This window comes from Taudactylus pleione, unplaced genomic scaffold (assembly GCF_031769625.1).
Source record: "Taudactylus pleione unplaced genomic scaffold, aTauple2 ptg000117l, whole genome shotgun sequence".
Classification (NCBI taxonomy): Eukaryota; Metazoa; Chordata; class Amphibia; order Anura; family Myobatrachidae; genus Taudactylus; species Taudactylus pleione.
The window spans coordinates 1,126,994-1,261,589 of NW_028284519.1; the positions used below are offsets into that span (position 1 = coordinate 1,126,994).

General features: G+C 43.8%; 1 protein-coding gene across 3 annotated transcripts; it reads left to right on the forward strand.

The window, feature by feature from the left end:
- The first annotated feature begins 19,205 nt into the window (after window positions 1–19,205).
- On the forward strand, window positions 19,206–86,129 carry NUTF2 (nuclear transport factor 2). Of its 3 annotated transcripts, XM_088471942.1 has the most exons (6): window positions 19,206–19,352; window positions 40,612–40,734; window positions 54,977–55,048; window positions 56,564–56,662; window positions 61,103–61,236; window positions 85,630–85,715. In XM_088471942.1, the coding sequence occupies exons 2-5, from the start codon at window positions 40,636–40,638 to the stop codon at window positions 61,211–61,213; spliced, it is 381 nt and encodes a 126-aa protein (XP_088328068.1). In that variant the 5' UTR covers window positions 19,206–19,352; window positions 40,612–40,635; the 3' UTR covers window positions 61,214–61,236; window positions 85,630–85,715. The 3 variants fall into 3 exon arrangements, with proteins under 3 accessions (XP_088328068.1, XP_088328066.1, XP_088328067.1); XM_088471940.1 differs by lacking the exon at window positions 61,103–61,236 and having other exon boundaries at window positions 19,216–19,352; window positions 85,630–86,129; XM_088471941.1 differs by lacking the exons at window positions 19,206–19,352; window positions 61,103–61,236 and adding an exon at window positions 36,115–36,467 and having other exon boundaries at window positions 85,630–86,129.
- Window positions 86,130–134,596: the final 48,467 nt, after the last annotated feature.

Below are 134,596 nucleotides of genomic sequence, written 5' to 3' on the forward strand. Positions count from 1 at the left end.
CAGTTTCACTAGCTTACAGACATTTCCGGATTCCTTTAGACCATTCAATGATCACAGGGGGAAAAAGTACTTGATATCACAATTCCCAGGATTGCAGGTAGAAGATATTTTAAAGGCGCATAATTGAGCCAATAAAATTTTACCATAATTTATTTATTTTATTTATTACCAGTTATTTATATAGCGCACACATATTCCGTAGCGCTTTACAGAGAATATTTGGCAAATTCACATCAGTCCCTGCCCCAGTGGAGCTTACACTCTATTCCCTATCACATGCTCACACACATACACACTAGGGTTAATTTGTGTTGGGAGCCAATTAACCTACCAGTATATCTTTGTAGTGTCGGAGGAAACCCACGCAAGCACAGGGAGAATATACAAACTCCACACAGATAGGGCCATGGTGGGAATCAAACCCATGATCTCATTGCTGTGAGGCAGTAATGCTAACCATTACACTGCCTGTGCTGTGTATACTGAGATGTCTCTCAATATCCTACACAGAACATACTTATCTCCGCATAGGTCTTTCAGATAATAGTAATTGTTTTAAATGTGGTTTACTGAACGCTGATTTATTCCATTGTCTATGGTCATATTAATTGCTTCGCAGATTCTGGCTACAGGTTCGTAATTATGCTCAGGAGCACTTAGTGATTTATCTACATCTGTCTCCAGAATGGGCGATGTTTGGCATCCTTCTGAGTACTTTAAAATTCTCAAAGGGAGGCAAACATTTACTGCGGGCAATTAGTGCGGCAGCTCGCAAATCAATTTTGCAGGTGTGGATTTACCAAGAACCTCCTACTCTGTCTCTTTCTAAAATAAAATTGTTATATCTTTTCCATATGGAGTGGGTGGCAGTCACTTTGGAAAAGGAAATTAAGACCGAAAAGTTATTTGAAACGTGGGAGAGCTTTATACTAACATTATCGCCAACTATATAATCACAGGTCCGTAAGTCATTATAAAATACAACGTGGTATTTACTGCGTATGGTGGAGGGTAACCCACCTATTCCAATTAGTTGTTAGGAGGGAGAGATGAGCACAATAGATATAGTCAGTTCAATTGTATTTCTCAAGTTATTTTGATTGGTAACTAATGTACTATTTATTTCAATATATGTATATTTCAGTATGGAAAGACAGCAAATTTGTACAATGATATATGACAAAGTATTGTTTTTATTGTACAAAGAAAATGCATTTTTTTCTTATTATGTGACAATTGCTATGTTTATATATGTATTTCTTCAATAAAAAAATAAACAATAAAAAATTATCCACATATATATCAATAATGTTTAGGCATATAGGACGATATACATAAGAAAAAACGCTTCTCATAAAACTCACAGATAAAAATCCCTTTTGCTACAATGAGTGATTAAGTATCAAGTATCACAGTTTTCTCGATATCGTATGTCCCAAAGATAGAAAGAGGAGAGTGGCTGTGTGTCCCGGCTGTTGAAGTAAGAGTCAGTGCGGCTGCTGTATACTAGTGTCCAGCTTCTCCCGAATGCTTTTCCAAAACAGTCTCCAGCAATCTCTTTAGCAGAGTATCAAGGGGATAATAAAAAGTTCAACACGTTTCGTCCCATGGAATTACTAGGACTTTTTCAAGACTTATCTGTGATTTTTATGAGAAGCATTTTTTATTTTTTTCATCCTATATGCCTAAACATTATTGATATATATGTGGATAGATTTTAACCATCAATTTGGTGTTATGTATGAAGATTGCTGCTATATATGTATAGGTTTATATAAATATTTTTTCTCTTTACTATATGTTGATGTTTTGAATAAAATTATTTTTTGGAAAAACCGAACAAGCCTCCTGTATACTAATAGAGAGCAAACCTTAATTGATTCATTATCTGTGAATATAAAGGAAATTGAACACCAGTACAGTAACTATTTAGTAGCTCTTCTTTTCCTCTGGTAACATATAAAGTTGTACAAACATGACCACAAAAGAATTGGAAGTGAGTAGCTTTTCGAGATTTACGATTATAGAGTACATCACTTTCATGAATCAGCCCCAAGATGTAGTCTTCCATCATACTCTCATTATACTGTCCTTGGTAGTGGTGATGAAACTCCAGTATATCCTGGTGAATACGCTCACCTTGCTCCTCCAAGTACACTCCCATGTTCTCCTTGAATTTCTGAAGATGAGCATCAATAATATGGACTTTGAGGGACATCCTGCACCCCATTGTGCCAAAGTTCTTCACCAAAGTCGCATCCAACTCCACCTAGTTTTCAGAATAGTGATTGATTTGTACACCTCACACATCTTAAGAGATCCCTGGATTGAGTACTTTGTTGCTCGTCTTGATAAATTGGCCGAAGACATAGCAAAATGCATCGGCAGGATGTCTGCAGATGCCATCTCTGAGAAATGCAGTTATGTATCCACTTTGAAAACTGGAGGTAAACTGAACTAGTGGGCTTAAGGTACCAATGTTTATACTATAGTAGTTTATATTACTAGAACATACTTGCCGACCTTGGGGGGTGGGGCTAAATGACGTGATTCATGTAATTTTAGCCCCACCACCTCCCAACGGACCCGTGAATTCCTAGGATAATCTCCCGGCAATATGAAGCTGCATTTAGAGGTACAGTCAGTGTTATTGGGCTTCCCCTCTGGCAGAGTTGGACTGCTCTGCAGCCTCCACATTGCAACCGCACGGAAGTATCAAAAATATCCTGGAAAATAAGAATATTTCAAAATATCTCTGATCAGGTCACAAAGCATAGTTTGTGGGGAATAATTGCCATTTTCTATACTCTTGGGGCATAGGCAATTAGGAAATAACACTTCACGAACAAGTATAAACAGAAAGATAACATTTGTTACACTAGCGGGAGATGTACTAAGCCTTGAAAAGTGGAGAGTGATAAAGTACCAACCAATCAGCTCCTAACTGCTATTTTTTAAACACAGCCTCTAAAGTGACAGGAGCTGATTGGTTTATCACTCTCCACTTTATCACTTTTCAAGGCTTAGTACATCTCCCTGATAGTGCATTACTACACTAAATATAAATATATAAATGAATTCTGAATTTCAGCATGATCATTGCTATCCTTTTTATCTTAGAAAAGCAAAAATTAACCTAACTAATTTGTACAACATAAATCAGCAGCCTATGGGCAAATCAAATGAGTTAACACCACACTCATAAACATATATTCAAAAAATTCGAAAGATTTGCCTATTGGCGCTGATTGATAATAATAAAAACTAGGGAATAAACACCAGTGTGGAAAATGACAAAATGTGAATTCCCCCACATCTACCAAAAAGCAAATAAACTCTTACTCTTGAAAGTGAATATTGTTCCTATCCTCTGTGTGGTAGTTTTCATTGATGTAATATTCTTTTCAAGAGTGGATTACCCAAAATACAAAATGCATATGATAGTGCAGACTGTTATATAACAATGTTTAACTAGGCTTATTCAATGCACTCACATTGTACATAGCAAATATAGGCATATAACCATTTGATAGTTGGTAAGACTTTTTGGGACTCCTTTCTGTATTTCTCAGGTGTCCGGTTTGACCCAAAATGACAGTGGAACAAATGACAGTGCAGAAGTTTTCACATAACAAAGAAAACACTTGGTTTAATATACACTCACATATGTCACATAAAAAAACAGCATGTAACCATTTAAGATGGTAAGTCTCTGGAGCAATCTCACCGTCCCATTTTGGGAATGCAGATGGCAAAATTGGGTGGTACAGTCTGAGTCCCGGACACTCATGCACACCTCCCGCTACGCACTCCTCAAGGGTTGGTGGTTTCAGAGTCCTTACAACAATCGCAATCACCAGCTCAAAGCGTTTCGGATTTAATCTTTCGTCGGGAGCCTGGTGACTGCTACTGGTGATGTCCTTAAATACCCTACTTAATAATAATTCTAATCCCCTACAGCTGTCCGTTTGATGGCATCCTTGCCGACCGGAAGTGACAGCTGACCGGAAGCCGGATTTTCGCGGCTTGTGTTCCTTTTGCTACATCCATGCGCTCCACCATATTACCAGCCGGAAACAAGATGGCCACTGATTGCGTTCCATTATGTAGTTTTACGTGTTCCATAACTTGTGTTGCCGGAAATAAGTCCAATTAACGGATTTTCAAATCTTGGTGGGACATATTCTCTAAAAAGACTATAAAATTCATTAGACATTCATAAAACATAATGGTATTAAAAAAAACAATAGAAAATGTTAGAGGTGGAAGTTAAATTAGTTATAAAAAACATTTGATTTCGAAATCGCTGTTGAGGCCATTCTGGACTGTTTTTGATTTATGTATCCACCTCATCTCAGTTTGAGATAATAATAAATCAGTGTCTCTATATCTTCATGAAGGTAAAATCTGTTGTATCCCACAAAAGGATTTAATATAGCACTCTTTTGAATGATGCTTTTCTTTAAAATGTGCAGAAAAGGAATGTGTTTCCAAACTTCTTCTAATATTATATATATGTTCAGCCAGGCAAACTTTAAGGTTTCTCTTTGTCTTACCTACATAAAAAAGACCGCACTGGCATTCCAATAAAGTCTTTAATTTGATAGGTCTTACTATTTATTTAAAATTCATTTATTTTGCTGTTACCCTTAACTGTTCAACACATTAAATAGAAACCGCATCTATAAAACCCTTTAGAATGTTTACTTGTAACTTTATTGGTTTCTATACTACTTCTTACCAGATGATTTTTTAAAGATGGAGCTTTTCAATATATAAAAACCGGTCGATCCGGTAATACTGTTTTAGTATATACCAATTGCTTTTAATAAGTTTCTCAATATTCCTATGATTAGAGTTACATTGGCTAATAAAAGCCCACTGGTATTTATTTTCTGGATCTGCTATTGTTTCTTTATTTTTAAGAGGATTCTCTCTACTGATTTTCTTTATATAATTTTTCACCTTCTCTAAAAAGGAACCGTCATACCCCTTGTTTTTAAACCTAGAAGACATCTCTTCTATCTGGCTTTCATAAACTTTTTCTTCAGTACAATTTCTTTTCACTCCAAGAAATTGACCGAAGGGGATCCCCTTAAGCCATTTCTCATGATGCTGGCTATTCCATTCAATATAGCTATTGGAATCAGTATCTTTTCTATAGCACGTAGTCTGTATCAAGTTTTCCTTAATATAAATATGTAGGTCTAAAAAAAACTATTTCTGTATGACTATAGGAATAAGTAAAATTGATGTTAAAATCATTCTGATTAATGACATTAAAAAAGTTTAAAAGGTCCTCTTCTGACCCCTTCCATATCAATAAAACATCGTCTATATATCTCTGCCATGATACCAGGTCTACGCCCAGCCTTCCCTCTGGCCACATCATTTGTTCTTCCCAAAAGGCCATGAAGAGATTAGCATAGCTGGGTGCAAACCTGGTACCCATGGCAGTTCCGACTTGTTGTATATAATACGATCCATTAAATATAAAATAATTATTTGATCAAATAAATTGAATTCCCTCCAAGATAAAATCTTTTAGTTCTTTTGACATTTCTGTCTTATTTAAAAAATAGGATACTGCTCATATACCTAATTTGGAAACGATGATGGTATATAGCGTACTCACATCAGCACTAACTAAAAAATAGTTATCTTCCCATTTCATTATCTGTAACTTATTAAGAACATCTTTTGTATCTTTTAAATAAGCTTTAGTGCTTTTAACTAAAGGTTGAAGATAAAAATCAATTAGTGCTGAAAGATTCGAAGTAATACTATTTGACCCCGATATAATTGGTCTGCCGGGGGGATTTAAAGGGTCTTTATGAACCTTTGGTAGGATGTATATTGTTGGTATTGAAGGGGATGATATATTTATAAATTAATATTCAGATTTGTTATTATTTGACTATCCCATGCTTTCTTAGTCATATTCATAAGTAACTTGGAAATTTTTATAGTGGGATCACTTTTTAATTTTTTATAGGTCTCTCCAGTATTAAGTTGTTTATGAATTTCAGACATGTAATTATCCTTACTCATTAGAGCAACCCCTCCCCCTTATCAGCCAGTTTTATTATTAATTCAGGGTCCATTTTAATGACCTTAATTGATTCAAACTCTTTTCTAGTGAGATTTTTCTTAATTTTTGAGTTTATTATGACTTTCTCAGTTTCTTTATTAATGGTTTTGTTAAAGCATTTTAAATAACTCCCTTTTTGATGTATGGGGTAAAAAGAAGATTTAGGTCTAAACATGGACCCACAGGGTACTGTGGTTTTCTTATTTAGCTCTTTTTCTTCCCCTTTATTTAGAAATTATTTTTTGACCGTTAATTTCCAGACTAATTTTTGTATGTCCAGAAATAGGTCAAAGGAGTCTAATGTGTTACTAGGAGAGAATTTTAGCCATTTTTTTAAGGATTTTTATCTCCTATAATGTCAGCTCCCTCCGGCTTAAATTAAATATTTACCATCATCAAGATTTTCTACATTTGCATTTTGATGTGTTAGATATTTGATATTTTTTGGGGGTTTCATTAGGGACTTCCCCCCTCTTTTCCCCCTTTTTGTTTTAATTTTAGGCTTATGTTTAATTATATTCTCCTTCGTTTTTTCTGGTCCCATTCTAAAAAATCAGACTGTGTATTATTTACATCCGATATAGGTTGATACCTATTTCTTAACTCTGGAGAAAATCTTTCTCTATCTTCCCTCTGTGAGGAGGGTAATCTCCATTCATTATAATTGTTCCTCCATGGTGGATCATATTTTTCATAGGGTTTAAAGGAATGATTTATTCTCCTTTTTTCTTGCCTATGGTCAAATCCTATAATTCTATTTCGTGGCTCCATATTTACCCATTTTTTTCTAAAAAATTTCTTTGGGGTTATCTCTTCTCTAAAGGTATTTATTTTATGTCGTATTGTTCAGGCTTTTCTTTTTGAGAATATTTTGCAGGTGGATCGTCATATACCTCATTACTATTTTCTATATCTAAATTGATATCATCCTTATTTTTAATCACAATTAGATCTCTGAAGTATTTTTTCTGTTTCTTATTTTTTAGTTCTTTCATTTCCTTCTCTATTTTTCTTATTATTTCTTCTTCAGCAACTTGAAAATCTTCAAGATCTTTAAAAAGTTGTACTAATGCTAGTAATAAATTAACTTCTTCTATTTTTACATAGGTTGCCCTCCCTTCTTTAAGGATCAAATCAATCAATTTGAAAGAACAATCTTCTAGAATGACTTCCCATTCTTTTTTAAACATAACATTTGAAACTATGGCATTTTTAATATTTTTAAACTTTTAGGTATCATATTTTCTGATTGATATCTTTCAAGAGTTATAATCTCCCACCAAAGACGATTCTCATTTAAGATTGCTGTTTCCAGTTTTTTCAAAACATGACTTAAATCCTCATCTTTTACATCACTTTCTTGTGTGTCAAAGATGGTGCTTTAGAGCTCTCTCCTTTTATCCCTATAGGTAAACATCCTGTGCAGCTATTTAGGCCTGGTGAAATCAATGGGATAGAAAAGCAAAAATTAACCTAACTTATTAATATTATTAAGTAGGGTATTTAAGGACATCACCAGTAGCAGTCACCAGGCTCCTGATGAAGCATTGAATCCAAAACGCATTTTGATGGTGATTGTTGTAAGGACTCTGGAACCACCAACCCTTGAGGAGTGCGTAGCGGGAGGTGTGCATGAGTGTCCGGGACTCAGACTGTACCACCCAATTTTGCCATCTGCATTCCCAAAATGGGACGGTGAGATTGCTCCAGAGACTTACCATCTTAAACAGTTACATGCTGGTTTTTTATGTGAAACATGTGAGTGTATATTAAACCAAGTGTTTTCTTTGTTTTGTGAAAACATCTGCACTATCATTTGTTCCATTGTCATTTTGGGTCAAACCGGACACCTGAGAAATACAGAAAGGAGTCCCAAAAAGTCTTACCAACTATCAAATGGTTATATGCCTATATTTATTATGGACAATGTGAGTGCATTGAATAAGCCTAGTTAAACATTTTTATATAACAGTCTGCACTATCATATGTGTTTTTCAGTTTTGGCTAATTCACTGTTGAAAAGAATATTACATCAATGAAAACTACCACACAGAGTATAGGAACAATATTCACTTTCAAGAGTAAGAGTTTATTTGCTTTTTGGTAGATGTGGGGGAATTCACATTTTGTCATTTTCCACACTGGTGTTTATTCCCTAGTTTTTATTATTATCAATCAGCGCCAATAGGCAAATCTTCAGATTTTTTGAATATCCTTTTTATCTTGCAAGCCTGACATCCTGTATGAAAACTTGCTCCAGAGTGCTCTTGACCTCAGACTGGGGTTACGGTTCATCTTTCAGCAGGATAATGACCCTAAGCACACAGCAAAGATATCAAAGGAGTGGCTTCAGGACAAGTCTGTGAATGTCCTTGAGTGGCCCAGCCAGAGCCCAGACTCGAATCCTATTGAACATCCCTGGAGAGATCTGAAAATGGCTGTGCACCGATGTATCCCATCCAACCTGATGGAGCATGAGAGGTGCTGCAAAGAGGAATGTGAGAAACTGCCCAAAGATAGGTGTGCAAAGCTTGTGGCATCATATTCAAAAAGACATGAGGCTGTAATTGCTGCCAAAGGTCCGATAATATCAGGCTGCAATAGTCTAACCTCAAATTTATCTGCTTTTATTGATCATTTTCTCCAACCCCTTGTCCTTCAAACAAAAGCATTTCTTAAAGATACAGGGGATGTCTTAAGAAAATTACAAGATATACCATGTACCGAATCTAGTGTATTATGTAGTGCAGATGTTAGCACTCTTTACACTATTATAAATATTGAAAAAGGATTACAGGCTGTTTCCTATTTTCTTAGTAGGAGCAATTATGATGAATTGACTAAGGATTTCATTTTAGAAGGAATTAGGTTTATTTTAGAAAATAATTATTTTTATTTGAATGGCTCCTATTATATTCAGCAGGTTGGAACGGCTATGGGTACCAGATTCGCCCCCAGCTATGCCAATTTATATATGGCATATTGGGAGGATTTGACCATCTTCAATGAAGGAGTCTGGTATCCTGGCATCGTTTCATCGATGATGTGCTATTAGTCTGGGAGGGTAACCCCCAGGAGCTTCAACTTTTTTTAGATGGCCTAAATCAGAATGATTTTAACATAAAATTTTCTTTTAATATGAGTACAAATGAAATATCTTTTTTAGATTTATGTATTTATATTGAACATGGGTGTTTTAAAACTAAGACATTCAGAAAAGCTACAGATTCCAATGGCTATATTGATCGTAATAGTCAACATCATTCCAACTGGCTAGAAAGTATTCCTTTCAGCCAGTATACGAGGATAAAAAGGAACTGTAGCGATCCCATTGTTTGTGAAAATCAAATTTTAGAAATGAAGAATAGATTTTTAAGTAAAGGATATTCTGATAATGTTTTGGATACAGATAAAACTAAAATTGACCAGATAAAGAGAGAAGATATTTTAATAGAAAAAAATAATCAGAATAAAAATACTAGCAAAGATGAAAAATTAAAATGGGCTTTCATTAGTCAATTTAATCCTCTATATAAAGAAATTGAAGGAGTGTTTAGAAAAAATTGGTATCTCGTTAAAAAGGATCCAATTATCGGTTTGGTGGTTCCTGATGTCCCTATTTTTATTTACCGTAAAGCTCCATCTTTGAAAAACAAACTTGTTAGAAGTGCTTTAGATGATGGAAATAAAACAAGTTTAAGAACACAAGGTTTCCACCGATGCGGTATGTCTTTGATGTGTCGGACAGTTAAAAGTCCTACAAGTAAAATTACTAGTTTTGATGTTAATGGTACCAATTACAAGATCAAAGATTTTTTAAGTGCCAATCAAAAAATATTATATATGCTATGGAATGTACGTGCGGATTATTGTACATTGGTAAGACTTAAAACACGTCTCGCAGAACATATATATAATATCCGCAAGGGGTTGGAAACCCATTCTTTTTCTTTCCATTTTAAAACAATTCATAATCAAAAAGAATGTTTTATTAGGAAATTTTGGGGTATTGAACAAGCCAAACCATCATTGAGAAATAGAAATCTTGAAACTAGGCTCTCAAAGATGGAAATGCGATGGATTTTTAAATTAGGAATGCTTGCCCCTAAAGGTTTAAATTCTGACTTCGAGATTAAATGTTTTTTAAAATAATGTTAGCACATAATATTTTCTATTCATTTTACACATTGCTAAATATATACTCTTTTAAGATGATCTAATTCCCTTATTTCTTTCTTTTTTATGTTTTTATATGACTGGAAGTCACAACCAACTGGTATTTATTGCAAATAGAAGGATTAAAAGAAAGTTTTATATTTCTGTGATGAATGATATATTTGCTGCTATATCCAGTTAATTTGCTGCTCTGAATGCGAGGTGACACGCATGCACTTCCGGATTTGTACAGTTGGAACTCATGATAAAAGCGTCTTTGAGATCAAGGAAGTACTGGGATTCATTGTCTGCTCTGGATCGCATGGTCCACATCCGGTCACATGCATTTGGTCACATGCGACGGCGAGTGGAACGCAAACCCGGAAGTGCCTGGCTAAATGTATATTTGGAACGCATGATAAAAGCGCCTTTGAGATCAAGGAAGTACTGGGATTGTCTGCTTTGGAACGCATGGTCCACATCCGGTCACGTGCATTTGGTCACGTATATATGCAATATATTTTACTATGTTTGTGAGTGCATTTTTTATCTATTAAACACCTTTTTATTGCCATAAAGGTGTTTGCACTATTGGTCTTTTTCTTTCATTTTCATGTCCATCCATGATACTAGTGCTTTGTGCCTTGGGATTATCAACACATGGTCCTTTTGAATAAGAAGAATCCTCATGGTTTGACCTATGCATCTTTAGGAAGTTGAATCACCAAGGTTTACACAGATACCATGTTTCTGGACTCTTAAGGGTGATTGATTTTTCCTTATATGTATACATGTTAATAGGTTTTGCGCTTCATTTGTATTAATATTTTTTACTTTTGTCATTTTATGTGGGGAGTTGTGTGAACCTTCCCTTTAATCCAAATTGCTGCATATTATTACCTATTTATGCGCATATGCACAGAGATTTCTTTTAACTTGCCAAAGGTGCAACAACAAAGTATTCAGCAAAGACTACTTATGTACATGTAATTTCTTAGTTTTTTTTTTAATTAAATTTGCAAAAATCTCAAAAAAACATTTTACACATTGTCCTTATGGGGTAATGTGTGTAATGTGTGTAGAACAAATATGAATTTATTCCATTTTGGAATAAGGCTGTAACATAACAAAATGTGGAAAAAGTGAAGCGCTGTGAATACTCTCCGGATGCACTGTGTCACGACCCTGTCTAGTTGTCACCTTTTTGCCTTGAGACTTACCCCTGTCAGCTGCCCCATGGATCTGTGTGTGTAATTTGCCTGGAGGACTTGCTCTGATTATTGCACCTGGTCTCTCCTCTGTCTGTGAGCACTGCTAGCCCTGATTGGAATCGCAGGTGTGGTTCTGATTCTCAGAGCTGCAGAGATGAATACTCCCTCTGTATGTTGTGCCTTCCACCACTCAGAATGCTACTACCAGACCACCTGTCCGTATCCACCAATTGCTGCCAGACCCATGGTATATATATCCTCCCCTGATAGCATTCTGGGCCTGAACATCTCGTCTTCCCGTGGTGTATGGTTCATGCTGTTTCTGCATTCAAGTATATCCCTGAAACCTGCTACAGCAACCCCTGGTGCAATCCAGAAAACCTGTTACAGCTGTACCTGGCAATCCAGTAAATCTGCTGGCAGCAACCCCCGGTGCTTCCAGAAAACCTGCTACAGCTAAACCTGGCAATCCAGTAAATCTGCTGACAGCAATCCCTGGTGCATCCCGAAAACCTGCTACAGTAATACCTGGCATCCAGTCATCCTGTTACAGCAATACTTGGCCTGTGCTCTGCTGCTAGTCCTACTCCTGGTTGGTCCCTGGCATTCTGTAAACCTGCATCGTGTCACCCTGCCTTGCTTCTGCTGTGGATCAACTCCTGCCCCTTTTACCTACCTACTCCCTCCCTGAACCTAAAATTCCCAAACCTACCCATTCCTTCCTGAAACCTGTTATTCCCTATTATCCAATTCAGCCTGCACCTGAGTTCCAGCCTTTGTCATAGAAATTCCAGATTACCCTGTTTAGCCCTCGTCTCTGCATTACCTGACTTCCCTTCAGCCATTGTCACATTTCAGTCCAGAGTCAAGTTCCAAGCTCATCAGTTCAGTCCACGTTGTTCCAGTCCAGAGTCAAGTTCCAAGCTCGTCATTTCAGTCCACGTTGCTCCAGTCCAGAGTCAAGTTCCAAGCTCATCAGTTCAGTCCCACGTTGTTCCAGTCCAGAGTCAAGTTCTTAGTTCATCAGTTCAATTCAACAAGTCTTCCTGCCGGTCCCAGTCCGGTTCCTCCAGTTCCTGTCATTTATCATCAAAGGTAGTTTTCACTGCTACACAAGTCTTGTAAATAGAGCTATCTACATCATCCATGGTTCTGGTCCGGCCGGCCTCCAGAGAATCCAGTTTATCACCTGAGACAGGTAACTCACACGCACCAATCATGACAGAATGTTCAGGCCCAACGATGGTGGCGGATCAAGCACCTATTAAGGGACTAGATGCTTTCTGTAACCTGGTCACCCGCTTGGATTCACAGGAGGCCGTACAGCATCAAGTGCTACAGCTTTTGCAAATCCTGAATAACCGGCTAGATGTTACCCAAACCTTACCTGAAACCCTAACTACCTTCCATCGACTGCTGGAACAGCTTCAGGCTCTACTCAGCAAAATTTTTCAGATCATTCCTGAATTTCTTAGAGCTGCCTCTGCCTCGACTAAAACCTCTGCCTTGGAATCCCTAAGAAACAAGGATTCTTTCGAACCAAGTAATGTCAGACATTGTAGTTACCCACACCCCAAGCTCTCTGTGGCCGAACGCCAGCGGCGCAAAGATTTACAGCTCTGCCTCTATTGTGGGAGTTCTGACCACTTCATTAAAGACTGTTTCCTTTGCAACTCCAGCAGTGGTTCCAAGTGTCAACGTCTCCGTTCCGGTCCCAGCCCGGATTCTGCCCGTTCCGGTCCCAGCCCGGATTCTGCCCGTTCCGGTCCCAGCCCGGATTCTGCCCGTTCCGCTCCCAGCCCGGATTCTGCCCGTTCCGGTCCCAGCCCGGATTCTGCCCGTTCCGGTCCCAGCCTGGATTCTGCCCGTTCCGGTCCCAGCCCGGATTTTGCCCGTTCCGGTCCCAGCCCGGATTTTGCCCGTTCCGGTTCCAGCCCGGATTCTGCCCGTTCCGGTCCCAGTCCGGATTCTGCTTGTCCCAGCAGGGGACTCCAGTCAACAGCCCCAGGAGGGGTCTCAAGTCTCGTACCCCAGGAGGGGGTTTCAAGTCTCGTACCCCAGGAGGGGGTTTCTAGCCTCTTTCCCCTAGAAGGGGTTTCAAGTCTCACGCTCCAGGAGGGGGTCTCAAGTCTCGCACCCCAGGAGGAGGTCTCAAGTCTTGCGCCCTAGGAGGGGGTCTCAAGTCTTGCACCCCAGGAGGGGGCTCAAGTCTCGCACCCCAGGAGGGGGAGTCAAGTCTCATGCCTCAAGGGGGGACTCAAGTCTCATGCCTCAAGGGGGGGTTTCAAGTTCCTGTTATATGGGAGAAGTGTCTTGTACTACAAAATCTGATCATGATTCCTGTTCAGCGTCTCCTGCAAATATCGTTTCAGAAGATGATAATCTCTGTAGCCTGTTCTCAGCTTTGATTGTTGATGCTACTGTCTCTAGCTCCCCAGGACTCCTTCCAGTTCCATCAGTTGGTCCGAATACCGAACATCTGTCAGCTTCTGTTGTTTTGACTCCTCATAAATCGGAGCATTCTCAAGTCTCTTCCAGCCCTGCACCTGAATGTGCTCCACAGTCCTCGAACACACAGGATTCATCGGATACTTCACCATGCATTTATTTTGATGGGGACTTATCTCAATACTATGCTTTATTGAAACAATTCTTCGGTATGATGAATTCTTCTTTGCCATGTGGAGTCAAGTCTACTAATATGGTAGAGTTTATTATCTCATCTTTTCAAGGTAAAGCTTGGGACTGGGTTGCCCCTATTTACAACTCCAAAGATCCAATGCTTCAAAATATAAAGACTTTCAGTGAAGCTGTTGTCAAAGAATTTGGTCCTTACCCTGTAAACCAAAATTCTAGCGAAGTTCTCAGTTCCAAAATATTGTCCAAGCACTCTGTTTGTGCTACCAAGAATTCGTCCTCCACTCCTCTGAAATCTGAACAAGGTCAAGTTTTCAAGGGCCAGCGTGCTGAATTCCAGGCATCCCAAGAGAGCAGCACTTTTGAATCTGTAACCCAGAACATGACTTGTGCACACACCTCCTTGTCCCCTTTCTGTTACTGTTCCTCCCAAAATTCTGATCCTGTCCTTCTCAGCCAAATATTTCCACAGGAGTTACCAAAGATTCCTGGTCCGTTGGTTGGCACAAAACGTTCTCGCAGCAAAAAGAAGAATCGGCGAAGGTCTTGAACTATCTCCTTTGTAGACTTTCCACTCCAAGTATCCCAAGAAATTGAGAATTGGGAAGATGTCTGAAGAAAGTTTTTGTTTTGGTGTCCGGAGTCCACCCTTAAAGAGGGGGGTACTGTCACGACCCTGTCTAGTTGTCACCTTTTTGCCTTGAGACTTACCCCTGTCAGCTGCCCCATGGATCTGTGTGTGTAATTTGCCTGGAGGACTTGCTCTGATTATTGCACCTGGTCTCTCTGATTGGAATCGCAGGTGTGGTTCTGATTCTCAGAGCTGCAGAGATGAATACTCCCTCTGTATGTTGTGCCTTCCACCACTCAGAATGCTACTACCAGACCACCTGTCCGTATCCACCAATTGCTGCCAGACCCATGGTATATATATCCTCCCCTGATAGCATTCTGGGCCCGAACATCTCGTCTTCCCGTGGTGTATGGTTCATGCTGTTTCTGCATTCAAGTATATCCCTGAAACCTGCTACAGCAACCCCTGGTGCAATCCAGAAAACCTGTTACAGCTGTACCTGGCAATCCAGTAAATCTGCTGGCAGCAACCCCCGGTGCTTCCAAAAACCTGCTACAGCTAAACCTGGCAATCCAGTAAATCTGCTGACAGCAACCCCTGGTGCATCCCGAAAACCTGCTACAGTAATACCTGGCATCCAGTCGTCCTGTTACAGCAATACCTGGCCTATGCTCTGCTGCTAGTCCTACTCCTGGTTGGTCCCTGGCACTCTGTAAACCTGCATCATGTCACCCTGCCTTGCTTCTGCTGTGGATCAACTCCTGCCCCTTTTACCTACCTACTCCCTCCCTGAACCTAAAATTCCCAAACCTACCCATTGCTTCCTGAAACCTGTTATTCCCTATTATCCAATCCAGCCTGCACCTGAGTTCCAGCCTTTGTCATAGAAATTCCAGATTACCCTGTTTAGCCCTCGTCTCTGCATTACCTGACTTCCATTCAGCCATTGTCACATTCCAGTCCAGAGTCAAGTTCCAAGCTCATCAGTTCAGTCCACGTTGTTCCAGTCCAGAGTCAAGTTCCAAGCTCATCAGTTCAGTCCACGTTGTTCAAGTCCAGAGTCAAGTTCTTAGTTCATCAGTTCAATTCAACAAGTCTTCCTGCCGGTCCCAGTCTGGTTCCTCCAGCTCCTGTCACTTATCATCAAAGGCAGTTTTCACTGCTACACAAGTCTTGTAAATAGAGCTATCTACATCACCCATGGTTCCGGTCCAGCCGGCCTCCAGAGAATCCAGTTCATCACCTGAGACAGGTAACTCACAAGCACCAATCATGACACACTGTATATAAAAAGCTAAAGCTGGCCACATACTAGACCAACTTACATCCAACCATCCAACTAGTTGATTGGTTGGAATGAAAATCTGGTAAGGGATGAAAGCAAATGACAATCAGTAATTTGCTCCCAAACGCCGGAAAATGGACTAAAAACTGTTGTTTGAACAAATTGTTTTGATCAAACATTTAACAAACTTGTCTGAACAACCATTTTCATCTGTTTTCTGGCATTTAGGAGCAAATTGCTGATCATCAGTTACTCCCATACGTTACCAGATTTTCATTCCAACCAATAAACTAGTTGGCTGGTTGGATGAAAGTTGGTCTAGTGTGTGGCCAGCTTTACGCTGCTCCACACCTCTATGGGGGGAATCCAAGTGTGTTGCTCGCCAGCGGCCACTAGGTGGTGCCCGACAGAGTCATTTAATTGTTGCCCCGTTCGGATGCACACAATTGCCAACACTGACATTTCCAGGGCCAGATTAAGGTCTGTGGGGGCCCCTGGGCAACAAACTTGTGGGGGCCAATCAATAAAATTATCCACAGTATATATGTATATAGATATATTACAACAGATGCATGCATATATATACATGAGTGTGCATATATATATATATATATATATATATATATATATATGAGTGTGCGTGTGTATATATATATATGTGAACGTGTAAATATATATATATATATATATATATATATGTGTGTGTGTGTACAGTGGGCCTGATTCAGAGGCGTGCGCTCTGAATCAGGGTGGGCACTGTTTTTTTTAGTTGCGGCCTCCTGGCCGCTCGCATAGCTGTGGGTGACCAGGATGATGGTCGCGATGGTCAAGACCATCGCGACCATCGGGCTTGCGACGAGACCCTTGTGGTAGGGTCTCGTCTGCCGCAAGCCTCAGACAGCTTCTGGCTCTAATAGAGCCGGAAGCTCTCTCACTGGTGATGTCAGTGAGGCCGCCCACAAACGGCAGGCGTTCGCTTGGGAACGCCTCCATTTGTGAAGCCCCCCCCCCGGCCATGCCTACAAAACATGGCAAGCTGTCGACCAACATCGACAGCCGCCCCTTTTGTAGTGAGCCAGAGAGAGAGTGCTTTTTGCGCTCGCTCCAGGGCTCGTGCGTGCGCACTGGGCCACCATCGACCCGCTTGTGAGCGCTATGCGCTTGGGAGCGGGTTTGAATCAGGCCCAGTGTGTGTAAATGATATAGCTATATATATATATATTAGGGATGTGCAGGCTCGGATAGGTTCGAGTTTGCACGTGGAGTTCGGATTTTTCCCTCCAAAAAAACGGAACTCAGAACGAGGCAAAACGTCATCTTACATGGACGAACATCATCATTCCTGGACAAAAGACCAGGAATGATTATTTCGTCCATGTAAGATGACGTTTTGCCTCGTTCTGAGTTCCGTTTTTTTGGAGGGAAAAATCCGAACTCCACGTGCAAACTCGAACCTATCCGAGCCTGCACATCCCTAATATATATATATATATATATATATATATACATCTATACAAATGCAAGAATAAGGGCACTCTCTCCATCAGTACAAAATCCACCACCTCAAAGATCTTTTACACTTATACTGTGTATGTGTATATATATATATATATATACATACACATACAGACAGTATGTATATATATATATATATATATATACATATATATATATATACAGTACATACATACAAACTTGCAAATGCACATATAAAATATTTATAATATTGTGTGTGGTGGGACAGCGGGCTACCTTTCCATTAGCTCTCATGCTGACTGCTCTTCCGCTCCACGGCCCGCCTGGGGAAAAGCTGAGGCAGCTGCTATGCCTCGCATGCAATGCAGGCAGCATGGGCTCTTCTCCGAGACCAGTCTCAGTCTTGCGAGATTTGACATCATAATCTCACGAGACTGTGGCTGTCACTGTAGTGAATCACTCTCCTCGGCAGCCGCTGTACAAGGGAACAGCTGAGCTGCCGAGGACCACACCGGTTTTAGTAAGTAGAAGCGCCTGGAGATCGGGGACAGTGTGTGGGGGCCCCCTATGTGTGGAGGCCCCGGGATGACTGCCCCTGTTGCCCTGCCTTTAATCCGGCCATGGACATTTCTACACTCAGCCTCCCAACCTGGCGACCTATATATAGTGCAGTCCACGCTCACAGGAGAAGGAAAAATACCACTAGCTGCTACCTCAGGGGGTGTCCTCACCCCCTGACAATTGGTGGCAAACCATTGATAGAGGTTAACCATCGATTGTCTATGTCCAGCTCTACTGTTATGCTGGGAATCACTGAGCGATGTGTACCAGTATTTTGGACCAACATATCGTACCTTGGGTACACATTAGAACGACGGAACGATCCCATACCTGCAACTTGGCCGCATGCGATATCGTCTGGTTGGATGTGCAACACAGCTGACTGGACGATACCGCATGTGACCACGGGAGCGCGTATTGGCCGTATACACTGAGCAAGGTGGCCGATGTCATTCCGATTCAGCTGGAAACGACATATTGTGCCGACATCATCTCGGTGTGTACCCAGCTTAAGACAGAAGCCGCCTTACTAGTCACCATTACGACAGCAGCCATTGGCAGCTGGCATGTTGGTGCAGCTATCTTTGGTGTAGTAAATTAAAAAAATACCTACCACTTATGTAACTCCGCAGCCTATGTTTAATAAAGAGGAGGGTACTTGTGTACTTTACGGACTCATTGTAGAGAGAACCCAAGTGTCCTACACTCATTATTATTATTAATCATGGCAATGTCTAAATCCCCTTCACGGAGAGGACCCTGACGTCATCAGCCAGTTCCCTACCATCTAAGAGGGCACAGAGGGGGAATATAACCTTGTGAGGAGCGGAGCGAACCACCGAAGCCTGAAGCGTGGCAAGCACAGCGAACCCGCGAGGGGACAACTTTCTTCTTTAGGTGGGCACAACTTTCGGTACTTGTGTACGTAAAGTACACAAGTACCATTTAAAATATTCATTGGGTTGTCTCTGCATCTGCAATGAGTCCGTAAAGTACACAAGTACCAAGAGGAGTTATTTCTGTGGTATATAAACTTGCTATTTTGTGTGGTAAAACCTGGTCTGGCCATCCCTGTAGTGTGGCCTCAGACACAGTACAGTACATTGGCAGTGTGAATTCCCTTGGCAGCAGCTCCCACCATTATACACCCTTTTACACCATTTTAACATGATGATGATGATGACCATGATTGAATCGCTTCCTGTTGTACCGGGCGGCGACAGAAACTACAAGTCCCGGCAGCCCTGCCTGTAGCGCCGTGTACCGCCCATAGAAGGCTGTGCGCAGCTTATGCTGGCGGAGAGGGCGGCGGCGGGAGTCGTTATCAGCAGCAGCGGCGGGACCCTACGGACCACGGGAGGGGTGAGAGTAGAGCCCAGGCCTTGCCTTTACTACACCTGTATTAGAGCTTAGGATCGGGGAAGTGTAATATATTCACGGGACGTGTGGCCCAGCGGCAGCAGATCCCTCCCACAGGGACCATGGCGGGGCTCTGAGCCTCGTGTGAGCCTAGGCTGACTGGGTGGGGAACCGGGGTCGGGGCTGAGGTTTCCCGGGTCCTAGTATTTCGGGCAGTGGGGTATCGCTATGTCTCTTTGGTGCTGTCCGTGTCCGTGAGCGTGTGCTTGCTCTGTGCCCCTTAGGTGGGAATGAATGGGAAATGACTGTCCTGTCCTGGGGGTGACAAAGAAGTTACTCATGCGGCCCGTCCGGGCTGTCATACAGAAGTTACATAGAAGTGCTGGAGATGTGTGTTGCGCTTAGAAATTCTTATTTAAAATGGATTAAAAACCCCTATGACTAAGCAGTACTACATCAGGCAGCGCCCAGGCTTGTCTGACCCTATCTGTAATATAAATATATAGACTCTCCTTACCATTGGTATGGCGTGTGGAATGTGAAAGCAGTTCATAGTGCATTGTGCTATCAGTGTTGCCTCTCTCTAGTGACTACAAGGATTTATGAACTTGCATATAGAATGTCCCTATGTTTGTAGGCTAATGTCTCATTGCTTATATTTAGAAAGTAATGATGTAATTTTGTTTTGGAAGTTTTCTGTATTAGGTGGTGATGCAATTGTTTGTAGTTGCCCCTGCCTAAACTGCATGGGAGCTAATGAATTGTTTGCACTACAAGCCCCTTTCCCACGCGAGAATGCATGGGATTAGCCGTGTTAAGCCGCTTCTCCCATGCAAAGTACTGGGCTTCCTGCTGGAACGGCGCACTCGCAACCAGCCCCAAATTCTTAAGACCTCCACACACACAGCGATATAGCTTCCGACCGACTGGAACGATATTGCAGCTATATCGTTGTGTGTGGATATGGTATCGTCCGCTGCGCGCTCCAATAGGGTTGTCCGTCGCTCCTCCAGATCTTTCTGCATGCACGAGATCTGGAGGCGCGACGGACAATCCCATGCAGGTTCATAGGGAGGGGCATATCGGGCGGTCGGGTACCAAATCGCTGTGTGTGTGGGAGCCACCCGATATGTCAGCTGTCGCATCGTAGATCGCATCGCTGGGTAGACATCCGTACCGCGTGCAAGCAGAAATCCGCGAAAAGTGCAGCCTCGGCTGGTTGCACAAACAATAGTTCTGGTGCAATTTACATGGGAGATAGATGTGTCCTCAAATACGCCATGCTGCTCGAGTGTGCAGCGACAAGTGATATAGCGTCTTTATCGCCTGAAAATGTGTCAAAAGCACTTAATGAGACTGCACTGATTAATTTAATTTTCAACACTTGTATATCTGTGCGATTACAGTCTGAAAATGTATACAAAGCAGATGGCAGTTTGAAAAACTAGGCCCCAAACAGTACATAATTCAAAGAAAAAAGAGGTGCAAGATGGAATTGTCCTTGGGCCCTCCCACCCACCCTTATGTTGTATAAACAGGACATGCACACTTTAACAAACCAAACATTTCAGCGCCAGGGTCTGCCACACGACTGTGGCTGAAATGATTGGTTCGTTTGGGCCCCCACAAAACAAGCTGGCAATTAATCTGTCCCTGCACAAACTGGCTCTACGGATGCAAGATGTCGTCCTCATCCTCCTCATCCACCGATTCCTCACCCTCTTCAGTGTTGTGTTCATCCTCACAGAGTATTAATTCGTCCCCGCTGGAATCCACAACCACAGGTCCCTCTGTACGTTCTGGAGGCTGGTTCATTTTATGAACATCATCTTCTCCACTTTTTGTGGAAGCAACCTCCTACGCCTTTCGCTGACAAGGTTCCCGGCTGCACTAAACACTCTTTCGGAGTACACACTGGAGGGGGGGGGCAACTCAGGTAAAATAGAGCCAGTTTGTACAGGGACCTCCAAATTGCTTCTTTTTCCTGCCAGTACAGGTATGGACTGTCTGACATGCCTACTTGGATGCTGTCACCGATGTAATCCTTTAACAGACAGACGCACGCTTGTCGCTGCTGCTTTGAGGATGCAAGTGCGGCTACAGCCCACACAATTCACAAAGACAGAAAAAAGAAGAATATCTTTATTGTTTGTGGAGCGCACTTTGAGGGTTACACCACCCTTTAACAGACAGACGCACGCTTGTCGCTGCTGCTTTGAGGATGCAGGTGGAATCTAGACGGGATTTGGAACCGGGGACACACTACGTCCATCAATTTTCTAAATCCCACTGCACTAATGGCGGATACCGGACGCACGTCTAACACCAACATAGCAGTCAAGGCCTCAGTTATACGTTTTGCTTCAGGATGACTGCTGTCGTACTTCATCCTCATCGCTAGGAACTGTTGGAGGGTCAATTGTTTAGTAAAAGTAGTGGTGTTCCTACTTCCTCTCTGGGATGATGAACAACTCCCAGCAGCAGCAACAGCACTAGGAGGAAGTGGTTCTTGATCTTTCCCTATTTTATTTTTATCGGAGAAAGTTTGGTCCTCCATTTGTTATATTGATATATACGTGCGGCTAAGGCGCACACAAACACAGAAAATATTTTTTTTATTTTTGCTGGAGAGTAGTGCAGTTTGTGGGTTACACCACCCTTTAAGAAATGAGCCAGCCGGCTCTTTACTTATGGGATACAGGCGCACGCTTGGCGCTGCTCCTTTGTTGATGCACGTGCAGCCACAGTGCACACAATTCACAAACAGAAAATATTTTTTTATTTGGTTTGGACTGGAGTGTACTTTGGGGGTTACAGCACCCTTTAACGGTTAAGCCAGCCGGCCCTTTACTTATGACACAGGCGCACGCTTGGCACTACTTTGTTGATGCACTTGCGGCTACTGCGCACACAATTCACAAACACAGAAAAAATATTATTTTTTTAGCACTTGGGGGGAGCACCCCTGATGGACAGAGCACCCCCTGGACAACACTACAGCACCCCTTTAGGACTGGGACACTGCACAGGACTTTGGAGTGGACACAGCCCCTATGGAGAACTGACTGCACAACACAGTCCAGCCAGCCCCTATGGACTTTGAAGTAGTGGACACAGCCCCTATGGACAACAACAGCACAGCACAACACTACTCTACACTACACTACACAACCCAGCCAGCACAGCCAGCCAGCCCTAACTCCCACCCTCCCTCTTCACTGTCCACAGCCAAGTGAGAAAATGGCGCCGACGCGGGTACCTTATATAGGATCCAAAACCCGCGAGACCCGGAAGGCGGGATGATGACGTTTTGCCTCGATTTCAGATCCGAGTCAGGCGGGAAAAGTCGAGCCTTACTCGGATCTGCCTCGGATCGGGGAGGGTTCGGATTTCAGAAATCCGAACCCGCTCACCCCTAATAAGGACACAATTGCGCAAACTATTATAACACCCCCATAGATTGCATTATTGTCAGTGAAAGTAAAGCATAGGGGAAGGTGTATCAAACCTTGGAGAGCGATAAGTACCAATCCGCTTCTAGGGCCTGATTCATTATGGATCGCGATCGCAGCTGCGATCACGCACGCAGTCCCACTGTGAAAATATGCTAATGTTTGCAATAGCAATGCTGTTGTAGCCTAACATAAGGATGCCCACTTCCCCCTTATACACATCCGTAATACATTGCAAGTCTGCGAAATATCGGTACCATCAAAGCCTCGCAGACACTTGCACAAGGTCAGACCTTTCTCAGAAATTGCTAATCTCATCGCACGCAGTGAAAGCCCAAGTTGCGTATGGCTGCACAGTGGCTACTTTATGCACGCCCCTGTAACGGCATTCAAATGCACTGACACTCCTGAATTTCACCCACCACCCCCAAACGAACTCTTCCTGTCAATCACTCTGCGATGGGTAGGCATAGTCACTGCGATCGCATGCGTAGAACGCAACAATCGTCTGTATGCGTGTGTATTCGCAGTTGCAATCGGTAATTTGTCAGGCCCCTAATTGCCAGTTTACAGGCTGTTTGTAAAATGACAGTTACAAGCTGATTGATTTGTACTTTCTCTCCACTTTCTCTTTCCAAGATTTGATATATCTCCCCCATATATGGGATATGAGGATCAATTCAGATGAACAGCTTTTTCTTTTTTAAATTCTGTTCTGCACACTTTCTGGCCTTCCCGATTTTGAGGGCTATGGGCATCTTTCTGCCAAGGATGGGAAAGTTTGTAGTTCTATCCAGTTTACAATTGATAGGATAAAAGGATTAAAAAAAATAGTTACCATACCATAGGGGCAAGAGTGCAATTGGTATGTGGCAACAAATGGGTATTTGTAGGAAGCCTAATGTGTCAAAGCACTAGGTATGCCGTCATAGTGATTTGGCTGTGCCTTCATTGTGACATGGCCACCTTGGAGCTTTGGGCTTATTTACATACTTTTGTTGGGCCATGGAATTACTTGTTTTCTACTTATTTTATAGTAGGGGTAAAAAAATTTTCCAATTTTTGACAAGAGTTTGTTTTATTATTTCTGAAAACTGATGCTGAATTGTCAACCTGCATGACGACCCCTAAAAATCACAGCTTTGATAAATACGAGAATAACTTTAAGTATACATAACACTTATGTTATTAACGCACAAAAAATGCTCAAATGTTGAATGTGCTTAAAAACCAAGTACTTTGCAGGTGTGTTTTTTTTTTTTTTTATAAATTTCTAGTTTAAATAGAATACTTGATGCTCCTCCCTAACCTTATTTAACCACAAACTTGACACATCCAACCCAAAGTCTTGTCGCATAGGGCTTGATTCAGCAGTGCACACAAGTGCACTGCTGAACGCAGATTCCCGATTACCGGGAATCTACGCATGCACAGGACCCATTCTGGGAGTGGGCTGCATGGGTCCAGCTCAATCACATTCAAGCCCTTGAATGCCTCTGCCTGATTTATAGGCAGAGTCATTTAAGGGGCGGTGCGGGGTGTGTCCGACTCATTTTCCGTGAGTGGCCAGCCCAGAGACTATGTGGATGTACGCAGTCTTCTGGGCTCGCAAGCCAGCTTACCCAGCTGTCCGGCCGCCCGGCACCATTGACCACCGTTGGTTGCAATGGTGATCCCAGCCTGCGACCTCCGTCGCAGTGCTTTGAACGCAAATGCAGCAGGGGGTGTCATACACCACCTGCTGCATTTGCATTATTGGAAGGATTGCAAAGCTACCTGTGTGCATCTTTGCAATTGCGATCCTTGCTGAATCAGGCCCATAGTTGGAATCTCTGTTCTAGTAGCGTTCCCGCTAGGCTGTTTTAGCGGGGCGCGGCGCCCTGCCCTCCTTCTGGAGCGCAAAAAGCACCTTGCCCTCCAGGAGGAGGGCAAAAAGCACCCTGCCCTCACAGCCTGTGGGTGCCGTTCTCACCCGCGGGACGCAGTGTCCCGCGGGTGGAGAAACATGCGGTATCCCGGTCACCGCCGGAGAATAGACGCCGGGCATCTATTCTCCCTTTCTGCAGCGCTTGGGGGCTGCTCGGCATGTCCGTAAGCGCCGGGCACGCCCCCAAGTATTACGATAAGGGGATGCGTCTTATAGACATGCCCCCTTTTCATGACCACGCCCCCTTTTCGGGCGCGCCTTAGGCGCGCGCATAAGGTTGCCCTTTCAAGCTCCGGCGCCCTGCCTGCCGCCGGAGCTATAGTGAACACTACCTAGCATGGGTTCAAATTACAGCATGACTAGTGCTACTAGATGGTGTAGCTATTTTGCATAACATGATTAAAGGTGCATACACACACAACAATTTTTTGAACGATTATCGTTAAACTATATCATTTAACGATAATCATTTGAAAAAATCATTCATTTTCTTAGTCAAACGATGAACGATTGTTGTTCATGCGTGTTCACGTTTGTAGTTTGTAGTTCAGTCAGACTTGTCAACTCAATGATTTTCATTAAGTTAATATGCAAAAATCGTTTGTAGTTCATAAAAATCGTTCATTACATTTAAATGAACATAGTAAATAAACAACTTTAGTAAACTCTTTTAGTTCATTTTTTTTCAAGGTAATGAACGATTTTAGTAAACGATTTTTTAACTCAATCGTTGTGTGTGTATGCAGCTTTAGAAGCAAATGCAGACACTTGGATAGTCCCATTCCAGAGATAAATGCACATTCCAAATGTCCCTTACTACTTGCACAACTCTTTTATTCCGCTTCATACATTATACACATGAAACTGATTATCTAGCATAGAGGGGGAAAAAAAAAGTAATGTAGATTGTGTATCTATAGAAGTCTGCAGTGCGTCTGTTGCTAGAGGTAAAAAGTTGCTAAGGGTGCTGGTGGAAGCCTTGCTCCTTAATTTGTTATATTTGTTGCTATGGGGACAGTCATGAGCGTTGCCATTTAAGGGAAATGTTGTTAGAGAAGTACTAAAGACCTAAATGTGATATATTGTCATAGTAATAATGGCACTGGTGGAGAAATGGGCACATGAGGCTTATGTACACTGAAGTGTTCTGGTGACGTATGTATTTGCACCTTTCCTCAAGTATCTGTACATAATTAACAAACGCCCCATTATTATGCTCATCCTACGTTCGTCCCTTCCCTCCTTCCACCTCACAGGCAAGTGTAAAGCCGGGTGAACCCAGCGACGGCACAATATATTGGGTGGTCAGTACACACTGCAGGATCTGGTATATGAATATAACGTTCCCCCCCCCCGCTGCATCCAAGAGCGTGGTGGTGTTTGCCGTATCTTCAGATTGGCCTGCAGTGCAGGCAGATTTGAAGATATGACCAACGATCATGGGAGTGTGCAATAGTATGTACACACTGGATGATTTGTCAATACGATTCGTCTAAAATCGTCAAATCGTCCAATTTATTGTCTAATGTGTACCCAGCATAAGTGACAGATTCATGCACATCCTCATTTGCGTAGCCTGTTCTCTGAGCTTATGCTAAATGACTTTACATAATTACATTGCTTTAACTAGCGTAACTCCACATCAACCTGATTGAGGGTTGAATACAACATTGTATAAATCACTGTGACACTTTATTAGGGGCATGTTTTGGGCACATGGTTCTATATAATTTGGGGAGGGATGGGTATGTGCCTGCAAAGAAAGGGATAAAAATGTGTGTATGTATATATACATACCTATATGTTGGACCAGTACTCAATATATTAGTCCCGTTGCCTGTGTGCCTTTGCAGGGGAGTGGATAGTATAGATAATTGTAAAGAACACAGCACTACAGGACTTAAGCAAAATATTATTTATTACAAATAACATTTTGCTGCAGCCCGGCAGGGGTGAAGGTTCCCGACTGCTAATTTCGGTACGTATCGCTAACCTAATTCCCAACCCTATCCCTCCTTTAGGGGTGCCTTACCCTAACTCCCCCTTCCCCGCAGCCTAAACCTAAATCTCCCGGTGGGTGCCTAACCCTAACCTCCCCACGGGGGTGCCTAGACTAACCCTCCCGGGGGGCTGCCTAACCCCAAGTCCCTCCCGGGAGCCCCTAACCTCCCCTCCGTGCGCTTGATTTCGACGCCGCCATTAGACCTTGGCCGGGTTTAGACAGTCGGAATGCCGACGGTCGCCATTTAGACCGTCAGCACCCCGACTGCATACCCTAAAAGGGGTCATGGCCAATGAAAAGGGGGTGTGTCTTTATGACTCATCCCTCTTTCTGTCACTCTTGGGGGCGTGCCTGGCACTTACGGACATGCCGGGCAGCCCCCAAGTGCTGCGGTCACTGTGAATGGATGCCCGGCATTAGTTCACCGGCGGTGACCCCTGCTCTGCCGTTACCCCAACCCGCGGGACAGTGCAGCCCGCAGGTGGAGGACAGAACCCGCAGGCTGTTTCAGCGGGGCGCCGCGAGCTTTCTGCCCTTCAGAAATGGGGCGCGGAGCTCCGCTGAAACAGCCTTGCGGGAACGCTAATTTTTATATTGCGCAGTGCAAAGTGAAATTGATCCAAAGCGACTTGCGTGTGAACAATAGATATATGAAAGTGCAACTGCTGTGCAATACATAAATATATAAAAACACTACCTATTTTTGTATAATACAATGGATATCTGAAAGTGCAACTGTTGTGCGTGACAGTGCAAATGCTATGCAACACATTTGAAACGTTCCTACTTTTGCTTAAGATAAAGTGCAGGTGCCTGTGCAAAGCATAAATGGTCACCAAAATAAGTTTTATATTAAAAATATATAATCTATTAAAAAATAGCAAACTTGTCCCTTCCAAGGGAAATCAAGTTTCGTAATTGTATTGAAAATAACACAGTGCATATATTACAAAATAGAAAAAAAAGGGGGGGTCGGGGGAATATATTTTTTTAAATATAAAATAAATCTTAGGAAAAAGGTATAGTTTATCTGAGTTCAAGAAAGAAATCAGTAGTTCATGTGGCAAGTACAGGTGCTCCCAAATCGTTTTGTCCGGCAAGGACTTCATCAAGGGGATGCTGCTCCATTGGGGTATCTCTTTATTTATACCCCTTTGATGGGGACACATTAGGATTAATGGGCCTTACTTCCAGATTCTCGCCTACTTTAGACTCCTTCCCCCTTAGAGAATGAACAAATAACTTACTGGGGGCAACATCTTGATACTATATACATTGATTTCCTGTTGATATTAGACAGACTAAAGAAAGGAGCTATTTGCTGGGTGGTTGTTTTTTATAATTTTTTGATCATTGAATCGACTATTAAAAGATCAGACATTAATTACGAATATCGCAATACACACATCACTTGTGAGGTTGTACATTACTTGATTTAGAGAATCGTCTAGATTACAGTCAAACCATGACTACATGTGTAGACACCGATTTTGAGATTTACCCGTGAAGAAGTCTCGGAATGATACAAAACGGGTAGGGTTTATATGAAAGTGGACACTACACTTCAGCATTCCCTCGTTTGGAAGGTGTAGAGAAATCAATTTTTATCTTTAAAGTGGATGTTTATATACTACCAAATCTGTGTAAGATATTTGTCCATCTGATACTTTTTTATTTTAATAAAGGCATATTTTAATTTTTATGAAATTTCTATTAATGTTGGCCTCGGGCCTATTTCTTGGGTGTTTTCTGGTATGAGGATATCTTATGTAGAGCCTCGAGGAGGATTTAGAACGAGCTCAATTTTATGGACTAATTGATCAATATTGAGAACAAGCGGGAATATCGGCGAAATTGACTCTTCAAAAGAAAAGAATCGGAACCTATAAGCCTCAGAGGGACTATATTACATCGCATAAGGAATATGTTTCTATTTTAACTTAAAATTGGGTCCAATTGAAGTGCCCCATTAGTGTTCACTCTAGCTCCGGTGGCAGGCAGGGCGCCGGAGCTAGAGAGGGCAGCTTTGTGCGTGCGCTGAAGGCGCGTGCCCGAAAAGAGGGCGTGGCCATAACAAGGGGGCATGTCTATAAGACACGTCCCCTTTTTCGTCACTCTTGGGGGCGTGCCCGGCACTTACCGACACGCCGGGCAGCCCCCAAGCGCTGCAGACAGGGAGAATAGATGCCGGGCGCATGCGCCCGGCATCTATTCTCCGGCGGTGACCAGGTCACCGCACATTTCTCCACCCGCGGGACACTGCGTCCCGCGGGTGAAGACGGCACCCGCAGGCTGTGAGGGCAGGGTGCTTTTTGCCCTCCAGAAGGAGGGCAGGGCTCCGCGCCCCGCTAAAACAGCCTAGCGGGAACGCTACCCCATGAGTAATAAAGTTATTTAATTTCTAGATCAGTCCTACAAACAGAGGACTTACTGAAGGGTGCAGCTGTATCTAATTTGAATAGTGCAGGTTAGGTTTTTTTCTGTGTAATATATACATATAAACACACAGTTCTTAGGATGCAGGCACTCCCTCAGACCGATCCTTTGGCCGTAGTTGTCACTTGGCAAGGCAGACAGCAAGACCGATAAGTGGCACTCTTCGGGCTTAGCAATATTAATGTCTGCCCTGGGTACGCGATCTTGGTCCGGCATCTCTTTCGCCTGCAGTCCCCGCTTGGTCTTTGACGTCACTTCCGCCCTCATTGGAGGACTGTGTATGTATGTATTTGTGTGTGTGTGTGTGTGTATATATATATGTGTGTGTGTGTGTGTGTGTGTGTGTATATATACACATACACACACACACAGGTCAAAAAAATATTTGGACAGCCACCGATTGTGCAAGTTGTTGCACTTCAAAAGATGAGAGGTCTGTAATTTCCATCATAGGTACACTTTAACTGTGAGAGACAGAATCTGAACAAAAAATTCTGGAGATCACATTGTATGATTTTTAAACAATTTATTTGTATATTCTTGTGGAAAATAAATATTTGGACACCTACCAACCAGCAAGAATTCTGGCTTTCACAGACCTGTTACTTCTTCTGTAGGAAGCTCATCTATCCTCCACTCGTTACCTGTATTAATTGCACCTGTTTGAACTGGTTAACTGTATAAAAGACACCTGTTCACACCCTCAAACAGTCAGACTGCAACCTCTCCACCATGGCCAAGACCAGAGAGCCATCTAAGGACACCAGGGACAAAATTGTAGACCTGCACAAGGCTGGGATGAGCTACTCGACAATAGGCAAGCAGCTTGGTGAGAAGAGATCAACTGTTGGCGCAATTATTAAAAAATGGAAGAAATACAAAATCACTGACAATCTCCCTCGACCAGGGGCTCCATGCAAGATCTCACCTCGTGGGGTAGCAATGATCTTGAGAACGGTGAGGGATCAGCCCAGAACTACACGGGGGGACCTGGTCAATGACCTCAAGAGAGCTGCGACCACAGTCACAAAGGTTACCATTAGTAACACACTACGTCGTCATGGATTCTAATCCTACAATGCCCGAAAGGTCCCCCTGCTTAAGCTAGCACATGTCCAGGCCCGTCTAAAGTTTGCCCGTGACTATCTGGATGATCCAGAGGAGGATTGGGAGAATGTCATGTGGTCAGATGAGACCAAAATAGAACTTTTTGGTATAAACTCCACATGCCGTGTTTGGAGGGAGAAGAATGATGAGTGGCATCCCAAAAACACCATACCCACTGTGAAGCATGGGGGTGGAAACATCATGCTTTGGGGATGCTTTTCTGCAAAGGGGCAAAGGGGACAGGACGACTGATCCGTATTATGGAGAGGATGAATGGGGACATGTATCGTGACATTTTGGGGAAAAATCTCCTTCCCTCAGAGCATTGAAGATGCAACGTGGCTGGGTCTTCCAACATGACAATGATCCCGAACACACCACCCGGGCAACTAAGGGGTGGCTCTGTAAGAAGCATTTCAAGGTCCTGGATTGGCCTAGCCAGTCTCCAGACCTCAACCCAATAGAAAATCTGTGGAGGGAGTTGAAAGTCCGTGTTGCCCGGCGACAGCCCTAAAACATGACACATCTAGAGATGATCTGCATTGAAGAGTGGGCCAAAATACCTGCTGCAGTGTGTACAAACCTGGTCAACTACAGGAAACGTTTGACCTCTGTATTTGCCAACCGAGGTTGCTTTACAAAGTATTGAGTTAAACTTTTTGATTGTCCAAATATTTATTTTCCGCAAGAATATACAAATAAATTATTTAAAAATCATACAATGTGATTTCTGGAATTTTTTGTTCTGATTATGTCTCACAGTTGAAGTGTACCTATGATGGAGATGTGCGTGTGCGTGTATGTATATGTATATTTATATATATATATATATATTAGTGTGTTTTTTTTTTTTTCCTTGAGAGATTTTAAAACAAAATGTACACCTCATTGAATAAAAACCGAAGAACTCTGGGTTCATATGAAAGCAGTTGCTTACATATAAGGACAGTGTCTAATAGTATTTTTTTTTCTACTATGTTCTACACAGTAAAACATTTTTAAAAAAAATAAGACTTATTCTTGTGAGATCTTGTATATGGGTGTTGGAAATTGCTTTAGGTCTACATTCTTGCATATTTTATATTAAAACAGTTGATTCTCTTTTCATGCATTCATGTGATTTAATAAGAGTATGTTGAACTAGTATTTTGGACCTGTCTTACATCGGGTTGCTAGTTTTTGGGCCCTGCATTGTTTCTTTCCCCGTCTCTCATCTTTGTTCCACTCATCCCCCCCCCCCAACCCCCTCACCTCTCTCATTTCTGTCCATCTTACCTTCTCCCCCAAAACCCTGTCTCATTTTGTCTCCCTGACTCCTCCGCCTCCCTGTATCTAATCTTTGTCCCACTCATCCCCCTGTCTCCATGTCTCTCTCTTCTTTTGTCCTCATCCTCACATCTCCCTGTTTTTCATCTGTTCCCCTCACATTCCTCCCTGTCTCTCATCCTTGTCCCACTGAATCTCCCCATCTCTTTCATATCTATCCCCACCCCTTGCTCCCTCTTTCCCTTGTTTCTCCCCACCCTCTCCCCCTGGAAAATAAGGCACAAGTTGGGATGTTACCTACTGCATTGAATGTGGATGTGATTTGAGCCTGTCTCTTGTCTGTTACCATGGACAAATCTGTCCAGATTATGCTGGTCGTATTCATTTAAGTAGCTGTGCCTTCCATTATGTACTCCCGATACCCATGTGACACCGTAAACCGAGGAATGTTGAATGTCTCCACAACTTCAGAAATGGAATGTCCCATCCGTCGGACACGACGGATCATGCAAAGTTGGACAATTCACGTCCCCTTGCCATGAACAGCCTAGCTGGTGTTCAAACGGACTCACAAGATGCCAGATTACAACTGAATTAGGTTAGGGCATTTCCAAGACATCACAGTATGGTGACCCCAACTACCTTTACATACTGCTATCCCATGACTTTTGGCACTTTAGTATGGGTGTGTTTCTTTCTCTCATATTTTAAATCCAATGAAAGGGGATGGCCAGGATTATAGGTTTATTTTAATTTTTCTACTTCAGGGTTCATAGGGTATCCACAGGATAGCTTGGGGTATATTCGATGGCGGCAGACATCGGGCACTTTCAGAGTTAAGTTTTGAGCCTCCCAGGATGCACTGGGGTCCCTCTCCTATACCCCGGCCCCGAGCCAAGGCATCTCAGTTTCGTAGGTGCCCGGCTCACAGTCGGATCACCTTTTCAGAGGGTGGCTGCTGAACAGCCCCTGAAGTTCTTTTTGACAAGGCAGCTTTGCTGTGCTGCTATGAGCGGACAGCAGGGACAAGCTAATTAGAGGTCCCTGCTGCCTCTCCTTCACCCCGCTGGGCCAGGATGCCGGTACTGATCCGGGGATCCTGGCGGATATCGGGTCTCAGCTAGCAAGGACCCCAGGACATCCAGACTGTGGCCAGATTCAAGGGGACTCAGGAAAGCGGTGGGTACCCGCCGTTTCACAGTCTTATTTTGTCCTTAGGCAGGGGGCTCCCTAGGGACAGGCTACGCGTGGAGCCAGGTACTGATCCTGTGCATCCACTAGACCACTAGGGACAGCGGGCTGCAGCGGTTAGGATACGCTCCAGCGTCCCAGGGGTTATTAGCATGCCAGGGGAGCGCTCCTACACTGTCTCTCAGCAAGCGCCTCCCCCGCTGCACAGTGCCTTTCCACAGCGGTCTGGCGGGCACCGTCAGCGCTCCTCCCCCGGGCCCACCTCCACTCAGCTCCTCAGCGGCCATTTTCAACAAAGTGGCAAATGCTGCTGGATTTTGATACAGGTGGCATCGTGGTCCGGGTCCCACGCATACCTCTCCTCCGATAAGGTCAGCGTATACAGCACTGTTTCCTACCAGGCTCTGTGTCTGCATATAAATAGAAGAGTTGTCATCCTAGGTTGCTGCAATCATGAGTTGCTATTTCTGTGTCTGCGTAATTGATCATAGTGCTTGTAGTGCAGGTTATTTATTTCTGCATTGTATGTGACTATATGCTAGCGCTGTCTGACTGTACTTTCACTTCTGACTGTCGGCCATTTTACTATCCCTTTCTTTTCTCTGCTAAAGCCCTTGCGGTGCGGTGTTGCAGGGTGTTTATTACCTCACAGTAAAAGTGTGGGGAGTCGCATACACTCTGCTTCTGCAAGAATTTACCAGATTGTGGCATACTTTCTTTGAATGGTGTCGCCCTGGAGGCTATGATCCTCAGGTGTTTTGGCTTTCCAACAGGCGGGCTTAGATCACAGTCTTCGCCTTGCTTCCCTGAAGGTGCAAGTTTCTGCCCTGTCATTGTGGTTTCAGCATAGGATTGCTACTCTTCCTGATGTCCACACCTTTATGCAAGGTGTACTTCGCATTCAGCCTTTCTTTGTTCCACCAGTGGCTCCTTGGGATTTGGCTGTGGTCCTAAGGGTTCTCCAAGGACTGGCGTTTGAACCACTGGGTTCAGTGGATTTAAAATGGCTTACAGCTAAGACTGTGTTTCTTCTGGCCATTGCTTCGGCCATGTCGCCCTCCCTTTCTGATTTTTCATAGGGACAGGGCGGTGCTTCGCACTCGCCCTGGTTTCCTAACTAAAGTGGTATCTAGTTTCCACATTAATGAGGAAATTATAGTACCGGCCTAATTCCTCAGACCTCTTAACTGGTGAGGCCTTTTTGGATGTGGTACGTGCTCTAAGGATTTATGTTGACCATACCAATTCATTTCGGAAGTTGAACTCCTTGTTTGTCCTCTATGGTTTCCGTAAGAAGGGTTGACCTGCCACTAAGCAAACTTTGGCAGGATGGATTTGCATGGCAATTTCTGAGGCTTACATTCATGAGGGCCTTCCTGTACCATCCTCTGTTAAAGCTCATTCTACTCAGTTTGTGGGTCCTTCGTGGGCAGCACGCCGTGGTGCTTCTGCTGTTCAGTTTTGCAAGACAGCCATGTGGTCTTCTGTCCATACCTTTGTGAGGTATTATGCATTTGATACCATCGCCTCTCAGGATGCTTCCTTCGGGCGACGGATTCTCCTTTCTGCACAGGAGCTTCCCCCACCCTTAAAGGATACTGCTTTGGGCCATCCCCAACGTATCCTGTGGATACCCTTTGGACACTGAAGTAGAAAATATGAGCTATGGTAAGAACTTGCCCTTGTTATCTGTATTTCTACGAAGTCCATAGGGTTCCACAGGTCTCCCACCCTGTCGCACCTGTACTACAGATGGGCTTTTATCTGGTCACTGGTTTTTCCGTCTCCTTCTGGTGAGAATGTGATTCTTGTGTGTTCCAGACTTTCTTCACACTCTCTTCTCCTCCTCCGGCCTATGGCTTGTTACGTAACTGAGATGCCTTGGCTCAGGCGCAGGGTATAGGAGAGGGACTCCAGTGCATTTGGGAGTTGCAAATTGAACTCTGAGGTGCCAGATGTCTGCCGCCATCGCCTATACCCCACGGTATCCTGTGGAATCCTATGGACTTCATAGAATAGAGATAACCAGGGTAAGTTCTTACCATATCTCATAATATTCATCCGGCGGAGATCGGTCACCGCAACTTTTCTCACTCGCAGGACACTGTGGCCCGCGAGTGGGGAAGGCAGTTTTAGCTGGGCACCGCTAAAAGTGCATGGTTCATTTTGCCCCTTTAAAATCGGGCAGGGCATGGAGGGGCTTCCCGCTAAAACAGCCTAGCGGGAACACTATATATAAATACAAAAGCCAGTGGGCGCTATACAGTTGAAATAATTAAATATATACGAGATATACTATGATAAGATCAGTGGGGCGTCTTTACTGTGTCTACAAGTCCTTTCCACTAGGACTCCCTAAGGTGTAGAATTGTGGAGGCTGACATATCCAGGATGTTCCTAAAAATTCCCTCTCACCAAAGATCACCCCAAAAGAAAAAAGGCCCAATATTTAAAAAAAAAAATGCATAATTTATAAAAATTGCTCGCAGCATAAAGAAGGTAACCAAGTATCCACAATCACTATACAGGTGAGGTGATGATCTATTCTGCCTCCCGCTTAGCGTATGGACACAGCACCAGAAATCCTACAGGTTTTGTCCATAAATGGACTTCTTCTGGGGTAAGAAATCAAAAATTATAATGTAGTGTCGCAATCGATGTACTGAAAATCGTTAATAGATCATTCATAGCAATAACCCAAATAGGAAAATTGGTTGATTGCACGATCACACAAAAATGGGAATTCAAATTCATTGGATAAGTGGATCCTAAAAATGGACTGGATTCAAGGAGTAATTTTGAACAATGTGAAATTGCCCTCCAAACATATGTATGTTAGCCAAGTGCAATGAAAGTGTTTTTTCTTTCTTTATTATATGACCGGGGGTATTTTGGATATTGGAATATTCTGTATTTTGGAATATTTACATACCATGATGAAATATCTTGAGAATGGGACCCAAATCTAAATACAGAATGCATTTATATACACCTTATACCAGGGCTTGACTAATTTTTATAAAATTTAGGAGCCAGGATGTAAGTGTAGGAGCCAGATCACTGTCCCCCCAAAAAATTACAGGAGTGATTGAGGAGCACAGCTCTGTGTGTTATGCAACTGTTATACACTCTATACTAGTCCACAAAGTGGTCACAGTTGAATGGATATAGTAACATGGAGGCCCCCTCTCTGCTCTGCACAGCTCCCCTGCTCCACCCTCTAGTAATAACGGACCACATTTCATATAAAACAATGGTGCCAGAAAGTAAAACGTGGACTCCCCTCGATTCGTGGTCAAACCACTATCCCTCTGAAGCTGCTCCGCAATCCCTGGCCATGCATAAACCCTATTACCGGAGAGCTTCTTTGCAGCCAGAGATGGGAGACCGTAGACAGCCGGGACGTACAGGAGGATCAGTGTAGACTTGAGACAGATAGCATGGGTCAGAGCAGGCCAGGATGGAGAGGAGTCGTCAGCGCAGGCTGGGACGGACAGGAGGAGTCGGCACAGGCCAGGACGGACACAGGCACAGCAGTCACCGCAGACGACACTCGGCACATGCACTCCTGTGCATGAAATGAACACCGCAATACTATAGGCACGAATCTCCGAGGGAGCTGATGAGGATTTGCTTTCTCCCTCACTGCAAAACGTAGCCAGGCAGCACAATCTGGTCGCCATGGCGACCTGGCCCCTGGGATTTGTCAAGCCCTGCATTATACTCACAGTCTGCAGGTAATTTTATACAATATTTTCAATAATTTTGTGGCTCAAACAGTTTGTGTACATATATGAAATTAATTTGTTTCATATACACCTTATACACAAAGCCTGAAGGTCATTTTATACAATAGTTTTAATTTGTGCTTTAAACTAAGTTTATGTACATTGAACCATCAAAAAACACAGGTTTTACTATCTGTCATGCTAAAAAAAAGTCCGTATTTCTGAATATTTGGATATGGGAGACTCAACCTGTATATAATCTCTCATTCCCACAATGTCTGGCACTCGTCAGAGATAAACAAAAACTTTTGCGCAAGTATACAGCAATACAAAACAGTTCTTTATAGAATACTGCTCCTTATTCATGACACTGCTTTCCCGGTCAACGTTACTGTGGGGACTAATGCCTGGTACACACTAGACGATATGTCGTCCGATCCAGCGTATCGGACGACATATTGGCAGTGTGTACCCGCTATGTCGCTCACAATGCGCTATTCCGCACGTCATCGGCGACTACTCGCACCTGCATGCAGCATGGCCCCCACTGTCGCTTCTGGCATTGGCAAGTGTGTATGCACTTGCCGATGCCGGATCCCGTCGCTAACTAGGTTGGTACACACTGGAAGTCATCTAGTTTGTTCTGGTTTTAAGTGTAAACAAAAAAACATTAAAATCAAAGTCAGGGTAAAGAGCCCTGGAGAAACTGATTAGAGTGGTTCTATACTATTGTTGGTAGCGGACAAAATTATAGTAATAACAAAGCAGACATCCTAAGAAGGTGAGCATAATAACCATAATGAAAAAAATATACATTAAATGCAGTAATCTATTCAAAGATCACATAATGCTAGGGAGAAACATTTTCTAAGAGTAGTGTATATATACAAAAGGATATACAGCTAAAGACAAAATGCAAAAAAATATACATTGAGTGCAGTAATCCGGTTGGATCCATCTCTGGGCATCTCAATAAGAAGCTCTTATGCTTCTATTGGGTAATGCCATCTAAAGATGACATTACCCACCAGGAGGCGATGCACTCCAGTGCTTAATACATATGGGAAATGTGGTAATATAGCTGAAAATTGCATTTTCAGGGTTTCAAAACATTTTGCAGCGTAGCTCATCCTGCTCATGGGGTGAAATTTTGCAAAATGCAGAATAATGGGTTACAAGATGTCGGCCAGGTATAATGGGGTGCTGTATGAATGGGGCAGGTGTTTTTAAGCTTGCAGGTGGGAGTTACAGGTTTTTTTTTTTTTTAACACCTTTTTACAAGTGGCTTAAAATAATGTAAATATCTACTTACAGGGATTTTTATGCACCCCAAATGTATCCAGAGCATTTATTGTGCAGAAAAAACACTTGCTTTCTATCATTGTCTTCACTGGTTTTGAAAAATGTATATAACAGCTATTTGACACATTTGAAAAACTCCAGCTTTTGGCCACTAACAGATTTCTATACTGTTATACAATACTAGTTTGCATTTTTTGGGGGTACAGGCTGATTTCCGCATGTTCACCAACACAACTCTGGGATTACCAGCAATGGAACAGGCGATACATCTGTAGTGTATGTTGTGTATAGATGATATGTCTGTGAACAATGGCGTTCAAAGACCTATTGCATCTATCCTACGGTACAGCCGATGTAGATATATCTGCACGTCTGGCTGTTTGTACGGGCAACCCGCTGACCGCCCATACACTTGCTGACTGACATCTCAACTGGGTGGGGAAAAAACAAAGAATGTTATGTGCTCCAAGTAGCTGCTGATGTAAACCGAAAAAGGTCACCTACGTAACATTCCAAGAATATACACATGTAAAAACAATGGTTTCTACGCAACCTAATTCGGGGTATAGCAATATTTCACAATCGTAATTATAAATATACTAGTGTTCACTCTAGGTACGGCGCCGGGCAGGACGCCAGACCTAGAGAAAGGGCACATCTGTGCATCCGTAAAGGGGATGTGGCCAAGAAAAAGGGGGCGTTTATTTAAGACTCGTCCTCTTTTCGTCACTTTTGGGGGAGTGCCCGACATTTGCTTACATGCCGGGCTGCACTCAAGTGCTGCTGTCAGTGTGAATGGATGCTGACCGATACACCGCAGTTTTCCTCACTGGCGGGACACTGCAATCCACAGGTGGGAACGACACCCGCAGGCTGTTTCAGCGGGGCACCGCACCGGATGGCAGGGTGCTTTTTGCCCTTTAGAAATAGGGCAGGACGTGGCGCCCCGCTGAAACAGCCTAGTGGGAACGCTAATATACATTCTCTTTTCGTAGATTAATAAAAATGTACCAACAAACTATTTACAATTGGATATGTCCACCCCTGATGTAAAAAGTTCCTTAGGTTCTTCTAAAATTATGTATCCTCATTAGCCCATTCAAAAAATAAGGTACTTTTCTCCTTGATACGTGTAGTTTCTGGTTCTATTTTACTTTCGGTTTAAATATAGAAGGAAACAAAAGATCTCAATAGTGAAACACTGTTTATTCAAGAGAAAGTGGATACAAACATTTTCAGCATAAAAGTCTCAAAAGTTGGACAGCGTACCAAATAATTCGGTGTAAACAGTACACCAACTTACGCTGTCCAACTTTTGTTACTTTTATGCTGAAAATGTTTTTATCCACACTTTCTTGAATAAACTGTTTCACCATTGAGATCTATAGTCTATAGCCAAATTATTTATATCTGAGTATCTGATCCATTTTAAGTCAGAACTTTGATAATCTGAAGCTCTGACACACGCACAACTGCAATCTTGTCTATTGTAACAGCTTTTTATTATGTTGAAAGTTTGGCGTAAAGTGTGCTGCTGTGCCCCTTCTATCTCTTTTTGTATTTATGTATATATTTATAAAAAATAACCTGTGTGCCTATTCTAGATTAAGCTACACAGTGACACCAACACAAGAACTCAAGTTACTATTTAGACTTCTAGTTCATACGAGTATTATAGGTGCTGGGGCTCCTGCTGAGTTGGACAAAATGGGCCCCTGACAAAAGGCGTGTTTTGCAAAGCTGGTTGTGCCAATCACATTTAAAGGTGGCGATTCAATTCTTCTATATGGCGCCGATGGAGCAATTCAATTGTTGCTCCGCTCGGGCACGCATTGCCGTGGGTAGACACATTCCTGCTTGCTGCCTCCTGAGGTGGGAGAAATTGCCACTTCCTGTTTGGGTGCCCAAATCAGTACTTTAGACAGGTTTAACCGCTTTGTGTGGCTAAACCCGGTGATTTTGGGCATGCAGACATGACACGAGCAACAAATTTAATTGGTCCATTGGGCGTTCATTAGTTAAGGCGCCCGATAGAAGAATTGAATCGCCCTAAAAATTTTAGAAAATATATTTGGAAAGATCTCTATAAATCATGTGGGGAAACTACCACTTGGGCAATTGCGAAGAAAAGAACCATAGTTGTTTGTGGGAAGTGCAAATTCCAATGTCAAACCTTCAGTAGCTTCAGCTTGACTATGCAGCTCTAGCTTACAAGAATTCATGGAAGACTCTAGAATTTCGATACCATTCTGCTAGAGCAGGAAATGGAAATTTTGTGTCTGTTTTAATAATAAAAGCCTAAAAAACTGTACTTATTCTTTCAGTGCTCTATAGGCAACAATCACATTGGTGACCACACTTGTGTTTACCAGGTTTTTACTATGAAATACTCCTTCCAACTTCTGTCTCCTGCCTATTCTTTTTTTTTTTTTTTTCTCCTTCATCCCTATTATTTCCTCCAGTAACATAAAAAACTCATAACATTTTATTTTTATTTTTTCTATCGGCACTTGCTAAAACATCATAACCATCATTCAAATAATCACAAGGAAAAATTGGATTGATTATCTCATTGGATGACTAAGCATTACAGCCATTTTTTAAATCTTGCCCCAGGGGTAACTCTTTGGATTCTGTTTTTTTATAAAAATGATACTGTATATGTTTAGTGTATAAAGATGAGCACAGTATTTTCTTTACAACTACACATACTTAGCAGTAACAATAGTTTGCTGTCTGAGCTTGTCCTTAACGATATTGAGTGTTAACTGTTGTTATAGTGGCAGATACTATTTTTGTAAATTATGGTTACTCATGTCGTGTTTTTTTTTTTTATTTTTTTTTTATTAAGGTTTCAGTTGTGTAAGCGGTCAGAATGGATGACAAGCGGATTTGGGAACACATTGGATGTAGCTTTGTACAACATTATTACCGGCTGTTTGACAGTGACAGGCTACAATTAAAAGCAATTTATGTGAGTATCTCTTATTATTTTGTGTTTAAGCCTGTACACTTTGAGCATCATTTATGAAGCACAAGCTTTTGTGACTAGAGTGTCATTCCATGTCGGTTCAACCAGGGGCGTCCACCACCCATCTCAGATTTCTACAATAATTTTTTAGTTAAGAGAGGATGTCAAGACAACTATTTCTGCCAAATATCTCGACTGTCTGACAATTAGTTTATTAAATATTGATTTTTCGATTTTATTAAATTATTTACTAATCGCGGCTTCTTTATCCAGTTTATTTGAAATATCACGGGTGTTTATTAAGGAATCTATGAAATTTGAAATCCTAAGGTAACTTTTCCCCCCCAAATCCAAAATACTAAACCAAATTACTTTATCTGCCACATATTTTGCGTCACGGCAAAAACACGTTTTTCGAATAGAATTAAAAACGCTAGGTTCCATCGACATTAGGGATCCCATTTTTTTTGGGGGGGGGTGCTTAAAAAAGGTAAACATTACTACCACAAAAAAAAATCAGCAGGGTACTCTGTTTAATAGTGGAGGAAAAAAATAATGAAGTTGATGTTCGATTACTGTTGTACCGCATACATAATTAACACAAGAAACCATGAAATTTAAAACCTTTAACATAACTTGAGTCCATAACTGAAGTTGAGTCAACAATCTCATTTTTTTCCCTTGTTTGGAACTTGTTGTAACTGTCTGTAATTTTCCTTAAAGTGGCAACAGAAAGTGTATACTGCCTTCCAGTACTTGAATAGTAGGCACTTCCGTTACACAGAGGACGTGAATAAAAGAATCAAAACACTTATCTATTGAAGGCCAGGACAGCACATTTGTTGATTGGTTTCGTTTCATGAAGTGTCCCAGCACATTTTGTTCCTCCTCATTACATTGAATGATATATCCAATGTACCAGATGTTATCATACACTGCTGCTATGTATGTTCCAGGTTGCAGGTCACTTTTGTCTACATATTTTGTGACTGGTCATAGTGACGGTAACTCTGGTTCCTGCTGTCTTCATGTCATGTAGTCTTGTTGACAATCAATATGTGTAGCTTATCATTACTAATAGGCCGAAATCTGTGATGAGAGAGTGTTCCTGCCACAGCCTTTGCTGTTTCTTGACGGCTGTGCAGCTTGACTTTGCAGTCTTGTATTTCACACGTAAAAAAAGTTTATGCCATGTACATTTTCATTTGCCCAGCTATACAGGTCCAAAGGTGTCACAATGTGATGGATTTCCACAGCTTGCATACTGGTGCGTGTGGCTAGACGTTTAACTGACCCTTGCCATCATACGGACTCTTACCATGAGATGTGGCAAAAAAATTTCATTCTGCTTGAATGTTGAAGTCATTCTTATGGAAGCTCACAAAGTTTTTGCAGTTCTTGTATTGTGCGCTAGCGCCATCACTAAAGTAGTGAACATACTCCAATTTTGGTAATAGTGTCGATAAGTGTTTCATAACTAAATGGTTTTTGGGTAGCTAGTAATATGGCAGTCCGTATTTAAAAGACTACCAAATGTGCACTTTGAATGAGCAGCTGCCATGATTGACTATCTATCTGTGTCTACCACTCTCTTTCTCTGGAAAGTTTCAATTTTGGTTTCTCTAAAGAGAATACCCTTCCCATCAATTTCTGTTAAGTTTCATTTTCTGTACGGGAGTTTTATCCCATTGGCTCAGTTTAGTTCCCATTTTTGGTATGGTTTATAACAATGTGTAAATTATGTATGCGGTACACCAGTAATCAAGCGTCAGCTTGATGATTTTTTTTCTCCACTATGAAACCGAGTACCCTGCTGATTTTTTTTTTTTGTGGTAGTAATGTATACCTTTTTAAACACCCCCCAAAAAATGGGATCCCTAATGTCGATGGAACCTAGCGTTTTTAATTCTATTCTATTCGAAAAACATGCGTTTTTGCCATAACGCAAAACATGAGGCAGATAACGTGATTTGGTTTGGATTCGGGAGGAAAAGTTACCTTTTAGGGGTCCAAATTTTGTGGTGATTCCTTAAAAAACACCCGTGATACTTCGAATAAACTGGATAAAGAAGCTGCAATTAGTAGATTATTTAATTGCAAAATCAATATTTAATCAACTAATTGTCAGACAGTTGAGATATTTGGCAGAAATAGTTGTTTTGACATCCTCTCAACTATAAAATTTAAAAAAAAAAAAAAAAATCTGAGATGGGTGGTGGACAATTTAATTTTTTTTTTTTTTTGGGTGATCTGATGTGGAATGACCCTAGATTTCCTCCAAAGTGCATACCTTATGTAGGATGATGGCGGAGTTAGCTCCGGAGCCAAAGTTTACTCTGGCTAATGGAATGAGATAGTACCTAGCAAGGTATGGAATAGGTACACTGGTTCACCTAGTTTTGCTTATTAGTGCAAACATTTTCTTTTGCTGAACAAGATTTTAAATGCGATAAACGGAGTGTTCACTACCACGCGGAGGGACACGCAGCTTTTTTCACTCTGCACAAGGATTTGGTTATTGCACCAGCCCTGAATTGCTGAAAGGTGGTCTCATATACTTTTTAACCACTAGCCTGGCGTGGCCGCATCAGTTTCGACCACACCAGGCTAGGCTTTCCATGACCTTGTCGCATCTGATGCGACAATCAGAAACGCCTACTGGGTGGCTGCTGGAAGATAATCTTCCAGTAGTCTCCTATATTAGAGAGAGGTGCACTCATTACTCCGCCCCCAGTGTTCAGGTCACTGTGGCCAGCAGCGATCGAGCAGCCCAGAGGCACCCCCACCCAGCACTGCTGCAGAGTGTCCGTGACTTTAAAGCAAGCAGAGCAGCCAGCGGTTTTTCTTCCTCTGTGTGCTGATCAAACTGGCCAACAGTGGTCAGGCAGTTCGGTGTCACTCAACACCCAGCAGCCATGAGCGCAAAAGAAACAGAGCACAGCCATGGCTTCTACTTGAGACTGCAGCAGTCTCAAGTAGAAGCCATGGCTACATGGACAGCAGCTACATGGACTACAAGGCTACATGGACAGCAGAACCGGTGCTTCTGGTGCAAACTCTGCTGCACTGAAGCCGACAGGAGAGGGTGTCGTTGGGTGCTGGACAGTCCGATCACTGGCCGTGTGTGTGTGTGTGTATATGTGTTCAATAAATAAGATAACAAGACCTATCATTGCGTAAATGTATTCAACTCGTAAATATACGTATAATCAATACTATGGCCTTGGTACAAATTATATTTCCACATAGTTCCCATACTTGTCTAAGCATTTGTTCCAACAATACACCAAGGCATCTATCCTGGCATAGAAAAAAATTTGTGTCAAGCGCCTGAAGCCAGGACGTGGCGGCTTGCTGAACTTCACCATCTGTTGCGAATTTCCTTCCACTCAAGTGCTTCTTACATAGTCCAAAAAGATGGAAATCGCTCTGTGCAAGGTCAGGGCTTGTAGGGAGGAAGGTCCAGTTCTTTCCAATGGTAGCGACTTAACTCAAGTGTGCAGGTGACTGAGTGTGGTCTGGCGTTATCGTGCAGCAGTATGATGCCTGTTCACAGCAACCCAGGTAGTTTTCTTCTACTAATTGCCCTCTGCAACTGGCTCAATATCTCACAATAGCGGACAGCATTTACAATATCTCCCTAGGTGAGGAATGAACAAGAAGCACGTCCTCGTGGTCCCAAAATGCGTTCACCGTGACCTTCATTACTGATAGAGTTGCTTCATCTCCTTTGTCACATGATGCACGGTTTCATAACCTGCAGGAACTGCACTCCTATCCTACTGGTTTTGTGACCTTCTGTGAGTTGTTTCTGTACCCAATATGAAAACACTTTTTGTTTTTTTTCCTGTACCCCAGTTGCTCATGAGCATAGTTGTGCACAGTACCCACTGAGATGTTCAGTTCATCTGCAATGTCACTAACTGGAATGCATCTGTCCTCGTGCATCAGACATTCAATGCAGTACAAATTGACATCTGTGGTGGACGTACTTGCCGGCCGGATAGCTGCTCATCTTGAACGTCTGTCCTGCCGTTATCAAAGGCAGTGCACCGAATCTGTTTCCGTGACGTTATCACCCTACACTTCGACAAGTTTGTATTGAATTTCAGCTGCTGATGTGCCCTTTATATGCAGAAATCTGATCACACTGCACACCACAATATTTGACCATATTTCCGCCAGCCTTGCCATCTTACAACTGATGTTGGGACAGTATGACTGATATGAGGCGCAGTCTAATGGCCATGAGGGCCCCTCCTCCACTCTGTCTGGTCCATCCCTCGCATTCCCCCAGTATAGTTTTTTTAATTTTATTTTTTTTTTTAAACTATAAAACAATTTTCTTTCAAAAATGTCCTCAAAACTACATTTTTTTTTAATTATCACATTAAATAGCTATTTAAACTTTATTTAAAATTTTTGTTTTAAAAAAAATTATATTGAATGAGGTTTAAATGGCTATTTACGTAATTTGATAATAAAAAAGCGACAATTTAAAAAAATATATTAATCAGTTAAGTGGTTACTAGGACACATTTAGTACTTTCTGCAGTAGAGAACACTTCCAGAGCTACTTTGCTCAAAGTAAAATAGTGCTTAAAACATGCAAAAATGATGCTTTGATTATAGATGTTCCCGATGTACCATAACTATCAGGATTCATTTTTAATGAGATTAGATGACACTAAAAGAAGCCGTATACTAGGATGGAGAAAAAAAAAACATCCACGCTAACAAGTTTCGATTATGGAGTCTTGTTCCTTACTGTATCTGGAATGCAGCACCACCGGCTTATATTTGCCAAAACATCATCTGGGTTTTCATTTTTAAAAATAACACATAACATTAAAATCTGAGTTCCAGATGCCATAAGTGCCAGATACAATAAGTACAAAGATCTCAAATTGAAATGTGGTAGTGTGGATGTGTTTGATAAATGGTGGACTAAGCGTATACAAGATGGAGATTACTACAAGGAGGGTGTCTGGCATTTGATTTGGTTATATGCTGATTTTCTTATTGTATCTGCAGCCCCAACCAGTTATGTTTTTTTTGTGTTGGATTTAATGACTATTGTTTTAAGTGTGTTTAATAAAAATGAAAACCCAGAAGGGGAATACTAGATAGGTTTGTTTTTTTTCTTTTACTATATCCACCTATATGGAGTTATGAAAGGAGAGGGTGAGTCCTGCCTAAGGTTGGATTGAATGTCTTTTCCAATTTTCATTAAATATATGTAATATTATAATATAATTTTCCATGAGGATTGGTTATGCCACTGTTCCTTAAACACTACTCCACATTGGATTCCTCAGTTTTTCACTGTACTTGATCACTGGGGTGTAAGATTGTTTTATAAATTACTAGTTCCTCTGATTTGAGATTTGAATAATTGTCTAATGAACAAAAGAAGTTCAGAAGAATAAAGGAAGCGTTGTTCTCGGAGTGCCTATTCAATAACACAATTTTTTGTATCGGCCAGTATATACAAGAAGGTAATTTCAGCCCATATCTGAATATATAGTTTGGTGTGAAAAGAATTGAACTTGTGAAAATGGTTGAAGTGAGGCAAGTGGCTGTTTCGTTTATTTGTGCAGCATCTATGGACTCTAAAGCCACATACACACTAGACAATTTTTATGAATGATATGGACATTAACTATATCATTCAAAGATATATCGTTCATATTGTTCAGTGTGTATGCAGTGAACGACCAACAATGCGCACTCCCGCTGGTCATTAACGTTGTCTTTTTGTCCTTTGTACATGCAGGCCAATCTGACTATCGTCAAGAATTGCCTGTTCAGAGATGTGGCAGGATGACTTCACTGAAAGATATCTCTGAAGTTCTATGTCAGTGTGTACACCCAATATAGTTTGTCCTACACTACAGAAAGTTCAAGGGAAATCTTTCACCAATATCCTTCATACAGCACATCGTCTAGTCTGTATGAGCCTTTTCTAGACTTTTTGCCATAGCTATGGTATCTGCCGTGATGATCTCCTGAGCTTTAAAACTTTTTTCATGGATTGCAGAGACTCCGAGAATAGGTATCTATTCAATTGATTTCAGGTGCCAAGTTGCAGGGAAAGTTCCAAGGATCTTCCATATTATATTCGTGTCCAAGATAGTCTTCTGGTGACTTCATGATCGATAGTAGAATCACCGAGCAATCAGAAGAAATAGCCTTAGTGACTACAGATACTAGCGTATTGGCAACAGTCATGAGAGGGTAACGTGTCTTATGAGTACTGTTTTCATCAGACGTCCATGGAGCAAGATTTGCATTCTATTCATCCAAGGTGTCTACAAAAGTGGATCTGTTAGCCTAGCATTGCCATTAAACTAGTGAATCATTATTGTCATTATCATTATCGTGTTACTGTTACTACATACAGACACCAGTAAAGAGTTTTCTCTTTCATCCACTAGGGGACACTGGAGGTTGCTTACGCTGGGGTACAGAGGCGTGGATAGCTGGAGCTGGCACTTTAAATAATTTAGAAGTGTGAAGCTCCTCCCCATCTATGCCACACCAGCCCTCAGTTTAGAAAATGTGCCCTTTGTAGCTGGTCACAATCTGCTGTGCTCCAGCAAGACATTTATTTTTAATTTAGATTTATTTTTTTCTTTACATCTTTTACACTTTATGGGTATCCTTCGCCACCTCTCTAAAGGTGGGGTCCGGGTACCCGGCGCCCTGACTTGTTAGAAGCAGGAAGGAGTGCACAGTGCTTATACTAAAAGCACTGACAGCTCCTTATCGCCACAGCACATCTCTAACAAGGAAAGAAGAGAGTGCTGAAGCTGAGAGAGCCCTCCGGGGAACGCAGTGAGTATGTGGCTGCGCATTCCCCGCTGCTCCCCTCACCCCCCATCTGCTACCCATCGTGCACTCCCCTACTGCCCAGGTACTTAGCGCTACAGCGCTGATAACTATTCAGCCCCCGCTGGTAACCGCGTGTTAGCGGCTGCAGCATAGCGGGGCTCACACGTGTTCCCCACCCGCCGGGATCTTCACTGCGGCAGCGGGGCTCTGTATGCCGGCAGTGTTACATGTGGGAGACCGCAAACACTGTCGCTGCTCCCACACGTACCTTCCGCGGCCGCTCTCCTCCCCCCCTGCCGAGAGCTTTGCTGCGGGAGCAGGGGGCACTGTAAAAGTGTTGGCTCCTCCGTTTAACAGAGCTAGCAGCCATTTTCGAGCCCTGGGGACTTGAAGCAGGGGGCGGAGCCTATATAGCGCGGGCGCTCTCTCTCTAAAGGCACGGCAGAGAGCTGTTATGAACAGCGTGTATGCCGTTTTTCACTCAACTTGCACCTCTCCCTCCATAGAGGTAATGTGCAGCTGTCATGGCTCCTGCTTCCACTACAGGATCCTGTGCAAAGGACTGTAGGTGACTTACACTGAGGAAGTTTGCAGTGTAGAGACAGAAGGCTGGATTCCTCTGCTGCCATCCCTGTGCTGCAGGACATTTACATCACCTGACTACAACCCTGGTAAAGAGGCTGTAAGTAACTGGGTTGTAAGTGCAGGGAAATCTGATCTGTGGGAAGGGGTACCTCCTCCTCTGTGTCCCAAACCAGCCTTCTTTGTCATTTCTTTGTCTTTTCTGTTTAACCTGGGCTGTGTGTACCATGTTCAGCAGAACCAAGGCTTCTCAAAAGCTGTTTCTGTTCCAAGTGTAACAACAAACAGACCAAGCCACATGCTACTGGGTCCACGTTATGTGATGCTTGTATAACAATGGCTATTACTGATATGGCTATTACTGACTCATCGGCTCCTCCATGGGACGCTGACATGGTAGGAGTTATGTCAGACTTATTGTCAGTGTTAGCTGAGGCTCAGCCTCCCTGGGTGATAGCGGGGGAGGAGCTCTGGTTAGCCAAACACCCTGGTACAGGTTATGGGTACAGCGGTGTCTGCACCCTTCACTTCTTAGAGTACGCTCTTGTGTTATCGTTTATAACGACTGCTCTCCAGGCAGAAGAGTCGGAAGAAGAATTCATCGCCACGGAGGATACCGAAGAGGGGGGCGGTACCCCTCAAGAGTTAGAGTCCGCCTCTGCCGGGGTGGAATCTATAATTTTGGCGGTCAGAAATGTCCTTAATTTACCTGAGGATATGTTTCCTGCATCCCAGGAGTGTGAATTATTTCACGGACAACCTAAGAGCTCGGCTGTTTTTCCGTTTTCACAGCGGTTCCAAATTTCACGTCTGTTTCCGTCAAGCCATCCTTTTGCATCATCCATGATGGAGTAGTTGGAAACACCTCCTCCTGTAGATGCGTCTGTCTCCCGTCTCTAAGAAAACAGCACAGCACTTCCAGTGCCGGGAATTACAGTGTTAAAGGACCCTTCGAATAGTAAGTGGGAGACAACACTAAGAAGCAGCAGGGGGCTCAATTAGACCTGCCCTTGTTACCGCCTGGGTTAACAAGGCTGTGGTTTGATGGGCTGGCCAGTTGATTACTGGACTCAGGTATTTTCAGATATCTGCGTATGCTATTTCGGGCCGCCGACGTCTCTGGTTGTGCGCTTGGCAAGCAGACGCAGAGTCCAAGCGTGCAGTGGAGGGTTTACCATTCACTGGTGACATGCTTTTTGGCCCGGAATGGGGTAAGTCTTCTTTCCTCCCACCTACTGCTCCGGCTCCCAGAAGAGCTTACCCCTTCGTTTCATGGTAGAGCCAGAGGTGCTCCCACGCAAGCTAGAGGCGGCAGAGGTAGAGGTCGCCCACACACTGTTGCAGGAGCCTTAACCAGCTGAAAAACAGGTGGCATGATGGTCTTCCGCCCCACCTGGGGTCTCCTGCGGTGGGAGTCCGCTTGAAGAAATTTCAAACAGTTGATTCGCAGACTAATTTCCCTGGGCTACTGAATAGACTTCAGAGTCCCCCATCCACCTCGGTTCTTCACTACCTACAGACAAGGCCAGGGTTCTACAAGAGGCTATCCAGTCTCTAATAGTGTCATCTGGGCTAGTTCCGGTTCCGGAGCATCAAAGAGGTATGGGGTTTTTACTCTGACATGTTTGTGGTGTACAAACCGGTTGGTTCGGTCAGACCCATTTTAAACCTCAAGTCCTTAAACCTGTATCTGAGGATGTATTGTTGCAGAAATGGAATCTCTGCAGTCCGTCAGTGGTGAGACCAAGGGAATTCCTTTCATCCCTGGATTTCAAGGATGCCTATCTCCATGTTGCCATTTGGGAACCGCATCAAGCCTTCCTTCTGTTTTGCTATACTGCAGAATCACTACCTATCTCGAGAATTACCGTTCAGGTTATCCTCTGCTCCCCGCATTTTTATAAACTCATGTCAGTCATGATTGCTCTCCTTCGGTCATTGGGAGTGAACATAGGCCCTCATTCAGAGACGGACGCTCTGAGCAGAGCGCACGCTCTGAATGAGGGCCGTCCTCCATAATTATGGAGCGTCCTCCTGGACGCTCGTATAGCTGTGGGTCACCACCCACAGCCTATACGAGCGTGCAGGTTGATGGCCGCGATGGTCTTGACCATCGCGACCATCGCCACTGCGAGCCGGAGCCTGCGGTTGAGTTTCTCAACCGCAAGGCCCGGAGTGATTTTGGCTCTATCAGAGCCAAAATCACTCCCACTGACATCACTAGTGATGTCAGTGGGCCGGATTCTGACGGTAGGCGTTCTCTTGGGAACGCCCCCATCTGGGAGGCACGCCCACCAAAGGGGGCGTGCTGTCAATCAACATCGACAGCACGCCCCCTTTGATCAGACACAACGAGCGAAGGAAAGTCCTTCGCTCGTCGCGTCTGGCGCATGCGCACGACGGAGTTCCCGCCGTGGTGCGCATGCGCAGTGCACACAATCGACCCACTTGCGAGCGGACAGCCGCTTGCGAGTGGGTCTGAATCAGGGCCTTATTCCCTTATTTGGATGACCTGTTACTCAAGGCTTCATCGGTAACCCTTCTCTCAGAACATGCTTTACTGACATATCACACTTTAATCCAACACTGTTGGATAATCAACTTCAAGAAATCGCATCCCTATCCATCCCAGAAGCTCCTGTTTCTGGGCATGATCTTGGATACGGCATCAGAGTGTTTTTTTCTTCTGATTGACAAAACCCGGGATATCCGGTTGTTAGGTCAGTTAGTCCTCAGACCGAAGAAGGTGTCCCTACTTCTTTGTCTGCGTCTCTTGGAAAAAAAATGGTAGCTGCTTTCCAGGCACTACAGTTCGGATGGTTCCACTCCAGAGTGTTTGAACCGGACCTCCTGTCACAAGTCTCAGGATCTTATCTGCTTCTGCATAGACAGATCCGACTGAACCCGGTTACCAGAGGGGCTCTCCTCTGGTGGACACAATCCAACAATCCTTTGGCGGGCTGAAGATTCGGAGGGTGGGATTGGACTATCGTAATAATGGATGCCAGCCTTCGAGGATGGAGAGCAGTAGTCCTCAAGTATCACTTTCAGGGTAGATGGTCCCCTCTGGAACAGAAGTGGCCCATAAATGTGTTGGAACTAAGAGCGATTTACAATTCTCTTATAGAAGCAACAGAGTTTCTAAAGTCTTGTCCGGTAAGCATTCAGTCCGACAACTCGACGACCGTCGCTTAAATCAACCGACAGGGCGGGATTTGAAGTCGCATGGCCATGCAAGAAGTAACTCAGATTCTTCCGTGGGCCGAAAATCCGTCAGTAATCCTGTCAGCGGTATTCATTCCGGATGTGGACAACTGGGAAGTAGATTACCTAAGTCGCCAGGACATCCATCCCAGGGAATGGAAGCTTCATCCAGACGTGTTCTATGCACTGTTTCATCGCGGGGGGTGTCCTCAGGTGGACCTCATGGAGTCATGATTAAATCATCAGCTCCCAGTATACGTGTCAAGAACTCGGGATCCGCAGGCAGAGGCAGTCGACGCTCTGACAGTTCCATGGATCTACGACTTCGTTTACCTTTTTCCTCCGATTCCTTTTCTTGCTAGTCTTCTCAAGAGAATACAACACGAGTCTGCCTCTTTCATTCTAATGGCTCTGGCCTCTGAGAAGTTGGTTCTCGAACCTTCAGTCCCTATTGGTAGACGACACGTGGCCCCTTCCTCTGCGGCCGGATCTTCTTCAGCAGGGTCTTTTCGTCCACCCCAACTTAGCGCAGCTGAGTTTAACGGGGTGGCTCTTGAAACGATATCTTATGACGTAGAGGTATCCCAGACTCTGTTATTCCTACCATGCTGCGCGTCAGGAAGCCAGTTTTGGCTGCGCATTATCATCGAATCTGGCGTTCTTGTATGTCAGGGTTTTCCGTCTAGGATTTTTCGTCCTGACTGGATTGGATTATGGCTTTCGCCTTGGAACTTTAAAGGTGCAGGTCTTTGCCCTTTCCATTTTCTTTCAACGCAAATTGGCCCTCATTCCTGAGGTGCAAACGGTTCTTCAGGGGGTCTTGCATGTGCAGCCTCCTTTTGTATCTCCGGTAGCTCCTTGGGATTTGAACTTAGTGCTTCTGTTTCTTCAGTCGCCCTTGTTCGAACCTTTGGAAGCGGTTGATCTTAAGTACTTGTCCTGGGAGACGGTCATCCTTCTGGCCCTAGCTTTGGCTCGTAGAGTTCCGGACTTGGGTGCTCTGTTCTATAAGCCACCTTACCTTGTGTTTCATGCTGATAGGGTGGAACTCTGGACGGTAGCCGCCTTCCTTCCCAGGGTTGTGTCAGTTTCCATATCAACCAGCCTATTGTGGTTCTGTCATTGGTGGAGGACTCAGGTAATTCTTCTACCTTGGGGGTGGTTAGTGCTCTCCACATTTATGTTGCCAGGACAGCGTCCCTCCGTAAGTCAGTCGCTTTTTGTCCTATGATGCTGTTCGGAGGTGTTGGGCAACTCTAAGCAGACGTTGGCACGTTGGATAGGCTGACTATTAATCAGGCTTACATTAGTGCTGTGCGTCGGCCTCCTTCGTCCTTTTCGGCTCATTCGACACGTTCTGTGGGTGCGTCGTTGGCGGCCGGTAGGGGAGCCTCCACGTCACAATTGTGCAGTTCGGCCACTTGGTCTTCTGTTCACACTTTTGAAAATCTTTTTTTCAGATTTGACACGTTTGCTGCTTCAGCGTCACGTTTTGGCCGTCTTGTTATACAGGTTCTGCAGAGCGCTCCCACCCGTGGGGGAAACTTTGAGACGTCCCCAGTGTAAGCAACCTCCAGTGTCCCCCAGTGGATGAAATAGAAAATGGGATTTTGGTACCTACCGGTAAATCCTTTTCTCTGATTCCACAGGGGACACTGGACGCCCACCTCTGCGCTCTTAGCCTGCCTGTTCAGTTTGTTCCGTATGTGGTATGTTTTCATTATTGTGTTCTTCTCTCCCTTTTACTCCGCTTGTTCTCCATCTCCTCTCGGTCTTCATTTTCTAAACTGAGGGCTGGTGGGGCATAGAGGGGGAGGAGCTTCACACTTCTAAATTATTTAAAGTGCCAGCTCCAGCTATCCACGCCTCTATACCCCAGCGTAAGCAACCTCCAGTGTCCCCTGGTGGAATCAGAGAAAAGGATTTACTGGTAGGTACCAAAATCCCATTTTCTCCCCCTGGGACTACCAGTCCGGACTGCAATAGTAGAGGGTGCTTCCCTTGGGAAGCCACACCCCTGCTATTACTGCAGCCCTATTTGGCTCATAGGGGCTGCAGCTGATAAAACCCCTAAAAGCCAGCCTGTCTGCTAGCAGCCATGTCCCTTATTTAGTCTCCATCCCAAAAAATTGTTGGTAAATACTGATTCATGACAACAGCAGAGGGCTCTAAACTTAAAATGATGGCCAGTGTTTTATCATCTTCTGGCACCGTACAATCTGTACTTAATAATAGATGTCCTAAAGCAATCTCCAGTTAAACCTTCTGTAGGCAATAGTTCTCCAAATTCCTTTACATTTAAGTAGCTACTTTCAAGTTTCAGTGACTGGTCCCACTCTGTGTGCTGACATTTGGCAGAAAACCTGTAAGCCCCCCCCCCCCCCCCCCCCCAAGAATATTCCAAGATCAGGTAGTTCTTAGGCCTGACCCCCTCACACCTCTTAGGCCGGCTACACATCAGAACGATGTGCAGCTGGTTGATCCGACTGGCAACACTTGCACAATGCAGGGGGCGACAACACTTGCACAGTGCAGGGGGCGACAACACTTGCACAGTGCAGGGGGCGACGGCGCGCTGTGGGATGCCATGATGCATTCGGCAGTATGGCATTGTGGGCCAACCAGAAGATATCGAACTGTCTGTAGCGCGCAAATTGGACACACACACTTAACGATCTGCCCATTTTGTTGTTATGATTTGCCCGGAAACAACAAATCGGGCTAATGTATTGTTTGTGTGTACCCAGCATTACTGGCAGCTGCCTGCAAGACACAGCCTCACTACTTCACACAGCCAGCGCTGTACGATGCACAGTCCGGTCAGCGCTTGGGAATTATCCCTAATTATATGCTGCAATGGAGGAGGAAAAATTAATTTTTACTGTTACTTCTGTCTCCTTGATATCCTCCATATGCAATGTACTTTTCCATACTTAAGTTGTTATATTCATAAATGCTGGAAGGTAGGTGGCCATATGTACATTCTTCCAGTGTTTTCTATATCCTGACTGGTAGTACATATGGTATTTTATTAAAATTGTCTTGAGTTCCTTTTTTTGTCTTATCAGTAGCACTATACAATACACTGACATGATTTAGCAAATTTTTTTGCTGATTAATTCAGCCAATGAACTGGAGGGCTTTCAAGTTCACTGACTTGGAATATGAAGCAAATGTATATCAGTGCGGTGTAAGTTAGCTTAACGTAATCTATAGTACGTGATGTATGAAAGAATGAATCCGAATGTGCTGCTATTACTGGAAGTGATTTAAACTGTAGTGAACTCCTTTTTTAAATTTTCTCTGGTCTCCCATTCGTTTAATAGGAATATTTAGTGGACAGCATGGTTGGCATTTGTATATCCTCCTTGTGTTTGCGTGGGTTTCCTCCAAATGCTAGAGTTTCCTCCCGCACTCCAGAAACATACTAATAGGTTGTCTTTTGACAAAATATATCCCTAGAGTGTATGTGTGTCCATGTGATAGGGAATATAGATCTTAAGCTGCATTGGGACAGTGACTGTGTGTTATAAATAACTTAATACAAATAAGCATAGTTAATATGCTTGTTAAATTTGTTTTGTGAAAATAAATATATATTTACATTTTTGTTTACTATTTTCAGACTGACGTTTCATGTCTAACCTGGGAAGGACAGCAATATCAAGGCAAAGATGCTATTATTGAGAAATTATCGGTAAGTCTTGTGCTCATTGTGCCCACTAAAGTGTTTTCAGATTCATATCTATTGATAAATAAGATTTTTTTTTTGTGTGTGGTTTCAATAGCAATATGATTTATTCAATCTGCTAAAGGCACATCGACATGTAAATTTCCACTTTTTAGAACCTCAGAAGAAGAAAAAGTTGAGATACATCTTCGAGTAGCAGATATCATTGATTGCTGCATTGTGATGTGCAAAGCAGAGGGAATCGAGCAAGTAGTGATTGACAAACCGCCATGAGTCTTAAGCTTTCAGGCACTTTAGTTTGCCCATACTTTTTAATAGACCATGCATATTAATTGGGTGCACAGTGCCCACAGAGATCCTTTTAGCACTTCTTTTCAAGTAAAAAAAAATTAAATGCCATTCTTTAAATACTCTAGTGTCAACAAGTTCTGCCTCAGTGTTGCACTATTTTTACACGAACCCCAGTTTGTCTTTAATGTGTCTGGAGTTAATTGACCTCTTCTACTTTCCAGTATAGTTTACCGCCTTTTCCCCTCTACACCATTCACTATCTTGACCTTCACAACACAGTTCTCTCCAGGTTCGCCTCTTATTTTTGTGAACACTCCTTCAGTGCTTGTACTATTGCCACATGTTCCTCTTCATCTACCTGTTATGTTTCCCCCAAGGCCCGAGTTGTGGCCTTCTGGTTGTCTCTTTTTATACCTCTTCTTTTGCTGATTGAGTGCGTTCCTTCAGCCTATGTTAATGTAATAAATTGTGTGTGACTTTTAGCTCTCCTTTTTTAATATATTAACTTTTTCATTGATGCACTTATTTTATTAATGCAATTAGGTGCAGAAAAAACTCTGGGTTTCACGTCTAGGGTTTGGCTCAACGGGTTCCCGCGCCTAATTGAATCTCCCCCTTAGAGCACTTTAGTGCTGTTCATTGTTTTTATTCATCCCAGTTTGACTTAAATAATTTAACAGAATAGTACATAGTGTAGCAACTACAGTTTTATTGCCAAAAATGCATATATTATTAACCCCACAAATATGCCAAATGCTATAGAGGATAGGATCTATGGTAAATTTACTAAGCATGCTGCTCCGCTTGTTTAAGCTGGAAATTTAAAAGTCATATTTATACACAGCAACACAAAATGTGTAGTAAATTTTCCCCATAGAACTGAGTCATTCAATAGATTTAAAGGCAGGGAGTCAATATAGCAAAGCGATGAGGAAGACCAGTCAGGTGTTTGGTTGCATAAGAGAAAATAATGCCTGTAAATACGCCATTGGTGTCTCCTCACCTAGAATACTCTAGTTCAGGGGGTAATATCTAAAGAAAGAAATTAATAAATCAATTGTAGTGTCCCAAGTGTTGGGAATAATTGTAAATGTGTTTAATAGTCTATCAGTTTTAACTGATGTGGTTGCATGGATGGTTTGTGAACTAACCATATTAAATTTACATTTATTTTTTTTTTCCTTTACGTTTATTTTCTTTTTTCCTGACCTCCCTCTCATTGTCTTACAGAGTCTTCCCTTTCAGAAAATCCAACATAGCATCACTTCTCAAGACCATCAACCGACACCGGACAACTGTATAGTCAGTATGGTTGTAGGTCAGCTTAAGGTAAACTTTTAATTCACATTATTCTCTAGTATTGTGACTTAAATTTGATTTGCATGTATTGAAAATTAATTAAATTTTTATGCATGTCATAATTAAACTAAACTGTTTTGTGTTTGGTTGGTTTTTATTTCTCTAACCATTTTCCAATGGTTCAGGCATAACCTAGATATCTGATGTGATCTGACCGTTTTGTTGGCATTCTACCATACATCCTAGGTGAACCCTTGTGGTTTTTAAATATACAGTTCACTTTCTTATTTAGTGTGCAATTATGCCGCCACACTCGCATGACTAGCATAGAAAGCAGATACCTTCCTGGTTCGAAGTAGAGACTTTCTGGAGGCCATTTTACAAACTGAGGGACTCAAGGGAGTGATTAAAATTTTATCCTCGGTAGCTGTAAGTAATGGGTCCCAAATGGAGTTATTCAATTGTTAGGACGCAACAGCCACCAGCGCTGACGTTTCTATTTCCCCCCTCCTGAGGAAGCGAGCAGAAATGTGTGATAAGTCATGGTTTTGGGCGCCCAGACAGCAGTAACAAGGACTTTAGCCGTTTTATGTAGCTAAATCCGGTCTGATCAGGTGCCACATGTGCGATAATTAATAGATGCCCAAAAACAATTGAATTGCAACATTGGGCGCCAATTAATTGGCGCACCTTGAAACACAATGAAATTGTCCCCCAGATGTTGATTAGACTGAACTACCCTTGCTGTAGTACTTGTTTCCTGTTTGGTACACAGTTGATCAGCTGCCACAGCTGAGTGCAAGACTGGACCTGGCACTTGTAATCAGAAATAGAGAAGGCTGGTGCTTTGGTTCCAGGCCGAATGGATGACTTTACCAAAAACACAATATTTTCCTAATGTGCCCCCTAGAAGGAGTTAAAAGGGGGGGTGGGGGAGGGGTCAACTTTGGGAAAATATTGAGGGGAGTATTTTAAGTGGGCTAAACGTTCAGATCTCATTGTATTTCACCATCATAATGACTGTAGATGCCTAGAATATTTAAAGTATATAAATCTGACATACAGGGGCCGTGGAATGTTACAGATACCAAAGATCGCCTATTTTTGACACACCTTAGGACAGGGACACATGTACTGTCTACTGAAGATAACCTTGGCATGTATGATGGGCAGCATAAGACAAGAATTGTGTTGTGCTCGTTTCATCGCACCTACATGTCTCAATGGCTTTTCAGTTATTTATGAGCTGTACACGGTAGGGAACATGTTTGTCATGAACTACTAACATTTCGTGTTGGATAAAGCCTAACTTGTGTGAAGCCAAATGAGTGAACTTGACAATGGCTATCACCAAGTAATGCCAGGCTGCAATTCAAAACAGGGTACACAATTCACTAAAATACAGAAAAAATACATATGTACTGTATATTGTGGGAGAGGGGTTTCACTTAATGTTTTCTGTGTTTTGCAGCTTGTGCACACACCACAGGAATGCTATGACTTCTCATGTTTTTATGTTCTCTGGAGTTGTCATAAGATATTTGCGATTAAAATGTAACGGAGAACTCCACTTGTTGCTATTAGTAAATTGATGTGAATATCCAAATAGAGAGTAATGCTAAGTTTGTAAGAAGTATAAGTTTAACAACAAAAAAAAGTAGGAAAAAAGGACGAGAAGCCAAGATGGGCATTAATTTGGCAAAACCCATTGTGGAGGAATGGGATTGAACAGCCACCGGTTGAAATCCCAACAGCGGATGCCCGACATGAGGAGATCCCGATGGGGTAGATAAGTATACTAAACCTCCCCTGTCCCCCCTAACCCTCCCTTAGTGGTGCCTAATCCTGACCTCACCCCCCCCCAAGGGGTGCCTAAACCTAACCCCCCCTCCCTGCACCCTTAATCTAACCCTCCTGGGGGGATGCCTAAACCTAACCTTCGTCTGGTGGTGCCTAACCCTAATCTCACCCCCCAAACCTAAAGCTAACCCCACTAGACTCACTAATACTAAGCCTCCACCCCTCCCTCCTCGGCTAACGCTAAGGGCGCCCCTGACTTACCTTCGTTTGGGCTGGCATCCGCTGTGTTCTGGCGTCTGGATTAACATAGGCGTCGGTATTTCATCGCCTATGTTACATCCCTTACTGGGATTCTACTGACGGGCCGCCTGTTTCATCACTACATGCCATTGTGGAGATATTGTTAGTATTTTGAGCTTCGAAAATGTACCTCAGTGGTCATGGTGACTGTAGATGGTGGCGATTCAATTGTTTTGGGTGCCCATAAATTATCACACTGGTCGTACCCATCTAGACAGGGTTTAGTTGCGTATAGTGGCTAAAGCCTTGGTTAGGGCGCCCAAACTATTGTTTGAGTGACCAAACCAGTGACTTTTTGCTAATTTCTGCTCTCCTCCTCAGTGGGGGGTGAGCAGAAATGCCAGCTGCTGTTCACGCCCGAAAGGCGCAATAGTTTAATTGCTCTGTATGGCACCCGACAAAGCCCCCGCTCAAACATTTGAATCGTCCCCTATAATCCTTGATTTGTGTTTAATTATTTTTATATATTTTCAGACATGGACTTAAAATTTAAACTGAAAGCATGGTCACTGTTTTTGCTCAGTCATATGGTTTCTTCTATTTTTTAGTTTTGCTAATTTCTCTGATTATATAGGGTAAATTTGCTGAGTGGCGTTTTTCAATGCAGCCGTATCTTCGTCCGTTTCAGCCACTGGATTTAAAGGAGATAATTTTAAATTCAACACTACGCGTCTATTGCCCCTTCTAAATCAATGGGCGAAACAGCCAAAAATTTCTAAAACCCGATAATTATTAAATATGCCCCTAAAGGATATCCTGCCTTCACATGTGAATGCATTTGTTGAATAATATTTGTATGATTTCAGCAGATTTCTTTCTAATAAGTCCAATGTAGTTCTGTATTCTAATTGGGTTATCAAAGTAGAAAGATGGGGTAAAAATTTAAACTGCACAATTGGTATATTTTGTTTTCACTAACCTCTACAACAGAAGATGGTTTTGTTAGATGTTAAACCGACATAAAGGTACATTTTTTATTGTCGCACTTAGTAAAGTCCTAGCACTGTTAGGTAATAATTTTTTATCATTGAAAGTTTCTTAAATGTGATGACTTTTATTGGCTTATTAAAATTAAAAAGCTGCACATCAATTATTTTCATCAGTACCAGGTGTGTTCATTTTTAACAATTTTCTGTAAAGCTACATGCAGCCATTTTTCCTGGAGCTCCACATACAGCAAATGGCTGGAAACCTGGAGTGGGTGGAGGACCAATCACAAGCTGTAGTGTTGAATCTTGTAGTTGGCCCTTCTGCTTACTTCCCCCTTTGCTGAACTTTTTAGATCAGGGGCGGCCAGACTTTTGGACTCTGATCTACTTTTGAAGCTTAAAACCTTTTGTTATCTTCCAAGCCTGGAAAAGGGGGCATGGCATGCAAAAAGGGTGTGACCTTGCAGCAAGGGGTGTGTCGTCTGTCCTGCCGAAATCACACATAGTATCCGCAATTCAAATTACGCCACACAGTGGCACAATCGTATTCACATTACACCACATAGTAGTGTCCCTTATGCACATTAAACACACAGTAGTGCCCCTTACACAATGCCCACAGTAGTGCCCCTTATGCAATGCCCCCTGTATTAGAGCCCCTTATGCAATGCCCTCTGTAGTGCCCATTATGCAGTGCCCCCTGTATTAGTCCTTTATGCAGTGCCCTCTGTAGTTGTGCCCCTTAAGTATGCAGTGCCCTTTATACTGTGCCTCCTTCCAGTGTAGAACAGCCCCCCCACTCCGCTGTGCAGTACTTACCTCTCTTCATGCTGGGCACTGCTCCATGCCATCAGCGCTCTGGCCGTCACTCCCGCAGGCTCCTCACATCGTGGGTGACATCATGTCAACCGCACACTGCATCACTCACTGGGAACGCTGGCCTCTGAAGCGATCAAATGCTAAAGAAGCCTCTGATCGCTTCAGAGACCTGCGTTCCCAGTTGGTGTAGCAAGTTGGTCGCGATCTATGGGCGGGAGCTCCATTAATAGTGGAGACCCTGTATAGTTGGAATACAGGTTACTTAGTTATTATAAACTCTCAACACTCCGAGCAGTGCATGTGTCAATTGCACAAACTTGAGAAGATTCTGTGAATTTGCAACTGGATTGTGATAAATAAAACTTCTGCATGGTTATGTACATTTTCACTTAATAAAGTTGCTGGTTTTAATCCAGATGAGTAATTTGTGCATCTCAGGCCACTAACTTTGCTTGAACTTTGCATATGATTCTACTATTGCTTCTTTTGCAGTCTCTGCTTTTCTCTTGCTCCCCCCCCCCCCCCTATTCTCTTGCTGCTCCCCCCACCACCCTCTTCTCTCTCTCTCTCACCTTACCTTTTTAACCTTTTTGTTTTTTCTTCACCCATACCTTCTGCTCAGGCAGATGATGACCAAATCCTGGGATTTCAACAAATCTTTTTATTGAAATATTTGAATGGTGCTTGGGTGTGTACCAATGAGGTCTTCAGGCTAGCCCTACACAACATTTAATTGATACCTGTTCCTGATGAGAGGTGTGTGCTTGCTTTGTGAGATACTTAATCTTATCCTGTTTATAGCATTTATTTTTTAATTGAAGCCAAAACACTGCAATCAAGTCTGCAATGTACAAATAAATAAATTCAGCGTGACATCAGACAATACGCACCGTATTGAGCAATACTCTAATTATTCCTCAGCACATTACAGTAGGCATCACTGACAGAATATATATCATATAATCCAAAATGTGTATATGATATAAAGACTTATGTAACAATCGCATAAAAACATAAATAAAGTGATGGAAGGATGTCTGGCGCTCACCCATCGGGCAACGTAATGGGTGGAGCCTCCATCAGAATTTGAGTTTCATACCACTGGGTCAGGCGCATACAATGGTGAATCTGGGATTGTGTCGAGATTGGCAAGGTAGTTCTAATTTGGGAAAGATTCCTGGACTGCACAACCTGAATATTTATACTGGGAGGTGCTACCTGATGAGACTAATTGCAGGCACAGAAACAGACAAATCTCAGGTGCACAACTCCAAATTATTGATAATATATATAAATGCAATAAAATTTGATTGCATTTATATATTATCAATAATTTGGAGTTGTGCACCTGAGATTTGTCTGTTTCTGTGCCAGTTCTAAAGCTTTCCCACGTATCAAAGAAGGAAGAGGCCTTCTTTTTATTTATCGAACATTGTTTCTACCGAGTCCATTCAGAAAATTAAAATTTAGTTTCTCCTTTACAAAGTTGAAAATTAATAGGAGATGGGTGTATCTACTCTTGTAGGGTGGCTTTTTTTTTGTTTGCCGCAACACTTATGCAAGTAACAATTTCCTGCTGCCTGGGGTCTCTGCCCCCTTGGAAATATGCCCAAAACAGCCCATGGAGGAGTGACTGCACATAGTTGACCAAATGAGCTAACCCGCTTCCAAAAGCCCTGGACCACCGGACCCTCCCAAAGACAATGGTAGAGGTCCGCCTCCTCCCCAGCACATCTAGGGCAGGTATGAGTATCTGACCCATTCTATGTCGCATGTGAGGGGACAAAAAAGTTCAGATACACATGAAGGTCTTTGCTGGAGGCAATTATGATGGCCAATGCGGTGCAAATACCTTTAACCGAGTGCCTACCGGACACAAATCCTAGCTGATGTTCAGTTAAAGGGGAGGGTAGAATTTGTTGCAGGTGCATAGCCATGATTTTAGCAAGGAGCTTAAAGTTCATATTCAGCAGTGTGAGCCAAGCAAAAAAGGATCTTTTGTTTGGGCAAAAGGATCATATGGGAAGTATTGAAAAAAGGAAGAAAGTGCGGTGAATGTGTCTAAATAGATCTAAGCGAAGCGGAGAGAGGTCCTCCTGAATAATTTTTTAACTCACCGGAATACCCGTCCAGACCAGGAGCCTTATGAGCAGAGAGAGCCCTAATAGTACCTCGCAGTTCCTGATCAGTAATGTCAGAGTCTAAAATGTCACGTTGATCTTCAGTGAGTATAGGGAAGCGGGTTTCGTCTAACAAAAGTCTCTGCTGTTCAACATCAATTGATTGAGGAGCGTATAGAGGGCCTGATTCAGAGCCGGACGCTATTTGCGCTTGCTCGTTCAGAAAAAGGGGCCGGCTATTTAATTTGAGCGCTCGCTCTTTGCGGTCTGTTGACACCTCTGTCTGAGTGAGCGAACGAAACATGCGCTCGCTATTTTGTAAAGACGCCCCCTGGCCGCCCGCATCCTACGTCATCTCCGCTATTTATTAGATTAATCGAGTACATCGAAAGGCGTCTGAACTGCTCGCAGTGCTTGTGGTTGGATTTACCTACTGAAATCATGCGAACAGTTCAGGCTAAGAGACAACCAAGTGACGTGGCCGATGACGCTGCTTTGTTAATTATGCACACCCTTAAAACGCCCGTTTTGACCGTTTGGCACGCCTGCGTTCGGATCTCCACTCCCCGTTTTCAAGCACCTTCCCCTGTTACCACCCACAAACGCCTCATCCTGTCACTCAAATTAGCAGGCACTCCCTATTTTGCGAACACACGATTTCCGACCGCACTGACTGGTTGGCGCATGCGCATTACGACCCATACGCATGCGCAGATGTGCGAACATCGCTCGGAGCGAACGAGCGGCCGCTCACAAGCAGCTCAGAATCAGGCCCAGAGTGCGAATCAGTGACTAGGGACCTAGTGGTAGGATGAATTACTGCTGTAATATGATTCCTGGCTGGATTTCCGCGATTTAGCTATAGTTGCCAGAAAATTGCTCCAGCGATAATATTTGTATTCGAGATCTCTAAGCTATGTTTCGCCTGAGAGAGAAGGAAATCCTCCAATAGCTGACGGGCTTGTTTATATAGACGCAACTGCTCAGACGAAGGCTCCAACCTATAGGCAGTAATAGTTTGGTTAACTGCTGCACGTAACGAGGCACAAGTTGCTGATGCGTTTACTCTTGGCCATATAACTAATAATATTGCCCCGTAACACTGCATTTGAAGTTTCCCACACAAGGCTAAGGTTATCCCAGTGATCCAACTTATCGACAAAGTCAGACCATTTTGACTTAAGAAAGGAGCGGAAACCAGCCAAATGCTTAGGAAAGCACCATATACTGTATTACCGCGGTAAGGATCTGAGGGAAAAGTGTCACGGTAAGAGGAGCATGGTCAGAGACACTGATATCGTGTAAACGGGTATTTATAAAGATGAGACATAAGGACATCAGACAATAAAAGATGGTCGATGCGAGACAAGGAACCATGCGCTGCTGAAAAACGTGTGTAGGAAAGTTTCCGTAGGATTTAATAAGCGCCAAGGATTTGTAAGATGTAGCGTAGTTAATAGAGATGGGAGTACCCACCGTGTGGATGAGTCCTGTCTAGGGGGTGGAAGGGCCTTATGAGTTTGGGGATCTTATACTGTATTGAAGTCCCCACCTATGATTAGAGAATAATTGTCCGTTTGTTGTAATCATTTAGTTAATTGGTTAAAGAAAGACGGAGAGTCCAAGTGTGGCACGTATACATTAACCAGTGTGAACCGAGAATGCAGAATTTCAACATTGATTATAATAAATCTACCAGGTCTGTTCAAGATCTGATTTAAAATAGTAAACTGTAGACACTGCTTGGACAGAATGATGACACCCCTAGACTTGGTGCAGTAAGGTGCTGCAATGCATGAATCTATCCAAGGGGCACGAAGTGTGGCCTCATCCCCAGTGCGCTAGTGAGTCTCCTGTAAAAACATTGTCAAGATGTAGTTTGCCTGTGCTTTATGGGCGAATTTAGACCCCCCAATGGTCCACGAGACAACCTTCAGCCTAATTGGACTACAAGAGCAGGATGGGTCCACTCCCGGTGTAGGCAAACTATCCCTTAATGACCTCTAAAGAGTTATCCAATAACGCCTTCCAGAAAATAAAACCCAATGAAAGGGGAAGGAGGAGAAACTAAAAATATGTGAACTCATGGGTCAGACAAACCGCAAAACATGGCCAGACAAACAAACAAAACAGTATGCAGTAAAAAGATGTACAGTTCTTCGCTCCACAAATCTCCAATTTTAAATTTCTCCCTCCAACAAAATAAAATGGACAGGTGTCGTCTGGGATAGGCAGCACAAATCCAAATGTACAACCAACATAACAGAAATAACATAATATAAGTACCCTAATGTGTAGGGGCATCAGACATATAATTACTTATATGTAACCCATTTATATTACTGGGATAAGGTGGACAATTTTATCCTGTTTTTCAGTGAAAGATCTAATGCTTACTAAACATCTCAGATATTCATGGATGCTCACAGTAGATATTCAAAGATCTTGTGTACTTCTTAACGTGTTTCTGATAAGGGTTTTTCCAAACCAGTTTTTTTCACATGTTGCAGAACATGGAAGATCTGCAGCAGGTGAGAAAAAAGAGGAATCATGCTACATTGTGACACTGATACCATGTTGCTGAAAGAATATGCTTTGCAGAATAAAGACTGCATTCTTGGACAGTACCTAAAAATAATTCTGCACTCTGCAACATTTGAAAGTGCCTTCCTGACATCAAATCCTAATTATGTTACGTGTGTGTGTGTGTGTGTGTGTGTGTGTGTGTGTGTGTATGTATGTATGTATGTATAGGTTATCCTTTTATTTATATGGTGCACCAAAAGGTCCACAAACCTTTACAAACTACATAAACAATAATAGCACAAACCTAAATAGAAAAAAGTGCAAAAGAATTACTGTACAAACCTTGTAGAACATAGGATGCAAACTATACATATGCAGTTGTAAAACCCACAAAAGCAGCGCTGGCTGAACCCTAATATTTGATGCAGCTGTTGGCAATGGGAAAGAGATGATCGTATAAGTGAGCAAAAGTAAATCACATGAGGGAAGAGGACCCTGTTCATGAGAGGTTACAATCTATAGGGGAGAGGCAGACAGGGGTGAGGCAGAGGGAAGAGACGATGAGCGAGCAGCATAGAGCGGTTGGTTAGGATGAAAGCTGGAAGGCATTAATAAGTCTATTTTAAGATTCCGTTTGAAGAGGGAAGTGGATAGTCTAATAGGGAGAGAGTTCCAGTGGTGGAGAGCAGCATGAATGAAGTGGATGGGCAGTAGCGTGGAGAGAGATGAGGTTGGAGATGTAGGAAGGTGGCATTTATAAGTCAGTGTGTGGAGTTTAAATTGGATCTGGAAGGGGAGACAGTGTAGGGTCTGGTGAAGGGCGAAGGAAGATACAATTTGGAGAGGAAGATGGGCTGAGCAGTTGCATTAAAGCCAGATTGGAGTGCTGAGAGGCGGATGCTAGGGAGGCCAAATAAGAGAAGGTTATACCAGTGAGTGGATGAGGGTCTTTGTTGCCTCCAGGGTGAAAGAGGATCTGATCCTGGACATATTTCAAAGGTGAATGTGAGAAGACTGGAAGAAGGTCTGAATTTATGGTTGGAAGGAGAGGGCAGAATCCAGAATAACTCCAAGACCGTTTATTTTTTGGATTGATGATTTGGTGAAGTTGTCAATTTATAGAGAAATAAAATGAGGTGGAGGGATTTGGTAGGATGGGAAGATGATCAGCTCAGTCTAAGTCATGTTTAGCTTAAGAAATCGTTGGGACATCCAGGAGGAAATAGCAGACAGTTTGCTAGAGACATGAGGGAGGGGGAGAGGTAAGTGTAATAGTGTTAAATCTGAGCATCCTCAGAATAGAGATGACACTGGAGGCCAAAAGAGTTGATGAGCATCACCTAGATAGCAAGTATATAGTGAGAGCAGGAGGGCACGAACAAAAAATCTTTGGGTGACACCAACTGGTTGCAGTAAGGGGGGGGGGGGGGGGGGAGAGTGGTCAGAGAAGTAGGTCAGCCAGACAAAGGGTATTGTCACATAGACCATGGGAGTAAAGGATTTGCTGGAAGAGAGGGTGGTCCTCGGTGTAAAGCAGTTGAAAGGACAAGGAGAGAATAAAAGTAATTGCCCTTCAATTTGGCAGCAGAAGGTAATTACCGACTTTAGTGAGGGCAGTTTCTATAGAGTGGAGAGGACAAAGTCAGACTGAAGTGGATCTAGCATGGAGTATGCAGAAAGAAAGGTGTATGTAGACAATCCAATCAAGGAGAAGCAAAGGGGAGAGTGATGGGGCAGTAATTAGAGAGAACATAAAGGTCAAGTGTGGATTTATTGAGCATGGAATAGAGGCAAGAGCAAGTTTGAATGCAGATGGGACAGCATCTGATGAAAAAGATATTGAAGATTTTGGCAAGATAGGAACAGGCTGTGGGAGAGAGTGGAGAAGGCAGGAGTAGTATAGTATAGAGGGGGAGGTAGATCCGGTAGATGACCAGTTAAGGGCCATGACTTCATTTCAAGGCACTGTGGAAAAGGTAGTCAAAGTTGGCAGGAAAGGGGTGGGGGTGGAGAGAGAGGGGCTAAAGGATAGGCGGCTGGATGGGAAGGGAGCTGGCAGCCTGGTTTTGGGGTAATGTCCTCAAAGATGGATTCAAATCATGTTTTGCAAAAAAAAATAAAAATTCTATTTGTACAAATAGTCTTCTGAAAAATCAAGGTAATTTGTGTGGGTACTGCTTTAAAAAAAAACACTCAATGATATTGAAATGTGATGAACACCAACATCGTAAAATGGCATCGGCACAGTGCTGAAAAAGCCCTCAGTGGCGAAAGTGTTAATGGAAGTATGTACATGTATCTTTATGTTAGCATATTGACACACCCAAACACACTGGTACAACCAGCTCTTAAAGTAGGGGTGGGAAGTAAGCGGCCCCCCCGCTGTTGTAGAACTACACATCCTAGCATGCCCTGCCACGGTTTTGCTACTTGGCCATGCTAAAACTGTTGCAAAGAATGCTGGTATATGTAGTTCAACAACCACTGGAGGGCCACTTATTGCCCACCCCTGTCTTTAAATGCTTCCCAAGAACAGTGTCATTACTAGTATTATTATCCTTTATTTATATGGTGCCACAAGGGTTCCACGGCACCTTACACAGTACATAAACAAATAAGCACACAAGAAAACAGATATTAACAGTACAAACAATGCAGGACAGATACATGATGTATACATTGCTGCATAACACTTAGATAAGCAGCTTGGTGTCTGTAACCAAGGGTTGGGTGCTGTTGTAAATTAGAGTATAAAGTGAAGGAGAGCACATGAGGGAAGAGGGCCCTACTCGTGAGAGCTTACATTCAAAAGGGGAGGGGGCAGACAAACATGGGTGACACAGATGGGCTGGATACATGGGTCACAGTAGTCTAACATCTATGGAAAGTATCATGAGAGACATCTATAAAACTCTTCCCTGTGCTTGCCACAAGTTATATTCTCTACAAAACTGCATTTCCATATAGATGCTAGAACATTAAAGTGGATTGCTCATATTGTAACATAATACATTTGTAAATTAATACTGGAAACAAGTGCTGTGGATTAGTTTGTGATACAAGATAGTGGTAAACTTTTCCAAGTTTTTCAGGTCTGTAATGACTGTAAATTTAGGTTACATATTAGCTAGTAGTAACTAGAGATGAGCGGATCCGGTTCTCCGAGAACCGGATCCACCCGATCTTCGTGATACGAGGTGAGATCTGAGTCTGGCTCAGGGTTTCCTGCGTGATTCTGATCTGAAAATGAGGCAAAACGTCATCCTCTCACTGTCGGATTCTCGCAGGTTTTGGAATGTATAAAAGGTCCCAGTGATGGGCGCCATTTTCACTCCAGCTGTGGAGAGTGTAGAGAGCTAAACGAGCTCTGTCCTAGTGTGCATTCAGTGTTGTGTGGTGTTGTCAGTGACTTGTCATTTTTTTGTTGAAAAGGTGCAGTGTTGTCAGGCTGGGGCTGCAGTACATAAAGTGGGGGGTGCTGCTGTGTCGCTCACTGTTCTGTCAATCAAGGGGTAGGGGCTGCAGTACATAAAGGGGTGCTGTGTCATCCAGGGGTGCTCTTCCCCAGTGTAAAAAAAATATTTTTTTTTGTGTGTGCTAGTTAGTAACTAGTTACGCTATTATTGTTCGGTGACACTGTCGGCCAGACTGCAGTTTATCATCCACGTATTTGTGACTCTGGAGGTGGTCCGTCCACACTCCGCTGCTCTGCAGGTGTGCTTTGTTGTCCAGAAAGGGGTGCTGTGGTGTTCATCAAGGGGTGCTTTTCCCCAGTATAAAAAAATAAGTGAAATAAGATTCATTCCTCAAAAAATAAAAAAATAAAACATTTTTTATTTTTGTGTGTGTTAGCAACTTAGCTGCACTGTTGACTGCCGGCAGTTTGTCATCCCTTATTGTCACACTATAAGTCGTAGCACAGTGTGTGATTAGTCTATACACCAGCTACAAGACCACAACAAAATGCTAAATAACATGAGTAATATATAAAACATAATAACCACACTATACGTGCCAGCGCAGTGTATTCTTATTCATAAAAAATCTTGACACTGTAGGACATTGATACTGCAGTGTAATTTCTACTTCAGGGTCCATAGGGGTCCACAGGGTGACCTTGGGGTATAGCTGGATCCTGGATCCTCGGGCACCACGGAGTTAAAGCTTTTAGCTGCTCCCAGGATGCACTTGGGTCCAACCTCCCCTATACCCCGCCCCCGAGCCACAGGCACCTCAGTTTTAGATGGTGCCCGGCCGGAGTCGGGTCACCCTGCGGGGGGGGCTGCAGGAGCAGCCCCCTAAAGCTTTTTATTTAACTAGGTTACATTTATTTTTACACTAGTTTTGTTCTCTAGAGCAGCAGCGCTGGGCTGTCTGTACAGACGCCCACGCTGCCGCTCCTTCTCCCTGCTGGCGCCGCGACGCCAGCACTGAACTGGGGATCGCGGCGGGGGAAGCCAGGGTCTGTACTAGCCGGACTCTGGTTTCCCCCGGGACTGCTGCCGGAAGACGCCGGGGAGATCAGGTAAGCCGCGCACCGCTGATTAGCGGCGGTGCGCGGGTTCCTTTTAAATGCAGTCCCATGCCCCCGGTCTAGGGGACAGACCGGGGGCGCTAGCGGTGGCGGCGGGCCCCCCCTCCAGCGGAGGCATACCCCGCCAGACCACTAGACCACCAGGGTTAATATCGCGGCAAGCGGGATGCCGGCAATCCGGGGGTTAATATGCTAGCCAGGGGAGGAAGCCTTCCCTGTCAGCGGCTCCTCCCCTCAGCTCAGCGCGCCTTTCAGCTCGGAGTCTGGCGTCGCTGAGCTGCAGCTACTCTGGCCACTCCTCCTCTGAGGTCTCCAGCGGCCATTTTCTTACTGGCAGCGTGGATACTCTCAGGGAGCACGCGGACCGGTCCCCCTGTGTACCTCTCCCCCGACAAGGACAGTGTACACAGCGCTATAGCCCTCCCAGACACTGAATCTGGGAGGTTGATTGTAGTGGAAAGGTGCAGTGAGTATATCTTCCTGCATGGTATGTGACTTTTGCTAGTGCTGCCTGTCTGTGTCTTTTTTCTACTTACTGTCAGCCTGTACCTATCCCTTTCCTTCTCCTACAAGCCCTACAGGTGTGCGGGGGAAGGGTGTTTCTACTGACCTCACCTATATAGATCACGTATTTGTGAGGTCCGTCACATACAGTTGTGTGCTACACGGTGCCATATTGTGGGCTGTTGTTCAGCACACTGGTGAGTGCGCACGTTTTCTTCCTAAGTCATGTCTGAGGAGATTGAGCACTCCGGGGCTCCGGTATTGTTCTCCTGCAGGCGCTGTTCTGCAGGAGTGGATAGGGAGGATTTGTCACAGGACGGCCTGTGCGGACGGTGCCAGGCGGTCCCTGGTACGTCTAAACCTCCCATTTCGCAGGAGCCACCATGGGCGATGTTTTCCCAGGTGCTGGTGTCCATCGCGGACCGTCTGTCGGTCCCGACTGCCGCCCCTACTAGGGCGTTGCCCCAGCCTGCCATCCCCCATTCCCCGGGTGTCCCACAATTATTGCAGACTCCCCCGGGGTCTCAGCCTGTTGGTCCCTATGCGGGGTTGCCAATGTATATTCAGTCCACCCCTGTGGCACAGCCGGCTGTGGTGCCGTTTCAGGCTCCTGTGACAGCTCCTCCACCCTGGGTGGATGCGCTTTCCCACACTGTCCAAGATTTGGCGGCAGCATCTTCGGCTTTTCAGTCGATGTTGCGCAGTGACGTGCCCTCCAGGGCGTCTAAACGCTCAGTCATGGCACAGGCTGCGCATCTTTCGGATTCTGAGGGGTTCTCGGATGATGGTGAGGTACAGGATGACTCAGCCTCAGATGCCTCAGTCCAGGAGGTAGACACTAAGTCTTCCATCAATGTGCGGGCTCTGGTTAAGGCGGTGCGGGCTATTCTTCTGATTGAGGATGAGGCACCCGCTCCCAAGTCAAGGTATCCTAGTTTTAAAAAGGCTAAGATTACTTCTACAGCGTTCCCCTTGTCTGATCAGTTGACTGATCACATGGCGGTGGCCTGGCAGACGCCCAGTAAGCGTTTCCTGCCACAGAAACGCTTGGCGTCCAATTATCCATTCCCGGAAGCGCATTGTAAGAAATGGGAAACTCCGCCTGCAGTCGATTCCCATGTAACACGCCTCATCAGGAGTGCTACTTTGCCATTGCCGTCTATATCCTCGCTGAAGGATCCTACGGACAGGAAGGTGGAGACTTGTCTAAAGTCTATTTATTCTCTCTCAGGGGCTGTAGCCCGGCCGTCCATGGCCATCTCCTGGGTGGCCAAGGCCATTGAGGGGTGGGCCAACGCCTTGGAGGACACGTTTACGGATGAATCTCCGGACGTCCAGAGGGCGTTGTTAGGACAGATGAGAGATGCCGCCTCCTACATTGGAGAAGCATCTTTGGATGCTAGCCTGTTGACCTCTAGGGTTTCGTCGGCAGCAGTGTCTGCTCGTAGATCCTTGTGGTTGCGGTCTTGGAGAGCAGACGCGGATTCAAAGAAAGGCTTGGAGGCCTTACCTTTTAATGGGGAATTACTATTTGGTCCGGACCTGGACAAAATAGTAGATACCCTGGCAAAATCCAAGTCAGCCTTCCTCCCTTCAGCTACTACACCTGCTAAGGTCCGGAGCTCGGCGTTTCGTTCCTTTCGGGTTCAGGGCAAGGCAAAGGGTCAGTCCTTCCCGAGGCAGTCCGCACCCAAGACCGCCTCAAAGCCAAAGAAGCAAGCCTGGAGTGCTAGGCGCCCTTCTTCCAAGCCAGAAGATAAGCCTTCTGCGTGATGGGACGGGCCTCCCTCTGGGGGACCCCAGAGTGGGAGGCCGACTTCTTCAATTCGCCCAGTGCTGGCACAATACCACCACGGATGCCTGGGTGTGAGAAGTGGTCTCCCAGGGGTACGCCCTGTCTTTTCGGCACAGGCCGCCTTGCCAGTTTTTTTGCACAAGTCCTTCTCAGGACAAAACCAAGGCCTTGCAGGTTCAGGAAGCCATAGAGGCCTTGCTGACGGCGGGGGTCATTATACCCGTACCACAGTCTCAACGTGGGATGGGGTATTACTCTACGCTGTTTCTGGTGCAGAAACCCAATGGCTTTCATCGCCCCATCCTCAATTTGAAGTCCCTGAACAGGTTTCTCAGGGTTCCCAAATTCAGGATGGAAACTTTGCGTTACATCATACTGGCGATGGAACCGGGGGATTATATGGTCTCCCTGGATATCCAGGACGCCTACCTCCATGTGCCTATAGCAACATCGCACCAACGGTTTCTGCGGTTTGCTATTCTCCACAACCACTACCAATTCAGGGCTCTACCCTTTGGTCTCTCCACGGCACCAAGGGTATTTACCAAGGTGATGGCGGTCATGGCGGCTCACCTTCGGAGCCAGGGGATACGGTTGCTACCGTATCTAGACGACCTCCTCTTGCTGGCAAGCTCCCCGGAGGTACTGATCCAGCATCTCCACCTGACGGTCGCTTGTCTACAGGCGCACGGCTGGTTGATCAACTGGAAGAAATCCTCCCTCATCCCATCACAACGGATGGTTCATTTGGGGGCCCTGCTGGACTCTCGTCAGCAACTGATTTTTCTGACTCCAGAGAAGGTCTCCTCCTTACAGCTGCGGATTCACAGTTGTCTGAGCAGTGGCAGAGTGTCGGTGCACTCAGCGATGAGAGTTTTGGGGTCCATGGTGTCGGCATTCGACATGGTGGAGTTTGCCCAGTTCCATTCCAGGCCCCTGCAGGGGCTGATTCTTTCAGAATGGAACGGATTGCCACACAGGATCCGCTCTCAGATGCTGGTGTTGTCCTCGGAGGTGCGTCTGTCCCTAGCCTGGTGGCTGCAGACAGCGCATCTCCTGGAGGGGCGCCCCTTTTGGATCCCGGAATGGGTTCTGCTCACGACAGATGCCAGTCTCCGGGGTTGGGGGGCGGTGACAGGCTCCTTGTCACTTCAGGGTCGTTGGTCGGCGGAGGAAGCGATTCTTCCCATCAACATCCTGGAACTGCGGGCAGTATACAGAGCCCTGCAGTCGTCCGGCACCGCTCTTCACGGAAGGGCCGTTCAGGTGCAGTCAGACAACGCCACCACGGTGGCGTACATCAATCACCAGGGAGGGACTCGCAGTCGAGCTGCGATGTCGGAGGTGTCCCGCGTCCTGGCTTGGGCGGAGCGCTATCTTCCAGCTCTCTCGGCGGTTTTCATCCCAGGAGTCCTCAATTGGGAGGCAGACTTCCTCAGCCGTTACGATGTGCATCCCGGGGAATGGTCGCTTCATCCAGAGGTATTCCAACTACTCGTGGACAAGTGGGGGCTGCCAGAACTGGACCTGATGGCGTCCCGTTACAATCACAAGCTGCCTGTGTACGGGTCAAGGACAAGGGACGCAGGCGCAAGTCTGATAGACGCGCTGTCGGTGAAATGGCTGTTTCAACTGGCTTACTTGTTCCCTCCGATATCTCTGCTGCCTCGGGTCCTGCGCAAGTTCAAACAGGACGGAGGCACACTGATCCTGGTGGCCCCAGCGTGGCCCACAAGGCCGTGGTACTCCGATCTGCGGAGCCTGTCCATCGACGCTCCGTACCTCCTACCTCAACGGCGGGATCTGTTGTCTCAGGGGCCCTGTCTTCACCCGGATCTGGGTCGACTATCTTTGACGGCGTGGCTCTTGATACAGCCGTCCTGAGGTCTCGGGGCTTTTCTAGCTCCGTTATTACCACCATGCTGAGGGCGCGCAAGCCTGCTTCCGCGAGGATCTATCACAGAGTGTGGCACACTTACTTTCAGTGGTGCGAGGCCAGAAACTATGATCCCCAGGTGTTCCGAGTTTCGCGTATTCTGGCTTTCCTTCAGTCCGGTTTGGACTTAGGATTACGTCTTTCTTCACTGAAGGTACACGTGTCTGGTCTGTCGGTGTGGTTCCAGCGCAGGATCGCTGCTATGCCGGACGTACACACCTTTTTCCAGGGTGTTTTGAGAATCCAGCCTCCCTTTGTGCCACCTGTGGCCCCGTGGGATTTGGCGGTGGTTCTTAGGGCCTTACAGGGTCCTCCTTTTGAGCCCTTGGAGTCAGTGGAGCTCAAGTGGCTAACTTTTAAAACTGTTTTCCTCTTGGCAATTGCTTCTGCCAGGAGGGTTTCAGATTTGGGGGCGCTTTCTTGTTGTCCCCCTTTTCTGATTTTTCATCAGGACAGAGCGGTGCTTCGCACTCGTCCTGATTTCCTGCCTAAGGTGGTTTCCAGGTTCCACATTAATCAGGAAATTGTTGTACCAGCCTTTCAGTCACCTGATCTTTCGGCTGGGGAGACTTCCTTAGACGTTGTCCGGGCACTCCAGGTTTATGTGGACCGGACTAGTTCTGTGAGGAAGTCGGATTCTTTGTTTATCCTCTTTGGTTTTCACAAGAGGGGTTGGCCTGCCAACAAACAGACTCTAGCACGTTGGCTTCGTTCTGTTATTATTGAGGCTTATATGCAGGAGGGTTTACCTGTTCCAGCCTCTGTTAAGGCTCATTCCACTCGGTCCGTGGGCCCTTCTTGGGCTGCTAGCCGTGGCGCCTCTGCTGTTCAGCTCTGTAAGGCGGCCACCTGGTCTTCCATTCAGACCTTTTTGAGGTTCTATGCGTTTGACACCTTTGCCTCTCAGGATGCATCCTTTGGGCGCCGGGTTCTCCTATCAGCACAGGAGCGTCCCCGCCCTTAGTTGGACTGCTTTGGGACATCCCCAAGGTCACCCTGTGGACCCCTATGGACCCTGAAGTAGAAAACAAGAGATATGGTAAGAACTTACCTTTGTTATCTCTGTTTCTACGAAGTCCATAGGGTCCACAGGGCACCCGCCCTGACGCACCTGGCTTCATATGGGCTCTGTGACTGGTCACCGGTTTTCCGTCTCCCATTTCTGTGAGTATGGTTCTTGTGTGTTCCAGTCTTCCTTCTCTCTGTTTCGTCTCCTCCTCCGGCCTGGGCTGCTTACCAACTGAGGTGCCTGTGGCTCGGGGGCGGGGTATAGGGGAGGTTGGACCCAAGTGTATCCTGGGAGCAGCTAAAAGCTTTAACTCCGTGGTGCCCGAGGATCCAGGATCCAGCTATACCCCAAGGTCACCCTGTGGACCCTATGGACTTCGTAGAAACAGAGATAACAAAGGTAAGTTCTTACCATATCTCTTGTTATTTAAAATTTGTACAAATTTTCGTGTGCTGTACGGAGAGCGATCAGTTGAGAGGAGAGCAGGAACCACATACTAGTGCTGGAGCTGATGCCAGTGCCATTAGTCATGACGATACAAGTTTATATACATCTACTAAAGCCGATGTCCAAGGGCATACAGGGCTTAAGGAGGGCATCTAAAATTAAGAACCATTCTTTTATAGTGGTAAAGAAAAACCATCAAAGGGAAAGTTAGCTGCAGAAAGACAAAACATTGGCAATATGCATTTCACCACACGAACTGGCAAGGAAAGGCTAAGGCCATGGCCTTTATTTATGACTGGTGGTTCTGCCTCTTATGATTATGTAAGCACAAGTGAACATGCTGATATAGAAATTGAGGATGCTTCTGTGGAATTGCACCAGGATGAGCAGGATATTTGTGTAGCTGGTGCTAATAAGAATGTTGTTGATGAGGATGATGTTTGTGTAAATCAGGCACCAGTGGAAGAAATAGTTGTTGCCCATGATAAAGAAGAGTCCATAGTCATGCCTGGGCACAAGACAAAAAAAAAATCCACTTCTTATGTGTGGAATTATTTCTACCCAAATCCAGACAACCATTGCCAAGCCATCTGTACCCTTTGTAAAGCCCAGAGTAAGTAGAGGTAGGAATCTGTTATGTCATCTGCAGCGCATCCATCCAAAAAGTTTTTTCAAATTTCAGAAACTTTTGCCCAGCGTCGGCTAGCTCCCTTCTCTCTGCTAGATCCAAGCACCTGCCATCTTCACCACCAACACCTTCATCTACAATATTAAACATGAAGCGATTGATTTGTTTGGGCCCCCACCAAACAAGCTACCAATTGGCGGCTGACATTGCTGGCGATGATCTCTATGTGCACAAGCTGGCTTTACAGAGGCAAGATGTTGTCGCCATCATACAATTCCTCACCCTTATCAGTGTATACATCATCTGCACACAATATTAATTCGACCCCGCTGGAATCCACCATTACAGGTGCCTCTGTAATTTTTGGATGTAATTGGCATAGAATTTGTAGTTCATTTTGATGGACATCATCTTTTCCATACTTTGAGGAAGTAGCCTCCTAAGCACATCGCTGACAAGGTTCCTGGCTGTGCTGAGAACTTTGAGTACACTGGAGGGTGGGCAGCTCAAATAAAGCAAAGCCAGTTTATGCAAGGGCCTCCAAATTGCCCTTTTTTTTTCTTGCCAGTAGTCAAACAAACTGTCTGACATGCCTATTTGGACGCGGTCATTAAAAAATTGAAAATAGTCATCAACCATTCTATGAATGGTGACCGTATCAGATGGAGTCATGGTAGAGGTCTCAATTGTAGGCCATTCCTTTAGACCCGACCAGATGTCAAAACTTTGTTGTGTTGACTCATCTGCATCACCAGCGGGCCTTTTGGGAAAGTTTAGTTTTTCTCGGCAGATGTACTTGCTGGAGAAACTGTAGGAGAAGCCATCGCTTCATCACGTGCCACTTGAGCTGACAATTTGCTTACCAACAACTTCAGATCTGTGTCCATTGGGAAGAATGACACAATGTATGATTTATACCTGTTAGTCTCCACATATACCTTTTTAAAGGTAGTCGTCTTACGAAGGTCGATGGTACAGTAGGAATAACTGTGTATGTAAAAGATTGGGACAGTAGTATTCCTACTCCACCTCCTTTACTATTACCAGGCCTGGAGGTGTGTGTGAAGTGTAGACCACCATGTGTGAGTGCGGCAGGGGAGGAAGTGTCTGATTGTGTGAGCCATGTTTCTGTTAATGCCAGAAGATTGAGGTTATTTGAAATAAAGAGGTCATGGATGGATGTTAATTTGTCGCAGACAGAGCGTGCATTCTATAAGGCACATTTCAGTGTTTTGATGGGTGATGGGAGGCATGTGATGTCTGAGGTTTGCTGGATTTATATTCCGTTGTGGGTAGGGCCTGGATTTGGTGATATGTCACCAGCTAATAGAAGTAGAAGGATAGAGAGATAAATATAGGTCTGGGTTTTGTATGAAAGTTTTTTTTATGGCGACAGGTTGTGGATGTTATGGTCAATTTAGAAAGATAAGTAAATAGCTCATGTGTGTTCACAAGAGGGGAGCAGATTATTGAGACTGCAATGTGTACAGAGGGGTGAGCTGCAGGGAGAGTAAAGGATGCAATAGCCTTAGAGAACATGCCATGCAGTGAAATAAGAATGAATAATATTTGGTTCATGATGATTTAGAATGAAAAGAGAAAATCCTTAGAATACAAATACTTATAGTTTGCATTTAGAAATTACGTGCTTTTTGATGTTGTTCAATGTTTGTTCAACTTTTTTAACTGTTCATTTTGATACTTTATGCATAGGATTCTTCATGCATGGGATGCCCAGCTCAATCGAGCCCAGCTCTCTAGATCTGACTAGTAAGATATACTGTGGCTGATTAACATAGGCTACATCTGAGACATGTCCAGCTGACCTAAGGTGTTAAATTGCCTTGTGTTTGACTATGTAAACAACAGCCCAGTATGCAATCATAAACTATGCTTCACTAACAACAACATCACAAAAATAGGAAATTACTATTGCAACAATTTAAGATATCACATACATTTAAATACGTTGAATGAATAAAGTTCAAATGGGCCGAAGATGCGGCTGGTGAGCCGGTAGTATGGCCAATGGGCTGATGGTGTGGCCGATGGAGCGGCCAACGGGCTTAAGATGCGGCTGGAGAGCCGGGAGTATGGCCAATGGGCCGATGATGTGGCTGGTGAGCCTGTAGTATGGCCGATAGTGTGGCCAATGGGCCGAAGAGGCGGTTGGTGAGCCGGTAGTCTGGCCAATGGGCTGATGGAGCGGACAACGGGCCGAAGATGCTTCTGGTAGTATGGCCAGTGGGCCGATAGTGCGGCTAATGCGCCAGTGTTGGTAGCCAATAGGGCTGATGGTGTGACCAGTGGGCCTAAGTAGCGGCTGATGAGCCGATGGCGGTGGCCAGTGGGCCAATGGTATGGTTATTAGCCGAAGATGCGACTATGAAGCCGGTGATGGCGGCCAATGGGCCCGGAGATGCGGCTTGTGAGCCGAAGGTGGGACCAACGGAGCTTGTACATGTGCTGTTATCATGCAGTACATTAATTGTAATTATATGACCCAGATTGGGTGCTACTATTTTGTAGCAATAATTATTTTGGGGTGAGCATTTGGGCGTGGGGCCCCCGGAGTGGCTCTGGCTGGGCCTTTTTCAGGGCATCACCACTTCATTCACATAGATATTTTTCATCACCTTTCCATTTGTTTGCTTATTATTTATGTAATTTTAACTCTTTATTATATTAACATTTATTGATTATCTTGACACATCTATACTTTACACTTCACTATCACCTTTCTTCCATTTTTCCTGTGATGCCCTGGGAGTGGTCCTTGGCTGGATTCTTTTGGGCTGTTCTGCGCCTCAGACGTGAACCCCTTAATGTTAGGGAAGCCGGTATAGAGGAGCCTTGACGCTGGCCCGGCGCTTAATCGTATATTTGCAATTGTATGCAACCAATACCTCTGAATTACTATTATCATGTAGGATTCACGTATTTTTTGCTAATATTGCTTCAATGTGCTGGCGGGAATCTTCTTTTTTTTCTGTGATGATGGAATCAGCAAGTTGGATAGTAGCAGGCACTAAAATGGAACTTTTGGAGGAAATGGACGCTAAGTGCTGCTCCTCCCGAACACATAGGCCTTGTTTTTTGCTGGTTTGAGTGGACAACAGTTGACAGAATGACCTTTGTCACCGCAGTACATACAAAGGCCCAAAGATCACCTTCTGCGTCTCTCCTCTGGCGACAGGCAAGAGGCCCCGATCTTCGTGGGTTCTTCTATGTCAAAGCAGGGCAATTCAGGTCACTGGTGAACGATTCTCTTCAAAACGTATAGAGCAGGGGTTCCCAACCACGGTCCTCAAGGCACACTAACAGTCCAGGTTTTAGGAATAGCCATACTTGAGCACAAGTGACTTAATTAGTACCTCAGTTATTTTGATTTAACCATCTGTACACAATCGTGGATATCACTAAAACCAGGACTGTTAGTGTGCCTTGAGGACCTGGTATAGATAGTTCCTGCACCTTCTGGGTAAGAACTTGGATCTGTGCAGCCAGCACCTAGGCAGGATTCTGTCCCTGCTCCATAATAACGGATGGATAAGGCTGATGACAACCCCAAAGTTCTTTCTACAGTATAATTTGGCCGACTATAATGTTACGGTCTCCAGATATACCTTAAAGGTAGTCGTCCAGATTGGCAAGGAGTAGATGTCAGAACTGGGGTCTCACGAAGGTGGTTCTTTTTGGAACCGATGATGCGGCAAATGCCGATGGTGCGACCAATGGGCCGAAGATGCGGCTGGTGAGTCGGTAGTATGGCCAATGGGCCGATGGAGCGGCCAACATGTCAAAGATGCGACTGGTGAGCCGGTAGTATGGCCGATGGGCCGTTGATGCGGCTGGTGAGCCGGTAGTATGGCCAGTGGGCCGATGGAGCGGCCAATGGGCCAAAGAGGCAGCTGGGTGAGCTGGTAGTATGGCCAATGGGCCGATGGAGCAGCCAACGGGCCGAAGATGCGGCTGGTGAGCCGGGCGTATGGCCAGTGGTGCGGCTAATGTGCCAGTGTTGGTAGCCAATGGGCCAATGTTGTGATCAGTGGGCCTAAGTAGCGGCTGATGAGCCGATGGCGGTGGCCGATGGTATGGTTATTAGCCGAAGATGCGACTATGAAGCCGGTGATTGCGGCCAATGGGCCGGAGATGCGGCTGGTGAGCCAAAGGTGGGACCAAGGGACCGATGTTATTGCTATTTAGCCGAAGATGTGAAAAAAATGAAATTAAATGTACTACTAATCAAATCTTCCTTTGCCTGCCTTCAACCACATACATACTCCAACTCCCTCAGGGTCTTGAATAATAAAAACATTTGTTTCCTGATGTGCCATGTTGGAAGTTGAGCTGCACAGCTGCTGCAATCTTTGACATGTGGTTGCTGAATGCCAAAAATGTCCAGAAATGTTTATGGCCACAGACAGCATCTCCTGAATGCCCCTTTAATTTTAAAAAAATATTCCGAATCACCAGGTTGATTTTGTGGGCAAAACATGAGACATATTGTTAACCCATTCTTTTCCCTCCTCGCTCATAAATTTGCTTCGGAATCAAAAAATTAAATTAAATTTACTACCAATCAACCCTTCCTGTCCCTGCCTTCAAATACATACATACTCCATTTTCATCAGGCCTCTTGATTATTGAAAACATGTTTCCTTCTTTGCAATGTTGGAAGTTGAACTGCCACGTGTTTTCCACCCACTGCTGCCGCTTAGCTTAGTCAACCAGCTAGCTTGGTGCAGATTGGGCCTATACCGGATGAAAACAATATTGTGTGCTGTGAGGTGGTCAAAATTGACTGGAAATGAGTGGAAATTAATGTTATTGAGGTTAATAATACTGCAGGACCAGAAAAAAACCCAAATTATGTAATTTTAGCAGTTTTTATAAAAAAAAAAAAAAAAAAGGTCCAACACCAAAATATGCAAGGACGGTTTTGGCAAAAGCAATCCAGATCCAAAACACAAAGGAGATACAGATCGAAAACCAAAACACGGGGGTCGGTGCACATCCCTAGTAGTAACAGTGTCAGTCCCAGTTATGTTGTTAGAACGAATGGTGTCTCTTTGTGGAGAGATCAGCTGCTTATTTAAAGTAATCAGATCTTTGTCCCTTTTGGCCACATGTGCCCACTTATTAGTTGTGTGCCCTCTAGATTTTCATGTATGCATCTGAAAGATGCCTAATACATTTGATACATTTTTGTTCAGTATGAGCAGTAGTTTTGAACCCATACACCCTTGATTTGCGCATTTAGGGGCACCCACAGTCCTTTGTCCCAAAGGGTAAGGAAATTCAGCGCTCACTGTGTAAAACCCACTTTCAGAAACTGAACCTTTTTTTAAAAATGCAAATAGCAGTAGATAGCAGTTTCTTGTTTGGGCTTTCTCCCATAGTCCCCATTGTAATAAACAAAGGAATAAAAGATATACAACTGCAACACTAGTATAGCAAGATAAACACATATATTAAGGAATGTATCACTAGGGCAGCACAGATGGTGTAATGGTTAGCATTACTGCCTCACAGCACTGAGGTCATGGGTTTGTTTCCCACCACGGCCCTACCTGTGCAGAGTTTGTATATTGTCCCTGTGATTGCGTGGGTTTCCTCCTGGTGCTCCGGTTTCCTCCCACACTCCCAAAAATATACTGGCAATTGGCTCCCAACACAAATTAACCCTAGTGTGTATGTGTGTGCGCATGTGGTAGGGAATAAAGATTGTAAGCTCCACTGAGGCAGGGACTGATGTGAATGGCCAAATATTCTCTGTAAAGCGCTGCGGAGTATGTGTGCACTATATATATAACTGGTAAATAGTTATTAAATTCGTTTGTAAACGCGAGAGCTAATCATAAAGAATTTTCTGTCTTCTAAAACTCTTTCTATAGAATATATCTGCCATGTCCATAAATGAGTAGTTGGCATCCAGTGCTGGGTTAAGGCTTTCGGGGACTTTGGGCACCACTGGAGAATCTGGTACCCTTGGCCTCAGAGACAGTGGGCCGTTTTCAATTAGCGGCGAAAACGACAACAGGCGAAAAAAAAATGGAGAAAAGTTTTCTCCATCCCAGAACAGGAGAAAAAAAATGTAAGTTGTGTACTTTGTCGAAAAACGACAGTGGCAAGTTTTTGCCTGTTTTTTGGAAAAATTTCAAGTCTAAATAATGTACTCATCATGTCCGCATCAAAGCACACGCCATCTCAGTAGTAGCCAGCCCAACGGCCGTTTCGGTGGTCAATAACCACCTTCGTCAGGAGCACCTGTGGGATGGCGTGTGCTTTGATGTGGACATGATGAGTACATTATTTGTATTTGATTGAATCTTGCTCCTGTCAATTTGATGCTGAACGACTCCCTTTTTTTCACTTTATGTGATCATGTACCTTTTATGGACATTTCCTGGATAAAGGAACTTTTGCTATTTGAATAATTTGGATGTGCTGGCTCTTTTTCTATTTATGTGCCAGGCACTTCTGCTAGTGGATCTGGAGGTATGTGCTGCCTGTCCAATGTGAAGAGAATAAATAAATATATATATATATATATATATATATATATATTATATTGCCACATGTGAAGACTTTATATTTGGAGGACATGTAAAAAAGCATGATATTGCTGCAAAATGTTTTGGTTTTTTTTCACTCATGAGCTTATATTTCCTCTTAAATGCAATAATACAAAATAACTGCGCTCACCCCTCAGATGTTCTGGGTGATAGTCAGTCCTAAGAATACGATGTTAATCTGTATGATCTAATTATGATAACCTGCTACTCATCTCACAAGACTGAATTCCAATGAGTAATAAATCAATTTAATATATTGATAGAGTAAAAAACATTTAAATGCGAATAGCTCATGTACAAGATGCCTGGATGGTAACACAATTGCAAATAATATTGATAGCAGATGGATCGAATGCCTAGCAATTGGTAAATGGGTACTAGCGGTCTAGCAATATACATACATTAATATTCGTGCAGAGGTACATTAGTAGCGTCGCAGGTAACAAGAGAAAAGTCAAATGTCTTTTGAACTCAGTCTGCAGTGTCAGTGCCAAGTGGCAGTAGGATTTAGGTGGGTGGTGGCGGCCCGCTCCACACTTATGATCCCCTAGTTGTTAATCAAGTGAAAGACAAGCAGCATATTGATACTGCTTATCTGTACCTTATGCTTGGAACCAATCACGTGTGGCGTGGTGGATACAGCTGGTGCTTGGAGTGATTGAGTCCAGACTGACTTTGCAGGGGATGCAGCAACTGGCGCACTTTTTTAAAGGTTATCCGCTGGGCGTCTACCTTTGCTTGGGGTCTGTGGTTGGAGTGGTGCTGTCGCGGGTCTCCCTGGTAAGGGATCACTGCGGGGGTCCTTCTCCCTCCTCTTCTACGAGAGCATGGCTGTTACACTCGACTCCGTGGAATTCACAGCTGACTGCCCTTTACTTCCGGGTGTTACAGGATAGTCTGGTCACGTGACTCGGCTGAGAGAATGAATGCTAGGTACTCAGTGTGTTTTGTTAGGGTCTGGATAGCATGCAATAATACCCAACGCGTTTCAACCTCGCGGTCTTCCTCTGGGGTTTGTGCTCAAACTGAGCGCTAACTTTTTTTTTTTCACTGGTGACATTGATTTAATTTAAATTTATCTCTGATGACAGTAGAAGAACTTTTCAGTATAACAAGAATTTAAATTTGACATCTATATGGTCTTAGAAGTCTTGGACTAGAAAACATTTTAGTGCTACAGGCTGCTAGCTAATTTATATTTGAAGAGCGTATGGGCTGAACATTATCTTGTCTACATCAAAACCCTGGTGGTGGTGGTCTGCAAATAAGAGCATAGTCTCTTCACTTGTGTTTTTTTTTAAGTACCTCCCTTTCCCCTCCTATTCTACTTGCAAGCGGTGAAGGAATGAATCCCTCCTATTATACATTTTTCTGTCAAATGTGGATTTTCACATTTACCATTATATTTTTTTATATTTCTTTTTAAAATGTCATGTCATGGTTTTGTTGCAGTATCTCAACAAATGGCAGAGTATCTACCTGACTCCTGACGCTAATAATTTTAACAATATAACCGGCATGTAAAGACCAGCAGCAAGTGAACAAGGTTTTAGTGCAAAACTTTCATAAATATAACATAAAGGTGGGGGGGGGGGGGAAATAACACTGCGCTCGGTTAATGCCTCTTTAATAGTCAGAATATATACACATATGAGACCAATTTAAGTAACAAGGTTAATACTTTCTGAAAATGTTTAGATAAAAAATACATAGGTACAACTGACTGGTACCAGACATCAATACATAGTAGCCATAAAAAATATAATGTTGCAATCTTAGCTAATAGAAGCAAATAATTCCTAAGCCAGAGATTTAGTTCATATATGAAAAAGTCACAATGTTAGCGTGTTCTCTATAAAACACGTATATTTTATTCAAATATTATAGATAATGTTCATAAATAGAAGGAAACCAGGCAGCAAGTTGTGCGTGTTACCTGTGCGGGTTTCTCAATTACCAACTTGTCCAGAGGCGATTACAGCAGCGGGGACCACCGGCTTTATTAAGCAGGTCTGTATATAGGACAAATGTACTATATACTGATCATTCACCTGCGCCGGGACTCCAGTACACGTAACTACTAGATACAGCATCCACGCACAACTTGCTGCCTTGTTTCCTTTTATTTATGAATTATTTGCTTCTAATAGCTACACTTTAATATTGCAACCTTGTTTTTTTTTATTGTTGCTATGTATTGATGTCTGGTACCAGTCAGCCATATCTATGAAAATAAATGTTTAGATAAAAAAATACATAAAGTATTAACCTTGTTACTTAAATTGGTCTCAGGTGCATATATTCTGACTCTGAAATAGGCTTTATCCGAATGCCTGGTTATTTCTCCCCCGCCCCCTCTTTTTGTTGCAGTATTAGCCTTTTTTTATAATCCATGTATTTGTGTAAAACATATATTTTATTTTTTTTTGTCATTAAAAAAGTATTAAATGCAAAGTGTTTTATTACTAAGACACCTTGTGTAGTTGCAATTTGTCCTTTTTGCTAGTTATTTTATATAAAAAAAAAAAACAATATTAGGAGTTTTAGATATGTTAAAACTGCACTTCCAGCTAAAGTAGTAAACTGTTTTTGTTCCAAAACCATATCGCAGCACTGGCTTTCAGCTGGTACTGTGAAACTTCGCACAGAGCCCAAGGAAGTAAGGCGGCACAGATTAGGGATCTGCTCAGAAGACTTGGCCTATAAAGCTTCTCTCACTCACTAGGCCAGAGGTTCCCAAACGTGGTCCTCAAGGCTCCCCAACAGCTCAGGTTTTAGATATCTCCATGGTTGAGCACAGGTGATTAAATCAAATTGACTGCAGTACTAATTAAGTCACCTGTGTTCAACCATGGATATCTCTAAAACATGAACTTTTGGGGAGCCTTGAGGACTGTGATTGGGAACCTCTGCCTTAGGTGGTAGTGCAGCTTTAATAACCAGTTCACAATGATCTGTGCCAAATGTTTCACTGAACGTGTTACAATTGTTGCTTATTCCATGCAAAGAAAATTTGAGGATTTGTTTTTAAAATCAAATTATTTTTTTAATGCATCTAATTTTTTATTGCAGGCGGATGATGACCCAGTTATTGGATTTCATCAGCTGTTTCTTCTAAAGAACGTTCAAGATGTCTGGGTCTGTACAAATGACATGTTCCGGCTTTCACTGCATAATTTTGGTTGAATTTTCCCGGCTGAAAAGAGGATAATACTATTCATCTGCCCTTCTGAATCATTTATTTCCCCTTTTTGTTTTGTGTCTACAAATGATTCTCCATATCTACAGAACATTACAAACGCCATACACTGTTTATATCAACTGAAAAAGCCATTACAACAGAGCAAGGAAGTAATCAGCCTAATGCCGTGTAGTCATGTAAGCGGCTTATAATTGTGTACTAGCGCAATGACTTGGGTGATAAATTTGTTTCTTTCGGAATTGTTTGCATTTAACACAGTGTCCAAACTTTTTTGCCTTTTGGATTGGATTGCTTTTTATGTAAACTTGTTTATCTAGTGATCCAAAGAAATTGGAAATAAAAGAAAAAAAAAAAGGCACCATCGACTTAACCTGCTGAGAGCTCATTGGTCTCCTTTTTTGTTTTCCTTATAACCTCCTCTTCAGGATGATGATCTTTTCTGTGTGTTCCTGCAATCATAAACTAGAAATCTAATTAAATCAAATACTGCAGTCCATATGCTCATTTCACTATTCTCACTATTTATCTAATAGCAACTACCACTGATAAACCAAAAACATAAATGAATGAGATGAATGACATGGTTTGGAAATTTTATGCTAGTCATTAATTGTAGATCATGTCATACTCTGGGTTGGGTATGATATGTTGACAGTGATATAGTTGACATGAGGATGTCGACATGGTCATAATGTTGACATTCATCGCGCAGACAGTGATGCAATGTCGACATGTTAGAATGTTGACATATTGTACCTGGTGGCCCAACGGTGACTTGCGTGCTCCTGACAGCTGCAGCATCTTCCGGGTCCCGGTGGTCAAGTGACTGTGTGACTTCCAGGTCAGACTTACAATCCTCTGGCGTTCTGGTGTATATTTCTCCCCTATCCATATCCCCAACCCTCCCCCTAGTACCTAACCCCCCCAGCAGTTTAAACAAATCCTCCCCCTACAACCTAACCCTAATGTCGACATTTCTCCTGTTGACATGAGAATGTCGACATTACTGACAACATTATGTCAACATTCTCATTGTTGACCTTTTGACTACATCCCCATAGCACTGGAGTGGGGTTGCACACTACCACTGGCTCTTGTTACTGCCGGGCACGGTGGGGAGGACCGTTCCTTCAGGCTCCGGCCACCATCCTGCTGAAACGACCAGTATAGTTTCCTTCCAGTGTTGTTCGGTTTCCTAGACAGCAGACCATCCCTACCTGCATTTTCATCTGCAGTGTTTCCAGCAAAGTACTGTTGCTTTCACGGTGAGAACCAACTACACTGGGCCCGCAACCTGAGTAAAGTACATATCCTCTTGTGAGGATTTCTGATTAAGTCTGGTGGGGGTCTTAGACTCCACTCCAGAGTATTTGGTTATGCCAATTCCACCTACACTGAAGTGTCAAAAGTCATGGGATAGATGCCTAGTATCGTGTAGGACCCCCTCAAGCCCAACAAAATGCAGCAACTCGACATGGCATAGATTCCACAAGTAGACAGTAGACTGCTGTTGAGAAGTTGACCCTTGCCTTCTGGATAGTTTCTTACAGGTCTCTGATATTTGCAGGTGCAGGATGTTGGGTGCCAATGGATCCCTCCACCACATCCCATAAATCCTCCATTGGGTTAATGTCGGACGTGGTGGCCACACAATTAGTCAGAACTCATTCTGGTTAACTTGGGACCAAAGACATGGTGCAATATCCTGCTTGAATATTTCATTGGTGTGGGGGAACATGAAGTCCATGAAGAGCTGCAAATAGCCATCATAAAATACAACATAGCGACGTCATGAGCCCAGGTGAGACCCTGTGTTGTAGTATTAACAAGGGCACTTTGGTGGGTCTTCTGCTCCTCATATCCCATGGAAGCTAAAGAACGCTGCACTGAACTGCTGTACATACGTCTGTTACATCCTGGATTGAATGTGGTTGTGATTTGCTTGTTGCTCGGTTGTTATCACAGACCATTCTGGCCAGACGCCGCTGGTCACGGTCATTAAACACCTGTGGTCGGCCACTGCGCTGTCCACGGTAGGTGGTAATGCCTTCCATTAGGTATTCAAGGTACACACTTGACACTGTAGATTAAGGAATGTCCGCATAATTTAGGAAATGGAATGACCGGTGTTAAAACTGATTCACAAGATGTTAGATTACAATTGATGCAGGTCTGGGCATTTCCAAGAGGTCACTCTATGATGACGCCAACTACGATTACTTCTGCATACTGCTATTCCATGACTTGTGGCACTTAAGTGTATTTATGTTTATCTGCTGTGTGTGTACTGTTGGTATGCAGTCGGGAAGCCGGCGGACCTGATCCCAACACCCGGATTCCCAGCAGCTTAATCCCGGCGAGGGTTAAATGACAGGCGTCTAAATCTAGATGCCTGTCATTTTACCGACACCGGGAGACCGGCGCTCGGCATCCCGATCGATTAACAGTCAACCGTTTAGAGGAGGTCGGAAGTTGCAGGCCTGGTTGGCAGAACAATAGAAAATATTACTTTGGTATGACAGCAGTCCTTTCATCAGACCTACTGTATAGGAGAGCCAATCCAAAACAACGACTACATCCCTTCCAACTATGCCAGTAGGGGGCAGGCTTTTGAAATTTGCCAAAAGATGGAGATGCTTTGTTCAGGACAGATGGATGCTAGAGGTGGTATTTAGGGGGTACCATATAGAATAAATAAAAAAAAAAACACCAAGATGAACCGATTTGTGATGTCAGACGGAGATGTAGTTATAAGACCGGCGGCTGCGAAGGTTAGGGTTAGGCACCACTAGGGGGGGGGGTTAGGTTTAGGCACTAACATAGGGTTAGACTACAAGAAGAGAGGGGAGGTATACTACCCGACCCCTGTCCGGATACCAACCATCGGGTATTCTGTATGCCGGCTGTCGGTATTCTGATAGGAGGCATCCCGACAGCCGGCATTACATACCCAATCTGTCAGACGTTCCTACTACAGTAGTAGAAATTACTGCAAGTTTAAGAAAACTGATGCAATAACAATCGGTGAAGCCTGTACATCCTGCAGAGAGAGGAAGAGAATTCATTTCACGTCTTTTCCTGGTAAAGGAACTCTTTGGATTTCAGAACAATAATGTATCTGAGAGAACTAAATATTTGTCCTAATAAAGCAATTCACAATGAAGACTCTGAAGACCATTTTAGCAGGCATTCGGAAAGAAGATTTTCTAGCCTCAATATAGGATGCCTACCTTTACATACAAATCAATAGGCAACATCAGAGCTACCCAAGATTGTGTTCCAGGTGATCACTATCGATTTACATACTTTCCTTCCTTTTGATAACTACATAAAGACCGTTCACAGACGTTTTTGTGACTCTTATGGCTCATCTAAGGAAACAGGAAATATCCGTCTGGCCATATTGTGACAATATACTGGTCTCCGGCAAATCAAGAGAAACCGTACAAGACAGATTAGACTGGTCTATAAAGTTCTACAATTCTATGTCTGGATTATAAATAGGGAGAAAAAACAACTACTGTAGTACCAATGCAGCAGATACAATTCCTACATTGTACAGATTGATATGATACAAAATTACACTAAAAGGATTAGCTGTATTGACCCTAAAGGTATAAATATCCCATCTAAGTGCCTGAATCAGAGTTAAATGTAGCAAACTGGGTGAACAAGTATAAGCTCTGCATGAGGCAAATAGATGCATTTTTTCCAGGTATGTTTCTTTGGGGCAGAGTATACCAGTACTTGCAACTCTCCATCAGGTCCAGATTAGTATGCTGTTACTAAAATTTCAAGTAATGTTTGTAACAATGTTAGCATTGGGCCATTTTCTTTGTGATTTGTTTGGTTTTTAAGCTGTATAAACTGTATACATAGGCCCTGCGTATACATCGGTAATATCGAGTAACATCGGCCGCTCACGCAGAATTACAGCAGGTCTGACCTGCCGCAGAAGCTGCAAGTCTGTTGAACGCAGTGAGCACTAAAGCTGTATGCCGTCTCAGTGGCTAATTTATGCACGCCAAGGAAACGTTGTTCAAATGGACAGGCACACCTGCGTTTCTTTGGTCACTCCCCCGTTACCACCTCCAAACGCTCACAGCCTGTCACTCACTCTGCAATGGCTTTATTCTGCTTGAGTAATGGTTAGAAAGGAGAATATGCTACCTACAATGGGGGTGTGTGTGTGGCAGAGGGGGTGTTACTTTTTACCGAACCTGCAAGGTAAGTTAACTAATGTACAGTATTTTGCATGGTTATCTGATCTGCTTTTCGTTTTCTTTTTTTATTTAGTTGTTAATCTTATCAAAAATGCACTTTCCCATTTGGGTGGATTACTTATTCTAATGGTGATTGTTCTGTCCTTGCCACACATTGATCTGGGCCTTTGTGTATCTTGACACACAGCTGACCCTTTCATACTATCCAATAAGATAAACTAGATGCTAAAATCTGAAGAATTGTGTATTTATTTTAGTACTTAAATAAATGTGAATTTTAAAACTAGAAAATAAACAGGCAAGATAATTAATGTGAATAAATCAAACAATGCAAACATAGGATGCATGAGAAACAGCATGCAAACAAACATGCATGAGCACATGACAGGATCAAGTTGTAGCAGTAGAACGAAACACAAATGTTTGAAAGTTAGAGATTTACTGTTTTTCCCGTCTGACCTAGAAAATGTTCACAAAGGCTTTGTAATTGTCTCCATTGTCATTTCACCAAGTCATTGTTACTGGTCTCTCCAGAAGGATCATGAATTCTCCCTGTCTTCTGAGAAATGAGTAAACACAAATGGGTCAGACCTGGCATCAACAATACCTGAGACTTTTATACTCTCATAAGTGAGTCTTGCAGTTGCTACTTGTAGGAAGATGAAGTAAGAGTTTGGCAAATCATGGTAATCATTATTTCCCAGGTTCCTCCTGTGTGGGAAGAATGAGGTGGGTTGAAGAGCAATGCACAACCCTGGTTACTTAAGTACATCTCCACTCCTCTGTCTCACAGGGCCTCTAGCTGTGGAACATCTAATACCATACATTTAAGTTTGAAGAATCCAGATATTCCATGACATGTGAACAGCTCTGATGTTCATACAGGTAAATACAACTGCCCAATGCTTTCTGGTTGTGTGGGCTCCTCCACTGTGTCTAGTAATGACATATGAGGTGCTAAATACAACAAACCCAACATTGATAAAAGGAGGGTATGTGCTGGGAGATTGGCCATATTTTGTATTTAAAGTGCACAATGACTTCTACACAAGGTATACACTACTTACAAATATTTTTGCTCCAATTCTCCAGAACCCAGCTGCTCCTAGATTATCTTCTGTAAATAACTGTCCCTGCTCTGACTTTATAGTGATAGGGTTGCACGATCAAGGAAGTAAGGTGAATTTTAGGAACAATTGCTTGATTTTTCTCATCAGATCCAAAGTTTTTGCTTCTTTAAAACAACCTACTAATGTCAAAAAGCTTTTATCTTTGAGAAATGGGTCATTGCTTTCTCAGGGCATGTTTCCAACTTGTAAAGCCGCCAATCTTTTTAACATAGGTTTTGACACTACGATATGAATGATATTCCTATATCATTGTATTTCTTTTGCTCTGTAAGTATTTTGACAATGGTACCAGCATGTACAGCCATTCACATTTGCATGTGTGGCACTTTTAAAGGATTGATCTATGTGGGTTAAGCTGGGAACACACTGATAGATATATCGCCCATTAGTTTCAATGGGCGATATATCTATAGTGCGTCGCCAGGTGTGTACAGCGGATATGTCTGTGAATGACATCGTTCACAGGCATATCCGATCTGCTGTACAGCAGATGGCCGATATATCTGAAAGAATCTGTCATCTGGTGGTGCGTTTCGCCCGTACACATGCTGCAGGACCTACATACCCACCCGTTTGAGCTGTCAGGCCCGCCACATCGGGCTTATGAATTGGTAAGTGTGTATACACTTACCAATCGTCAGGTGGACGGTACCCAGCTTTAGGCAGGTAATAGTTTTAACAAATGACTTCCACATTGAGAATCTTTGGAATTTATGAGACTCAAGTTGACAATCTGAGGACATAGGGGTCTATTTACTAAGCAGTGTTAGGAGACAGAGTGAAAAGTGATAAGGTGCCAGCCACTCAGCTCCTAACTGCCATGTCACAGGCTGTGTTTGAAAAATGACAGTTGGGAGCTGATTGGCTGGTACCTTAGAGTGAAAAGTGATGTCTCCTAACACTGCTTAGTAAATAGACCCCATAGTATGAAATGTCCACAAGCCCAAATACGTCACTTTCAGGGCTGATGCAGGTTGTTTTGTCTTTTAGGCAACTGGCTGTAACAGCTCTCTTAGGGTCCAATTTAGAGATGTACGGTGTTGCAATCACAGCTGTGATTTCATATGCTGCAGAGGAACGAATGGAAAATAGTATTCTCCCCTAATAGTACTGAGACACCCACTGGTGCCATCGCAAACAGCACCGCAGCTGCTAACACATTTGCAGCCTATATGCAGGTTCTCCGATAATCAACCATGTGAGTAACCCTATGGGCACACAGCACTCCATCCGACAGCCCAGTTTCCTGGAGTGGGATATACAATACTGCACTACTGATTATACCAGCAGCACATTTCTCCTGAGTGGGATTACTAATTACATACCGCTGATGACATCCCTCAGTCTGTGAGAGTCCAGCATTGCTCAGCCCACCTACACTAAAGCTGCAGAATTATCCATCTAAGGAGCTCCATACTATATCTCACCAAAATATTTATTTACAAGTCCCCTAATACAACACCCACAGTGGACTCATTGGATGTCCTGATATAACCATCGGATTTTATGAGGCATAAGCCACACTGAACTCTTTGTGTGATCTCTGGTATCTATACCGCCAGCTACATTTGTAGCCAGTTATCCATTCTATTCAAAATAGCAACTTTACAATCACTTTGTGTTGAGATTGTAGAAAGTGAATGGGTTTCAGAGATTTAGAATACCTATAAGTGTTGAAACGTAATATCTTGCTGTATAAGCATCTTTTTGAAATGTTGTTTATTATGTATGTATTTTTTAGTATGTGAATAATGAATAGGAATATTTCCTTTTTACTGGTAAATAACCACATGGCTCTCTTTTTAGTTTTTTTTTCTAAGGATTTCGTTTATTCCAGTGTAACTGCAAAAATAGACATTTAGCGCCACTTCTGTGTGTTTTATTTAGTGTGGTGGCCTTGGCGTAACTAAAACTTTGAGGGCCACATAGCAAGATCTTAAAAGGGCCACCCAGAGATAAGACACTTGCCCACACAGACCCCATTCAGGTTATGCAACACAGTAGTACCCCTTATACACGGTATGCCATGCAGTAGCAGTGCCCCTTATACATTATGCCACACAGTAATGCCCATTACACATTATACCACAATAATGCACTTTGCAGATGAATCCACATAGTAGTAGTGTCCCATATAACACACTATTCCACACAATAGTAATGCCCCTTACACATTATACCCAACCCCCCCCCCACCAGCAACTCACCTCCCCTTATCCCTCCAGCAGCATCTCACCTTCCACTGGGTGCCATCAGCAGCCGGCAGGTGTGGATATGGGGCCGGCCCGCCAGCTAATTAAGCTAGCGCAGCAGCATACATGGACAGACAACACCGGTGCAATTTGAATCTGGCGCCGGTCGTGAGCCAATCGGGAGCCACCACTGCTGATTGGCTGCCGGTCTGCAAGCTCTGATTGCCTCGCAACCGGTGGCGCTATCTCTCCATAACTGCCTGCCAGTTTGCCAGCTGTAATCAGCTGGCGAGCCGGAAGCAAATCAACATTGCTGACACCCGGGCCCCTATTGATGGCCCTGCTTGGACCTGCCCATGTTGTGTGCGTTACTGGATGCAGGTCGAGTGCGGGCCACAGAGACAACTTGGGCACCATAGAGCCCACACCCATTGCACTCACGGTAGTTACACCACTGTATGCATGCATGTTAACAAACAGTGGGGTCCTTTTCAGGATCAACAGAATGGGTTTATAGGTGATTACAATGTAAACAAAGGTTGAAGGTGTACTTCAGAGACCTGTCTTCAACCCAGGCAACGCTGGGTATCCCAGCTAGATATATATAAAAATGAAATTGTCTGGTTTCATTGCAAATGTAGCCTAATGCTGCTTTACTGTTCATATCGAAGTATATTTATTGAAGTATAATGGTCTTTTTAGATGTAATTAGTTTAACCAACTCAACAGCAAGTACTGTAGGACAAAGTTCCAATCTCTGTATAGTGTGCTCTGTTGATTTTTGTTTCTTCCTCCTTCATGGCAGCTGAGAGTACATCCTTTTCCCTTAATCCTAGACAGGAAGGTTTTTTCCCCCTTTAGGGTCCGCCCATTTCGGGTGTATAGGTCCCCTCTCCTTATCCCTCCGCAGTCTTTCCTGTCTCTTATTTAGGAGAGTAGGAAGTTGTTTTGTTCTAAGTAGGGCCTCTGATAGCCGCGATCTTGAGGAGGGTAGCACCCTGGGGAGATGCTACGGCTTATCATCTAATGGGCCCCTGAGCATGCCCGATATACATCGGTGTTTGCTGCTACATGATGCTGCTGCCTGTTTGTCCTTCTCCACAAGGTATGGTGTTCGGAAGTGCCAGGGAGTCTTAGGGCACAGAAGCGTTACTGGGGATGGCTAGAGGTGAACGGAAGTCCCGATGACGCGGCCGTCCCAGCAATCTCTCCGTCATGACACATGACTTCTCCAGGGGTCATGGGTAAAGGATGTACGAAGACTAAATCTTTGTTTGTCCTGCACACAGGTGCAAGCAAAGGTGGGGCACTCACGAAACAGACTATCGCAAGATGGATCAAACAATTGATTACGTTTGTGTATGAAGAAAATGGGGGTAAAGCTCTAGAGCAGGGGTTCCCAACCACGGTCCTCAAGGCACACTAACAGTCCAGGTTTTAGGGATAGCCATACTTGAGCACAAGTGACTTAATTAGTACCTCAGTTATTTTGATTTAACCATCTGTGCTCAATCATGGATATCACTAAGACCAGGACTGTTAGTGTGCCTTGAGGACCGAGGTTGGGAATCCCTGCTCTAGAGAATCTGAAGGCACACTCGACCAGGGCAATGGCGGCTTCATGGGCAAAGAAGGCTGAAGTATCAGGAATATATATGTGCAGCAGCTACCTGGTCATCTGTTCATACCTTCTCAAGGCATTATGCTGTGGATGTTTCAGAAGCCCACTTTGGAAGTCATATTCTCAGTGGGACAGTGGCTTGAATAAATTCAGTCATTTGAGCATGATTTGTTGCTATTGACTATTATTCCCCTCCCATATATATTATGCTTTAGTATATCTTAGAGTAATGGCTGCTATGAAGTAGGCAGAAGAAAGTAGCAAATTATAACTTACCGATAATTTCACTTCTTAAGTCGTGGCAGCCTATAATATACCCTCCCTAAAGTTGAGGAGACACGTGGCGGGATAGGAGGAGGGGACCTATATACCTGAAGTGGGCGGACCCTAAAGGGGCAAAAATTCCTTTCCAGTTCTAAGGGAAAGGGATGTAATCTCGGAGTAATGGGTACCATGAAGTATTTCAAAGAAATGAAATTATCAGTAAATAATCATTTGCTGTTTTAAGGATGCTAGTCTAGCAGAATCTCCAAAATTAATGTGTTTGCCCCTGAACAAGGTAAAACAGTGTGTAACAATATAGGTAATTAACCAAATAGCATAGAAAGACATTGGGCCTGATTCAGAGCCGATCGCTAGATACGATCGCTCGCACGATGTGTATGCAAATTTCTTAGCCAGTGCTATCGCAGAGCAATCCATTAGCACGCCCAGTATTTCTTAGATACGGATCACATAGTGTATGCAGACACCCACCAGCCTGTTTTAAGACGCCTACTTGTGCACCTCATGTTCAGGAAGTGTATGCAACTATCGGTACATCGGATGCTATCGCAGCGCTTGAGGTGGACCATACCCTGCCGCAAGCACTGCGAGCACTTCAGTGTGAAAACAAGCCAGGTGACGTGTACCATGATGCTGTCTTTTAATTATGCACACCTCTAAAAACGCGGTTGAGATACTCAGGCACACCTGTGTTCTCACCTCCACTCCCCGTTTTTAATGGCCAGCCCCTGTTACCACCTACAAACGGCTTCCCCTGTCACTCACTCTGCTGGGCTGTCTATGCACAATGAGAAAATGCATTGTGAACTCTCGCTAAGGTATTCGCACACGCACTGCGATGCGTGCGCACAATGCATACCATCGGCAGCAGCAAGCGCTTGCATCTTAGCCGCCGGGTCTGAATTAGGCCCATTGACTTTTACTACTCAAGTTCTAAGATCAATAAAGCTAAACATTATTACCTACATATATTGTAATACCCGTATGTCTGTTCAGAAGTATAGAATAATTTTACTGTTTTTCAATAGAACTGGGTGGGAGGCATGTACTGTAGATAGTCTTGTACCATGTGAAGTTTAGTATATTATTTATTCATTAATGTTGTCTTTGGAATATAGTAATAACACTTTCATTTCACATATGGCCACAGAATGGCAGCAGAGATCTGTCATTAAACTACAGTGACACTGTTTGTTCTTATTGTGCCAAATAGTCAATGCTGTAATATCATACTGAGTATGTACAGGGGCCCTGTGTTATCTAGAGTGGTGCCTCCTGGAGCTCAGTTACAGATGCACCCTCGCACATCTTTGCTGCAGATGCGCCAAACAGCCCCTCTCGAAGCACCAGGTCCCGCGTGACTCGTAGCGTAGAGCAACTTTTTTGCATGTTTTCTTGTGAAAATGCATCTTAGTCACTATGTGATGGGACTCGGAAGCATCGGGAGACAGTTTTGATTAATTTGATATGCAACACTTATGTATATCTGTGTACGCCTGAGTATCTGAATCTGTATATGAAGTGCTACGATGCAGCACACTCAGCTTTTTTTTTCACGCCAAGTTCCATTGTGCTTTATATACAGACTCAGTCGTACACAGATATACAAGTGTTGCATATCATATTAAACATTGCAGTCTCCTGGTCCTAGTCCATCGCATTGCGACTAAGATGCAACTTCGGCAAATGGCTTCCTGCTGGCAGTTTAGGGGTCAAATGAATGCTCGAATAGCCAAAATCCCCATTTCATAGACAGAAGCTTAGGGAAATGCAACATCAGTAGTAGTGCCTCGGGAGGCATCTTAGGGGCTGATTCAGACCCGCTCGCGAGCGCAGGACGCTCGCAAGTGGGTCGATGGTGCCGAATTGTGAATGCGCACGACGGAGGGAGCTCCGTCGTGCGCATACGCAAGACCTGAATAACAACGGCCAGGCCGTCGTTATGGGTCTCGCACCAAAGGGGGCATGCTGTCGATGTTGAGTGACAGCACACCCCCTTTGGTGGGCGTGCCAGGGACGTGGCTGCCAGACGGAGGCGTTCCCATGGGAACGCCTACCGTCTGAGTCCGGCCCCACTGACATCAGTAGTGATGTCAGTGGGAGTGATTTTGGCTCTGATAGAGCCAAAATCACTCCAGGGCTTGCGGTCACCGAGACCCTACCGCAGGGTCTGGTCGCAAGCCCGATGGTCGCGATGGTCTTGACCATCGCGACCATCATCATGGAAACTCGCTATGGCTGTGGGTGGTAACCCACAGCTATGCGAGCGGCCATGAGGCCGCTCCAAGTTGAGGGAGGAGGGCCCTGATTCAGAGCGAGCGCTCTGCTCAGAGCGTTCGGCTCTGAATCAGGCCCTCAGTGTCCAGTATATCAGAGGCTTTGTTAATGGCACCTACACCAAACCATGTACCTAGATGCTGGACTAGATGTAACCCCGCATACAGGTGAATATCCACATTTGTTCCATGCACACAGCGTAAGTGGAACTGCAACTGAATAACATGTAACTCTGAATTGGGCTAACAAAGTTTAGCAGTAGTTTAAGCAATGTGCTACTTCTTTGTATGGCTGCCAAGCCATGCCCACTCCAACTGGCTATTAAGGGAACACAAACAAAGAAAAAATAATAGCGTGGTGGAACAAATGGTCTTATTGATCTTAGAAACAGTCAACGAATAATGATATATAAAATACAAATGTGCCCTTAAAAAAATCTGAATATTTATTAATACAGTAAATTATACCACATAAAAATAGTAAAAAAAATAGATGAAAAACAAACACAAAAATAAAATAATGAATTATAAACTATAATAACTATATGGTTTCTACAATCCCACGCTGGCCACACACATAGTGATATTTTACCCGATCTGGCCGATTCCGACACATTAAAACAACAGATCGTGTAAAATATGGCCAAATCCTGAGTAAATCGTGAGTCCCCACTCACGATCACGAAGCGATGCGCGTCCCTGCTGGTCGCACATCACATCGTCAAATGTGCCGTGCAGTAGGGCAGATCTCACAATCTAGGACACGATGCACTGTGAAAGACTGGATGCAGGAGAGATCGTTTGAAGATTGGACACCAAATTGTGTGCAGATCGTGTGGAGATCGTGTGCAGAGGTGCCGGGGAGAGTTTCAAAGGAAATCGTACACATCGGCTGATCGTGTGCACATCGCTATGTGTGTGGCCAGCTTAAGATCACTGCAGTCTATCAAACAGCTAGAATTGGCAAGTTAGTATCTTTGTGGATCAGAAAAATGAAACACCGTGGCTAAGTGTACTTTTAACACCATGGGTCACAGCAGTTCATGAATCAATTTAAACAAGGTGATTTAGTGTCCACATAAAGCCACACTCTTTAAGTGGCAAATGTTTAGGTGAAATTTTGAGTTTGCACGCTCTTTCTATATAGTGTCTGGTCTTTGGGCCGTATACAAAGAGAGTGAATTAGGGGTCTATTTACTAAGCTGAGTTAGGAGATAAAATAAACGGTGATAAGGTACCAGACAATCAGCTCCTAACTGCCATGTCACAGGTGTTTGAAAAATGACAAGAGCAGATTGGCTGGTGCCTTACCTTCGTTCACTTTATCTCCTAACACAGCTTAGCAAATAGACCCCTTTTGGCTCTAATATGTGTTGTATGTACCTGCAGCCACGTCCGGCTGTAGTGAAGTTTTGCAGATCTGGCTCCTAAATTTAATGTTGTGAGGTGGATAATCCCTTAATGGTATTTGGCTTGAGTCCCCGATGTTATCACTGATAGCAGGCACTTCCCGGTGGGTAATGTATAGGCACTCATCGCTATGGTAGGAAAATCCTGCTGCTCAGTAGGGCTCAGTCTACTCAGGCCACATGCGGCCTCCGGTAATGGTGATAGCCACTATTTAGAGCCGTGTGGTGTCCGGGATCTAATCATTACGATTGTCGCTGAAGTGGAAAAAATTCTTCCGCTCAATAGGCCTCATATGTCCTATTAGTAACAGCCGCTAATTAGAGCCATGCAGTGTCTTGGAGTTGATTATTTAGTTTGTCCGTGGGGTACCAGCCAAAGGAGAAGAGACCATGTATACTGCTGCACCCATGTTCATGATCAAGTAGTAATGGTCCTTAACGTGTTTCTTCCCAGACAGGGATTTCCTCAGAAGGGTGTGACACACATTGGGGACTCCGGCCAAATACCATTATGGGATTATCCACCTCACACTATTTAATTCAGGAGCCGAGATCTGCAAAATTTCCCTAGAGCCGGACGCGGTTGCAGGTATGTACACCATATATTAGAGACTAAAATGTAGATTTACTAAAGCTTCTAAAACAGACAAGTGGTGATGTTGCTCACAGCAACCAATCAGATTCTAGGGGGTATATTTACTAAAGTGAGAGTTTTTAGACGTGGAGATGTTGCCCATAGCAACCGATCAGATTCTACTTGACATTTAACTAGCACCTTCTAGAAGATATTAGCTAGAATCTGATTGGTTGCTATGGATGACATCTCCAATTCTAAAACTCTCACTTTAGTAAATTTACCCTTTGCTATAATTTCCTTTTTGCATTCTAGAAAATAATACGCAGAATCTGATTGGTTGCTATGGGCAACATCACCACTTGTCTGTTTTAGAAGCTTTAGTAAATATGAAAAAAGGGGGGATTAACAGCGCTCTCGATCTCTCGTTTGTGAAGACCCTAGCAGCTCCACTAAAAAGAGGTATCCCACCTCTACACAAGCACAGTTAATAATTATATTAGTGGTGCGCTCTGGGTTTCTAAATGCAACTAATTTGTGGTGATAATCTCTAAATAGTGCGCTCTATAATTGATTGCAATCAATTATAGAGCGCACTATTTAGAGATTATCACCACAAATTAGTTGCATTTAGAAACCCAGAGCGCACCACTAATATAATTATTAACTTTAGTAAATATACCCAGATAATATATAGAAAGAGCAGCACATGCAATCTCATAATTGCACCTAAACATTTGCCACTTAAAGAGGTTGGATTTATGTGGACACTAAATCACCTTGTTTAAATTGATTCATGAACTGCTGTGTTGAAAGAAAACTTAGCCACTGTGTTTCAGTGTATAATTTTTCTGATTCACAAAGATACTAACTTGCCAATGCGCTAATAATGGTATATTGCAGTAGTTCTCAAACTGTGTGCTGTGGCATGCTGGGGTGCTTCAGGTTGGTGGTCCAGCTCCATATCAAATTATTTATGGTCAATGTAATGTAAATATGTGGACAAACAGTTGTGCAAAAACATGTCCGACACCACATAACTGAGCCCAAGGATGACAGGTCAGCACAATTTACTAAATCATTTTTTTCAGAATTTCTCAATAACAACCTTTTGGCTTAGGGGTGCCGTAAAACATTGCTGATACTCTAGGGCACCGTGATTCAAAAAAGTTTTGGAACTACTGGTATATTGTTTCATTGTATTTTGTATAAATCCCATTTTATGGCGCCTGTGGCTATATTCTCCTCTTCTTCCTGGCTTTTAAGGGAGTATATAATAACTGAAATACAGCTAGAGCAGCAGCTATTTGTAAGCTACGGATTGCATTTGAAGCTATAAAAATAGCAAAGAAATCTAAAGAAACAGTGAATAATAATAATAAAAGAAGGGTAATGATCATAGGGAGAATGTTATAGATTCCTACCATTGGAGCAAGACAAAGAAATATATATTTTTCCTAACATTTGATGTAAAAGCATTAGAGCCTAATTCGGAGTCGTACATAATACACCCGCTGCAAACGGATTGTGAATGGTAAGCTAATGCAACTATGGGCCTGAGGTGGATGCAGATACGGCAGTTGTGTCTTTTGCCGCAGTCACGTCTGCATCTTTATCCTAATGCCATTTCCGAAGTTTTAAAGAGCTGAGACGCCCATTGCAAAGTCTTTAGATGCACCATCTGTCGCACTGTGGCAGGTGCAGTTTTTCCATCTGAGTATAACCTGTGTGAGCAGCTGTGCGTCTCTGAACGCACCTGTTTTCAGTGACACACCCGCATCGTCTGTGCCAACCCCGTTACCTCCCAGGAACACCCACTAAAATTTACAGGACGTGCATCTGATTTGGTTCTGCATCTCTGTGTGCAATCAGGACGAATGCGCTGTGCGACTCAGACACATGCACAGACATAAAACATTGGCGGTTTGCGTGAGCCATCAACACTGCGTCCACCTCTGAATCAGGACTCATATGTATACTCTGAGTCTTATGAGTCTTAGCTCCATTCACAAGAGATGTTGTCATCACTATGATGTAGGTGCAGGAGAGCCATATGGATTTGGCCTCCATTGTGCATATGCTCAACTCCTAATAGACCCCATCTCTGGCAACACGCCCATGACGCCCTGACACAACCACAGATCAGATCTATTTTGTGTAAACACCCATTTAGTTGACGCAGAGAAACGACTATAATACTCTGAATCCTGTGTACAAATGCATATGTAGCAGTATGCGACCACATATGAAGTTGCCTGCGACTCAGAATCGCCCCAACCTGTTCATATGTGGTTTTAATGCTTGCAGTAATTCATTACTGGTTATCTATATAGCGCACACAGCACTTTACAGAGAATATTTGACCATTCACATGTGTTCCTTCCCCAGTGGAGCTTACAATCTATATTCCCTATCATGCGTAAACGTACACAAACTAGGGTTCTTTTTTGTGTGTGTCAATAGCCAATTAATCTACCAATATATTTTTGGATTGTAGGGAGTAACTCACGCAAGCAAGGGGAGAATGAACAAACTCCACCCTGGGCCATGTTGGGAATCGAACCCAAGACCTCAGTTCTTGTGAGGCAGTAATGCGAAGCAATAAAAGCAGGTGAGAAAATTTGAATATTAGAAAGTTATTTCTCAACTTTTTAACCACTGTCCTGGTTGCGACCATGTCAGAAATGCCTGCCAGTGGCTGGTTGAATGTAATCTTACGGCCACCACTGGAATCTGCCAACCTGGCCGGCCAGTCTGTTGCTGCGGCAACCTCCCCCCACACTCCTCTCGGCCGGGTTACTGAAGGGCAATCCTAAATCTTCCTGCAGCTGAGCTCAAGGAGCTCAGGGAAGCTGCGATTTCACTTCTCGCCCGCAGCCACAGTGACTGGCTAATAGGATCCCCCACCATTCTGGGTTGACTGCTGCCCTGCCTGCCACTGGTCTTTCCCAGCTAACAATGATGGGTGATCTTCTAGAACACCACCAGCTGCTGCTGTCTTCTCTTCTTGCAATGTATATACTGTTTATTCGTTAACACAATAAAGGTTTGTACTTTCTTCTTCAGGGTCCATAGGCTCCACAGGGAGACCTTGAGGTATAGCTGGATCATAGCTGGATCTGGATCCCGGGCACCACGCAGTTAAAAGCTTTGCTTCAAGGATGCACAGGAAACCATCTTCTTCTATACCCCGCCCCTGATCCACAGGCACCTCAGTTTTAGTTGGTGCCCGACCGGAGTCGGGTCACTGTTTGCAGTTGCAGACCTAAAGCTGTTTTATTTTATGAGTTGATCGTGTTATTTACTTTTACTCTTCAGAGCGGGCAGCAGCAGACTGTCCATAGGACGTCTGCGCTGCCGCTCCGTCACCACGCCTGCGCCGCGCCGCCAGTACAGATCTGGGGATCTTGGCGGGTCAACGGAGTCTGTGCTAGCCGGACTCCGTGGGACTCCCTGAACTGCTGCTGGATCTACTGGTACAGGTAAGAGTGGATCACCGCTTGCGGTGGCAATCCTCAACCTCAAATCTCTGAACAAGTTCCTCAGGGTACCCAGGTTCAGGATGGAAACTTTACGATCCATCATACTGGCTATGGAACCTGGGGATTACATGGTATCAGTGGACATACAGGATGCATACCTATACATGTCCCCATAATGCCTTCCCACCAGCGTTATCTGCGGTTTGCTATACTGTAACAACACTTCCAGTTTTGGGCGCTGCCCTTTGGCCTCTATACGGCTCCAAGGGTATTTACCAAATTCATTTCTGTCATGGCAGCCCACCTACGGAGTCAGGGTATACAACTCCTGCCAAACCTAGACAACCTCCTGTTGTTGGCGGGCTCTCCAGAGGTACTTCAGCAACACTTGCACCTGACGATCGCTTGTCTACAAGCGCACGGGTGGCTGATCAATTGGAAAAAGCCCTCCCTAATTCCCTCACAGAGGATAGTTCAGTTGGGAGCCTTTCTGGATTCTCATCAGCAGAGGATTTTTCTGACTCCAGAAAAGATCTCCTCTCTGCAACTGCGGGTGCGCAGTTGCCTGTGCAATCGCTGGGTGTCGGTACACTCTGCGATGCAGGTTCTAGGATCCATGGTGTCCACATTCGACATGGTGGTAAATGCCCAATTCCATTCATGGCCCCTGCAGGGGCTGATACTATCCAAGTGGAACGGATTACCCCACCGGATTAGGACTCAGACACTGGTGCTTTCTCTGGAGGTGCACCTGTCTCTGTGTTGGTGGCTACAGATAGCTCATCTCACCAAGGGTTGCCCCTTTTGGATCATGGTCTGGGTACTTCTGACAACGGGCGCCAGTCTCCGGGGTTTGGGGAGCAGTGACCGCACTCGTTTCAGGGCCATTGGACAGCGGATGAAGCAATCCTTCCAATCAACATTTTGGAACTTCAGGCTGTGTACAGGGCCCTCAGGATGACAAGTCACGTTCTTCACGGAAAGGCCATGCAGGTTCTGGCCGACAACGCCACCACGGTGGCTTACATCAACCATCAAGGTGGCACTCGAAGTCGTGCAGCAATGACAGAAGTGTCATGCATTCTGACTTGTACAGAGTGTTACTTCCCGGCCATCTTGGCAGTGTTCATTCCGGGAGTCCTCAATTGGGAAGCGGACTTCCTCAGCTGTCACGATGTGCATCCAGGGGAATGGTCTCTTCACCAAGAGGTGTTTCAACTCCTAGTGGACAAATGGGGTCTCCCAGAGGTGGACCTCATGGCCTCCCGTCACAATCACAAGTTGCCAATGTACAGGTCCAGAACAAAGGATGCTGAAGTAAGCTTAGTGTACCTGTTTGCTCCAGTATCCCAGCTTCCTTGAGTTCTTAGGAAGTTCAAGCAAGATGGAGGCAAGCTTCTGCTGGGCCCTGATGTTATTGCTACTCATTGCTACTCTCTCCATCGACACTCCGTTCCTGCTGCCTCAACATCCGGACCTGTTGTCTCAGGGTCTTTGCCTTTACCCAGACCTGGGTTGTCTGTCTTTGACGGCATGGCTCTTGAGAAATCCATCTTAAGGTCCAAGGGATTCTCTAACTCGGTCATCAGCACGATACTTCGAGCACGTAAGCCTGCATTAGCCAGGATCTACCACAGAGTGTGCAATACATATTTTCAGTGGTGTCGCATTAGGGATTACGACCCTCAAGTGTTTCGTATTTCCAGAATATTAGCAATCCTTCAATCTGGTTTGGACCTCAGCCTACGTCTGGCCTCATTGATAGTGAATGTCTCTGTACTGTCTGTGTGGCTCCAATGAAGGATAGCTCTGCTCCCGGATATCTGCACCTTTTTCCAGGGTGTTCTCTGGATTCAACCTCCCTTTTTCCCCCCAGTGGCGCCTTGGGATTTGGCGGTAGTTCTTTGGGCCATCCAGGGCCCTCTTTTTGAACCGCTACATGTGGTGGAGATTGTCAGAGTTCAGCCTAGGATCTGCCTCTCTCACCTCCTTGCCGGCTTCCCCTGACTTCCTTGCAGTCAGACGTCTGGTGCAGTGATGGATGTGGGGCTGAGTATTCTGCCTTAGGTGCTTTTTGCGAGCTTCCATGGTCGGCTGTGTGTGATGGGGATCGGAGTTCCCATCATGGGCGCCGCCATGACAGTTCCTCTCATGTGACAGTACTCCTAACCTATGGTAGCATGATTTCAGTCAGCTGATGCTGTGCTCCAGTAATCTGCTACCCCTGGGTATAAATCCGCCTCCAGAACTCCAGGAAGTTGCTGTTCAACTTCTTCTCTGTTCCAGTGATACCAGCGTTGCTCTGTGCTAATCTTTCAGAGAGTTACTTCAGCCTGTTCACAGTTCTCCAGTTTCCAGTATTAGCTTCCAAGCTATTCTTAGTCTGAGAGCAGTTCTCTCCCAGTATCCTGACTGTTTTGTTTTCTATGTCTGTGTGTCTTTGTATATGTGCTGCTAGTATTGCAGCTTCCTTGTGTCACTGAGGTGTCAGATTACCTGCTGGTATTCATTAGGTCACAGTTGGACCTCCCAGCACATATCTGTGTCAATCTGCCCTGTGTCTTGTCAGTGCAAATCTGCACTTGCATTTAGCACTCTCCTAGTGTATGCCTGACTTCTCTTTGTGTCTTGTCTCTGCCAATCATTTCCAGCATTCCCATATATTCCCTGAGTCCACTCTGCTCTTGTCTGTGCAATCTCCAGTATATGTCTGTGTTCTTTGCTCAGTGTCTTGTCTCTGGTAATCAGCTCCAATCATTCTAGCATTCCCATATATTCCCTGAGTCCACTCTGCTCTTGCCTTTGCAATCCCCAGTATATGTCTGTGTTTTTCTGCATACTTAACTGTTTCCAGTCCATGCCTGTGTTACAGCATTCAGTTCCATTTCCAGAGTTCATTCATTCCATTCACCTCCAGTGCTATTGCATTCATTATAGTTTCTGGTCTTCTGCCATTCCCAGGTACCTATCCAGAGGGCCGCGACCTGCTCACTTGGTGCAGCTGAAAACCAAATCCCAATTGGAGGGGTCACTGGAGAAAACCACCAAGTGAGTTAGACTCCGCGCCTCTGGGCAGGTCTAGCCAAACCTGGGTTTGGCCGCAACTAGGAGACCTAGTCTAGTCACTCCCCTAGTCACCCGAACCCCTCAGCTCACCGTCCTCCACAGAGGAATTCTTGCACTGGATCGTGACAGTTTGAACAGCCCAATATGCAAGCCGCCGGGTTCCAGGGTGATGCAGGGTTTCAGGATTCCCGTTTCTTCAGTTACAGATAAGGAGGCGATGTCCACTGAGCAAAAGAAAGTTCAAGTTTTCGATTGGGGCCCTGCTACAAGATGCTTCAACCCTCGTCTAAGAAATATTGGGAGGATATTTCAACCTTCTAAAGTCAGGGACACTACTCATTCCATTTCTACTGGTCATGGCCCGGATTCCATTTCCATCGTTCCCAGTCCGGATTCTGTTTTTCCCAATACGGGACTCCAGTCTGTAGCCCCAGGAGTGATCTCAACTTCCTTACCTCGAGTGGAGGTCCCAAGTCTCGCACCCCAGCAGGGGGTCTCAAGTCTCGCACCCCAAGAGAGCGTCTCAAGTTCCATACCTCAAGAGGGGGTTTTAGGTCCCGTACTCCAACAGGAAGTGTCAAGTTCTGTACTCCAGGAGGGGGCCTTGAGTCTCTCACCTCAAAAGAAGGTTTTGAATCTTGTTTCCCAGGAAGGGGCCTCAAGTCAAGTACCTCAACAGGGGTTTCCTGACTCTATACCCCAGGAGAGGGTTTCAAGTGTCGTACCCCAAGGAGGGGCCTCTAATGCTATACTCCAAGAGGGGGTTCCTAGTGTTACGCCCAAGAGGGAGCCTTAAATATTCTTCCCCACAAAGGGAATTCAAGTGTCTCCTCCCAGGATGGGGTTCCCAGTGTTGTGCCCCAAGGGGGAATTTCAAGTGTTATTCTCCAAGATGGGACCTCAAGTGTCTCACCCCAGGAGGGGGTCTCAAGTCTCGCACCCCAGGAGGGGGTCTCAAGTCTTGCACTCCAGCAGGGGGTCTCAAGTCTTGCACTCCAGCAGGGGGTCTCAAGTCTCGTATCCCAAGAGGGGGTTTCAAGTCTCTCACCCCAGGAGGGGGTTACAAGTTTCGTGCCCCAGGAGAGGGCCATCATTTCAAGTGTTACGCCCCAAGAAAGGGTCTCAAGTATCAAACCTCAAGAGGAGGTTTTGAGTCACTTACCCCAGGAGGAAGTCTCTGTTCTCGCATCCCAAAAGGGGGTTTCATGTTCCATACCCCGAAAGGAAAAGCCGAGTCTGCTTCCCCAGAAGGGGGTTTTAGGTCCCATACTCCAACAGGGAGTGTCAAGTTCTGTACTCAAGGAAGGGGCCTTAAGTCTCTCACCCCAGGAGGATGTTACAAGTTTTGTGCCCCAGGAGGGGACGTTAATTTCAAGTCTTTTACCCCAGTAAGAGGTTACAAGTGTTGTACCCATGGAGAAGACTTTTGTTTCAAGTTTCACGCCCCAGGAGTGGGCCTCCGCTTCGAGTTTCACGCCCCAGGAGGGGGCCTCCGCTTCGAGTTTCACGCCCCTGGAGGGGGCTTTTGTTTCGAGTTTCACGCCTCAAGGGGAGGCCTTCGTTTCAAGTCTTACGCCCCAAGAGAGGGTCTTCATTTCAAGTGTTATTCCTCAGAATGGGATTTCAAGTATCCTACCCCAGGAGGGGATTTCAAGTGTCTTACCCCAGGATGGGGTTCCCAGTGTTATACCTGGGAGGGGATTTCAAGTGTTATGTCCCAAGAGAAAATCCTTGTTTCAAGTTCTTTACCCCAGGAGGGGGTTTCAAGCCTCTTACCCCGAGAGAGGGTTCCTAGTGTCTTTCCCCAGGATGGGACTTCAAGTGTCTCACCTCAGGATGGGGTTTCCAGTGTTATTCCCCAAAAGGGACTTCCAAGTGTTTTACCCCAAAAGGGGGTTTCAAGTATTATACTCCAAGATAGGATTCCTAGTGCCATTCCCCATGGGGGGATTTCGAGTATTACATTTCCAAAGGAGAGTGCAAGTGTCTTACCCCAGGAGGGGGTCTCAAGTCTTGTACCCCAAGAACAAGGGTTTACAAGTGTTACTCCCCAAGATGGGGGTTCTAGTGTCATACCTCAGCAGGAGGCTACCAGTGTTACTCCTCAGGAGGGAGTCCTGAGTCTAACATCCCAAGAGTTTCAAAATCCGTATCCCAGGGAAAGATCTCAAATTTCTTGCACCAAGAAAGGATCTCCGGTTCTTTACTCAAGGAAGAGTCTTCTGGTGTTGTGTCAAAGTCAAACGTTTTAGTGCCCCATCAGTTAAGAGGTTCACAAAATGACGCTACCACTATATCTATGGGTATCCCTCAGGATCCATCTGATGTTTCTATGCCCATTCTTTTTGATGGAGATATAACGCAGTATTATGCCTTGGTGGATCATTTCATCGCTATTATGAAATCCTCGCCATGGTCTGAAATCAAGCCTACTAATGTAGTAAAATTTATCATTTCATCTTTCCGAGGTAAAGCCTGGGACTGGGTTGAGCCTATTTATGATTCAAAGGATCCGATGCTGTCAGATTTAGTAGCCTTTTCTGCGGCAGTCATTAAAGAATTTGGTCCAACTTATCCTGACAGTTCTCTTGGGAATACTCATCTCAACAAAGTCTCAAGTTCTGTTACCACCCTCTGCTATTAAGCTCAGATGCATTTCTTTGAGTCATTCTCAAAAAGATCCAGTACAAAAACAACCTGTCCAGAAGGATAAGACTCAAGGAGGCATAAGGATGATGAATTATAACACAGATTCTGACTATGATCCTGAGTACGATGAAAAAACAATTTCGGTAGTTCCCATGAAAGACACTTTGCAACTTAAGTCTTCTTCTTCTTCAAGTGGTTCAAAAATGTCTCGGAAAAAGAAAAAGAATCCTGGTGACCAACCTTTCTTGGACCAAGTTGACTATTTCTTCCAATTATTAGTCTCAGAATCCATCTGGTATTGGGAACCTTGTTCTTCTAAATTTTCCAGTTCTTATTGTATCTTCAAGCAAGATTTTCGAGTTTCCTGTGTTTTTCAAATATATTTTTTGTGTCTTTCTGAGGAGTTCCAGTTGAGCCTTTATGGGTGTTCGGTGCCCACCCTAAAAGGAGGGGGTACTGTCAGGGTTCAGCCTAGGATCTGCCTCTCTCACCTCCTTGCCGGCTTCCCCTTGCGGTCAGACGTCTGGTGCAGTGATGGATGTGGGGCTGAGTATTCTGCCTTAGGTGCTTTTTGCGAGCTTCCATGGTCGGCTGTGTGTGATGGGGATCGGAGTTCCCATCATGGGCGCCGCCATGACAGTTCCTCTCATGTGACAGTACTCCTAACCTATGGTAGCATGATTTCAGTCAGCTGATGCTGTGCTCCAGTAATCTGCTACCCCTGGGTATAAATCCGCCTCCAGAACTCCAGGAAGTTGCTGTTCAACTTCTTCTCTGTTCCAGTGATACCAGCGTTGCTCTGTGCTAATCTTTCAGAGAGTTACTTCAGCCTGTTCACAGTTCTCCAGTTTCCAGTATTAGCTTCCAAGCTATTCTTAGTCTGAGAGTAGTTCTCTCCCAGTATCCAGACTGTTTTGTTTTCTATGTCTGTGTGTCTTTGTATATGTGCTGCTAGTATTGCAGCTTCCTTGTGTCACTGAGGTGTCAGATTACCTGCTGGTATTCATTAGGTCACAGTTGGACCTCCCAGCACATATCTGTGTCAATCTGCCCTGTGTCTTGTCAGTGCAAATCTGCACTTGCATTTAGCACTCTCCTAGTGTATGCCTGACTTCTCTTTGTGTCTTGTCTCTGCCAATCATTTCCAGCATTCCCATATATTCCCTGAGTCCACTCTGCTCTTGTCTGTGCAATCTCCAGTATATGTCTGTGTTCTTTGCTCAGTGTCTTGTCTCTGGTAATCAGCTCCAATCATTCTAGCATTCCCATATATTCCCTGAGTCCACTCTGCTCTTGCCTTTGCAATCCCCAGTATATGTCTGTGTTTTTGTGCATACTTAACTGTTTCCAGTCCATGCCTGTGTTACAGCATTCAGTTCCATTTCCAGAGTTCATTCATTCCATTCACCTCCAGTGCTATTGCATTCATTATAGTTTCTGGTCTTCTGCCATTCCCAGGTACCTGTCCAGAGGGCCGCGACCTGCTCACTTGGTGCAGCTGAAAACCAAATCCCAATTGGAGGGGTCACTGGAGAAAACCACAAAGTGAGTTAGACTCCGCGCCTCTGGGCAGGTCTAGCCAAACCTGGGTTTGGCCGCAACTAGGAGACCTAGTCTAGTCACTCCCCTAGTCACCCGAACCCCTCCTCCACAGAGGAATTCTTGCACTGGATCGTGACAGAGATTAAGTGGTTAACGACTATGACTCTCTTTCTTCTGGCAATTGCATCTGCTAGGAGGATTTCAGAATTGGGGGCGCTCTCCTGTCATCCTCCCCGTCTGATTTTTTACCAGGATAGGGCTGTGCTTCGCACCCACTCTGAGTTTCTTCCTAAGGTGGTTTCTAATTTCCATATTAATCAGGAAATTATTGTCCCGGCCTTTCAGTCACCAGACCTTTCGGCAGGTGAGGCCTCATTGGATGTGGTCCATGCTCTCCGGATTTATGTGGACCGGAACAGTTCCCTTCGGAAATCTGACACCTTATTTGTGCTCTTTGGTTTTCACAAAAAGAGATGGCCAGCCAACAAATAAACATTGGCTAGATGGCTTCGTATGACTATTTCAGAGGCTTACACACAGGCAGGCCTGCCTGTTCCGACTTGTGTTAAAGCTCATTCTACTCGGTCTGTGGGCCCCTCGTGGGAAGCTCACCATGGTGCCTTGGCTGTACAGCTCTGTAAGGCGGCCACGTGGTCTTCCATCCAGACCTTTCTGAGGTTCTATGCATTTGACACCTTCGCCTCTCAGGATGCTTCCTTTGGGCGCCGGATTCTCCTCTCAGCACAGGAGCATCCCCACCCTTAAAATGTGGAGCCTATGGACCCTGAAGAAGAAAATGAGAGTTATGGTTAAGAACTTACCTTTGTTAACTCTTTCTTCGAAGTCCATAGGTTCCACAGGGCACCCGCCCTGTCGCACTTGGCTTCATATGGGCTCTAGTACTGGTCACCGGTTTTCTGTCTCCTTTTCTGTGAGTGTGATTCTCGAGTGTTCCAGTCTTCCTTCTCCTTTTTTTTTTTTCTCCTCCGGCCTTGGTTACTTACCAACTGAGGTGCTTGGGGGCGGGGTATAGAGGAGGATGGTTCCAGTGCATCCTGGTAGCAAACCTTTTAACTGCATGGTGCCTGGGATCCAGATCCAGCTATACCCCAAGGTCTCCCTGTGGACCCTATGGACTTCGAAGAAAGAGAGTTAACAAAGGTAAGTTCTTACCATAACTCTAATTTTTTTTAACTGTAGAAACTATTCTTTTCACAAATGTCACTAAAATTTTATTTTTTTATAAATGTAATTAACAGCTATTTAACCCTGATACAGTATGATTTTTATTACCAAATCTGCATATTTGTTTAAAAAACAACTATACTGAATCAGGTTTCAATAGCTGCTATTTAAATAATTTGATAATAATAAAAAAAAATTGACAAATTTGGGGACAATTACGAAATATTTACCAATTAAGTGGTTAAAACCATCTTTGTGAGTGGAAGGAGATGCTACTGTAGATAAAAGGAAAAAATGTAATGTAAGTATTGTTTACAAAAAGGCTGTTAGCTACAGTATGGTTTGTACAGGGAGAAGGTTGTGCAGCTGTGAAACTTTGTCCACATACATCTTACTTCCTTGCATGTTAAACATCCCTTATAATCGCACCATGTTGTGGCGTGACTCTGTAGCGCTGAGCAGGGGCGGATTGGGATGGAAAACCAGCCCAGGAAATTTATGGAAGCCGCCCTAATGGGGGTGGGGTCTGTTTAGGGGGCGGGATATGTCAAGTGGGCGGGATCCCTCCTTGTAGGCCTGATTCTGAGTTGGAGATAGTTGCGGTCTTCCTTGCATTTTTTGCTGCAGTTGTATCTGCAAGTTTATGCTAATGCCGCTACAATGACCTTCCCTGCTGTACATCCATGTGTCCTAATATGCAAGGACCGAGATGCCTACTATTAGTGCCTTCATACACTGCAATCATGCTCTGTACGCCACCATCAGTCACACCATTGAAACTTTCACCAGCCCTGTGCTAGGTGCCGATCATTCGTCTCAGTATTGCCTCCAATGTGAGCAATTCAGCGTCTCTGTATGTAACCACTTTCAGCAACACGCCTATACTACTATATATCTGAGTCTGATTAGCCAACCCCCTTTAACGGCCAAACACATTTCTGACACACTTCTTGGTGAGTGCATCTGAATCTGTACTGAAACTTTGTATGAACACCATTGGGAATGAATGCACGGTGCAACTCATATGCAAGTGCAGACAAAAAACATAGCACAAGAAAATATAAAACACATTAGCCCCCACAGGAAAAAAATAAAACACAATGCCCCCACAGGAGAAAAACAACACAATGGCTTCCACAGGAAAAAAAATAACAAATACATAATTGCCCCAGTCCCACACAGAGGACCTACCTTTCTGCTGGTTGACATGCTTGGCTCCGCCTCCAAAAGCAATGTGTATTCGACTGTTTAGTTTCCAGGAGCTATAGTTTGTTGTGATCACTAAGGTGCCCAGGCTGGCAACAGTACCAACACAGGTACTGCAGGAAGAACTTACCGGACCCAACTGCCTTGCAAACCGCATCCAGGGGTGTGGGTAATTTATGTCCTATGAACTGGGGGGTAGCTAGTGTATGTCTCTTGGGCTGGGGGTAGTGTATGTTCCAGAGACAGGGGGGTTTGGGTTAGTGTATGTCCACGAGTAAACTGTATATTTTGGTGCCAGGGAATAGGGTGGTTCATTTATATAACTGGGTCAGAGGTGGGAGGTAGGGCAGGTGGTGTATGTCGACGAGGCTGGGCTGGCAGAGGTTGAGCAGGCAGTGTATGTTCCTGGGATAGGAGGGGGTAGGGCGGGAAGTGTGTGTCCCTGTGGCCAAGGGGGGTAGGGCGAGCAGTGTATGTCCCTGGGGTTGGTGGGTTGGGGCATGAAGTGTATGTCCCTGGGACCGGGGAGGGAGGTCAAAGTTGTGGTAGGGGGTCAGTAGGTAAGTTGGGGAGTGTATAAATCTGTGGACTTTAGGAGGGGTAGAGCGGGTAATGTATGTCCTCAGGGTTGAGGGGCAGGGTGGGCCAGGGGTATAGATTGGGAAGTGTATGTCCCTGGGGCCGTTGGGGTAGGGTGTAAAGAATATGTTCTTGGGGCTGGGGGACACTTCTTATAGGGTGCCAGGACATAGGATGGGGATGTTAGTGGGTGGTGAGTCTGTGTAGTGTATGTCCCCGGTTATGGGGGGGCTGAGGTGGTGTAGAGCAGGCAGTGTATGTCCCAGGGGCCGGTGGGCTAAGGCATGCAGGGTATGTCCTTGGGGCAGAGGAGGGGGGAGGGAGGTATAGAGGTTATAGTTTTTGTGACCGTCCCTGGGGGGGGCACTGTGTCTAGAGCCGGGTGGGTGAGTGTACGTCATGGGGCGAGGGGAGCGTGATTAGTGTTTAACATTCTGCCTCCCCCCGCACACTGGCAGTGGCTAATACTTAAATAAGAAAGCAGCAGCGCCGACACTATGCTGCTGCTCCCGACTAACATCTCCCGGAAGTGCCTGCTAGCCGGGAGCCAATGACAATTTCCGGTTTGCGTTTACATGTGACATGCAAATCCCAAAAGTGCTGCAACTCAGGTTGGATAAGCCGGCCCGGCAGAAGGGGGAATGGTACCGGTCCAGCGGGAACTTACCCGCTGTCCCGGTGGTCCATTCCACCCCTGGCGCTGAGTGTTTTTTCATTGGATTTTTTACCTTCAAATGCGTCTTATTCACAAAGCGGCTGTGATACTGAAAGTTAGCAATTCACATGTGGATAAACCCACAGTTGCACACAGAGTATAGGCATGCCATGTATTTTAATCAGTTTAATCAGCTGCTTGTGCTTCCTATTCACATCGCTTTGCGAATAAGACGCATTTGAAGGTGAAACGTCTGCACGCACGTGTTATGTATAACGCGACTTGTAGCGCATGGAAGTAGGATGTATGCATCTGTATCTCTGATAATTAGTAATACTGCTAGAAATATAACTAGAGTAAAAAGATAGAGAAAACATTGAAACTGATATTGGAATATTGATATTGAAGTAAATACATTTAAGAAGAAAAATATAGAGATTATTTCTATGTTGGAACAGTTGCAAAGTTGCAAAGTCTATGAGGGAACAGTTCACACACAGAAAGTATTAGAGCGCAATCTAATTACTGTAGGTGCCAGTTTGCGAATGTGAGTTTTTCATGAAACTTGCATACAGTGCACGAATGCACTCACACGAGAAATGCGGGATCCAATTAGAAATGTCTATTCACGGTTGTCGCGGACAAGTTGCAGACTTTTTTAAAAACTGCGACCTGGGTGATGGGCATCAAAAAGTGAGGATCCCAAACAAGCGGCACCTGAGATAGCAGGGCAATACAGAAGGCTGTTAGTGGCCATGAGGAAAGTACTGGAGGTATTTAAAAGGTGTCAAATTGATGATTTTTCCACTTTTTAATAATGGTTAAAATTATAGCAAGCAAGTGTCTTTCATCAAATTACAGTCTTTCCAGCATTTTGGGGACAGGAAAATGTCTGCAGAGTACAGTCATGTGTCAGTGTTTTTCTACAAGTTTGTAAAAAGTTGAAATAAACACTTTTTAGCTCTGATATGCAAGTTCAAAAACCCCTTTCCCATCAATCTAACACCCCCACATAACTGTCCCACATCATTTATACCTCCACATACCTGTCCCACATAATTTACACCTCCACATACCTGTCCCACATCATTTACACCTCCACATACTTGTCCCACATCATTTACACCTTCACATACCTGTCCCACATAATTTACACCCCCACATACCTGTCCCACATCATTTATACCTCCACATGCCTGCCCCACATCATTTACACTTCCACATACCTGTCCTACATCATTTACACCTCCACATATTTATCCCACATCATTTACACCTCCACATACCTGTCCTACATCACTTACACCTCCACATACTTGTCCCACATCATTTATACCTCCACTTGCCTGCCCCACATCATTTACACCTCCACATACCTGTCCTACATCATTTACACCTCCACATACCTGTCCCACATCATTTACACCTTCACATACTTGTCCCACATCATTTATACCTCCACATGCCTGCCCCACATCATTTACACCTCCACATACCTGTCCCACATCATTTATACCTATCATGCCTGCCCCACATCATTTACACCTCCATATACCTGTCCCACATCATTTATACCTATCATGCCTGCCCCACATCATTTACACCTCCACATACCTGTCCTACATCATTTACACCTCTACATACCTGTCCTACATCATTTACACCTCCACATACCAGTCCCACATAATTTACACCTCCACATACCTGTCCTAAATCATTTACACCTCCACATACCAGTCCCACATAATTTACACCTCCACATACCTGTCCCACATCATTTACACCTCCACATACCTGTCCCACGTCATTTACACCTCCACATACCTGTCCCACATCATTTACACCTCCACATACCTGTCCCACATCATTTACTCCTCCACATACTTGTCCCACATAATTTACACCTCCACATACCTGTCCCACATCATTTACACCTCCACATACCTGTCCCACGTCATTTACACTTCCACATACCTGTCCCACATCATTTACACCTCCACATACCTGTCCCACATCATTTACTCCTCCACATACTTGTCCCACATCAATTACACCTCCACGTACCTGTCCCACATCATTTACATCTCCACATACCTGTCCCACATCATTTACACCTACACATACCTGTCCCACATAATTTAGTCCTCCGCATACCTGTCCCACATCAATTACACCTCCACATACCTGTCCCACATCATTTACACCTAGACATACCTGTCCCACATCATTTACAACTACATATACCTGTCCCACATCATTTACACCTCTGCATAACTGTCCCACATCATTTACACCTCCACATACCAGTCCCACATCACTTACACCTCCACATACCAGTCCCACATCATTTACAACTCCACATACCTGTCCTCCATCATTTACACCTCCACATACCTGTCCTGCATCATTTACACCTACACATACCTGTCCCACGTCATTTACTCCTCTGCATACCTGTCCTCCATCATTTACACCTCCACATACCTGTCCTGCATCATTTACACCTCCCCATACCTGTCCCACATCATTTACACCTCCACATACCTGTCCCACATCATTTACACTTCCACATACCTGTCCTGCATCATTTACATCTACACATACCTGTCCTACATCATTTACATCTACACATACCTGTCCTACATCATTTAACCTATTATTGAGCTTTTTAGAGAAATTCTGCTGAAAACTGACATGTCTTTATTGGCCGAATGATGCTATTCAAGCTCCTCAAAGTGAGTGCTTATTTCTTGGGAAGGGTGTACCAGAGCTACAGCAGTGTTTCCCGACATTTTTACCTTAACATAATGTTTTTCCATACCTTTTCACGTGCTCAGGGGGTGGCGGCGCGGCGCACATACATACGTGAATTTCCTTGTCATATTAATGAAAATATTTGTTTTCATTTAGAACAAATTTTTGAAATACAGGTATAGGGCCTGATTCAGAAGTGCACACTGTATACTGCAATGCCGATGTTCATGTAGTCGAGCAATTATATGCAACTACGCATTCGAGAAAAGTCGAGAAAACCCCTATGACGCATGTGGGAAAGAGTGTACGCTCAACAATTCTTTTACATTTGTGACCGACAGTATCAGAAATCTGGAGCAAAAGGGATGGGTGTTTGTGGATGGTGACTGGGTGGTACCCTAAAGTGAACTAAAAAAAAATTCTGTTTCATGGGCGTGTTATGGAAGTGTTACGAGCGTGTCAGTGCAAGTGGCTGCAATCTCAGATGCACAGCCACAAAGACCATGGCCCTCATTCAGAGGCGCTCGCAAGAAGCGAGCGCTCGTTCTGAATGAGGGCGGCCGCTTGTATTTTTAAGTGCGGCCTCCTGGTCGCTAGCTAAGCTGTGGGTTACCACCCACAGCTTTAGTGACTGACCAGGTTGATGTTCGCGATGGTCAAGACCATCGTGACCATCGGAGCATGCGACGAGACCCTAAGGTTGGGTCTCGGCAACTGCAAGCCCCAGGGAGCTTCCTGCTCTGATCGAGCAGGAAGCTCCCCACTGACATCCCTGCTGATGTCAGTGTGGCCGCCCACAAAATTGCAGGCGTTCCTTAAGGAACGCCTCCATTTGTGAAACCACCCCCTCGCCACACCTACAAAACGGGCCGAGCTGTCGATCAACAACGACAGCCGGCCCTTTTGTAGTGAGCTCCGGAGTGAGAGAATTTCTCTCTCGCTCCAGGGCTTGCACACGCGCAGTGCCTAAACATCGACCCGTTTGCGAGCGCTCAGCGCTTGCGACCGGTTCTGAATGAGGGCCCATGTTCAGAGAAACTGCACCTACTATAGTGCTAGTGCAAGTCTCGATGGTGAGCCGATGGTGGTGTGTCCCGATCACCGGTGATGTTACAGCGTGCAGAAATGTTTAACGTGGGCGTCTCAGTGCTTGCTTATTCAGATGCTGGCTACTACACCAGGGTTACGCTGAAACTAGCATTTGTGTATTGCTTATTATTGCATATTATTAATCCTTAGAATTTAAAAACATACATGTCCGACCTAGGGCATGATTCAGGAGTGGACGCAGCCATTGCGACTTTTTAGGCAGAGCGACTGCTTTATGCTAATTCTGCATCAGATGGAATTCATACAGACACTCACTGGCTGTGACGCTAATCTGCCTAAGGGGCCGGATAGCACATTGAGACGTCGGAGGGATACTATCGATTCCTAACTATCTATACACTCTAAATGTCGCTAAATAGCGTTACCATTTAACCTCTATACCATATACCATAAAGTCACAGTTTAGCGCTGCATACGCATATGAAATAATTGCTCTCCAGACTTTGATTGTGGTTCCAAAGAACAAAAAGATATTATTCACCAAAAAGCAGATAGTTACACGCTGTGATCTAAATACAATTAGCGCAAACAAATTATACAATCACAAGGTATAGTCGATACGTACGCAAGCGCATCGGTCCCAGTTACAGTCATCAATCCAGAGGTCTGTGATCATCCCAGACAATGGCCCTCATTCAGAGCCGTTCGCTATTTGCGGTCGTTCGTTTAAAAACAAGGGGTGGCTATTCAAATGATCCGTACGCACATTGCAGTCTGTTCACACCTCTAAGTCTGAACGAGCGAGCAAAACATACGCTCGTTTATTTGATAAAAACGCCCCCTGGCCGCTCACACCATACGTCATGTCCGCTATTTATTAGATTAATCGAGTACATCGACCAGCGTATGAACTGCTCGCTATTTTTGTGGTTGGTGTTTGCTACCACAAATTTGCGAGCAGTTCTGGCTATAAAATAACCCAGTGACGTGCTCATTGACGCTGCTGTTTTAAATATACACACCCATAAAACGCCCGTTTTGACCTTTAAGCACGCCTGCGTTCGGATCTCCACTCCCCATTTTCAAGCACCTTCCCCTGTTACCACCCACATACGCCTCATTCTGTCACTCAAAATAGCAGGCACTCGCTATATAGCGTACAAACGATTTTCGGCCGCACTGACTGGTTCGCGCATGCGTACTAAAAACCGTACGCATGCGCAGATGTGCAAACATCGCTCGGAACGAGCGTACTGCCGCTAACGAGCGGCTCTGAATGAGGGCCAATGGCCACTAACTGGGACCGGGACACAGGCTATATACACTGACAGATCATGATAACAACAATGTAGACAGACAAACATAATTCCTTTGATTCTTGCTCTTGGTCTTTGTAGTACGCTGTAGTTCATAGGACAGTTCACTAGGGGTATATCCCAATTCTCCAGATTACATTGTCGTTCTTTAATTGATTTAAATTAGATAGAGACACTACATTACAGTGTACACATTCTAACCAATAATTTCCTCTATTCCATAACCATCGAACGCAAGATGCGACTCCCTCGCCGATAGGATCAGATATCTGGAAATAAACAGTGTGTCAGTTTAGTACCAAACATGCCAGGTTTATCATGTTGTCTACCATAAATATTAAATACATGCATTTTATATAATAATTAATAACTTTAATTGAAACCATAATGTACAGGAACCTTTTATGAGTGCGTGTATATTTATGATTATATGTAAGTATGCGTTGTGTGTCTTCGTGCAGTGGAAAAAGGTGCGCTGTGTGTTTCTATTTATAATTGCAACTGTATATCTATGTGTGCACGCATTGTGGATACCCATGTGATCGTTTAAGTGTATATATATGTACATATACACATACATACATACATACATATATATATACACATATACACACATTCACATATATATATCCTCAAACTGGTCATTATTTATTTTACTTCTGTCTGGACTAAAAGAATGATAGACAATGGGGTTTTGTCCTATTCATGGATGGAGCAAGCCTTGGCAAACAATCTGATAATTTTAACCAAAGGCTCCCCTAATATAACTTAAATACTTCAGCATTAGATATTTGTTAACAATAGCTACACGTCTGGCAATTGTTTATTAATCTACATTTAGGACACTTCAGTTGTGCATATCAGTGTCTGGGTTATATTTCAATTGCCAGAGACATACTGTGTATATATTTGAAGTTAACACTCACAGTATCTTTGTGTATTCTTGATTATTTGTTACAGACATGTCTACAAGACAAGTCTGCCATCACTGCATATATGAAGTCTTTAAATACATATATTTATATGTGTATCCATGCGTATGGGGTATGATAGGGTTTTAAACAGTATGCAGTGGTAATGCGATTGCACGATGCTGATAATAGCATATTAGTATCACACACCATGGTTTCATGCTGACGACGCAAGATGGCGTCGTCAGAGGCAACCTAAAATGGCGTCGCTAGATATTAATTTTAAGATCTGGTCTCAGCCAATCATCCGGCTTCGACAATACGTATATATGAATGGCTACTAAACATCACTATATATTGTGATATATACAGTAGTGATATTTTCAGTAGCCACTTCATGCTCAATATGAATAGACACAGTGATGAAATAATGGAAGGTCAGGATGGGGTAAAGAGGAAGACCAAGTAAAGGCTATGTGAATAAATGATGAGAATATCATAGCGTTACGACAAAAAAAAGCTTCAAAGAGATATTTTGATACAGAATAGAGAAGGAGAAGAGAACACTGATGGTGACAGGTGTCTGAAATAAAAACTGTATGGGAGAGAAGTCCAAATAATATTGAAAATGAAGGAGAATGGAGAATCCACTAAATTGAAGAGGCCGATCATCTTTCTATGGTTGCTATACAGTTTTCTCTGTGTATTTGGTCAAGGAGCTGTTGGGAAGTGAACGTTGGGATCTCCGCTGAATAAGAACATTAAGGTTATTGTAGAGCTGACAAAATGGTGCCCTTCCAAGACAAAGTCACATGTAGCCTAGAGGAGAAACTAATTTATTGTACATGGCTTAAACTTTAATCCTTTTTCATTTACTAACTGGGAAGTAAAGATGTGCACAGACCTCCGTGTTTTGGTTCTAATTAATCATCCTGTTTTGGTAAAACCACCCTCAGGTGTTTTTGATCGAATTTGGTTTTGGATTCTTTAAAATCGATGAAAATCCATAAAAAATCTATGAAACTCTATAAATTAACAGATAAATCATGTATTTTGGACCTGTTTACATGCAATCCAAAACCAGAGCTCTGTTTTTAAGTCTGAGTTCCGAACTGATTGCAGAACCGAACCAGGACTCTGTTCGACTCAGAGCCCCAAAGCGATTCCGAATTAGGACTCTACTCGACTCAGAACCCCTAACTTTGGGGATGTTCGTATTTCAGGAAAACCGAACTGCACATCTCTACTGGAAGTTTACACAATAAGCATAACATCAGTGATTAGATGCATCTGCATATAGGCAGAGTAGCCGATTAGAAAGGTAAAGCATGTCTTGAGACATCTATATTTTTACAGCTGTATTTTGTGGGACCGGGTATAGAACCAAAAATGTACTCCCCCCAAATCCCGCCATGGATGGAGCAGCCTATTTATTCTGCAACCTCCAGATGATACTACCTCTCCAGAGGGTGACCCAGGATGTTTAGTTTTTGTATCCAGATTGGCGCTTGTAGCCTATTAGAATGAAGCTATAGTTTGAGTTCTATAGTTGGTTTCTAGAGAAATACTTCAAATACCCTCAAACTCTTCATTTCAGTCCACCATCATTACCACTCACTCCTGAGACTTGGTTACTACTTTTACTGTAATTAGTAACTCAGGCCCTCATTCAGAGCTGCTCGTTAACAGCAGTACACTCGTTGCGTTCCGATGTGGAGAAACCGCGCATGCGTCGGTGTAACACTGCGCATGTGCGTACGGCATATTGCGAGCTTTTTTTGTCTCGTTCGTCAAATTGCGTACAGGAAGTGACATGTCAAATGTGATTGACAGAACAGGGCGTTTTTAGGCGTTGACGGGGGTGGAGATGGAAAAACGCAGGCGTGGCGAGGCGTTTTTTGGGCGTACATACATTATCTGATGCGAACGTCAAATGTGTTCGTACCAAGTCATATGTCACTGGATGATCCTCTTTCCGTTCAAACTGCTCGCACAGCTTGGGGTCTGGATTACTCGACCACATTGGCGATCGCCTTCTCCTCCGTCCCGGCCCTCCACGATGTTTCATCGATTAATCACGGCTTGTCAGAAAAACAGTTTTGAATTGAAAACCAGCTTGTAATGTGTTTTGCAAACAGTTTTTTGGTTAGCACAAAACCGTACGCAGGTGGAAATCATAGCTGCTAATTTCAGGATTACACAATCAATTAGCGTACATTTGTAGGTATGTTTTTTTGGTTTGAATTTGGTTTTTGTGCTATTGTAACAATAATGTCATCATGTTTGTGTGTATTTTTACATTTTGCTTTTGTCTGGAGAATTTGCATCCTTATGTAATTTTTAAAGTGTTCCTTAAAGAGCCCTTTTTTTGGGGGGGAGGTCGTTTTTGCCTTGTGGGCCAGGATTAACTGTAAACCATTTATAAAATAAGGTCAGAATACAATGTCGAACATTTTTTCAAAATTTATTGGAAACTAAAAACATTTTCTGGCCCATTTTTGGCCCAACATTTTTTGGCACTGTTATTCCAATAAAAATTATAATTTGGGCAAACATAAAAGGTATGGAAACTTAAAACAAAAAATTAAAAACAATTCACAAGAAAGGAGAGGGAAGTTTTGGCCAGAAAGGAATATGGGGCAAGCACAGAAGGAGTGTGGGAAAAGTAGCCAGTGCTGTCAACGTTTTTTCCCCCGTTTGGCTGGGGGAGGGTGGGCGCCAGACCGGGTCCGGGATGTCATCGGGCTGGCCTGTCCAGAGGCAGATGTTGTGGCCTCTGGACTAGGCACAGGGCTAGGCACATTTGGAGGATTGGCTGATGTTGTGCCAGAGGTGGAGGATCCTGATGTTCCGGTAGGAAGGGAGGTCGGCTCCACCATGTGCTGGCGAACGAGCTGCTCCAGGGCATTGGCGATGCGGATGTTGGCCCTGGTATTTTCCGCCAGGGCCTGACCAATGGTCATGTTGGCCGCAGCATTTTGCTCCAGGGCCTCAGCCACCCGTAGCAGACTGGCGTCCATCCTCTGCAGAATCTCCGTATGGAAATCCGATTTAAAATTGAGTTCTGTGAGGAGTGCCACTGCCTGCGAGGGGGATTGCCCTGGACTGGCTTCTGCAGGGTCCTCAGCCGGAAGTACTGGTTCCTCCCCTGCAGAGCCAGCAGAAATTCTGCGGCCAAGGGTCCCCTCTGGAGCAGACTCATCCGCCTGTGTCTCTGTTTGAAAAATTAGAAAAGAGTCACATTAGAATCTACATATTGGCACAATAACATTTCAGAGTTGGTTACATCATAATATTTACCTGGGACAACATGAGGAGCCGCAAAGTCTGGCATGTCCGTATCCATGTTGGACACGCCAAACACCTCCACAGGCTGCACACACCCCTGTGCCAGCTCTTCCAAATCATTCAACTCCAATGACACAAGGGTGGGACCCCCAAATGTCCCCCTTGCAGCCATTTTTTGCTTCAGGCGATATTTGAAGTCTTGCCATCTGTGGGTGAAAAAGTAACCATTATTACGTTTTTTTTTGTTCTTGTTTTAGGGGGGTCAAGTTTTTACTTACCGCCGTTTGACATCCCGGGCTAGACGGACATAATCACCCACCCTATTGACAGCACTGGCTACCTCCTCCCACATTCTCCACTTCTGGCTTGCACCCATATTCCTGTCTGCCTGTGGCAGGATGTCCACACACTTCTGAACCAAAACCTCCATCTCCTTTCTTGTGAATTGTGGCTGCCTTTTCTTTTTCCCTGCTTTGGCCGGAATACTGGGCCCAGCAGCCTCTTCCATGTCATCCTCCTCACCTATTTGTTTAAACGTTGAGAAATTTAAGCTTGCAAACTTTCACTATATTATGTTTCAAAATAATCCTTGTTTGGAAATGCATGAAAAACTTACCGGCAGACTCTTGGCCATTGTTTCCCTGGTCTGTAGCCATTTCTTACCTCCAAACAAGAAATACACCAGAACGTTTTTTTTGGGTCGTGACGTATTTATACATGCGTCCTTATTTTTCATCCGCATCATTGATTGTGCGTTCCTATGATCCCTCCTTAATTTGTGCGGGAAAATAAACACTATTCATGGCTTGGAGCGTCTCGAGTCGAGGTGGCGGGTGTTGGTTGTTGGAGGTTACGTTGGTCGGAGTGGATTGTTGGCGGGATTTGTATTTGGCGTTGTTTGGAGTTGTTTTTGGTTTGTCTTTTTGGAGTTTTTATTTCCGTTCGCTTTTTTTGGTGTGTTTGTTTTATTTGTCGTGTCATTTTTTGGTAAGTTTTTGGCCGTCTTACTTTTGTTCACTTTGTGTCTCCTTCTTTTTGTAAAATTTGGGTCGTTAAATTTTTACAAATTCTCCTTTGTTAGGTTTCTTTTGGCTCTGCCCCAATGACCTTTTTATCCGGTGACTTATATATCCTCTATTGGTAAGTTTTTTTTTTCACTTGTTTATTAAATGTTCATGTTTTTTTTAACGCAACTTTGTTTGACCTTACACTTTTAACCTTTGGTTTTGTGATTCCTAAATGTATGAACTAATTAGCACATTTTTATCTGCTTATTTTTTGACTTGTATTTGCGAACTAATTAGCGCATTTTTATCTGCTTATTTTTTTACTTGTATTTGCGAACTAATTAGCGCATTTTTATCTGCTTATTTTTTGTCTTGTATTTGCGAACTAATTAGCGCATTTTTATCTGCTTATTTTTTTACTTGTATTTGCGAACTAATTAGCGCATTATTATCTGCTTATTTTTTTACTTGTATTTGCGAACTAATTAGCGCATTATTATCTGCTTATTTTTTTACTTGTATTTGCGAACTAATTAGCGCATTATTATCTGCTTATTTTTTTACTTGAAATTGGTTGTGATTTCCCGTTAGCAAATTTTTTATCATTTTGGGCCCAAATTGTGGTAGTCTGCGCACTGTCGTTTTGCTCTTTGCCCAAATGTGTGTTTATCCCCTTTTATGTTTTGTCTTGCACCCAATTTAGATTCCTAAATGGCCACCCTAAATTGTTGCATTGTTTGTTTGTTTTTATTTATAGGTTGGGAAAATCATGACAATACCCTGGCATGTAAGCATCATTGGATTGTATCATCAAGCTAAGTAATTTTTCAATAATTTTTGGGCAAAAAAACCTTACATTCAATTCTTGCCATTTCATATTGATCTTGGTCGGATTGTTCTGGTCATGCTCCCGGAAGCCGACCAACCTCAATCTCGTCCCAGGCGTAGGCATCGTAGGCGTGCAAGGCGCCAGATATATCGAACACGTGTCACCCTTTTTGGAATGCCCGATGATGAGGTGTTAAGACGCTACCGTCTTCCGCCCCAAATCATCATAGACACTCTCTCATTAATAGAGAGTGATCTTGAGTGGCAAATTGACAGTCCTACAGCAATACCACCACTTACGCAATTTATGGCGGTGTTACATTTCTGTGCCTCAGGATCGTTTCAAACAACGGTGGGAATAGTGGCGGGAATCTCCCAATCCTCCTTTTCCCGGATCCTGAGGGCAGTGATGGAGGCCCTTTTCAAGCACCTCCATCATTTTATTCAAATGCCTTTGGATATGGGTGCCCTTAGTGTGGCCAAGGCAAATTTTTACCAAATAGCTGTCTTCCCACACATCATAGAGGTTGTGGATGGTACTCACATACCACTTCAGCCTCCAGCACGGCTGGAGGCCATATTTCGCAACTGCAAACACTATCACTCCCTGAATGTAATGGTGGTATGTGATGCCTCCCTCCAGATCCTGTCCCTGAATGCAAAATTACCCGGAAGAGCACATGACTCATTCGTCATCCGGCAATCAGGGATATGGCACAAATTAAACAACCTACAAGCTGGTGATGCGTGGCTTCTTGGTAAGTGGAGACCTTTAGTACATAACAATGTTAAGCTTGATACACAGTGATCCTGATGTTGTCACTTCTTTTTCACAGGAGACAGTGGCTACCCTTGCACGCCCTGGCTGCTCACTCCTTATTTGGCTCCCACACCAGGGCCACAAAGTAATTTTAATTCCGCTCTTACAGCCACCAGGCAAGTGGTGGAGCGCTGTATCAACCTTTTAAAAGGCCGATTCAGATGCCTCCACCGCTCTGGTGGCGAGCTCATGTATTTGCCGGATATGGTTTCGAAAATTGTGGTCCTGTGTGGGATATTTCACAACATTGCCATAAGGAGTGGTGTCCCAATGGAGCCAGAGGATGCCTTGCCTGAGGATGGCCCCCCCGAGGTTGGTCGGAGGTCAGTATGTGGGGGGGCCATACGCGATGATGTGGTGGCCAGATATTTTAGGTAATTATTGGCACAAAAGAAGTTATTTGACACAATGTGGTAAGGATTTTTGGAGACCATCTAATTAATTTGTTTATTTTTTCCCATCTTCTGTTTGATTTCATAATCTTTGGGACTGAAACGATGACTACTTCCTGCTACCCAAAACAAACCTTCATGGGGACACATTGGATATATATTCTGGAACCAATATTGCAACGCAACATTTGTGGAATCATGTTGGCATGCTCATTCGTCAACCAGTTCTTGATTTTTCTTTACTTTTTTCATATGGTGTTTGATGGGTTGTATTTTTTGTTATCACTGTGTGTATTGTTTGTGAGCGAACACTTTGGTTTTTTAGTTATGTTTTGAATAAATTTTTTGAGAGTGTAATTTTGCAAATTTTCTGGACCATTGCAAGCAAGTGTAACCAGGTTCACCCACGTTAAAATTGCTTAAGGGTTAATCCTGTAATGTCGCAATTTAATCTAAATATAAATGTGCTTTCTGGGTCAAAACCAACACCAAAAGGTATTATGTACAATCAGTAGGCTTTGGAATCTCGGGCTAAGCAGGTTGCCCCCCAAATTGGAACATGTAAAATGTACTAATATAAAAATTGTAACACACAAAAAAAGCCCAAGCAGATTGTTACTGTTAGCTGTTTCATGTGCCTGTTTCCTAAAAATCTACAACACACAATCTTAGTGACATTAATTGCAAATACTTGCTGGAAGAGTCTACTTATGTCAGTGTAAACAATCTAAGATTTGGAGACAAGGAATGAGAGTGAACTCTAAGTTTAAAATTTTTATTAAGAAAAATATTTTTAAATGAAAATAAAAAATTATGGACGCAGGATCCCAGCCATACGGTCAAGGACCACCAGCAGGCCGATCACATGGCCCCGCATCACTTGGACGCACCCGGCTAGGTCCGCCAAACGCCTCTGGTCCTCTGTGGGTTAGAAAAGTGTGGGGCTTAATACATAATTAATGAAACCCCCTGAAAAAACAAGGCAAACAAAGCTATCCAAAAATGACAAAATTGTGACCAAAAGCACATTTAACCCAAAAAACCAAAGGACACAAAAATGGACACCTAAAAAATTGCAAAAAAAAAAAACAGTTTTGCCATGTGGGATATGTGTATGGGGAAATCAGCAGTAAAAGGTAAAGACAAACAGAGATATACCCAAACTTGTGACAAACCAAAAAAAGTAAAAGGCACAGACACAGGATTAGATCCAAACATTTTAAAACACAAAAAAGGATAAAAGGGAACCATACCGTTCAAAATGACGCCTGGCCCAGAACCAACTCCCTCGTCCTCCTCGGAGGTGGCAACATTCCCCAACGAGGTGGGAGGGGTGATTTCGGATTCAGGGTTGGGGGTAGTCACGAGAGGGGTGGTTGGAGGGGAGGGGGAATTGGGATGGAGGGGAAGTAGCACAGACGGATGTGCCACAGGGTCTGTGCAGGCTGGGGAGGAGGGGGAATTTAGGGTATTTTGGGGTGAGGATGTTTGGCTGAGGGTTGGGGAGAGGGGACGAGAGCGCCGTCTTTGACGGCGATGACACCGTAGTCTTCGCTCTGCCCCTAAATGATGGAAAACAAATTGTGGTTATTTTAGAACATCACCTTGTTAAACACTAATTTTTAACCCCCAAAAAATGTAAACATGCCCATGCAGATATGAGTACAAAGAATAAATAGGCCATACATGAAAACATGCACATGCAGATATGAGTACAAAGAATAAATAGGCCATACATGAAAACATGCACATGCAGATATGAGTACAAATAATAAATAGGCCATAAAAGGAAAACATGCCCATGCAGATATGAGTACAAAGAATAAATAGGCCATACATGAAAACATGCACATGCAGATATGAGTACAAATAATAAATAGGCCATAAAAGGAAAACATGCACATGCAGATATGAGTACAAAGAATAAATAGGCCATACATGAAAACATGCACATGCAGATATGAGTACAAATAATAAATAGGCCATAAAAGGAAAACATGAAAACCAAAGTCAAATAAACTTACTTTCCGCTATCTGCATGCGAAAGCATGCCAGCAATCGGGGCGTCCGCCGTTGCAGGTCGGACCACCTGCGCTCCAGCTGGCCGATCTGGTGGCGTGAGCCGAAGAAACGCAGGCGGCCACGTATCTCCGCATATGCGGAACGCTTTTCCCTATTGGTGATGGGGGGAGGCTGGCTGGTGATCCGCCTGTCCATCACCTCGGTTAAGACCATCAGCTCGCGCCTGGTGAATGCCGAGGCTCTCATGATGGCAATGGTGTATTTTAAATAAAACAATTTTAATAAAGACCCGAAAAAAAATTTGATTGGCTAATGTATTTGGGTAATTAACAGGACAAATTCTATTGGTTAGTGTATGAGTCATGTGTTCGACAGGGCCACAAATCTATTGAGAGTTATGATAGGCTTGATGCAGTGACATGCGTAAGCTAATTTAAATAAAGAAATGAACCCAGTAAAATATGCGTGGGTAAAAACAAAGAAAACAAATGGATAATTGCCTCAAACATGTATTTTGACAAATAAAAGCGAATGTTTAAGCCGTACGTATTCTGCAGGTAAACACAAACACGGACAAGAGTAAAGTTTATTGCATTTCAAAAAAAAACAAAAAACTAAAATTGATGAGCAATTAAGATAATTGATATATTGATTGGCATGATACGATTGAGGGAGGTAGGCAGAATAAACGAGCAGGTAATCGGAATCTGACAGGCCCACTTCCGGGTTGGACTTGTGCGTGCGTTCCCTGCAAGCCACATTGGGGATGTACGCTCGCTATTTGGCACGCTCGTTAGTTAGAGGAGGGGTTGGTAGAGTTTGGGGAGGAAGTTTAGCTGCGTTCGAAATTACGAGCGAGCGCTTGAATTAACATATTTCTGTACATACGCCGAACGTACGAACGGCCACTTGCGTCCGGGTCTGAATGAGGGCCTCAGTCTCTTACCTCACAAATTAATTATAAAGTCAAATTTCTATAAAGGCAAGTGTGGTACCACAAAGGGTGAAATACAATAGCTTCCAAATATCTGGTTGGTTGCAACCGCCATTTGTAATAAAGTTTAATTCACTGAAAAATTGCCAGAACATCATGATTCTAATACGAGTGGTTACATGTTGCCTTCCCAGATTGTTCTAATGCAAGTTGTAATAAACATTGCAAACATTCTGATGAAATTCACCAAACAATAGAAGTGGTTTAACTGAGGAGATAGCTGCAACTACAGCTATCCGGCTTGTTATATTGAAGTAAAAATAATAACATGCAAAAAAAAGTGTAGCTCCTCCCCTTCTCTTTTAGGCATAAATGAATGTGTGCCTCCCCTACCTAGTGATAACTGACCCAATGGTGAATAGATATGCACTGGGTACCAGGGAAATCATAAACACAATGTTGCTTCCTTATAAATGTATTTATATTTTCTGGTACCCTTAAAATATTATAACTAATAAACAAGTGCCACCTTAAAAATAAAAAAACTACAGTAGTTTCCCCAATAAAATAAATAATAAAATAAAAACCCATTATAATGATATAAATTGTATTGATAAATAAAAAACAGTATTGCCACCTGTTTTTCGCAAAATAAAAAATACCACTTTAAAAATAATATATATAATAACATGAATTAACTTTAAAATATCTGTTCTCTCATTCCTTGTTGCAATGGCTGTACTGTAGTCTAAACTGTTTGATCTGTTTGTTTCTTTATACTACATGTATACAGTATGTGTGTATATATACAGTGCATGTATATATATATATATATATATATATATATATATACGCAATACTGTGCAAAACTTTTAGGCAGGTGTGGAAAAGATGCTGCAAAGTAAGACTGTTTTCAAAAAATAGAAGTGTTAATAGTTTATTTTTATCAATTAACAAAATGCAAAGTGAATGAACAGAAGACGTCAAAATCAAATCAATATTTGGTGTGACCACCCTTTGCCTTCAAAACAGCATAATTTCTTCTTGGTACACTTGCACAAAGTCAGGGAATTTGTAGGATTATAGTCAGGTGTACAATTAACCGATCATACCAAACAGGTGATAATGATCATCGTTTTCATATGTAGGTTGAAACAGTCATTAACTGAAACAGAAACGACTGTGTAGGAGTTTTAAAACTGGGTGAGGAACAGCCAAACTCTGCTACAAAGATGAGGTTGTGGAAGACTGTTTCATGTCACAGGTCATACACCATGGCAAGACTAAGCACAGCAACAAGACACAAGGTAGTTATACTGCATCAGCAAGGTCTCTCCCAGGCAAAGATTTCAAAGCAGACTGGGGTTTCAAGATGTGCAAGCTCTTTTGAAAAAGGACAAAGAAACAGGCAATGTTGAGAACCATAGACTCAGTGGTTGGCCAAGGAAACTTAGGGCCTGATTCAGACCCGGATGCTAAGTTGCGCTCACTCTGAGCAATGGTCGCCCGTCTGAGCATGCGTATAAGTCGCAGTGCGCGTGTGCAAACTAGTACGAGTGATTGAATTTTGCTCGCTCGCCCTGAAAAGACTGCCCAGTGGAATGTTTGACAGCGCTGTTTGTGGGTGGTAACAGGGGAAGGTGCTTGTGAACGGGGGAGTGGTGCTGCGAACGCAGGCGTGTCCGGGCATCAGAACGGAGTTTAATGGGTGTGCATAATTGGCAAAGTAGTGTCATTGAACACGTCACTTGGTTGTTTTTTACCCTGAACTGCTCGCAGTGCTTGCGGGAGGGTAAGGCTACCTCAAGCGTTGCGAGCAGCTCCGATGGCTCTCGATGTTACCGATTAATCCTTTAAATACTGGAGATGACGTGTGTTGCGAGTGGTAAGTGGGTGTCTTTAAACACTTGCGAGCGCAATATGCTGTCGCTCACATAGACATAGAGATGTCCTTACACCGCAAAGAGCGAGCGCATGATTTGCATAGACAGCCCCTGTTTGACAGCAAGTGGCCGCAAATAGCGAGTAGGTCTGAATCAGGCCCTTAGTGCATCAAAATCGTCCAGCATTGCCTTTAACTCAGAACTGGCAGAAACCATTGGGACCCAGGTACACTCATCTAATGTTTGGAGAAGTCTGGCCAGAAGTGGTCTTCATGGAAGAATTGCTGCCAAAAAGCCATACTTTCGATGTGGAAACCAGGCCAAGCACCTCAACTATGCACAAAAACATAGGAACTGGGATGCAGAACAGTGGCAGCAGGTGCTCTGGACTGATGAGTCAAAAAATTTGAAATATTTGGCTGTAACAGAAGGCAGTTTGTTTGCTGAAGGGCTGGAGAGTAATACAATAATGAATTTCTACAGGCAACAGCGAAACATGGTGGAGGTCCCTTGCAAGTTTGGGGATGCATTTTAGCAAATGGAGTTAGAGATTTGGACAGGATTAATGGTGTACTCAAAACTGAGAAATACAGGCAGGTACCTAACCATCATGCAACGATAAAAAAGAGATACAATGTCCTCCCTTGCGCTCCCAGTAGAACGCTTTAAAAAATCCAAATTGTTCATAAGTTCTTTGAGATGTCATTTTTTCATCGTAGGATGTAAACCAATGGCAATAGTAATTTTCCTCCCAAACACGTCGTCGCATGAAATTTTTCGGATAAAAAATAGGAAGAAAAAACGTATTTTCAGAGATGATAATATATCCTTATGAATTGTGCTCTCGCGTGGGACAGAACAGTCACCAACCTTTTCACTTAATATGCATATAAATAGGTATAAATGTTGCGTGTCATACTCACAATATTTAAGCATGAATTCCACCTATAAATGTATCTTTATAGTCAATTCCCTATAGACCTCCGGTTACCGATATCACCGGAATTGTTGCTGCGCAACTCATAGGGATGGATTCACAGATATTGCTCAATGTTTGGATTTAGATATAAAGGGGTAAAAGAGAAGAACAATCGTGTAATATATTTGACACAAGGATGATATAAATACCAGAGTATAGTTTTTAATGTGGAAGTTGTTGCCTGTCACCCTATAGGTGAACAGTCAAATGACTTACCTTACTCACTCAATAGTGATGTACGCCAAATTCATGTAACCCCAGATTGCTATCTATCTTCCTATAAAGAAACCAATAGTGGTGTACGTCAAACTCATAAGGGTTTCTTTACTTCACAACCGATGTATCCCAACTCCACAGGTCACATATAAAAACATAAATGCATCTATAAATGGGCGTACCAAAACTCACAGCTTCAATCAAGTAGGGGTTCTCATAAAGGTTTCTTTTCGTCCTTTATTTAGTCCAATAATTTCTTGTCCACGTAGTTACAGGGAAATATTTAAAACGAGGAGATATAGTGTATGTGTCAGAGTCTTCACATACAACAACAACAACCACCCACACGGTGTAGCATATGCTTTATTCCAAATGGTATAAAAGTTCCACAACAATAAATATTAAAAATATATAAATATAGCAGCTGGAATCAAGTGAATAGGGATAATAAAGTAAAAAATATTATATAACCTGGAAATGGATGTAGTCCGGATCTGCACCCCTCACAGGCTAACATACACCAGAGAATACCTATATACTAAGATTCCTTTAGGGTCCACAGCCTCACCACCAACACGTTTCAACTTGAAAGTCTTTATCAAGGTGTGATGCTATATAAGTGAAAAGGTCGGTGACTGTTCTGTCCCACGCGAGAGCACACTTTGTAAGGATATACAGGTTGAGTCTCCCATATCCAAATATTCCGAAATACGGAATATTTTCTGCATGACTGAGATAGTGAAAACTTTGATTTTTGATAGTTCAATGCACACAAACTTTGTTTAAGGCACAGAATTATTAAAAATAAAGTATAAAATGACCTATAGGCTGTGTGTATAAGGTTTATATGACACATAAATGAATTTCATGTATTTACACAAACTTTGTTTGAGCCACAAAATTATTGAAAATATTGTATAAAATTACCTTCAGGCTGTGTGTATAATGTGGATATAAATCATAAATGCATTCTGTGTTTAGATTTGGGCCGTATACCTAAAACATTTCAATATGGTATGCAATTATTCCAAAATACGGAATATTCCGATATCCAAAATACCTCTGGTCCCAAGCATTTTGGATATGGGAGACTCAACCTGTATTATCATCTCTGAAAATAAGTTTACATCCTACGGCGAAAAAATAACATCTCAAAGGACTTATGAACAATTTGGATTTTTTAACTCGTTCCTCTGGAAGCGCAAGTGAGTACATTGTATCTCTTTTTTATCTGTATACTTTATATATGTGGGGTTGGTGACCCACATTTTATATTATCCACCTGCAGCTTCTGGTGTGCTCATTGACTAGATTCTGTATATTGTTTGTTTTACTGAATTAATTTAGATTTCTCTTCTGTTTATTCACTTAGCATTTTGGTAATTGATAAAAATAAACTATTATTACTTCTATTTTGAAAGCGTTCTTACTTTGCAGCATTTTTTTCAACACTTGCCTAAAACTTTTGCACAGTATTTATAGCCATACACAAAAAAACGGCACTCAGCATATGAGCCTGGGGTGCCCTCTTAGGGGGGATAGCACACCCCTATATATATATATACAGTCAGGTCCATAAATATTGGGACATTGACAGAATTTTCAGATTTTGGCCTCTATTCACCACCACAATGGCTTTGAAATGAAACACACAAGATGTGATTTAACTGCAGACTTTCAGATTTAATTTGAGGGTAATTACATCCAAATCAGGTGAACGGTGTAGGACTTACAACGGTTTCTATATGTGCCTCTCACACCAGCCTGCACAGTGCCTTGTTAACAACCGGAGTCATGGGTCTGCGTCACAACCAGACCCTACCATAAGCCCAAAACAATTGGAAACGTGACTCATCGGACCATGCAACATGTTGCCAGTCCTCCAGGGTCCAATTAGTGATGTCACAAGCCCAGGTGAGGCGCTGTGTCTGGTGTTGTAGTGTTAACAGGGGCATTCTGGTGGGTCTTCTGCTCTTTTATTCCATGGAAGCTAAAGAACGCTGCACTGAGCTGCTGGATTTGCATATGGTACCTCATGCATTGAATGTGGATGTGATCTGAGCCAGTGTCGCTTGTCTGTTACCATGGACAATTCTGGTCAGGTGCCGCTGGTCACGATCATTAAGCACCCGTGGTCGGTCACTGCTCTGTCCATAGTGGGTGGTAATGTCTTTCATGAAGTACTCCTGGTACACATGTGACACCGTAGATCGAGGAATGATGAATGTTCACACAACATCAAAAATGGAATACCCCATCCGTTGGGCACCCACTATTATGACTCGTTTGAACTCTGATAATTTACACCACCTTGCCATGAGCAGCCTAGCCTGTGTTCAAACTGACTAACAAGATGTCAAATT

Excerpts from the sequence above, each read along its gene's own strand:
- NUTF2 (XM_088471940.1), top strand. The coding sequence starts at position 40,636 with ATGGATGACAAGCGGATTTGGGAACACATTGGATGTAGCTTTGTACAA. Across the intron at positions 55,049-56,563 it reads CTATTATTGAGAAATTATCG|AGTCTTCCCTTTCAGAAAAT; the intron begins GTAAGTCTTGTG and ends ATTGTCTTACAG. Across the intron at positions 56,663-85,629 it reads TGGTTGTAGGTCAGCTTAAG|GCGGATGATGACCCAGTTAT; the intron begins GTAAACTTTTAA and ends TTTTTATTGCAG.